This window comes from Cygnus olor, chromosome 2 (genome assembly GCF_009769625.2).
Source record: "Cygnus olor isolate bCygOlo1 chromosome 2, bCygOlo1.pri.v2, whole genome shotgun sequence".
NCBI classification, from domain to species: Eukaryota; Metazoa; Chordata; class Aves; order Anseriformes; family Anatidae; genus Cygnus; species Cygnus olor.
The window spans coordinates 141,994,092-142,121,745 of NC_049170.1; the positions used below are offsets into that span (position 1 = coordinate 141,994,092).

General features: G+C 37.9%; 1 protein-coding gene across 5 annotated transcripts; it reads right to left on the bottom strand.

The window, feature by feature from the left end:
• Positions 1-10,250: 10,250 nt before the first annotated feature.
• RSPO2 (R-spondin 2) lies at positions 10,251-120,567 on the bottom strand. Of its 5 annotated transcripts, none has more exons than XM_040546741.1 (6): positions 120,417-120,567; positions 119,590-119,886; positions 66,925-67,113; positions 56,158-56,301; positions 54,729-54,914; positions 10,251-10,735 (listed from the first exon to the last, which is right to left on the bottom strand). In XM_040546741.1, the coding sequence occupies exons 2-6, from the start codon at positions 119,681-119,683 to the stop codon at positions 10,626-10,628; spliced, it is 723 nt and encodes a 240-aa protein (XP_040402675.1). In that variant the 5' UTR covers positions 119,684-119,886; positions 120,417-120,567; the 3' UTR covers positions 10,251-10,625. The 5 variants fall into 5 exon arrangements, with proteins under 5 accessions (XP_040402675.1, XP_040402674.1, XP_040402678.1 ...); XM_040546740.1 differs by having other exon boundaries at positions 54,729-54,917; XM_040546743.1 differs by lacking the exon at positions 10,251-10,735 and adding an exon at positions 51,234-54,053 and having other exon boundaries at positions 54,729-54,917.
• Between the last annotated feature and the right edge of the window lie 7,087 nt (positions 120,568-127,654).

Below are 127,654 nucleotides of genomic sequence, written 5' to 3' on the forward strand. Positions count from 1 at the left end.
ACCAGACATCCATAGCTGCAGTCCCTCAGTGGTGTCCCTACCCTGGTAAGGGCTGCAGTCCCTTAGGTGTTGTCTCTTCCCTGGTGAAGCGTGCTCACAGGTCCCTCAGGGCAACCATATCCTCCTTCAGCACGGAGCATCTCTTGCTATAAAAGTACCTCTCCAGACCCCTGCAGCCACCAGTGTCTTTCTAAAATATTTCTGAGTAACAGCACTGGGGGCTATGTTTGGCTAAAGTTTTGGTCAGTGATGGGTTTTCCCACAGTTGATGACTCCAGTTGCAGAGCCAGCTGGAAGCAGCAGTGACCATCACAGCACTGTTCATGGCCTCCCTGCACAGATCACCACTGCTTACCCTTGTGGCTTAAACCTTGCAACTTATGCCCACTTATGCTTATATGCCCAATATAAAATTGGAAAAGAAAATAAGGTGTGCTGAAAACTAAAATGATCATGTAGGACAAGCTACTGTGAAGATAGCGCTGGCTTTCTAAGACCTCAAATATTTATGTCATACTCCAATTCTTCACACTCCAAAGGTTTCCCATCAAAAGAATCCTTTGAACTTGTAAATGGTATATAAAGTGGTTATTTAGGGTGGGTTTTTTACTCCAAAAAGTAGTTTTGCAAATTGACAGGTACTAATTGTACCCCAATTCTTCCCTCTTTATATCATTTACTGAAATAAACAACTCATGAAAGAACTAATCATCTCTCTCTCTCTCTCCCTCCAAACAAAGACTAAAAACTAAAGGCTTGGAGCTTTCTCTAAGAAGCTAAATAACGATTATGAAGCTCACAGTCTTCTAGGTAGCAATTTGCATAACTGGCATTGAACTGGTGCTGAATATGCAAAGCATTGGGTACAAGCCAGTGGCTTCCTGTTCTGTTGAGAAGTTCCTATTTGCACACATGCTTTCTATCTCTCTTATGATCCAGAGATACCAGGACTGGCTAAAACAATACCATTGGAAAAAATGAGGATATTTTGAGGACTTACTAAGCTTATATGAGTTTTTCAGTTTATGCTGTCCCCCACTGATGAAAAACTGCATCAATAATTCTACTTTTTCATGAAGACCTTTTGTCTTCATTAAGAATTTATTTCTTCAGAAGTCAACAAGTTTACATACATAGACTGAATGGGGAGCAACAAAGAAGATCTCATCTACAACTTCAGTTTTTAAAAATGAAATAAATTTTTGTGTTCCCATTTACAAAGAAAATGGTGACTCGATTCATCTTTGTATCAGAACTTCAGCTGCTTGCCTGATTGTGCCACATGCTATTCCATATGGCACATAGTCACTGGTCATACATACAACCGATCATAGTCAGATACAGCTGGTCATAGTCTGTGAGATAATGGATGGCCTCCTTTCCTTTTAAGATCCCAGTGTCCTGTGCAAATAGCATTTTTTTTTAGTTCCATATATACACAATATCATGTGTTTCTTTATTACTGTTACTAGGAAACAATTATTAAACATGCAAACATAACATACATTTTAGAAGTGCTTTGCTTTGAAGGGCTGAATCTGCATGGAATCTAACCATGGAGAGACTTCACTAGCAAACAACATTTGTGAGACTGCACTTCTGATTACATCTGATGTTAACTTCCAAAATGTTTAAGGGTAGGACACTTGCCAGTTTAAGATCACACTGTTCTTCAATCTAGGCAGAACATTTTTGGAATGTGTTTGTTTTTGTCTTTATCTGCATCTGAATGAGTGCCAATGTGAATTTTAAAAAAAAAAAAAAAAAAAAAAAAAAAAAAAAAAGCGGGTGGGAGTGGGGGTAGGGAATGACATTTTAGACACCAGCCAAGTCTGTATTTTCACAGATTTCTGCCTTCTCATATTCAATGTTGATTCCCTGAAGTCTCAATGCGCCTTCTGGGAGCTCACGAATCAGATGAATACAGTGGCATCTGATAGCTTCACCTTAGAAAGATCTACAGATTCAGCTGCAATATTTGATGAGACTCCTGCACCTTCATACGTCTCAGATTAATGCAATATAGCAGTATGTTACATACTATGTAACATCCCATTGTTTCTGGGATGCTGTGATTTACAGACTGCTATACTCAGATTTATCTCCATCTATTTCAATTTAGATTAATATATGTCTCTCACCAACCCTAGCAAGGCTAGAGACTATGATCTCTGGCAGTCTGTGGAGCAGACAGCTGTGAACGCCAAAGTATCTGGCTGCCACAGGCAACTTAAAGAAAGCTGGTGAGTCAGTCCTCAGCAGTACAACCACAACTGTACAGACACAGTTATACAAGAATTAAAAGCTAGATACTGGCTGTGTGTTGCCCTTCTCTCTGGCCATATGCACATCTAGTCCTTCAGAATATTACATGCAGAGCTCTCATATTCCATATAGGCAACTAATCTCCCTTGCAAATTGCTTAGATCACACTTAGATGGGTTTCCATTTCATACTATTTTCAGTACAATGGATGACAAAAGAATTGTTAAAAGGCTAGGCCAGGCTAAGCAAAGCTCTAAAATTTTATATATAAAATGTTAATGTGATTTTATATATATTTAGGTAGATTTGCTATTAAGTCTCATCTGGACATGTATATTTCGTTTCCTACAAAAACAATTGTATACTTCTGAGAGTTTTTAAATTGTGATTCACTGACCCAGGTGCACTTTACATAGCTAATGCCATGTGGAAAACGTGTGTGTGTTTCATGTTTGAAGCAGGTCCTGTGTGAGATCTTTCATCAAAAAAACTTTCTGTGAAACTCTTTTCCTCGCTGAATGCTCTGTGGAACCAAATTTTACAAACAATGGATAGCAAGAATTAGCATAAAAGGACTTCTGCATTACAGTGAGAGAACTAGAATAGCATGTAACTAACAAAGCAGAGGATATGTGTGCTTAGTGTTATGCATAACTCATCAGTGACAAAGAAATTCATTACAATTAACACCACTACAGTCAAATTCTGAATCTCACTCATTTCAGCGTACCTAATCAACCCACCCTTGCCCAGTTCCCAGGAAGGCAGAAAATACACAATACAGTGTATACAGAAGACGTTGTTGCTGTCAATCAATGTCAAAACTGCTGCAGTATTGTGGAGCATGATCTGCTCTCAAAACCTTTAAACTATTTCTAGAGGGCTGGGGAGGTACTAAAGTTTCTACAGAAAAGGAAAGCGACTTGTGTTTGACAAATGTAGCATTCAAAATGGGCTACAGCCTGTGCACAGTTTTGCTGCTGGAAAAGTTAGGAAGGTGAAAGCAGGATGAAGAAAGGCACTCCCACTTGATGTGGAAAGGAAGAATAGCTTGCTGTTTTTGAGACAAAGTCAGATGGAGGAAAACACATGTCAGGAATTGCGTTGTATATCCTGCAGGATTACGTTGTATATTCCACAGGGGAAAAAAAATAATCTGCTTAGCAATCAAAATCAGCCTTAGTTTCAAGTCCTACTCTAAATTTTAAGAAATATATGTTGAGTTTTAAAACTGATCTTGAATAAAGCCTTGGTGATGCTATAGCCCAGGCTGAAATACATCATACATCTTCACTGTATTTGCCAAGAATCCTCAGTCTGAATCTATACTTATGCCTGTTAATTTGACATTTTAATAGGGAAATAGTAATTTGGTTTTATGACAAGGTTATTTGTGACAGAATGCTCGGTTGTACAGCTGAGTTCTCCAGCTCCTCTGTATATTCAGGACAATAATGTTAGGGTTCTGTTTAAAAACACACTGATATTCTTGACAGCCATTATGGTTAAAGATCTCACTTTTCTAAGAAAAAAATTTAGAGGCTTCTCAGATCATACGTCTGCCCTTTCTTTTTATATCACACTCCAAAATTGAAGCTCACCAGATAAATTATAAGAATTAATATATTTCTTCAAAATACATGCATTACCTAATTTCTCTCTCTGAAATAACTTCTGGATTTTCTTCATAGTGGCTGGCTGTGTAACTAGGAAATATGCTCCAAAACATCTGCAAGTCTGCCACATATTACAAAGCATCTGCAGGTTAGAGGTCATGGGATTTCCTTGAAGCAGAGTAAAGGGAGCACTGGGGACAGGAGAGAAGGGGAAGAAAGAGTAGGCAAAAATAACAATAAAAATAAAAATTCTTGTACTGTACTGTTTGCAGAGATGAAAAGCAATAACAAAATGAGAATAAGAATGAAGAATGATTGCCCCATTCAACTGGTCAGTATTGCAGAAATGCAGCTCATTTATGATCAGAGAAAATAAAATTTTGGTCATCCCAGTAAAGACTTTCTAGATGCTATCATTTGGCATTCATGCATCATCATCATAACTGCATAAAAATTCGGATGAAAAATTTTTCTTTCACATTCATTCTTACTGTTGCCTAGGGTTCTGTGAACTAGCACTTTGTCATAAGCTGGAAAAATCTTCAAGATCTTAGTCCAAAGTCAAATGTACCTTTAAGTGGTAGAACCTTGTACCATTTTCTAGCAAAGTCACCAACTGTCTTTATCAACTGTTCCAAAATAATAGAAAAAAAAATACATTGATTTTGGACAATCCCATTGAACTGGGATTGAACTGATTTTAATTTATGAATTCATAATGCATGCATGATGACGGGAAAAAAAAAATCTTATTTAAACTTAGTAGAGCAACAAACACTATATATTTCTACATATATGTAAAAATTAAAAAAATAAAAATAAAAATAAAAATAAAAATAAAAATAAAAATAAAAATAAAAATAAAAATGAAAACAGGCTCTAATGGGTCAAAAGAATAGTTCAATATTCTGTCTCCAATAGGAGAACTGGTAGATACTGTGTAATGAGAGCACATGAGCCTTTGCCATTATCCGCAGTCCACTCCTCTTGAACTCCCTCAGCATCTGCAATCATTAGATGAAGGATGGTCATTAGATTGGGGGTGTATATACTCACCTATTCCTGTTTTAGATAAAGGATGTTAGAGGATACATACTTACCTTGACCTCTCATCTGTTTAAGGACCTGTAGTCCATGAATTTCTCTAGCTCTCTAGAAAGAAAACATCTGATTATAAAATATCCTAATAAAATTATTAGGATCAGCCTCACGGTTTGAATCCTCATGCCCTACCTGACAGAATGAGCAAGCTATAAAGCATTTCTGGTAGAAACACAGTTCATTCCTCCTGCTAAAGACAGGCCAGAGTGTAACAAAGAATACAAGGCTAAAAGGAGAGCAACAAACTGGAAGACAGAAATCCTGTGGCTATACTCCATGTCCCTGAGATTTTTTGTGTATATACAGCAATTCAATAAAAGACTGAAATGATTCTGGAGCAAAGATCAGAAGCCCCCCTGCAGTTACGGAACTTAGCTTCTGTAAATGACAACCAATACCTCCGAGTCTGCTCCGAAAGAGAAAGAACACATGGTCTGTCACCAAAATTTCTGATAAAAAGAGGACTTCAGAGGAAAAACAAAAAATCTTATCTTTCCCAACCTCCCCACCCCCCAACCCCCACCCCCAAAGTCTGATAGGAAAGAGCTAAGACATATTTGCAAGCCAAGACATATTCTCCAACTGACACTGTCTGGGCAATCACTTTTTTCTCTTGAACTGAATTTCCGTTTTGAGAAGTGACTGGGGAGAAACAAATCAGCCTCATTTTCAGTGTTTATTCATTTGTGGTTTATAAACTTTTAGTTAGTTTCATTGGTATTTTTCAATTAGATCAACAAGATTGCATGTGTGTCACTGAAGACATAACTTTAAAACAAGGAGTCTGGGCAGCAGTTTCTCCAGAGGCATAACCACAGAGATACTACCAGCCAGTTTAGGTAAGGTTCCAACTTCCCTGGAGTTCAGAAATTCACTGGACTTCATTAGACATAAACAGTGCTAGCTTGCCTAAAAATAAAATAATAATAATAAAATCTGTTGAAGCCTTGAAAAGTTACACAATGGACTAAAGGTATCCTGTAGGTCAGGTTGCCCTAATACTTCCTAAATTTAATATTGTTTCTTCACTCCTGGCTAGAGGCTTCTCTTGAAAGAAACAATGCCAGGCTCGGTGTAGAGCTTTCAGTGAAGAACTAAACAGAAAGCTTATAGTGGTTTGTGGGTTACATTGTGAGAAGGGTACATTTTGTTCTTGTTGGTGTCAGTCCAAAATAACATCAGTCTAAACTTTACTGGAATTCATGCTGGCTTACACCATCAGAAGTGGAAGTGAACTAGTAGTGTCAAGAGACAAGTACATTTTGTTGGTGAAGGGAAAGAGATGTGCATTTTGAATTCAAAAGGCTCTTATACCATCTGCTGAGTGGTAGCATCAGTAATCAGTAGCATCACCCACGCTTTTAAAAAGTCATGGCACTTTTGCAGGTAGTATCCAGTTATTTTTATTCTATATGCTATTTCATAAACATAAGAAAGTTGAAACATTAATTTTGGTCTTAGTCTGCTTGCAAAAGTCTTCTCAATTTAGAACCTGTCAATTAAGATTTAATATATTTTTTTTTATTTTAATCAAAAAAGAAACAAAGTTAACATGATGTTTCATGTATTTTTGTTTTGTTTTTAGCTGACAAATGAAAATCTAACATATTTATTTTTGTTCTGCACTATAAACTCATATTGCTAAGGGAAGACATATCTCATATGTTCTATAGATATTCAATTTTCTTTCATGGGCATCTTTATATATATATAGTACATATATATATAGTATAGTATATATAGTATATAGTGTCAGAGAACAATTTCCTAATACTGACATTTGTAATATGGAAGGTTTGCATTGCCATAATGTGGAGCACAATGTGTTTTTTTTTTATTTTTTTTATTTTTTTACCCAGCAATAAGGAAAGAAAAATGTAGTAATAATTTATCACTAGCAAGAACAGCTGAGATGCATTAAAGACCAGCCAGCCACAAAATAATTGCTTTAAATGTTCACCTGTGTTTTTACTAGAAGGTTAGGAGAATGCAGGGCATATTGAGGATACAGAAGTCCTAAAAGGAGGGTGAGGCTATGAAATTCTCTCTTCTGAGAAAACTGAATAAAAGAATGTATGTTTTGGAAAAGGAATTCTTTGGACATCATCTCAATGAAACATTTTTTTGTTAACAGATGAATATAGCACGGGAAGTTCTTTATCCTGCTAATTTGAATCTTTCCTAGTTTTAAACAAATTTCCAATAGTTAATGTTTAAAGTAGAGGCATACAAACAATGTGAAGACAGAAGCTCCACAGCTCCAAATCCTTCTGGTGTTTAAAGAAACAACTGGATTCAAAAGGTAGTGACAGTTCTGAAAAGGAAAAAATGTAATCTGTGGTTATTTAGCCTGAAGAACATGCTAGAGGGAAATCCAGCTGCAGTCTTCAGCTGCCTGAACAGGGTTTAGAGAGGAGACTGAGTTCAGGATGAATAATAACAGACAGAAATCACAATGACAAAATTCTTATTGGACAACAGGAGAAAACTTCCCTGTGAAGGTGGTCAAACACTGCAACAGGGACTAAAAAGGTTGTGAAATCCTCCACCTCAGACATATCTGATTTAACTTTGGGGTTAGCCCTCTTTCAACTGGGGCCTGGGACCAGATGATCTATCTAGGTCCTTGCCAACTTCAAGAGAAGTATGATTTTATGACATCCCAAATACTATGAGTGCTTTTATAAAATCTACTGTGCAAAAGCAAGATAAAAATAGATGTCTAGGTCAAAGAAGAAACTACACATGAGGGCACTTGTTACTTAGAGATGAGTTTCCTGTGTCTATACTCTCAAGGAAAAACCAAATATGAAGATGACTAGGAAAAAAGAAATCAATGTGTTTCTAATGTATAGTGCCTGTATCCTTTTCAAACATGTAAATATCAACAAAACCATATCTGTTTGGAAAATCTCAATATTTTCCACTCCAGTGTGAGAAAATCTGCATCCACACACCTTCTCCAATTCTTCTGTTTGCATGCTATTCCGAAGGAATACACTCCTTGAATTAAAAAGGACCAAAACTATTTTAGTCAGAAGCTTGTGACAACATTTTATTGTATTTTGTAGCATTCTTTCCATGACATGCCTAATACAGTATTTGTAACCACTATTAGAAGGATGGTACGAAGGTATTCACTGCACTTACAGCCAAATTTGATAACCAGTAAGCAAAAAGGCGGCTACAATTCTTATTGTCCTTTTCTATTATTGTTATTATTATTATTTTTATTTTAAAGTGAGCATTTAAAGTCCAAAATAGCAGCCCAGGATCAGAACAATCTTACTGTCCTTAACATTATTATGTTCTAGGTAAATATGAGCATATTCTAAATGAAAGGTGAAAACCTCATGGTTAAGTGGAAGTCCACAAGCAGTTTCATGGAATGTTTGTATGTGTCTAAATTCTGCACATTTTTAGCAATATGTGTCCTAGCTAAGTATGAATATATTTGTGCTTATAGGTGCTTTATTTCCCTAGTTTATTCATAAAACACACAACCCATAAAACTAAAAATAAGATTTGTGGGATTTTTCTAAAGTATATCTCAAAGAAAGATTTGTAGGGCTCTGTGGTCTCTTTTACCTTTTTCTTTGTTGGAGAACACTGGGACTCCATGTGTGCAGTAACGCAAGTACAATTTAAGCTAGGTCAGACAGAAGCTTTATGGACTTGATCACAGTGAGAGAGCATTCAGATAGCACCTTCCCCTCTGCTCCCCCTTTTCTGGCAAGCAGTTGCAGAGGACCCACTTACTTACTGTTTCAAACCAACAAAAGATGTGAGGAGAATCATTAGAATCATTAGAATCATTAACTGTTAGAATGTATGTTAGAATCATTAACTGAGCCAGATGTCAATCCTTGGGAGGGATGGGCTCCAGACAACCATTTCTTTTTATGTTAATAAGGCCAAATACCCATGCCTGGGAGAGATGGACTCCCTCAATAGCTTGCTAAGTGCCACAGCCGACACTATGGAGCAATGGCTCTCGGTGGAGCCTATACGAGCAGCGCATCCAGTACATTCAGTATTATCCTAGCTCAGAAGTGAGTACAGGAGAGGGGGATGGAAACAACAGATTCCTATATTTTAGTTGAAAGGAATGATCCTTTTGTTAGGATAAACATGTTAGACAGACCTGTCACAACTTAAATATAAATAATTTTAACACCACACCTTGGTTTGTGTAGGTAGCGGTGCAAGGTTTAGTCCTAGAAGTAGAATAAATTCTCTAACTGACAGCATAAGTGACAGCAACTTTAGTGTGGGCTTTTTTTCCAAGCAGATATTCAAAGATCTCCTCAAATACAAGCCAATAATGCAGGATTACCAAATTAGACATCCTGAGCCATTTCAACTTCCTACAAAGACATCCCCCTGCCCCCCCATCCCCAACCCACATGCAAATTAAATTTGCTAAACCTACAAGTAACTGGCAATTCTGGGATATTGACTGGTTCTAGACATACTTTTGAATGACTGATCTTACAGTGTTTTTCTTTTGATTCTCTGTACTCAGGTGTTCAATTGCTGTATCTGACTGGATCAAGACTAACAGAAATAAATCATTGTGCATCATATTTGAAAAACTACACGTACAATCTTAGATACCAAGAACTTCTGAAAAAATTTCTTTCCTGGTACTCAAAACATCTATCATCATTATGCCTCATCTTTAAAAAGTTACCCTTCTTTTTCTTAGACAAAATACACTGGGGATGAGACAGGAGTATAGATTAGCAGAAAAGACATTTGTTTTACTAGTCTGGTAAATATACTTCAGAGCTGACACTCCACTGTCCACTGTGAGGGTCAGTACAAGGTAGTTTAGCCATATGAATGTGCTTTACAAATGAGAAAAAAATCCAGTTTGGAACTATTGAGAAATACGAAAAGATACTTAAAACATAGTAAAAAGTAAACATTTACTGGGTTATTTTAAAGTATATTACTAGAACCAACAGGACATAACTTTAAACCTGTATAAAGTATTATACATAAAAATGCATAGATGTACAGTAAATATGTTCATTTATATGTAGACAGCATAATATGTACACGTAGGGTCTGTTGCGTATCCATAACTCTAAGCAGTAATTCCTGTGGTATATTGTTTTAAAGCAGTTTTATTATACAACTGTTTCAATGTAGCAGGTGCTGAGAACAATGCACATTAACACTAAGTAGGTAAGTCATACCCATTTAATCTTGAAATGTACAAATATAGGGAAAAAAGGCCATAAATGCAATAGTACCTACACCTCCAAGACTTCCTTTTTTTTATTTAAATATGCACAAGTCCGCCTAATGGTGATACATAGGTTTCTTTCCTGCTTCCATTCAGTGTCAACATGTTGACCAAGCACTCAGTACAAAATCTTTGACACACTTCAGCACCACTTCCACTGATTCAACTCAGTGCGCTCCTGACCTTGAAGTCTTCAGGTCAAAAATAAGACGAAAAAATAAAATAAAAAAATATATAAATAAAACAAACAAGCTTGTGGGCTTCTTTTCACAAGTTATTTGCCACCAATACTGTTAAAGCAGCTGAATCGTAGTGCATCCATGGGCAGGAGCGTATAGCAGCTTTTCTGCACTTCGCAAAAAAAAAAATTAAAAAAAAAAATCAAGTCTTTACTGGCTTGTTTTATCTGTAGCTAAAAAGATGCTGTGCTGCTTCTGAGCCCTCTCCATCAAATTCTTTTTCTTCTTTTTTTTCTCCTTTGTTTTTGTTGCCCTTCTTCCTAAAAAATATAAATAAATAAATAAATAAATAAATAAATAAAATATCTATGAGTCAATTAAGTAAAGAATACAAGGCAATATTAGAATGTAGTCAAAGAACTCAGTGGCACAGAAATTACTGATGGAGACTGCAGATGTAATGCTCGGTTAATAAGCTTTGATCATCAGTGAAAACAGAACTTTTCAATACAGTACAAGAGGAAGCAGGATCCCCAACTGTCAGCACTTGTCCACATGCACAGTTTTGCTGGTATGAGTAATAATGTTTATGTGGGTCTCGATTTAATGGGATAATTCATGCAAGCAATGTTATGCAAGTGCTTAGGGCCCAGAGCCAAACAAGTACGTAGACTCTAACTCAACTAAAAGCTGGATACGTGCCTTAAACCCTTGCGTAAATTTGCTTGAGTGAGTAATCCTATTTAAGTCAAGTCCAATATATCCCTGATTTACATGAGAAATTAGGCATTGCAGCCCAAGTATTTGGCTCGATGTAGTCCTACATGCTTTGGCAGAAAGAATGCCGCCTCTGTAAAGAACTGCTATTATTGGTGATTAGCACACAGTGCCTAATTCTCACAGCACATTATTGCGCTGAAACACAAAATTCATTACGCACTTTCTGTTACTGGAAGTTCACTGAAAAATAACCAAAATCTTGAAATCAGGATCAATACAGGAAGAATTCTCAGAGATTCTCAGGGATTCTCAGGGTTCCTGAAATTAGAAAGATTTTTTTGCTCTTCACCTCTAATAATAAATCAATGCCCTTTGACTAATTTAGCAAAGATCCCATGCACTGAAAAAAAAAATTTAGACAGAAAGATCTTAATTCAGCATTGTGTTAACTTTTATATGTATGTTTAAATTCTATAAACTTTAGTAGGATTTAAGGAGATGACTGAATTTAGTCTTGAGTGAGAGTGGTCTGTGTTTTCTTGGCAGTATGATAGACTGAAATATGTGATCAATGGAGAAAAAATGACATTAATCTCTAGAGGTGTCAACCCTAAACTTTCAAGAAAAGTAAATTAATGTAAGAAAACAAAAAAAAGAAATTTCAAATAGCTGATAACACAAAAATGTGAAGATTTTTTTCTTTTTAACTACAATGACAGCACATTATTAACTGGGAGAAATGTTTGCTAGTATGACTTTGACTTACTTCCACATTGTTTTTTAACTAAAAGAATAAAGGCCCAAACCAGTATGAAACATTTTTTCTCTATTTGATAACAAGGCTGAATGAATCTGATTCTAAAATCATAAAAAATTATGATTCATTAAACACATAGGGATATATATTTAAGATTACATATTTGTAATCTGCTAATCTGCTGCCTATGCTACTATTCTAAGAATTATTACAGTACTGGCTTTTAAAACAGGACAGGACATTAAGGTAATGAGAACATGAGTTTAGCCCATATTAAAATCGCAAGGGTCCTTGGAGTTTACTTCTGCTTCTCGTTAAAGTCTGGCATTAATACTACTATGGCATTTTGCCATTTTTAAATCTAGTTAATCCTACAAAGTAAAACTTCAGTCCAACCAATCATTAATCAAAGCTGCTTTTAAGTTAAAACTCTTTAGTAACACTGTATCTAATGACTAGGCACACCTAATGAGGTCAGAGAGAAGTAATAGTTGACACAAAGGGCCATTACAACAAGATGGTTTTGATTACACAAATTTCCATATCACAATTTTGTCATTCTATTAGTTGGTATATTGCAAGGCATCAGAACTGGGTTGAATATATAGTTGAACATTGCATTCTGTATTGCATTTTAAATATATTTTTTTATTATTTTTTTTTTCACCTGAGTCTTGAAATATTATTAAGGAAGTAGCAGATGAGGGAAAAAACAAACTGAAACAAGTGACAATCCTGTTAGTCAGAAGACCACCAGAACAGTTTTGCTGTACAGTTTGCACAGTGATCTCACATTGTGAAGTTTTGCACTGTACAGAACACTCAGTAAAAAGAAATATAATTTCCAGTCAGTGCCACACCTAATTTTCTCTACAATGTCCTCCTGAAAACTAAAGTAAGAGCTTACTGCAAATTTCAGGTAGTAACAGGTTCTATTATTTCTCCTCTGAAAAGTCTGACATGCACAGGTAAAATGACACACAGCCTGCTTGGTGTGTATGTTTAAGCCTTACAAAATAGCTCCTGTAAGTGTCAAATCATATTGCTAGCTGATGCTCTGCAGCAGCCATCTGGCTGCCTGCATGGAGAAGGCAACACACCTTCTTTTACACGTCTTGCAGTAGAAACCTGTGGAAAGGCAGTACCACGGAGCCCTGCATGCCTCATAACTTGCTCTCATGTTATTGAGACCCTTGTTTGCTCATTAAATTTCAAGTGCTGTGTTGCACATAATAAGTTTTATTATTTTCAGGACAATGCTAAACTACACAGACAATATCCAGATGACTGGCAATGCTAACACAGTCCCAAATGGCAACTGTCACTTTAACCAGAAAACTGAACATGAACAGTTTTCCTTGGCTAAACATCAGCTCCCGTATCGCTACCAGGATACAACAGAGATTAGAGATTAGCAGAAAAGCAGTGACTATAAAGACTAGAGAGTTCAAACAACGTATGTTGCTGAGGTCCCAGTGCATGAGAACTTTTATTAAATTCAGACTTCAATTACAGTCCTGATTCTGTCAGCAAAAGCACAGTCAACAGAAGTAACTTCCGAATGTCTTGCTACAGGCTTCTTTTGAAGAACACAATACAGAAAGCAGATCCCCAGAGAAGATCTGAGAGCCAGACTCTCCAGGTTCCCCAACAGCAGGGCCACAGGGTGAGGATGGCCATCAGAGGAGACCTTCCCTGGGTACCAACAGCAAGCATGGCAGCAGCTCCCTCCACTCCAGGAGATGTTTCAGGGTGGTGGTGGACCTTGTCTACAGTGACACTTGGGTGGCCTCCTCCATGTCTGGCCATGCTCCCTGATCCTGAGAGCAAAAGCCCTGCCTCCAAGGCCCTCTCTCTGTTGGGGCTCTGTTGTTCTTAGGTTTGCTTAGGCTGTTATCATAGAAACACAGAATCATCTAGGTTGGAAAAGACCTCCAAGATCATCTAGTCCAACATTACGTAGCAAGTCCCATCACTAATCCATGTCCCTTAGTGTCACATCCACATATTTTCTCCAGGGATGGAGACCACCACTTCCCTGGGCAGCCCATTCCATGTTGAAAAGGAGTGGATATTAGCAGTGGTTTATTTTAGTCCAGAATTTACCACTGCACACACAAGGAAAATCCTGGATTGGGGCAAGTTGTCTGAAGAGAAAGAGGGGGGGAACATAAGGACAGGTTTTACCTCCACTGTGTGGATTGCCAGCCCTCAGAGGGAGCAGGTGGATAAAAAAGCCAGACTAGCCTTGCTCTGCAAAAGCCTCCACTATGGGCCAGAAAAGCAAGCCACCCCTTTGAGTAAGAGTGACGAAGCTATTTGTAATAACTGCTGAAACCTATACAGCCCAGATTGTGTAAAAATAGGGTTACTAGAAAGGGAAAAACCCTACAGTCCCCCTCCACACGTCCTGGGAAGCACTGGGGCCTCACATCAGGCTCTGCCACAGCCTGTTACTCAGCCCAGCGTTTCCTCCCAGCCTGGCTCCAGCTCTCTCCCATCAATAGCAGGTTACAGCATTACTGTACAGGACACGGAGTGACAATATCTGAGATAATAATCCCAGTCCACATAGCCTATAAAACCCTTCTTATCAGAAACAGAGCCCCAGGGAGCAGATCGTTGAGCGCAGCACCTGGCATCTGCAGCCAGCAATGCTCTTTAAGCGACATCACATCGTCTCCAGCGATAACTTGCCCGCCTGTCAGCTGGCAGATAGCCACAGGCTTTGTTTCCCCTTTCCAAGTTATAGGCCTCCACATCAGATCTGATTTTCAATCTTTATTTTATTACTGCAGACAACATATCCTTGAAAGACCTTGGTGTGAACAGCAGTGGGAGCAAATACAAATAATTCAGTCAAAGAGCAGGATATCTGAACGCGGGCTGTTCAGGTTACTGTATTCCTGTTTCTATTTCAACTGGCTTTTCCCTTGCACGCTAACAAGCTAACTAACTTTTCCTTGAAAAGCATTTTTTATCTCAAACTCCCTTAAAAAAAAAAAAAAGAGTGCCTCGATTTTTATTATCTGAGTCAGCTCAGAACAAAATTTAGAAAAATATGTTTAATACTTTGTATAGTCATGTGTAGACACTGAAAGATGTGTATGGCCTAAGAAAGAGCAGAAATATAGTTAGATTTGGTGTTCAGTTATTTAGCAAATAAAATCCTTAAAAAGCTTATCTATCACTCTGTATCTCACAGTTCTGCACAGAAGCAAGACTGGCAAAGACAGTCAATAAAATCCTTTATTTCAATGTTATACAATTCGGCTTTGCTGTTTGCTTTGTAAATGACTAATGGATAATTCTTTTTTTTTTTTTTTTTTTGTTTCTACAAAGTATATTATCACAATCATCTGTATTTTTATAGTGTTATTCATTAAACTTTTTTTTGGACTCCTTGTTTATGGTAGGTGTATGGCCAACTAATATGCTGTGCAATGAAACATTATTGTTAGATAATAATGTAACACGGTTTCTAATGGTATAATAATATACAGGCAAAGGTATAACAACATCTAGGCAATATTATAATTCCAACATCAATTCCTGGGGAAAAAAAAAAAATGTATTTATGCTAATATACACAGCAATTGTCTATACACCATAGAGTAATAGCTGTGAGTAACTTTGTCCATATGTGAAGGCCATTTTTTCTTTTATGTTGTTGCTACTGTACCACTTTATTATCATTGCTCCTAAAGCAGATGCATGTTGCTATATTAGAGATTCGTGCTCAGTTCCCTGGCTTGTCTCCTACCCTGAGTTCAAAGGGATTTGGAAATACTGCATGTTCCTTCTGGATTGACCCTTCTGGTCAATTCAGGATACACATTAGTTGGTTCAGAAGGAGTCTTCATTAACTTCTGTCAGCTGCAAAAGTGGCTTTCTCGAGGCAGAATTTGTGGGGCAGATTCTTAACACTCAGGGCCAACCTGACTCTCTAGAATTAAAATAAAGCAGATATATTTACAGACTCCCAGCCATACTGCTTGAGGCCCTTGGCTCAGACATCAGCATCAGTTCAGTGGCCAAATTGTCCTTCATTTGCGGTGTAAATACTGTTGTACATACAGCTCTTCTAATGAAACATGTCCACTTTTAGTTTCAGCAGACAGAAAAAATGAAATGTGTTTTCATCCACATGAGGGCAGTAAGGATTTCAATCTAAAACATTTAACAAAAGAAAAGAAAAAAAATCTGCATCTTTACTTCACAGTGTAATTCCCTCACAAATTTTCAGTGTTCTCACATAAAAATTATTTTATTTCAGAGAGATCAAAATGCCTAATACTCCCTTCTTTATTTAAAACATTTTCCTCTTCCATTGATGACTACAGAATGATGGGACTTAAAAATGTCCCTTCTAGTATTTTCATACGCAGAATTTGCATTGCACTGTAAAGGCACAGTGGTGTCCTGGGATAATAGCATACCTCATTAAATGCACATTTTGATCTTTTCTTCCATTTCATTTGGCCTTTTAGGAGCCAAATGTTGCATACTTGTAAAACATTCTCCTACAGATGTAGTTCTAATTAAGATCCTGAGTGTGGCAGCATCTCCTCTGCAGGGTGAGCTAGAAACGTTATAGTACTCAAGTCAACAAAAAAACAACAAACATACAAACAAACAAAACAAACAAGCAAACAAAGGATTCAGTCCAGAAATTATTCTCCAATAGAAAATCATTCCCTGGTACTTTCAGTTGGATGAAAAATATCTGATACTGAAAGTGCCAGAGAAATACACAAATTGTTAAGAAATCTTATACATTCAGTAAAAGAAAAAAGAAAATCCCCACTGCTACTAACTCAAGCCTAAAGTGTGGCTAAAGCATGATTTACAAACTTACTCTGACAAGTGGTCCACAGGAAGACAACACAATGAACTTTAGCATAGCAAACCTTACATCATGGGCATCACTACCCTTATCACCTGTTACGGAGTTAATGACAGCTTTCCTAATAAAAATTTATTCTGCAGTTATTTTTTAACATTATCAAATTTAAGCTTAAATTGTCTATGCTCAGTGTGTTCTACGGAAAGAATATGACTAGGGGGAGGTCAGCCAAAATAGCCATTTTGGGCAGGGAGTGAAAGAGATTGGGACTTGGATGGTGGCACTGGAAAAAAAAAAGGCAAATGGGTTGAGGAGATGGGACAGAAGGGGACAAGTGTCAGAAACTAGTGCCTCATTCTCCTGGTTGAATTTCTGTTGTTGTTTGAAGTCTTACATAAACACATTTGCCTCAGAAGACAACAGAAAGGATGTTATGATCATATAAAGTACATAATCAGCCCATGCCACCATTTCTAATCCCAAAATATCAGATTTTATAAACATGGGTTAATATTTGCAAAGCACTGAAATATGAGAACAATGAACACCTTAGAAAAGTCATGAATTATTTAATGTTCTAAGGGTCGAATAATGTTGAGCAAATTAGGCCTCAGAACAATTACTGAGTAAAAATAGAAAAAAAAAAATCTAATTATACTATAACGTAACTGATATGAAGAAGGAGGAAATGAAGGCATTTCTTCAGCTTTGAAGTGCTTGATTTTGCAAACTTAATGGTCTTATTTTTTACTTTTTCATATAATACTAATAATTATATAAATTATACATATTTGTGGTCTATTGAAATTAATAAAGCTATTACAATAATAGACTATGAAAATGAGTTCCCTTATGTAAAAGGCACAGTTAGATGATTTTTGCGCATTCTTCTCTGTTTGACCTGAGCTTTCCTGATGAAAACCAGGGAAATTTCTGCCTTGAATAGACTTTGTACTTTCTACATAAATTGGTATGAAAACATTGGTAATGCAGAGCTAACTTCTGTGATATCTTATTCAGCTCCTGGCAGTCAGAATTCTGACATCTTATTTTCAACTTAATCATTTCACAATTTAGGGTAAATGATTATACCCCATCCTACACACAACACTGCATATAACTGGTGTTTGTATGTTGCCAGACAGAGATGAAGGATAATTTAAAAGAAGCACATAATAATTTATTGACTTTAAAACAAAAAAAAAAATCTGTATCCCAAATTTCTGTATCTCAATCTCACTAGTTCTTTTTATTTCAACATATCCACTAAGAAGTGAAAGCTTTTATTATTTAGGGGAAGAATAAGCAAAGTGAGGTACTCTTTTCCTCCAAAAAGTACGTATCTACTTTTCATCTGGCCTGAATGAAAACTACTTAAGCAAAACTAAAATCTGATGTTCTTTTCTTCTAGACAATATCGAGTATCACCAGACATTGTCATCGAATTAAGAGAGAGATTCCTGCACAAAGAATGGAATTTATATGTCACAGTCTCCTAAGAGTTCAGAGGAGTTTTCCTCAACTTCAGAGCAAATTGACTGAGTAGTCTTACATTGCTGAAACACAGCTTTCTCCACAGTGCAGTTTTACAACATGCACAGTAGATGGCAGTGAGATATTAACTGAAAAATGGTTTCCACTTCCATCAAAGAATATTCATTTTTCTTTGTAGAAGTATACCCATTTACTCTGCCTAAAAAAATAAAACTGATAGAACATAAAAATTAGGACTTCACACATACACACTCAGAAAAGAAAGCAAAAATAAGCACACTGTGGGAAGAGGAAAACTAGCAAACTCTAGGTTACATGGAAACTCACAGAAAACTCTGATGGAAGACCTGAGCTTAACTGAGTACTATAGATGTTCAAACGTTGGGTATCGTACTCCTTTTAGCCACAGTTATGTGAAAATATGTCAGTCTCCAATGCAGCCAAAATGTTAATCTAAAGTGGATTTAGCTCAGAATTCAAAAGTTCTGGACATTGGTGGCAAAGAGGTTACTCACCATCCTTATCTCAGTCAGCACCATGCCAGATCAGACGCTTTGCAAGCACAGCCAAGCAAAATATTTCCAATGGAAGGCTGGTTTGTTTTTTTTTGTTTCTTCCTTTCACAATTCAATATAAAGTAAATTTTGAAAGTAATAAAAAAAAATTATACCCAGTCAAGAATTTGCATACATATGTAAATATACTTTATATATATAGTCAACAGTTAGAACTGAAAACTCTAACTGGCTTTGAACTTCTATATGTTTGATTGAACTCTGATCTGACTTAAAACTCTTTTGTTGGTATTTTAAAATATTCTTTTTTTTTTCCCCCTTTTCTGCCCACTTTAATTCATTTTTTTAATCTCTTCTTATAGTGAATATAAAATAATTTTTCTTGTTATAACATTTATTTGTGGCACCTGCAAGATTTAATTTCATATTAGAAATTGCATCAAGGAATGTTCCATCCATTGTACTAAAAGTTCCATCAAAGGTCTCTTACAGAGAAAGACTACACTGGAAAGCTGATTTTATTATTTAGTTATTTATCTAGAGATTTTTGTTCTATAAAATACTATTTAGTTCTGAAGGGTTTATCTTTTTATTTCCCTTTAAGGATTCTGACCTAGAACCGAATACAGGAACAATTTTGTTCCACAGCTACAGCTCAGATAATAGTTTCAACAGTCTATTCTGCTTCTCTTTAAGTAATGCACAGATAATCTTTCCAAGACTCAGTAAGAAGAGAGGCTACACTGCACACCTGACTACTGAATAAACTACTGTCAAACAGGATGACCCCTGATGAATAGCAACTGAAAACCTATTGGTTTTTAATATATTATTTCTAATCATATGATGTAAAATGATTACCTAGGTCTGCTCATCAAGAGCAGTGTACTAGATCAGCTGCTAAACCTGAGTTGCTCACATATGCTCATTTGGTTTATACTTGAGAAGGGGCTGAAACAGAAGATATTAATGCTGCCTTCCTGACTTTGGTCAGGTTGGTCTCTGTTTATCCTTAGCTATAGCAGTGTGCAATGTGTAAACTTTCCCCTTCTCCTCAGACATTTTTCTGGTGCGGGAAGAGGAAATACTTTCACCTGTTTTCTTCACTAAATCTGCAACCAGAACTTCACTCTATCCTTTATAGTTTTCACTATCGGTACTATGGTCATGATGGGGTCACTGTCTCAGTTTTCTAGTTACAGAAGACCAGAAGACTTCTGTATAAGCTTATCTTTTCCATTACTCCCCCTGTGCTGGTGCAGTGCAACACACTTTCTATACCTAATGATCTGAATTTAGCTTTCAGGACCTCCCTTTACCTGCACACTGTGGCCACAGACTTCTCCACAGCATTCACTTTAAGTCTCTCAAGGGGTCCCGTGGGATTTACTGCCTTTCTACCTGGGAGAGTAAGTTGCTGAAAGTTTCCCAAGGTTATTGCATATCCAGTTACTGACCTTTCAAGGATTCAAACCCCCCCAGAAGCAAGAGGGGAAAGACTTCTCTGCAGCTATTTATAAAGGCAGACACAGATAATTCTTCTGAAGCTGTAACTCTGTAATCATTTAATCTACCATAAATTCAGGCAGCCACTGAAAAGGGGGAGTTACCCTTCTTCCTGCTTTTACCTCCCTCACAGCAGCTTGTTCCCCATCCTTCCCACATGTAGGGGCCAGGTCATCATCAAACAGTATCACAGAATACCCCCAAACACTGTACCTCACCTGTCTGCTGTGTTTTGGCTGGGCAGCCAGCACCCTCCCCTGCCCCTTCAGGAGATGTCTCAGGAAACAGTACAGGCCAGGGCCATGCTCCTGTAGGCATGTCCCTGGTTGGGGAGCTCTAAGCAGAGTAATGCAGATGTGGATCCTTGTCTGTTGATGCTGGTGACAAAGCAGCCCCCAGCACATTTAATTAACTGCTATTGACATAGTCACTATCTTTGAGCCATGGGCAATCTGGATTTAAGAGATGTTCTGATGTATATGGCTTTATCCCTAAATGTACTTCAGTAGCTCTCTTGCCAGCTTAGAATCACAGAATGGTTTGGGTTGGAAGGGACCTTAAAGACCTAATTCCATGCGCAGGGAGCCTCCTGCTTGAACATTAGCACTTTTCCATGACAGCCTATGAGGGCTCTTGGACTTACTGCACACATGGAGCCTGCTAACACTCGTAAGCATGCTAGGTGTATTTATGTTGCAACCAGTTGCTTCTACATCATATAGCTACAGAAGGGTTATTCACTATCTGAAGCTTGTAAAAGGGCACTTTTCTGCCTAAATCCTATTTATTTCCCAATAGTCACACATCAGTTTTTCACAGATGTTAAAATTAATACTGCACAGCCATTGACAGAAAATAAATAGGTATAGTATCCAATATGGCACTGTATCTTGCTAAAACTTTTGTTTGTGCACAAGTATCATCAAGCCATTGTCACAATTTTAGAAACAAACCACAAGCCAATAACCAAATTAACTCTAGGCTTATTACTAGACTTAGCAACTTCAAGTATCTTGTTTGCCTTGAGGTTAACAGAAGCAGTTCTTACCTGAAGTTCACTACATCAAGACTGTTTCAAACCTGTATATCTTTACAAAGTCTGTAGAGGAAATAATAAATACCTAGATAAGAAAATTAGACATTGCATGTCTCTTTAAGAATGCTCATTCTTAAATTAAAATTAAAAACATGGTTTATTCCTTAAAACTAAAGAAGATGTGCTGATTGCAGGTGAGAAGCGGGTTCAAGAGAAAGTCTAGTGAGATTTCTTACATAAACATGAGCTATCATATGTTGCTCTCTTATGCTGTTGACGTTAATAACTTGTTGGAGAAAGGCATCCGGTATAGATCTGAAGGAAACAAAGGATCCACCACTTCCTCTGGTAATTTTTCCAGCAGTTAATCATTCCACTGTTAGAAATATGCACGCAATTCCTAACTTAAATTTTAATATCCAGCTATTACTTCTCATTATACCTTTCAAAATCAGACTTTTTCTCTTTATGCGCTGTAGATCATCACCTTTTTTGAGAAGTTAAACACATATGTTTTTGTGTTTATAACATTAAGGTTATTTTGTAGCCCTCAAAAAAAAAAAAAGTTTGTGACTCATCTCTGGTTCAGTTTTTCAGTAACTTTTATAAATAATGTTTCTCTCATCAGATGTTTCAGTTCTGCTCATATATAGGCTAAAACTAATCAGTTTTACTGTGCTTTTTCATATTACATCATTACAGAGCCAAGAAATGCATGCTTGTTCTTTTTTTGTTTGTTTGTTTTCTCACAACATTGTAGTAGACTCAATATTTCTTCTAAGAAACATTTTTTTTTTATATATATGCAATTCCTCATCCTGCAGGTATGCATTCATAGGTCAATACTTCTTTGATCTTCCAGTATAACATTACATTTAACTACATGAAAATAAATTGTATTTGAATGGGACCACTTTACAAAGCAAAGAAATTATTATACTAGAGTATTGTTTACTATTATAAACAGAATTTTTATTTTAATTTTTAAATAGGATTGACTGAAACAAACAGCAATGCTGTATAGTACCATATTAAGGCCATCATAACTTTCTCCTTGACATCCAGCCAGCATGTGGTTTAATTTTACTGTGGTAAAGATAAGAAAACTTTATAGATCTATAAAAGTCCCAAGTTTAAACATATCCATTTCAAGTACAGTAGCTATTCCTGCCTGTGACTTCTGTGATGCTTTTATTTGCTTCATTTCTACAGATTCAAATATTAATCTAAAAGGAGATCAACTGATTTTGCAAAAGCTTTCCACATATGAATGTACAGTATCATTCGTTACATGAAGAAATTTTATCTTGAAATGAATTCTGCATGGATAAACTTATCTGCCAGTTGTACAATAAAAATAAAACAAACCACATTGGGCTGGACTTGACTGTAAGCCTCTTAGAGCCTCCACCAACTTTTACACCAGAAGCTGCAAAAAATAGACAATAAAATGTGATTTGACAGGGAAGTGCCGTAGAACCTAGAACTGTTATTCACCTTCACCATAAAAACCTATGTCTAGAAAGAGCCATGAAACCTGAACAGATTGCATTTCCAGAATGAAATGAGTATTGCCGAAGTTATGAGGAATGCCCCTTTCTGGATACAACTGGAGCAGCTGAGGACATTTGCCCCAGCAATGCCTCAGTGCCCAGCACCTGGCAATCATTGCTCTCACAGCTTTGTGTGCAGAAGAGACTGTATTAGCAACTGCTAATCCACATAAGCAGAAAACAGGGCCTGCAGGACCACTCAAGCTATCTACCTGGGTCCTTAAGGCCACCCGGATGACCCTGCGCAGGACTGAATGGGAGTGATCCTGTTCCCTCCCTGGCACAGCTGTGTAGCCGTGAACACGCGGAGCAGGGCAGCACTGCCTTCAGATACGTAGAAAACATGCAAATCTGAACGAAGTTTACATTGAAAATGACTTTCCTAAACTGAAGTTACACCTCGACAATAAACTTATCCACAAGAGCTGTTTCACGTACTTAGACTGAATAATGAGCATGAATTTCAACCCTAAGTGCATCACTATTTAAACATGTTGTATTTAAAACATTTATATATATATATCAGTACTATATATATATAGTGTATATATATATAGTGTATATATATATATAGTGTGTATATATTTATATATATAGTACTGATTTTAAGAAAAACACTGAAATACTTTTTTTTCCTACCCAGAGGTTACAGACATGGATATGTTAGGGGAATGAATGGTCTGCAGCACCTCTGTTGACAGCCTGTTGCTGCAGATGCTCTCAGCACCACAGGGGGCTGTCTTCCCCTCTCATATACACAGCAGCTGGATTCAGCCTTGGCATCACATGATAAGAAGCAGTATAACGTGGTGTCTAATAATACATATGGAGTGGACAAATTAGGTTATCTTCATATTCTGATTTACATCTGCAAGAAAGACAGAACTATATTTCCACCATCAGTTTAAAGTCATTCTAAACTAAAATGAATACTGAAGGTTTTTTTTTCCTGCATAAAATATTTAAAATATATATTCACTGATAAAGCTGAAAAAAAAAGAAAAAAAAAAAAGTGTGGATGCTTTGTTAAGACAAAACGGAAAACGAATATATGAAATAAACACAGCATGTAGCTTAAGGGCCACTTGCCATAAAAGGCTTTTCCTGACTGGAAGTTACAGATGTACTTAAAAAACAGATGTACATCAAAGGCTGTTGATTAGAAGCACAGAGAGAAGTAATTATCAGTTATTTTTCTTCCAAAAAGAAATTCTTTATTCTAATACCAATAAAACCTTAGTATGTACAGAATGAGTCTATGGGTTTAATTAACCATATGAAAATATCAATGTATATGCTATTCCTGTTCCACGTCATCACTCTCTCATGGATACTTTGGGTGCGCTTCTGACAGATGCTTCATTGGTTTTGTTATTGTGTTACAGTGTTAGGTTAAAGATATTGCATAACTGAAATTGTTCGAGATCAATTCATTTTAAGCTTAGAAAACAAATCCCTGATGCTAACAGTTCTTTGTGGGCCAGAGGTATTTCCACCAGTAATAGAGAGACCATCCTGAACACTACAGCTGGTACAGCAGGACAAACCACACTCCTTGCTAAACTGGTGGCCAGACACAAGTAGTACAGGTTTGAATGCTGTCCTGAAATACCAGCAGCTTCCCTGGCACATTTCTGACTCATGTCAAATAGTAATTCTCCCAGGAATGGTACATTCCTTTCTGTACATTTTTTGCAGAATATCAAGAGATGATGAAAGAAACCTTAACTCTTTAAAACTATTGACTAACTTCAAATTAGTAGCTGTTTTTCAGGCAACAACTTTTACATTTCTGATTTGGGACACAGTTGTGATAAGCCCCCAGACTGCAATGTATGGATCTAAAAGCAGACATCTGAGTGCATACTTTGACTGCATACTCAGCCTGGGCTGACACTGTTTCAAATGCTGGAAGGAAGTATTTATTTGAATCAAGCTCAGTTAAGTGATTATCAGCTTCACACATTGAAGTATAGTTGAGCTCTACTGAATGCTAATTATTTCATCATGTTAGCAAATACTCATTTCTTGGCCAGTGTCTTCATCACAATTTGTTCCATGTGTTGATGTAAACTGTCCTATAAGATTAATAGTGGGTGACAACTGGATCATTTTAGGGTGTGACATACTTATTAAATTAGTTACAAACATCCACTCAACTGTTTATTTTATTTACTGAGACAATTAATCCACCATTTATGCCACTTTCCTTCTCTTTAAATAAGACTGGAAGACAACATTTTAAAATTCTCCTTTGCTGACTTCAGGAAATTCTTTTCAAAATTCTGCTGGAATTTATTCTCCTTCTAATTGTGCTTAACATCTTGCCGATTTCCTTCTGTGTAGCCAAGTGATAACTGACTCCTTAACACTATCCTTTATTCTCCTTAAAGTGCTGTACACACATTTGGCTTTGATGTGATTTCTGCTGTTGTTATTTTTTGTGTAAATAAACTTTAGATAATAGCAATATCCCCGGACCAGAATTGAATGGTAAAGATAAAGTACTAATATCCAGTCAAAAAGAAATGTTTGTAACAAAAGCATTTCTCCCTGGTTTGCCTGTCTACACAGAGAATTAAATTTTCCACAATTATATGAATTATTAGTTAGAAATTGTCAGTATTGTAGTTTTCCTCTAACAGAACTATAGAAACATCCTAGGTAGAATAATACTCTCTGTTAATTTTATTTGTCATATGTACACGTTTTTGTTTGTTAGTGGATGATTAGTAGTAACTTATTTCCTATGATGTGTAAATTTTCTCTTCAAAAAAGTTTTTGGTGTATTAGAAAGTTAAGAATCACAAAACAGATTAACTCTCACATCTCTATGATGAACCTTCAGAATGCACTTAATAGTTATATATATGTAGTTAACTAAACACAGCAATCCTGCCACCTATACAATAAGCATGCCACACAGAAAATTAAGTTTTAAAATGAACATTAAGATTTAGCATCAACATCACAAGTTCTTTGAGTATATTAGTTATTTGCAAAGTTAAATTTTCATTCATACACAGTTGACTTTTAAAAGAAAATACCTTAGTCATTTGAATATTTTGTAATACTGAAAATAATTCAACCACTTTAAACTACTGATCAGTTTCTGCATGGGTCTATCCAAGAGAAGAACCACACAGAAACATTTAAGAGTCATCTGTGATATAAGAGCAACAAAGCAATTATTCATTGTCAGGAAATGTGTTTATTTAGATTAAATGACCATTACATTGTTCTTTTCCAAGAAATACAATTCAATGCTCTTTACACAATATGCTATTTAAAAATATTTTGACTTAATAAATGAGATTGGTTTTTTTTTTAATCTGTATAAATATACAAGTGACATACTTGTGAAACAAGGCTTTCCATGCCAAGCATCAAATATGGGGAATTTTTATGATTTAGTATGAATTCCTGGAAAACACCATTTATCAGAGAAAAAACTGGCCAAACTTTCACAGTATCTGCTCTAACAGGCGCCACTGCAACGGACTTCAGACCTACAAATAGGCCAAGAACAGAAGCTAAAACTAACAATGAACAATGCAATATGTTACAAAGAGGGAAAACAGCTTTTTTTTTTTTTTTTCCTAGATGGTAATAGATGGGATTGATTTTGATCCATAATTTACATAGTGAAGAACTTAACTGGTCTGATTTCATCAAATATTGTTTTGATAAGTGATTCCATTCTGAATTTTCATTTCAATTGTTTGGCAATGAAAATATAGTCATTTTTGAAGAGTTGACTTATTCTCTTCTTACGTGCAAGAATTTCTGCTTGGGAACACAACTGAGTTTTCAAACAACAGATCAGATATAAGAAGTTTGTTCACTCCATGCTGACCAGAAATCTTGAGCAATGCACTGACCCTTGAATTTCATAAATCCTCAAAAACATAGGTTGATAATGTTACAGGCTGAGACAAACAGCTGGTAGCATCAGAACACAAGAACATTGAAGTGGCTGCTCTGGGTCAACCAAAGATCCACCAAAACTACTATTGGAGCAGTGGCCCCAAACTAATATGTCAGTATCTGTATAAGCAGACGAAAATAAGTGCTCCCTTTCACAAGAAACTTCACCATCATGCATGAGGCCTGGTGTGTAAGTAGCCACGCTGAGCCACTTTCTGCAGAAGGGCTTGTAAACAGTTTTTTGCTGGGGAATGCATTTTCTGGTAGAATACTTGGAAGTGAATGCCGAAATATATGCCTTTCTGATGCTCAGTATCTTCTTTGCCACTTCATGATTGTCACATTGCAAAGCTGGTTAAGATCATGTATCTGTGACAATTTTTCAGCTGATTACAGATCATGCCAAACTTCCTTTGCACAGAAGGGTCAGTAGAATTTGCATGACACTGAAAATGCATGAAACCTAGTTTTAACAAGGGAAAAGCATAAGACATGTATTGAACCTGCAAGTCTCACAAGTACTGCATGTGACATGAGAGATCAGAAATGATAAGGGAACATCTGAACCACTGTATCCAATAAGACTAGAAGATAAAGGGATAAAGAGTGGAGTTAAGCTAACCCTAACAGTGTTCTCAGGTTAAAATCAGGAGACCTTATTTCATGGCCCCATGATTCGCACCAGGTCCGTTCTAAACATTACAGGGACATGAACCAACTTCTTTACCAATGCCAACCTACAGTATCACTCATCTGTACAGAGGCTGTCAATGAAAAACTCATACCTTCATATCATGTGAATCACTGCAACTCTAATTTAAATGCTTTATGAATCAGGCTTACAACATCTGGAGGAAAGGCTCAGAGAGCTGGGACTGCTCAGCCTGGAGAAGAGGAGGCTCAGGGGGAACTCATCAATTTCTATAAATACCTGAAAGGAAGGTGCAAAGAGGACGGAAACAGACTCTTGTAAGTGGTGCCCAGTGCCAGGACAAAAGGCACTGTGCACTAACTGGAACACAAGACGCTCTATCTGAACATCAGGAAGCATTTCTTTACTGTAGGTGTGACAGAGCACTGGCACAGGCTGCCCAGAGGTTGTGGGTTCTCCTCCTTGGAGACCTTCAGACACCTCCTGGACACAGTCCTGGGCACCCTGCTCTGGGTGTCCCAGCTTGGGCAGGGGTGGCACCAGGTGGCCTCCAGAGGTCCCTCCCAACCTCAACCATTCTGTGATTCTGTGATCTCTATTTCAATTATCCTAGGTTTACAGCCATAGAAAGTATTGCATACTTTTGCTTATGACTTCCAATTACTTACAGTTTTGAAAACTTATCCTGAATGTTGGTTACAAAAGATGAAAGCATGTGGAGACACAAATTTCAGACAAAATGACTGAATAGTTGGCAAAACTTTATTCTCTCTTGCAGACCTCTACTTTTAAGATTACCTCTTTTATAAATTGATATCAGACAACATTCTGAAATAAGAGCTTTATCATTATCGGGAAAGGAAAGAAAAAATGATTTTCCTTATGCTTAAATGGGGTCAGAAAAGAGAAAGGCATCTGTTAATATTCTGTGCTGATGCTCACTTATTCATCCAGCTATTGTACTAATGCAAATCATAAGAGTTTGTTGCAGATGTGCAGCTATATATAATTCAGCCAAATCATCTGGTCTTTTTGCATTGAGAATCTTCATCAAGAAGATGATAGTGGGTTTAATGAATATATTAAAATAGAATCTTAAGCACAGCACCTTCCTGCCAACCCTGCCACAACCATCGAAACTGCAAACTTTCAGTTGTAAATGTTATTTTGAGAAGATTAAAATATAGACTGTCTTAGAAACCAAGATACAAGTTGCTAATAGATTTCAGACTTTAATGTTGACATTTCAAGACAGAATCTTTTCAGGTTCTACAGTCACTAATGATATTTCTTATTATTACTATAGTAGAGAGTCAGAGATTGACAGAGTCATTGTACAACAGAGCAGGTGATTTACGATCGTAGAAAAGAGACAAAAATGCTTTTAGTACCTCAGTTGTAAGGACAGAGCATCCACAGATGTAACAAAAAATGACCTTCAGATAAACCAAATGAACTGCGGATGTTTTGCTTGAATTACTGCATGTTAGATAAGCTCTAATTACATTTTTTATTGCATATTTTTTAGACAGCTCTCTACATGTTTAAAAATTGCCCATGATTGCTTGCAGTTTTCCAGTGAGACTTAAGTCTTCCATAAGGGCAACATCTACAGCTGAACTAAAATATCATGTGCTCTAAACAATATATCTTTAAGGCACACTTGTTGCATCACTTGTTTTTCTTGTATTAATAGAGAACTATATAATTAATAATAAAGCCACGAACTTTCTGACAACGTTCTTACTTTCAAGACAGAAAACAATACAATTGTTACTTACAGTCTTCTTCAAATAGTATTTTTAATTCAAACTACTCCTACATACACACTGATCAGCCTTACTTAAAGGCTGTACAAATATCCCCACATTACTCAGAGTATCTATTAAATACAGAACAGTATCACCACAAAACATCAACATTGTCTTGTAGGTAGAAAAAAACAACTGCCTAGACAAGTTACATAAATGAATTTATTTCATGCAAAATGAATGATAGCTCACAAAAATGTAGGAGTGCTTTTAGCATGCGTAAATAAATGAGGCATACAGAGTGGATAACACTGGTTATTTAAAATAAATTAATTAATTAAAAAAAAAAAGAGGAGCAGAAGGAAACTGGGAAAGGCAGGAGGGATGTCATTAAACAGATAGAACCATGTCAAAGACAGAAGGAAGAAGAATGCATGCAGAGGAACTGAAGATCTCACAAAATAATTCTGAAATGTGCTAAAAGCCTGATAGTCATTAGGCCCAACTAAAGGCAGAGGGAATGGCATGGAGGAATTAGGGTGAATTTATGTTAAGTGTTGTTTTTTAATCACCCTCTGATGAAATAATTACCTGTTTAATATGTTATTTTCTTTTTAAAAAACATTGTAATTATTTCATAGGAGGGCAGTAATCTGATATCATTACGTTCATCTACTAAGCTCAGCAACTTCAAAAATTTAGCTTTTGTTGCAGCTTCTACACTTTGATACATATACCTGGAGCTGTCATTTGCAGCATGCACCATGCACAGAACCTCTACAAGCACTTGCCAGCTAATCTGTCTTTGTATGAGCATCCTGAGTGCAGTGTAGCTCCATCAGACAAAAATACCAAGGCTTGTCTCAATAGAGAACTGACTAATTATGCAGAAGATTTGCATGGAGCCATTATGAAGTATTACCAGACATTTTTTTCTCAACTGACTTTAAAGATATATATATATTGAATTTTGTTGTGGCTATGTTTAGAGAACTAAGAAAAATGGATGGGGGGGCAGAGTAGAAATTTCCCAAGAAAAATGCACAATGTGCACAACAGCTCTGTCTCCTCTCCAAAACTGTATTATTCCATTGAAACTCATTTATTGTTCTTACCATGAGATAGAGTTTTAATGTTATTTACTAGCCACATCTTGACATTTAGAAAAATATCTGTATATCAAGTAACACAATTATACACAGTACAATAACAATATAATCATACAAAACAAAACACAATCCTTTAACCACCATCTGAATATTTTCATATGCTTCTGCAATTCCTACTTTTAGCCAGTACTGGAAGCTCAAAAAAACTGAAAGAATGATTGTTTTTATGGCATGACTTCAAGGAAAGATTTTACATGTTATTCACCTAGTGAAATGTTTATCCTTTCTTTTTAAGGGTAAGATAAATTAACTCATGTTGAAGCCTTTTTGTAATAATATAGAAAGGTAAGTATTCTTGAGGTCAAAATGGTAGGTTAGGATTCAAGTGATGTGGGTTAATATCAGGACTGTATTTAAAGACATAGTGTGCTATCATTATTCCAAACTAATACACAGTTCACTACTACCTACAATAAAGAAATCTGTCCCTCACTATCCATTTCATTATTCTACTCCTTGATTTAGCCTTGTAAAAATATGTTTTAAAATACTTGAAAACAAATTGAGGAAATTTTCACTGATGTCAATCAATTCCAAGAATAGTGTAAAGAAAGTTTTCTTGCCAGATTTGAATCCAATTCTTAAGACAAAGTCATGGAGGGCTCCTTGAAGAGTGTTCAGCACATGTGACAACCAGATTATTTTGCCCTATTTGAACTAAGTACAACTGCAACATATTCAGAAATATTTCATAAATTACCTCACTGTTTCGGAAAAAAAAAAAAAAATTGAACATCATCTACAATACTACTTGTAATCTAGCAGTTTGCAATTCTGAATATTTGTATGGAGAAATGTAAGACTGCAAAAATCCCATAGCAACTGTTATATCATTACTTTAGATAGAAAAAGGCTAACTTTAAGATGTACATTTTCACACACACCTGAGGGATTCAGAATAGCAAGTCCAACTAGAATTCAGAAGAGCATTTTGAAAGAAGCCAAAGAATATGCTAAAACACATTCCTCTGAAAAGATACTTTTTAGTAGCAAGTGTTCAGAAGTGCTCAGCACTCAGTAGGGCCTGTTAATAACAAAATTATTATTGAACAAATATATTTGGTGAACTTTCAAAGGCCTGAACAGCAACTGTATATTAAAGGAAACACAATAGCTAAAGATTTAAGTTATTCTAGCTGCAAGCATCTCCTGATTTAAGAAATACCAGCCAACACACACACACACACACATTAGTATTATAAAAAATAAATACTTATTCCCCCGATCTCTCTAAAGTGGAGGGTTATTTTGGGGGGGGACAAAATAAGTTTTAGGTATAAATGAAAAATATGAGAGATGTCAAACCTATTTAGAAAAAAATTAAGCACACACAAAATCTAAGTATTCATATATTAGCCAAATGTGTTGAGAGTTATAAAAATTAAAGCAGAATAATAAATGTTGGCCCTTAAGCTACAATAACTCAAACAAAAATGTTTCCAAATCTTAATGTTATATACATGACTAAATACTCAATATCCTGCTATTTTTCCTTCAAAATAAAGCTAGACTTTAATAAGCATGGTATGAGCTTCAAACAAGGGAGATCCAGATCTGATTACTATTATTTTAAAATTGGCAGAAAATTCCATCCTAGTCAAAGTACCTCTTGCACTTATCTTCAGAAGTGTAAGATCACTATGTTTTAGCTCCTTTTTTAAAGAGAAAATGTTTGCTAGCAAAAATGAGATATTATGGAGCTTGTTTAGTATTAACTTCTGCCAAATGTAAACCATTTTTCTGCAAGTCACTATTGGATCATACAGAGAACAGCAGTAACTATTATCACTTCATTTTCTGTAAAACTTTTTAGGCTTGAAACCGCCCATGTTTTCTCCTTGTGACTACTCCAGACTATTAAAGGATTGGAAGGCACTTGCTTTCAACATCTAATATACTTGGTAGTATGGTAACATCATTACTGTTCATTGGCCTTTTAAAATTTGCATTTTTTATTTTAAATTTCTCAGCTAAACACCATGTTCATATGTACACTAATGTGATAGGATAACTTAAATCAAACTTGAAGACAAGACATAAAACATTTTAAAAATAGCTGCTTTGTACCAGCAGAATGTAAATATAACCAAAGACTGAAGTATTTTTATGTGTAGCAGGAAATTGTTGTGCTTAATAAAGCATTTGGAAAACCTGACTATTTCATAACCAGTTTTAGTGCAATCTCTTTGAGGACACACAATTATACCTATTCAACACAAATGAAACTACTGACAGGAAGCAAGGAAGTAAATTACCAGCTATTTAGCTCAGACACAATGCATTGTGTTATCTTATTTTACGAGCCTAAACTAGAATATGAATTTCTAATCTTCTCAAATTAGCATGCTAGACTATTGCATTGAAATTTTCGTTCAGCAATAACACTCAATTTTGTCGTTGTTGCTGACTAGGTTTTACTTGCATACAATGAAAGCAAGCTCTTTGAAAATATGCCAAGTCTACAGTCTTACACAGCAACATCATCTTCTTCACAAAATATATGACAAATGATTTCATACAGAAATACATCAGAGTTTTCATATGAATATATAAATGAGAAACAGCATTTTGGCAAACATTGAAAACTCTTAACCGGCACCTTTTTAGGTTGGATGTCAGGTACAAGCTTGACAACCCCACTGAGTCAAAAATCATGAGTCAGCCTCAATATCATGAGTAAGATTTAAAACCACTAGATTTTAAATAATTAAGATCCAGTGTTTTTTTTTGTTTTGTTTTGTTTTGTTTTGTTTTTGGTGTTGAAATACTGGTGTGTCTATGTTTCCAGACTTTCCCCTGCAGCTACAAAGACTGGAAAACTAACTAAAATATGAAAACTGTTATTATGTAGTGGTTTCATCAGCTCACTTTTAAGAAATCAGGAAACTGGTGACAAAACTCATGCAAGAAAGCCATAAAGGGAACTCCCATTAGTGTACTCATCACTGTTTTATTCTCTTCACTGAATCATCTTAGAAAGTAGTAAGTAAGTAATCGCCTCTTTATAACAATTACTGCAAAAGTGATGCACGGCAGCTTCCATGATTCCAAGAATTCTGTCCAAGCAAGAAGCTGAGCTTTCTGCAAGTGTTCATGGGGGACCCATAGGCAAGTTCTGGAAGCATGGGATAGATGAGTGGACAGTGAGGAGGATTGAGAACTGGATGGATAGAAGAGCTCAGAGGGTTGTCATCAGTGGTACAGTCTAGATGGAGACCTGTAGCTAGAGGTGTTCCCCAGGGGTCAGTACTGGGTCCAGTCTTGTTCAATTTATTCATCAATGACCTAGATTATGGAATAGAGTGCACCCTCAGCAAGTTTGCCGATGTCACAAAACTGGGAGGAGTGGCTGATCCACCAGAAAGCCGTACTACCATTCAGAGGGACCTAGACAGGCTGGAGAGTTGGTCGGTGAGGAACGTCATGAAGGTCGGTAAAGGCAAATGCAGGGTCCTGCACCTAGGGAGGAATAACCATAAGCACCAGTAGAGGCTGGGGGCTGACCTGCGGGAAACAGCTCTGTGGAAAAGGACCTGGGAGTCCTGGTGGACATAAAGTTAACCATGAGCCAGAAATATGCCCTTGTGGCCAAGAAGGCCAATGGGATCCTGGGGTACATTAGGGAGTGTTGCCAGCAGGCCGAGGGAGGTGATCCTCCCCCTCTACTCAGCCCTGGTGAGGCCACACCTGGAGCATTGTGTCCACCTCTGGACTCCCCAGTACACGAGGGACATGGAGCTACTGGAATGAGTCTAGCGGAGGGCTCTGAAGATGATCAGGGGACTGGAGTATCTGTCATACAAGTACAGGCTGAGAGAGCGGGGCCTGTTTAACGTGGAGAAGACTGAGAGAGGATCTTTTCAATGTGTATAAACATCTGAAGGGAGAGTGTCAAGAGGATGGGACCAGATTCTTTTCAGTTGTGCCCACCAGTAGGACATGAGGCAACTGGTACAAACTGAAGCACAGGAGGTTCCAGCTGCATATGAGGAAAATCTTCTTTACTGTGAGGGTGACAGAGCACTGAGACAGGCTGCCCAGAGAAGCTGTGGAGTCTCCTTCTCTGGAGATATACAAAACCCACCTGGATGCCATCCTGTGCAATGAGCTCTAGGTGATCCTGCTCAGCAGGGGGGTTGAACTAGATCATCTTCAGAGGGCCCTTCCAATCTTGGCCATTTTGTGATTCTGTGACCGAATACCCTATAGATTATAATGGATCCACTGCTGAGACAATGTTCTTTCTCATTGGCAGCTAAAGCGTTGTAGCACTGACAGTACCAGAGTTGTTTCCAGAAAAAGCATCTTTCCTAAATCAGATATTTTCTGAAGAGGAAGAAGGCCAAACTGTCCATATAGCACTGTTTACAGCAAGTAAGCTTTCCCTAGTGCCTAAATATCGTCATAGAACTAAAACATTGGAAAAATTAGTTTAAGTGGTATAAAAGGTAGTCAGAATAGTTGAATTGCCAGTGAACTGACATGATGCCTTTACCACATACTGAACAGTCCTCCAGCTCCCATAGTTAATTGTATAATTAGATGAAATTTTGGTTCACATGAAAATAAATAAAACACACCCCTATCAATAGATCCACACCCTGTTTTAATAGCCCTGAAAGATGATACAGAGATGCTGACTTGGACGACTGTGTAAAATATTTTAAGTGGTTCCTTTGCAACATATTGTTCCCAGCTTTGAAGTGCACACAGTGACACAACTCTGCTACAACTCTGACTCCAGCCACTCTATTTAAATTCTTATATTCTATACTCATCCAGTTGAGGCAGGTGTATTTTGTTTTCTTTTTCTTTTTAATCATTGTTTTTCTAGGACAACCATCCCAGTCTTAGATAGAGGATCCAGACTTTCTCAATTAAGTGAGAAGGACTGAAGTTATTTTCTGGCTCCTATTTGAATTTCACTATTAAGTTCTGAGATCCTATTACTTTGTGGAATAACTAATGATTATAATGCAGCCAGATTTCCTTTCCATTTAAACCAATCTTACAACAATGAATTTTTGCTGGTCTTCATGGAGCTTTTCTTGACTTCTGTCTATAAGAATGAAGAAGCTCACGCTCATCAGTATTGTTAGAGATCAATAGGTGCTCATCTATAGAACAATACTGACTTATTCTAGATGAATGTCTCATCCAAAGATCTAAGCTGTGACTGCTTTACAAACTCAAACCACAGTTTGAGACACAGTAAGCCTAAGATACTTAGGTAGGGTTTTTTTTGCTTGTTTGTTTTCCCTCCAAAGAAATGGAGTTTCTTTTCTCCCTCTGAATAATAATAATAATAATAATAATAATAATAATAATAATAATAATAATAATTCAGATGATTGGAAGAAAAGGGAAAAAGGGAAAATTAATATACTACTCTTTCACAACATACTCCACACACACATAAAAAAAAAAATCTAGAAAAGATGCATTAATCAACATTTTTTAGAGTTTGAAATTTTAACAATTACTTACTTAATAAAAAACTCCAGTTGAAAGAAATATTTAGCATGTTATAAAACTCCTTATGAAACACACTGACCTTCTTTGGGCCATCTCTATTACTGTGATCTGCAGAAAATATAAATCCCTGTTCTCCTTTTCATTGCCTTAGCTGCAAGAAAAATTAACCTTATTTCACAGGAATTTTCCATTTATATGTCTAGGACTCATGATCCACTGGTTTTCCCTGCTCTCAAAAGAGGTATTACTACAGCCTACTCTCAAGCTGGCATCGGATTGCAGAGCCGATTAGGAAAGCCTGGTGGCAAAAAAATCAAGTACTGAGTGCTGAGTATTTTGTATTATAAAAATGACACCATCTGTAATGATTTTGAAACCAACTTCCTTTTGATTCTAGACTTGTATTCTGCCATGGTGCTTTCTTTTAGCCAGAAACCTTCCATCATCTGTTCTAGCTGTTTAACCAGAGCAATGGTTTGAAGCCTGACACAGGACTTGCTCAGAAGATCTTTTTTAACTGTGGAGTTTTTACGGCCCATAAATTTCTTCAGCAATCCATTATCAAACACAATCTCCTTTCTTCTGTTGTAAATACACTCAGAAGAGTTCTTATATATCACCCTTAGTGCTACACAGTAGAGCTGTGAACTGAGTTTTACTGTGTCTCTCCTGCACAATCTTTTGCAATACTTAAAATTTATTCTCTGTATTTTGCCAAATTGTGGGTTTTCTTTGCTGGGCCTCATAAAAGTTGTTTCTTCTAGTTTAGCTGTTATAAGGAACAGATGGTAAATCAGTAGGTAACAAAATAATCTAGTCCACAAATTCAGAGGAAAAATACAAAGCTGGAATTTAAACACCTTTGTGGTAGTTTAACTAGCTGTGTTTTAGAAACCCTTTGGGCATTTGTCATCTTAAGTAGCAGATAAATGTAGAAGTTTTCTCCGTATTGGAGATACTGTAGTATTAAAGCTAAATAAAATCTACCTTCAATACAGTTCTGCTAGAACTGATCAAAGCTGCCTGGCACTTGCATCTAGTCAACAGCTAAGGTATAATGCAACTTTAAAAGCAATGAAATAAGCAAAAAAAAATTGTACAGTTTTTACAGTCCAACTTCTACCATCCTGAAATGCTTGTGTAAGTACAATTGGCAGCCCATTCAAGATGCTCACATTTGTATCCAACAGATAAGCAAAATAATTTAAGAGCTACCTGTCATTTTCATCAGGAATTCATTGTAATACATGCCACAGTGTTATCACGGGATATTAATGTCATTGGAAATACTTGTGATCTTTATGCTACATGATAGTGCAACTCAAACATAGGTTCCTGAAAGTCATGTCCCTTGTTTGAACTTCTTTTAAAAAGTTCTCAATAAATCTGGCATGACACAAAGCTACTGTTCTTATCGGTATCCTACTGCTACTACTCTTTACAGCTAGATACCTGCATGCTTCTCTGCTCTCCAGCAGAGTCAGACTTTTTACCAGGCTCTCAGAAGTCATCAGAGTTGCAGTTCTGAAGAGCTAACTGCCAAGGAATGCTCACAGGAAACCAATAAATTATAATTTGAGTAAAAAGGCTTGAAATGGACAAATGTGAACAGCCAATCTAACCAGATTCTACAAGAAAAAAGACCACACACGAACAGTCTTAATAGATGTACTAGCAGTTGGCTACTCTTACTGCAGACATATATTGCAGACAATAGACGTGTACAACCTAAGACTGAAGTGCTAAACTTGGAGGTTATATGTAAGGCAGTATAAACTCAGTGTTAATTTGAACTTAAATTTCCTTATACTTGATTAACTCTCTACAAAGTAATACCAACCAACATACTTTCGTATTAAATGGCATAGAGTATGTAAGATTTTAATAGAGTGGAGGATATTTTATATTAGACTTTTGCAGCCCCTTCAGAATCTAAGATATGCCAGTTTAGACACTGCAAATAAATATGTTTAAGAGAGAAGACTGACTGCCAAGGCATAAAGGAGCACCGTTGGGAACCAAGTATACTGAGTCCAGTATTGCTTCCATCATAATTACTACCACTTCTGTGCTAGATCATTTGAAGCACAATGCTATACTGACCCAGATACAGTACTGAGCTCCCTCTGTGGTATTGCATTGATATTTTACTTGTTACTACTCATTTAAGGCTCATGCATTTTTAAGACTGTGCCCAGATTATTTAAATATACCCATTATGAATGACAGAGGATAATACCATGTAATATCAATGCAGAACAGCAAAGCCCTGTTCATCATTAGTACTGATTGCTTCCTATTGCTTTTCTTCACTGCTAGTTGTTGCTGTTCCTTTTCCAAACATTATCTGCAGTCACATTCATAGTGCTTCAGAACAAAACTGGAATTCAAATCCTTTAAGAGGAGGTTCTTTTCATTCACCTATGACACATTAAGCAAAAAGTATTACAGGAATCAGTGGTGGTGAAGTTTTCCAATATGAGGTAAAAATTACCCCAGAAAGCTCTAAAAAAAATAATTAAAAAAAAAATCACAGCAGATCATTTCCTCTGTTCCACTCCTCCTTGAAGCTTACCAGAGGTAAAGAATGTAAACATATCTAGAAGCAATCAATAAAGGATTTCCACAGTAAATCTTTACGAATCAGTGATGCTGACTCCAGCCTAGTTCTAACACTGGTGGTAACTTAATCACGTGAAAGCAGCTGGAGAGATTGCTCCTCCACCTATTCCCTGTTGGCATTCCCCTTTGACTCCTGTAGCCAGCTGGTGCAAGCTGATTTAATTAAATCTGGCCTACAGCAGAGTACTGGAAGCTGTTGCATTTATGAATTGAGCAACATCCCCTTCCAGAATTTTGTGAGCCCCTCTGTGATAACTATTTGAGAGGAATGAGAATGAAACCCCCAAGTTAGCACTGATGAGCTATGCATCCATACAGCAAATCACAGTTCTTTATCACAAGCACAACCTCATGTCCTGCAAGATTACATCTGCCTAGCACTGTGCAAAACCTAATAAATCCTGTCTTTCAGTAGAGGTAATCAACTCTTGCACAGTGTTGTACTGACACTTTTCAAATGTTTTTGTCTCCAGAGCTAGCTTATTCAACACACCAGCTTGGGAGCCTCTGAACTGCACATCATCGTGTATGTGCTCAATGTGTGTCAGATTTTAGAAGTCAGTGGAAACCAGTCAGTGAAGTAGCATGTATGGATAGGCTTTACCTTTTGTAGTCAGCTAACAAAGCCATTAATAAGGATTCAAATGTGCCTGCATGAACTTTTTCTGTCTAAAGAGCAAAAAACATGAAGAAGCCCAAACTGCCAATTTCTCATACTCTTTCCTCTCTCGTCCTCTTAACTGGATTTTTTACTCTCCAGATTCAGGCTCTTTGTTTGTGAGACATGAAAAAAACATTTCTGCTGAATTCAATCTGAATACATGAGGCTCCTGTCTTAGGTTGCCTCTAGCTATCAAGCAAGCAGGCTACAGAGCATTCAAAATGATCCTCCAAAAGAAGAAAGCTATTGTAAAGCATCCAGACAGGCCATCACAATCAATCATGTTACAGAGTGTAATGAGTTCCTAACTTAACAGCCAAGCAGCTGTAATTAGCTGCGTGTACACTGCTAGCCAGTCAGAGGGTGATGTATGCTTAGATTATTTACTTTCCATTGGTACTGTGCAAGGAGTATGCACCCAGTTAGCTATGGCTCAGTTGAAGAGCTTTAACTACTTCAACTAATAATTTAACTGTTGGCAACCAGATGCACATCCAAAAAATCCTATTTCTGTCACAACTAGTTAGAGATCACCAATCCAGGCCTGCAGGGTTGGCCCAACACACAGAGTTATACACATTTTCTTATAGCATTCTTAAGCCAGACAGTATCTAAATATTGCATATACAAATAAATCATATTTTCTTTAATATTATGCTGCAGTGAAATCTTTCTACTTCAATCACAGTTGCTGTTGTTTACAGAATAATATTTCTTATATCTGAACACTGCCATTGTTAGCACATGTTCTGCTAGAAAGATGAACAGTACAAAAGATGAGTATTGGAATCACCCAACCAAAGACTCTGTCTGGAGCATGTAAGGATACGGTGCTGTATCAATGCTGTGAAAATGAATAACAGCTGTATAGCCTAATAAATGTTCTAAAACTTTAGAAGAGACTTCTGTGAGAAGAAAGCCTTAGTGAAAAGTAAGAATCCTTAAAAATGAGCTAGGCCAACTGCTTTATAGACATACCACACCTGAAGCAGATGGATCTCCAGACCTGTCATACCCAGGCCTGCGGCTTGGAAGAGAATATGCATAGAACTGTGCCTCACTGATTGATCCTTAGGGAGGGAAAAAATAATCTCAGGTAGGTGAGTGTTTGCTGGCTTCTCTGCTGTGGCTGAAACAGCTAATTATACTGTATAAAAAAGGCTGTCTGGCTGAGAAATGAGAAATGAGTAAGTATATGTTTTTTCCATGTACAGGTGAATTGTAGTTTCAGAATGAGCAAAAGACAAAACCAACAGGAGTTACTTCATAAGGGCATGGACAATAAAATTTGTCAGGCACCTTTTATGGACAAATGCAATTTATGCACTTGGATCAGCTACAACTGTTTTCAGTATTTGTATTTCCATGTGGATTAGCCTCTGGCTCTCTTTCCACATTTTTAAACAATCCTGAACTGTGTAATTGCCATGGGATGGTTCTAACTCACACTCTAACTCATAGTCTGGTCATTTATGGGGATTTGCACTGGTACTTATTTGGTTATTCATTAAAAACAGGAAACTTCCATAGGAGATACTGCATCATATGATACTCATGCTACTTCTGAAATACAACACACTTCAGGAAACACACGTCAAAAGTATTTATCTGGTCTAAGATATAATAATGACAATAGATAAATTGCATGTACAACTTTTTAGTGATTGGAAAAGCTATACGAAAGCCTTCCCAGGAAAACGTTTCCTATTGCTTTACTTCAACTAAAAAGGAAGATTGGAAGATAATTTATAGAGAAAGGGAAGGGGAAAATGTGCTTGAGTTGGCACTTCTGTACTGCCAGTAATTCACTGACAATCCTTTGAAAATAACTTGAAAATTTATCATGCTGCAATATGATAAAACAATGCATAAATTCTACAGGCTGAAATGTCCTGATAAGGTAAATAAAGCTAAAACCTTGCACTCAAGTGTATGTAGTCCATCACAAGATATGTGTTGGGCAGTGGTCCTAAGAAGGAAAATTAAAACAGAAATCAGATGACAATGATCTTTTTCCATAAGTGTTTTGTCCATGCATTTAAAAGTTCTGCTCAAGTCAAAGAGAACCAAGCCTCTTAAAGCCTTCTAAAAAAATGACCCCACAGTTAAATAAAAAAACAAATCTAAGCCAGGTTTCACAACAAGACTCCAAGGAAATTTAGACTACTTATTTGTATCTAAACAAGTTACAGGTTTCAATACATAACTTGTACGTATACATAACAGTTATTTCACCACATTCACACTGAACCAAAAGCCTTTTTAATACTTATCTGGACTAAGACAGCAAAAAATGGTTTGTAGCTGCCGTGTGACTTGATATCAAACTCCTCAACTGCCACACAAGATCTGCCATTCCACTTTCAAGGAAAATACCAACATAAATACTAATCATGTAAAAAAAAAAAAAAAAAAGATAAAATTGAGAAATTCTATGAACATTGAATGGGTACAAGCAAAGACAGAGAATACTGACTACCTTATACTTGGAAAGGTTATTTACAGCCAGCATAGATATTTTTCTAAGCTTTTTCAGTTTTACAACTGACAATCATGCAACCTTTCTCACTGATCTCAGTCTCTTTTTCACTCTTATTGTTATTTGGCCTCCCCATGATTCATTAGCCCCCAGTTCTTGCCTTCTTCTTTTTTTTTTGTCTCAACTGATTTCTCTGTTTAACCCTTTTCTTCAACTGGTATGATTGTCAAATCTTTTCATGCCTCAGTTTCTCCTTCATCTGATGCTCTTTTTCCATCCACCCATATCATAAGGTTTATATGGCTGTCTTTTCTCATAGCTTTCTCATAAGCTGCAGAGCTTCTCTAGCAAGATCCCATGATCACGTGCTTTTATTAAAAGTATGATAGGCAATATAAATATAATTGTAGAACAATTTAGGTTGGAAGGAATCTATGGAGACCATCTAGCCCAACTTCCTGCTCCAAACAGAGTTAACTTCAGAGTTACAACAGGCTCCTAAGGGCCTTCTCAAGTTTTGACAGCTTGCAAGAATGGAATTCCCAGGACCTCCATGGATAACCTGTTTGAGTGCTCAAACACACCCACTGTGAATTTTCCGTCAGCCCAATTGTAAATTGCCTTGTTACAACATGTGCTTATTACTTCTTGTGCTTTTGCTATGCACCTCTGAGATCAGTTTTTTTCTGTCTTTTTAAAACCGCCTGTTGAATAGCAGAAGACTATTAGATGCCCAACTAGCTATTTCTCTTCCAAATTAAACAAATCCAATTATCCCAGTTCAGATTGGATATTAGGAAAACGTTCTTCAGTGAGAAGGTGGTCAAGCACTGGAACAAGCTCCCCAGTGAATTGGTCATAGCCCCAAGCCTGGCAGTGCTTAAGAAGTGTTTTGACAACACTCTTAAATCATACATGAATTGATTTTCAGGTTGTATGGAATCAGGAGCTGGACTCAATGATCCTCACGGGTAACTTCCAACTCAGGCCATTCTGTGATCCCAGCCTCTACTACTATGATCCAGCTCCCAAAACTTGGAGTTTCATAGAGCATTTGTTGGCCAAGTTGTGATAAAAATAAATCCCTTCAATTTGACAACAAGGATACTACAGGAGTCTACTAGAAAACTTGGCATTATTCTACCTGTATCCACAGAGGCAGTTTTTTCATCTCAAGAGGTCAATCAGGTTCAAACCCCTTAGTAAATCCATGTTGCTGGTTTTTTTGATACCGTGTTATCAGTGGTTTCTGTATGTATATTTGTAAGGAAAGCACATACATCAAACATGTCAATCGATCTCTGTTCTCTGCCACCCTGTGTTACCTCCTGGTTTTCTAAGACAAGCACCACAAATGTGGAAAGTGAAACTGTCACCAATGGTCTTAACACAGGAACTCACTAGGCCTGACCAAAGCACAAAGCATGTCATTTATGTCAAGTGCATACGTAATCTGTCCAGAGAGCTTTCTGTGATATTATGGACAGGTAGCCCATACTACTCCTTATGATAGTTACTTTTAGAATTGACACAAAGCTCTTTGCCCTTACATGTTAATTTTGAGTGAAGACTACTTCACTAAATAACTTTTTAAAAAGTGATAGATGAGAAGACAGCTGTATATTATTTTATATATATTTTTAATACATTTAATGGACCAACCTCAATGAAAATAGACACATGGTGTTTTAAGTCAATTAAACTCTATGGTAACCACTTCAATCGGTTTTAGGAGAACTTCTGTTTGGTTGATTGGATTGTTTTGTTCTAAACATAAAGGAGAATGAGCACTTAAGGATGCTCAGGAACGAATCCTGCAAGCCAGCCAGCTCCTCATACAAGTCATGTGAAGATTCCTTAAGTGGCTAGCAGGGAGGTACATTAAGAATCTGGGCAAATTCAGAGGAAGATCTTGTGGGCCCTCCCTTCTAGCTAGCCCATCACCTGCCTACTGTGCATGTTACAACAGAAGAGGAGAACTTCCATATGATGACTATAATCCCATTTTATGCTTCTTATCGTTCTTCTTGGTGAAGAAATGCTTAACCAACCAATATGAGCACAGGGGCTAAAACAATGGCTTTAAAGTAAAATATTTCAGTGATTTCCTAGACACATGAATTTGCATGCCCTTTTCTTAGGAATTCAAATGATTCAAATGATGATACAGACAACATACACTCTAGCTTTTTGTCAAAAAACCTTCATAACTCATCAGAAGGCCTTTCAGGGCACTTAATTGCTTAGCCACTTAATTTAATTGACCATATTTCAAACACATAGAAAATGGAGGAGGATGAATCAACAGCCGTATCATGTTCCCAGAGTTTTAAGAGCAATGAGCAATGTGATGTAATTTAATCACAGCAAAGAGAAGTCATTCCTCTAAAATCTGCAAAGAAAACCTGGATGCTGGTCCTTGCTGGGTAGTACTTGATTTTAGAATTAAACATAACTGCTACTTCAGCTGATATTATATAGCTTGTAAGAATAATTTTTAACTCCTTTTCAGAAATGATTCTAATCAGATGGCATTTTATTAGAAAATTTTATTAGAAAATAACTAAAGAATGGATTGTTTCCAACATCATAATGGAAAAATAACAGCAGTTTCTAGAAAGTCAAACTAAGTTCATACTTCAGTTCATTTTAATGAATACAAATCCAATGCATACCTAATACAGTTATTTTAACTCTTAGCTCACAAATGCATATGCACTCTCTTTTCTGCATACATTCTGGGATTTTTGTGTCTGGATGTAGGGGTGGTTTTTTGGTGTTGTCAGCTTTTCTTGTGTTTTGTTGTTGTTGTTGTGTGTTTTTTTTAAGTGTTGTTACACAAATTCAGCTGAAACATTTTTTGTGCAAGTGAAGTTTTAAAACAAGATTTCATCGATTCATTAAATCATATTTCCAAATTCATATGACTAAATAATATATATTACACTGTATGAAAAGTATTATTTATGTTAACCTTTCTGTATCTCTGTCCTAGAGCTAAGACAGCAACACATCATACTACGTTGTCAGGAGTTAATGGATTTGTTATTCTTCAGCACTAAGAAAATATCTGCCTACCTTTATGTATTAGTTTCTTTACTGCTTTGATATGAAAGTATGGAGGAGAACACTCTTCCAACAACATACTACTAATTTTCCTACCTCAGCTGCAGGAGGGAATAAGAAAAACACATAAGAAGTATCAGTACAGGTATTTTTTGTTTATAAGAAATGACAATACAAAATAAGTGGAATGGATTAATGTAGAAAAGAAAAAGATGAGGGTTTCCTGCTATTTTTCAGTTACTTTATACTGAGTAACTTAATGGCTGAGAGGTACACCTTTTATATGCAAATGTATGTGGCATCAGATACAAAAGCACTCTGATACAGATACTTCCATGCATTATATAGCTTTCACATCTAAGTGCCAATGAATGCAAATATCATGAAAATGTGATTTAAAATTTACTGTACTTATCTATATCTTTCACTTAGAAGCAAAGAAAAATAACACCACTTTTCTGATAATTTATCAATCATCATCCCACAAAAGAAGATATGAATAGGAGAAGAGCTATGACCAAAAAAAGGTAAAATACTAATATTTCTGTGTATTTTCAGAGCAATAGATAATTCTGGTTTTCTCACAGTTTACCTTGTTTGAGCAGGAAGCTGAAATATCTTCTGACCTCAGAAGGTTGACCTTCTGAGGGCCTTTCTACCCTGAACTATTTATGATTCAATTTTCAGTTTTTATTATTATCAAATGGAGATGAGAAACTTTGTGTTCTTTTTAGAAGTTGTCAAGAAGTTTCTATCTATTAGTAATATAGCCATATCTCTTTCCTATGTATCTTAATTTAAAGTACTTGACTAGTATTTAAAAGTCTAGTTGCAGGCACTCTTACTGAAATGATCAATATTACAGATTTCACTTTCTTTATGGTCTAGATTTCCTTTGTTATTGGCTTTCATCTCCAGCAGCTCCTTCAGAATGTGATCAGCAAAATAGTAGAAAAAAGCATTTGAATGCTTTCAGCCTAACATTCTGTGTATGAAGCAGATGTTGACAATCCAGACGAGAAGATTCTGCAGCTGACAAAAGCTTGTTTCCTGAACAAATGCACTAACAAGCATGCCAGGCTCCAAGGGTTAAGCCACACTATAAAACAGTTCTTGTTTTCTGGAAAGTCTCCAAACTATGTTCATCATGTCCCTTCTTGCTCCCACTTGCTAGCTCCTTCACAAAATGTGCAGAATGGTCACCAACTTAAATATTTATGTAAATATTTGCCCATTATTATTACTTTCCCAGTCTGCACTATGCAAATAATTGTCTTTGGAGGAATTTACTTCTTGTAACATCTCTGCTGATGCTGAAAGGATTTTTCTTTTTTTTCCTGCAGAACCTTTGAGTCATGCTTTGTAACTGCAAATTATGGGTTATGTTTTCAGACAAGCTAAGGCCAAGCCTTCTTGGTCAAAGTGTAATAGGTGCTCACAAAATGCATCAAGGAGGCAAGCCTGCTTGTTGATACCAATATTCTAGCAGAACCAGTGTTCAGCAGAGCTACGCTTACTGCAGTTTCTACCTTTCTGCTGATGTCAAAAGAAAATAATAATAATAGTAACAATAATAGTAATAATAATAATAAATGGCCCAATGCTACTGTAAAGTTAACACAGAGTTGCAGTAGGCAGTATCTCATTGCAAATATATGTGCTATATACTATAATCTCATTTTAAATGCTGATAAAACTTGTAAACACTATTTTTTAGTATTAGTGATAAATAATATTCCAATTTCTTCAAGATTCATGCAATAGTAAACAAAGCAATAAGATCTTACTGTTTGCAAATCATTTCAACTTTCCCAAAACCACAGGTCTTTATGTTTGCTGCCATTCCTCTTCAGATCATGCCTCAATAAACAAGATAATCTTTTTAAAGTAGGACCATTTTCTTTTGTCTGTAACATGCCACACACATTTATGTCCTGATTTAACTCTGGAATGAAATCCTCAAGTTACTAAAAAATATTGACAAGTTTCTTGAAAATTGATATGGCCTTCAAAAAAGGAATTTTATAGAAAGAAATTGTATAGAAAAATTTCTATATTAGTATCCCTATAACATCTCTTCTGATCTTACAGTGTTTTCTTAGACTAACATGGTGTATTAATTTAAAATAAATGTACATCAGGCTATGTATCTTTTAGATCCTAAGCAAGATTTTGAGATTATGAGTGTAAGGCATTTAGCCAAAGACAGCCAAATGAACAGGTCAAATAATAATAAAGTAAACTAATAATTGGAATTTTCAACTAAGCATTCATTCTGATTAAAGCTAGACACAGAAAAACATTAAAAAATTACCATGATATTCAAAATACTAGACATATTATGCATATTAGTTCAACATCAAAAAAAAAAAAAAAAAGAAAAAGAAAAAGAAAAAAGACCAAATTAGGAGATCTCAGTACTATAGTAAACATGGGAAAGACATGTTTTATTATTTCCCCCTTGAGCACTCACTCTAGCCTTTCTCTAATTAGGAGTAGCAGACAACAGAAAATTTCAAATCTGAACTGCAAAAATACTGTTCTTTCAGCCTTAAACCACAGCATATTCTGCCTTTCACAGCAACAGAATCATTCAGGTTGGTCCTGATGACATACAGCTCGGAGGAGTGGCTGATGACACAAAGCTGACGACATAAAGCTCTGAGGAGTGCCTGATACCCTAGAGGGCTCTGCTGCCATGCAGAGGGGCCTCATGAAGTTCAGCACAGGCGAGTGCAGGGTCCCGCACCTAGGGAGGAATAACCGTAAGCACCAGTACAGGCTGGGGGGTGAGCTGCAGGAAAACAGCTCTGCAGAGAGGGAGCTGGTGAACAGCAGGCTGACCATGAGCCAGAAATATGCCCTTGTGGCCAAGGCCAGTGGGATCCTGGGGTGCATTAGGGAGTGTTGCCAGCAGGCCAAGGGAGGTGATTCTCCCCCTCTACTCAGCCCTGGTGAGGCCACACCTGGAGCATTGTGTCCACCTCTGGACTCCCCAGTACACGAGGGACATGGAGCTACTGGAATGAGTCTAGCGGTGGGCTCTGAAGATAATCAGGGGAAGATGATCAGGGAACTGGAGCATCTGTCATACAAGTAAAGGCTGAGGAAGCTGGGCTTGTTTAAGGTGGAGAAGACTGAGAGAGGATCTTTTCAATGTGTATAAACATCTGAAGGGAGGGTGTCAAGAGGATAGAGCCAGTGTCTTTTCTGTTGTGCCCAGCAAGGGGACGAGAGGCAACGGGCACAAACTGAAGCACAGGGAGTTCTGGCTCAATATGAGGGGGCACTTCTTTACCGTGAGGTGACAGAGCATGGGAACAGGTTGCCCAGAGAAGCTGTGGAGTCTCCTCTGGAGATATTCAAACCCGCCTGGATGCCATCCTGTGCAACGTGCTCTAGGTGATTATGCTCAGCAGCGGGGTTGGACCAGATGATCTTCAGAGGTCCCTTCCAACTCCATCTGCCCATTCTGTGATTCTGTCCCCAGATCAACCTCCTACTCTCAGTAGGGTCAAGACCATTCAGGCCAGGTCAGGTTTCAGAAACTTCCAAGGATGGTGAGGGCACAGTCCACTGGACAAATCCAGCCTGGCGCTTAACTGTCCTCATGAAGAAGTTGACTAGTCCAGGAACAGCAATAACTGCCTTTGCCACTTAGGCTATTTGGTCTTGTGGCAATGTAACATGACCAAGAGGAGACATAAAATGTGGTAATGATGTTTACTGAGTCCTACCCAGAGAGAGCACTAGTATTGACTCTTAAAGGGCAGATGGTGTTTGCAGTTGTTGTGAACTCAGTACAGGTGCAATGCAGAAAGGTCTTGAAAGCAAAATTTTCAAGACTGCCACTTTAGTGTAAATGTAGTCAAAAAGCTCAAATAAACATAGTCTGTCTGATCACAGAGATCACTCTGAACTGAATGTTCTTGTGCTCCATTTAGTTTGAACTCTTCTTTGTAAATCTCACTTCTGAAAAAGAGAGTAATTGTAGCTGAAAGAAACCTCATGAAATTCAGAGACAAGTGCAGAGTTCTGCATGTGGAAAGGAAGTAGATCTTGAAAAAATACATACTGGGCATTGACTGGCTGTGGAGGAGCTCTGCTGGGAAGGGCCTGATGTGTCCTGCTGAAATTGAGCTAAATGTGAGCCAGCTGTTCACCCTTGCAACAAAGATGGCAAACAGCATACTGACTGTATTAATAGGACAGCAGGCTGAGGGAAGTGATCCCTTTATTTGACATTCATCAGACCACATCTGGGAGACCAGATGCAGCTTTTGTCCCTCAGTTCAAGAAAGATATTGATAGATGAAAGAGTTTAACACAGAGCCACCAACATGGATAGGGGCTGGAGCACTTGTCCTTTAAGGGGAGACTGAAGGAACTGACTCTGTTGAACCTAGGGAATAAAACAGCTTTCATGAGCTCTCCAGTACTGTGCCTGGTAAGATCATGGGCCTGATCCTCCTGGAAACCACCTTGAGGCATGTGGAAGACAGAGAGGTGATTAGAGACAGCCAAGATGGTTTCATGAAGGGCAAATCATGTCTGACACTAAGTTGGTGGATTTCTACAACAGAATAACAGCATTGGTGGACAAGGGAAGAGCAACAGATGTCATCTACCTTGACTTGTGCAAAGCCTTTGATATGGTCCCATACACCATCTTTGTCTCTAAATTAGAGAGACATGGATTTGATAGATGGACTGTTCAGTGGATAAGGAACTGGCTGGACAGACATATCCAAACCATCGTACTCAACAGCTCGATGTCCAAATGAAGACTGGTGATGCCTAGCGTCCCTCAGGGGTCCATACTATGTCTGATACTGTTTAATATTTTCATGGGGAACATGAACAGTGGGATTGAGTGCACCCTCAGCAAGTTTGTGGATGGCATCAAGCTGAGTGGCATAGTAGATACCCTAGAGTGAAGGGGTGCCATCCGGAGGCACCTTGACAGACTTGAGAAGTAGGCCTATGCAAACCTCAACGAGGCCAAATGCAAGGTCCTGCACCTAGATCGGTGCAATCCCAAACATCAGTACTTGATTCTATTAACACAGATTCAGGCTCTGCATGATGGTGCATGGTGGGAGGATGAGAGAGACCAGACAAACTGAAACAGAAGTTCAGTCTGAATATAAAGTTTTTCAATGTGAGGTTAGTGAAGCATTGCAACCAGCTTGGCTAGAAAGGTTGTGCAGACTGCCCACTTAGATATTTTCAAAACCAGACTGTATGTAGCACTGGACCACACTGTCTGACCTTACTCTGAGCAGGAGGTTGGAATATGTGACCTCTATGTCTCTTCCAACACGTATTATCCAATGATTCACCCAATGATTTGCTGGGTGTACAACTAAAAAATTCTTCAGTTAGCCTCTTCTAAACCATATATATATATATATATATATATATATATATTTATATATAGCTAGGACCAAGCCAGGGGGTGGGCAGGCAGAATGACAAGGACATTTTAGATCCTTTTTACTGCAGCTTATCAATTAAAGCCAGCAATTTTAAAACAGTCACTCTCAGAGGAAATATGTTGTTTTAAAGACAAGTTGTTTTCCTTATCTAACAAAGGAAACTACACCTGTAACATGGTTACTATTAGAAATTATGCCAGTTTAATATAGCTTAAGTGTATACCTCATGTCTTCAGCAAAGCGTATGGACAGTTCTAACCTAAATATTTTTTGTTCTATCTTATATATATTTGCAAACCAGGATCACTGACTCCCTGTTTGCCACATCACTAGTAACTTAAATGACTAAAAGTACTTTCACTACTTATTTAACATTTTAACATTCATCTTGTAGCTCTGTGCATTTATTTGTTCTCTGTATTTAAGTACATATTTTTATCTTTTAATATTTTCAGTCATAACTTCTGCATGTTAATAATAAAATGTAACTACAGTGTAAGGATAGAAAGCCTGACTATTTTCACTGTTGCTCCTCTAGAAGTCATATTCTATTGCAGCAATAGGAAAACACAAGATTACCGCATAAAAAGCATTCAAAATGAAATCAAATACCATAAAGTCCATCCAATTACATGTCTGTGTTGAGGAAAGAACTCCCTCCCACTGTAACCCCGTGACTTTCCCGCTTTCAACATTAGGAAATTAATGCAGACATACATGAAGAAAGAAAGATGTCCAAATAAGCATTCTTGAATGGAATAGTGTTTTTTACTAGAAATAATAGTTTTGTGTAAAATAATATTTGTGGAATATTTAAAGTACAGCTGTTTCACTTGACTTTGTAATACTTAATATGAAACATGAAAACAATCTGCGAGTACCTGGAGGGTACAAACAAAAGAGAAGTAATTTACTGTGTAGAACACAGGGAACATGCAAACATATGAGGAAAAAAAAAATAATAGTTATAATAAATATACAGGAAAACTTCAAGACAACAAGATGTATCAGCCCATAGAACAATTCTGGCTGCTAATTTTCCCATTCCTTGTATCTGAATTGCTGTTTAATTTTTTTTTTTTTTATTTTTTTTTTTTTTGAGCTATGAACTAGAAGATTCCTGGTCAGGAAGAGACCAGCATGGGTAGGAGGTGGCCTGAATGATCCAAGTCATCTTTTTCTAAGTCTAACTTCTTGTAGTATGAGTCACGTTACACCCAAGCCACAGGGTAACATACATAAAATGAACAGATATACAAATGTGACATTCCCATCTGGTAATAACAGCTAAATCAATTAGTACTGACAATAAGAAAATATTACTAAGTAACATCTACTTTGAAATCAAGTAGAGTATCCTCTTACATGTTGCTGGCTTCAGTAGGAAAGAAGTGATATCATCTTTCACTTGCATTCCAGCTTCTATCTCTACAACTCTGCATATACCAGGAAAGTGATAAAGAATTCTTCTTCATCAAGATTCATATTACAGCCACATGGTCAGATGGGTAACATCTTAATCCCTGATAAATATGAAACTGAAGTACTTAGTAGGAAAACTGAATTTAACTCCACTTCTTTTGCAAGCATAAAATCTGTTTTGGATGTTTTTCTGTAATACAGACCATAAATAGTAACTGTAAAAACGTACAGAAGTAGAAAACATATGTTACAAGCACTTTATTTGACCCTGTTCTACCAAAAATATCCTTACTTCCTGTGCTCAATTTAATCCATCACAATCTATAACCATCTTAGCTGTATAATCCAATACTCAGCCTACATGTTTGTGTGTTTACGTACTGAGAAATTTAGGACAAAAGGATTCATTAGTACAGCCTTTCAACAGATATTTACAGGGATAACTGTTCTTCAGTCATCAAATATTGCTGACCTTGCATTTTTTTTCTCTTACTTCTTCAGTTTAAAAGTTCAATTACAAAATTTCTAACATCAGGAAAATGCTGCATTTTTAAAGACAGAATCTCATCTTTAACAGCCAGAATCTGCTTGATTTGAGCTTCCCTGTAGCAAACAGGTATGCCTCCTGGTACTTCACCGTCATTAGGAAAGCAACAAAGCATTCTGAGTGACTAAAGGGGCAACCTGCTAACTAAATGAAATATGATAAAGGAATCGGATCTTAGAACAACTATGTGTAAAATTGTAATTAAAACATATAATAAAGCCAGAGATTCTAAGACAAATTCGGTGTCTCTCACCTGCAGAGGTAGCCAGGTCAGGGGAAAACCTACCCCAGGCACTTAAAATACTAGTAACATATCTCCTCCCAGGAGTTTCTTAGTAGAGAGAAAGGAGTTTATACTCTGATCAGTGATTTATATGATTGTACAGAATCAGTATTAATCATCAGGATTCAGTGTGGTGAGTTCAAACCTGCAGTTTTGTACATATTTATATTTTATCTCTGAGAATATAGACAGGGAGTTCCACACCATGGGAGGACAAGAGAAAACTATAAACCTCAGGACTTATTAGAAATAATAGTTGTGAAAGAATACTACAAGTCTTTCACACTGAAATTGTATTTGCAGCAACAACTTTTCTGAAACATGCTGAACAAAACACAGATTTGATCAAAGATCTTCGTGTAGACTACAGAATAAATTTCCTAACTCTAAGGAAGGCCTTCCTCTGTACCTTCAAAAACATAAAATTTGGAAGGTAAATCTTTAATCTGTAACCTGAATTTCCAGAAAAGAAAATCTGAAACAGCCTAAGAGAATATTATGGCGGCCCTGATTTTTACCTTTTTTCTTCCCTCCTCCAAAGAAGTTCATTTTTTATTTCTTAACACCTCACTTCTAGACTCATCACTTCTCTTTTATCCTAATAGAATTGATACCAAACCCAGTCCTTCTGTTGGATAACCAAAGTTTTCTCCTTTTTTTAATACATAAACTATTGTATATTACATATATTAGAAAATTAACCGTTAAACTTAAAATGTAAGAACAAAGTGTTAGAAAATATAAATAATGCAAAACAAGATGATATGGGCTGTATATCACATATAAAATAGATCATTTTGGTGCAGCATAAGAAGTCCATACAATCTCTTGTTTGGGCTATATTTAACTTGCTGACAAGAAACTCAGAATATTTCCATAGACTTTTGCTGCTACTCATGGAGGTCGGTCTGCATGCAACATGAATCAGACTCAAAGTGTATAGTGTGAAAATGATGCTTACTTGTCATCTCAGTTGCCTTTTGTTCACCAGTGTTGTGTGTTTGTTTTTTTTTCCCTCCTTGACTTGCAATTGACTGTTAGTATTGTATTTGCATTTAATTTCCACAATTAAAATACCCCCCCCAAAAAATAAAAAAAAAAATCAAATTGACATCATTATAGTCAACTCTTCAGTGAGACAGACTTTGGGAGATACTTAGGTTGCAGATTAACTGTGCTGTACTACTTTGACTTTACGTGAAAGTGCATATGCATGCATGCACGTCTGTGAATATAGAGAGTTGGACAGGGAGGAAGAGTGTATAACTTACATTCAGTTAACCTGGACAACAGAGAATCAACTTTATATTCTTTTCCAGAGTGATACCAGGGTCCTAGAGACAAAACTACCAGAACATAAATCATAGTTATTTATGCACCTACTCTAAATTTAGTTCAATTTTAGCTTATTCTTCGGGTTATGGCTTAATCGCAGGACTCCACCACCCTTTATTCCTTTTGTTTTGTCTGATTTCACAGTTCACCATGCTCGCGGCAGCAAGTTGGACTAGAGATCTCTTGAAGTCCCTTTGAGCCTGAATCTTCCTTTAATCCTACAATTCCAAAAGAAATGGCATCTTTATCACCTGCTGATCACTCGCCTCTCCTCCAAATTCTGGAAACTGTAAATGTTCAGTCTTCACAAGTGAAAGATTAAGCATTTCAACTAAAAAGATAACAAAAACACCTCTCACCAGTGACATGTCTCCAAGCTGGGATCTACAAAACGGAAAAATTTGAAACTTAATTTCCCTTTTCAAAATTGCTTCACTATTTAAGTCTTAGAACACTATAATAAAGGAATATGATTCTTTCTTTTATCTGCTCATGGTAATTGCCCTAAAGCATAATGTCTATCATTATTCTGTTTGTTTCAAATATAGCATAGTTTGGCCCTGATCAGAACAACATATTCAGAACAGGTAACATTTCAGCTAATAGTTCCAGCTAACAATGCCATGTGTAATTTTCTTCATTTAGTTCAAATACCCGTAACACCAGCACTGTGTGTCACCTGCAGAGAGATTTAGAATCATGATCTTTTTTCACAATGTGCAGAGCAATTAGTTATTTCACAATCACTATAGTTTTTACGCTGCAGCTCAAACTACAACATGTTCCAGTTCTTTGATGAGCCACCTCTTTGAAAAACCAGACCAGGAAGAACACAGTTTCACAGTCCATTGAGAGACTGATCATTCCCATTCCAAGCCTTTCCCTCAAGTCTTGCTGCACAAATTAGGTCTGCAGTAGTACTGCTGCCATTCAGCCTCATCTGGCAGAGCAGACAGGGTTTCTGCTTCAGCTGGAATGAAACAGCTCTTTTTTTCAAGTTAGAAATAGAATTTCAGTTAAGGAAAACTCAAAAATTTTTGTGGTGTGGTCTAGGCTTACCTCCTGGACAATGCCTCACAGCCATTTTACACCGTCTGGATTCTGCAATGGTTGGGCATGGTATTGTGTCTTTTGCTGGCTTCTTCACAATTTGTCTTGTTCTCGTTTCCAGGCCCCACTTAAATCCACATGTTTTATTGTTTCTGCTGCAAGTTCCCCACTCACTCCACTGACCCACTTCACAGCCTTCTGACAAAGCAAAAACAAAAACATATTATCAATTCTTCTGGTTCTTTCTTTCTCTTGTTTAAAATTTTGCAATCAGCAAGCACCACTAGAATGGACCACTTAAAAGCTTTTCTGCTAACCAGCAAAAAGTTGGATACAAAATATTTTACAGAATCTGAATCATTTCAGTCTACATCATTTCAAGCATAAAACAGTCAGACTATCAATCTGCCTGTACAAACAGCATGTCAGTCCCAAATACTCAGAAACACTCCTAAAATCATGAGATTGATTTACATTTTTCTCTTTTTATTTAATAAATCCTGTTCGGTTGTCAACTAGATTTCCAAAGCTCAAGAGTTCACATTTCTAGGTCCTCCCCACCATGAAATACAAGGACCATTCTTGAAAGGAGTCTGTCCTGACAGCTGCCAGGCTTCAAGGTAAAACACCAAGCTGTGAGACTCAAGCAGTTGCCAATGTTGGCTCAAAGTTATAAAGCAAATTTCTACTAAAAACAAAGAGACAGTGAAAATGCAGAAGACCAACTTCAGCTTCTATTACTCTCTCTTCCAGTTCTTCTCATCTTTCCAATTTGTCCTGCACATGGATGTGACTACCCACACATCTTCCTGCTTACAGGACTTGTACACATCATTTTTTATTTCCCCCTCCAACAGCAGATAGTGTTTGTTGTAGAATGCCCACTGTGTATAGATGATGCCATACAGCAACTTAAATGAGTTGGTATATCAAACTCCTCCTTTGCTTCCCTTTATTTGCTAAATGGAATTGTGGAGAGCTACAGAGGAATTAAAAATGACTTTGAAGCCCAGGTGCTACAGCAATTCAATCTGTCCTGCCGCTGGGTTCTGGACTTTGTGAAAGGCAAGAGGAGCAGGTAATTTTATGAGGGCAAGAATTCAATGAGTAAGTTATTGACTTCAAATGCTAATGCAAATACTGGCCTTCCTGAAATCTTGCAAATTCTGAGTTACAAATCTACACACATGGTGATTCACGGGACATAACTTTCTGATGCAGAAAAGAGATGCATTGCCAGTAATGCATTATTTCAAAATGTGGAAAAATTATTATTATTATTACTGTTATGGAGAAAGAGATCCAGACACAACCCATTAGTGAATATTTCTTGATGGGAACTGCTAAGCATCAGCCTAAAAACTTTGTCATCAGCATTTGAACCTGGCCACCTGGTAAAAGAGTAGCTTCAGCAGCACTGCTGTGCTAGAAGACTCACCCACACATTCCATAAGCTCTTCCAAGGCAGCAAATCCAGGGGGGCATCCTCTGAAGCAGCGGCCTCTGTGTGAGTAGAAGCCAGTTTTGCATTTGGTGCAAAAGTCTCTGCTAAAGCAGGAGTCGCAGTTTTCTATTCTGCATCCTGAATCAAAAGGATCATAAGGAACAACAACACTGCTAAGTTAGGGTAAGACTCAAAATGAAAGGATTTATAAAGCAATAGAATAGCAAAACCACAAGTACTATAATGAGGAACAGTTATCCTGAAATCTACCCACTGTATAAGAGAAATCAGTTAACTGTATGTACCACATTTTCCTCTACATCCTTTGATCCTATTTTCTAATCAAAACTGTAGATAAACTTCCAATTAAGTGATTTTTGAGTTGATTTAATCTTTCTGGAGGAAAAATATCAAATATAAACTAATCTTCTGTTTAAGTGATATTGAGGAAAGTAAGACAGGTTATTTTGGGAAGTATGCAAATACTCCACGTATTATGTTTGTTTTATTATTTATTCCTGCAAGCAGGATCCACATTTTATACATGACTTGACCCAATAAATAGTTGAATGTTTTCATGTGTTATGCCTGATTTCCATATCTGCACATATGGATGTGCCACCATGCAAAAAAAAAAAAAAAAAAAAAGGTCAAGTTTTCTGGATACAATTGCTCTCTATCATTAATGAAGTCAATCCATAAATATATATACATATTAAACGCATTAAATGACTAAAAGATATACAGCTATAATACACAATAAAAAAATAAGTACTGCCTTTTGAAACATTGAATTTCACTAAAAAAATAGGCCAAGGAAAGGGCATACCAATACACTTAATCTGGGTGATTGTAGGAAATTATTCATTGTAGCAATTAGGAAAACATGACACTTTTCAGATCAGATTTCTTATGTCATTGGACAAGAAATTAGGCAAAGTGCATGGAAAAGAGGAAAAAAAATATTTCAAACGCTGATATACCCTTGGTTAGAAAGAACTCAAAAATCAGTTTGAAGTTTTCCACTGTGAAAGGTAAGCATTTCAGGCTGTGTGTAGACACAATCAGACAACATGTTTGCAAGGAAATCCAGTGTCCAGCATTTCTCAAAGGGCCTCCTACCAGCATATCAACAGCAAAAGTTTGGTTTCTTACCCACGGTCTTTTTTATAGGAAATTCCCAAGATTTACCATTTCCTTTTCATAAGGTTTGCACTAAAGAATAGGAGATCAATGCCCATACAATAATTCTGCAAAATCACTTCCCTAGATTAATGTATCTGCAAGGTAAAATACGGTGAGCTGCTCTGGTATACTGGGTGTACTGCAATAGTTAATTGCAAATCTGGTTTATTATATTCAACATGTACTGCAAATATTTTATCAATTGCAATGCTTGAATCAAACATCCTGTGTGTTTAAATATTCAGAAAAAAAAAAAGCCTTTTGCCCACACACACAAGGCAGCTTGAAAAGACATCAAGGTTTTTCCAAACCATTTAGTCCAATGATGAGGTGAAGAACAGAACATTAAAAGATAAATTAGCATCATGTGACCCTCCCTCATATCTAAATGACGCAAGTAGGTTTTTTTTGGAATAGTGTTTTAACTAGTGCTTTCAAATCATGTTGAGGAGTAATATGTATAAAGTCTACTCCGTTTGAACTCTCTTGAGTCAAAGAGAGATTAAATGGAAAACATTGCCTGCTGACAATATATAAACACGCTAATCAGGTGAAATCCTGTCTCACCTTACACTGGGGGTACCCTCTATAAAACAACTGCTATTTAACAGCACATACATGAATACCCTATATTGAAGCATTAAACTAATGGATCAGTCTTCTATTAGTTCTTTGGTTGTACCTCAAACTCCCATCCTATTTATATCCTTTGCTTTGCCTTCTATGTCAATTTTATTTTGTATTGCAGTAGAGCCCATACCATGACAATTATATTTTGGACACATTAATAGGGGCTCCTGGGTTAAGGGTAGGCTGAGATTTCCAGCTAAGCAAATTAATTTTTTTCCTATAAAGATAAATTACTCCAAATATCAAATGCCTATTATTTAATCTGTAGCAGATGCAGTTTAGGGAAAAAATACTAAAAAATATATTAGAAATACTTTAAGATTTCTGACACTAAAACTTTAATTCACCAGAGTGATCCAGCATGGTACTTGGGGTTACTGGGTACTACTTGTAATGTTTCAAATCATGAAGGATGCTCGTGTAGCTTTAAGCCTTGAAGGAGTTTTTTTTGGTACAGATTCAATAAACTAAACTAAAAAGATAAAGAAAAGTGGTATTCCAAAAGTTAGAAACGTTAACTTTCTATGAGTCTATTTCTATGAGTCTATGACTCTATATGAGTCACAGGAGTGGTTATAAAACTAAGAATGTTTTTTTAAGTTGGTTATTTTTTGGTGCCTAGCTTAATCTTATTATATTGTTTAAATGGTTTGGGGGCAAATTTACTTATCTTTTAAATCAATGTGATGTTGATATATAATTTTAACTGTCTGAGCCAAGTAAATCAAAATAAGTTAATTCTTAAAATTCATTTGTTTTTAAAGCTGAATATATCAACATGGACAGAGAAAGAAAGCATACTTATTTTTAGTTGAACATTTAAAGAATACTGATTCTTCATTATCAATATTAAGATACATCGGTATGCAACTAAATACAACTGTATTAAACTTAGTATTTGTTTTTGTTTACTAGCATTATCTACATATACGTTATTAAATGTAAGTCTTAACAGAACTCTATTCCAAATTTCTTTTTTTTTTTTGTATTCTATCATTTAAATAATAAATTGGATAATAAATGTGTAATCTGGTATGAAACCTAAAGAGCTGTTTGACATCATATACAATAGTTAAAAAAATAACATTTTACAAAATGGCTTTATCCTTTGCACAAAATAACACAAAAAAACCAAGGAAATATTTTTTATGGTTAAACTGAATTGCTTTCTTCTGATTGCCATAGCTGTCAACTGTTCTAATTTTTTGATCTTAGCATCTTATGTCTAACTCTGGAAAAGGGAAGCAAAGTCTTTACTATTTTTCTAAATCACTTTAAATTAACTAGTCAGTTTACTGACAATTATCATAAACTGGAACAAAAGAGATATTCTTTTTTTCATTTGGAGAAGACATCAAAAGCATTTTTTATGAATTCACCTTGCTAGCTGTAAATCTAATTGCCTTTTTCACCAGTTTAGTGATTTCATTTTCTGTACTGTTCCAGTAGCTAAACGATGTTGCTATTGTATTGTTTTTATTTCACTTAAAATACTATCTAGATGTTTACAACACCTCAAAAAAAAAAAAAAAAAAAAAAAGGAAATAAAGGTACAAACTTAAAAAAAAAAACCACCTTGAGCATTATTAAAATTTTAGACACCAGTGGTTCTGTAAAAGAAAGAAACAGAGAAGTTGCAAGGAGAAGCCTAGAAGTGGAAGTTTTAGAGGCTTTGGAGGAAAGATAAGGCTAGTGTTGAGGAGAGAATGAGCTGATGAATTCCGGCTTGCAGAAGAAACCTTAAGAGCAATTACACACCTCTGTCAGGCCAACCATACTTGCAGGGCAACAAGAAGCTAGGACACCTAATGTTCAGAACCTGAGAGTGAAGAAGTAAGAGTTGCTTTGGTGCTGCTGTTCCCATTCACCTAGCGGCAAGAGACCTGTATGTTATAGTCCCTACCACTTCCATTGTACTCAATTTGCAGTGGGTCTGCTTCCTATCAGACCTCAAGTCCCTTTTATTCCTGCTTGGCATTGTGCCTCCTTATATCCCACTGGACCTACTACCCACTACTACTACATTGCCAGGACCTCTCAGACTCATAGCACTCTTGCTGCATCTCTTCTAGCACAACCTATTTTATTTCTAGTGTTTCTATCTTGGCACTCAGGGGAGGTTTAGGTTAGAAATTAGGAGACATTTCTTCTCAGAAAGAGCAGTCAGGCATTGGAACGGGTTGCCCAGGAAGGTGGTGGAGTCACTGTCCCTGGGGGTATTCAAGGAAAGGTTGGACGTGGTGCTTAGGGACATGGTTTAGTGGGTGACATTGGTGGTAGGGTGATGGTTGGGCCAGATGATCTTGGAGGTCTTTTCCAATCTTAACAATTCTATGATTCTTGCTTCCATTCTTTCACTTGACATGTATAAAACACTATTTATTTATTTATTTATTTATTTATTTGGTACAGTTTCAATAAACTAAACTAAAGAGATAAAGAAAAGTGGCATTCCAAAATTTAGAAATGCTAACTTTCAATCCTAGTCACAGGAGTGGACATAAAACTATGAAAGTCATCCCTATGTGGAAGTGAGATATCTTCCTCTGGTACCATCCTCACCTATCTAGAATTCAAAAAGCACTCAGGGACCCCCAGAGAAATCTGGTGGTATGTCTGATTAGCACAGCCTATTTCTAAACAGAGGCCATTTTTAAAAACGTTACACCATGCTTCCCACCAGAGCTGTATGTAAATGTTAAAAGCTCAACATTCTGACCTCACTGAAATCCATGGCAAAGGTCCTAATTGCTTCAGCAAGGGCAGTTTTCAACTAATAACTTTTTTTACACCAACGGATAGATAGCAGCCCACTATAACTACCTTAATGGGCACAAACAATATTAAACCCCCTGAAGAGAGACAATATTTCATGATAAATATGTATTTATAAAGTAAAAAATGAGAACTAAAGAAGAGCAGTACTCCAACAGTCAGAAATGCTAACTTTCTACAAAGTCTATGTTCAGTCACAAACTGTCACAGGAGTGGTTATAAAATCACAGCACCATGACTTCACCTCTCAGGGGAAAGGGTGGAAAAGAAGTCACTGCTTTGTTTGGTGAAGCTACACTGGGCTGAAATTAGACTGGAGTGCTCTGCTGAAGTATCTTCAGTGTTTTGGCAAAATAAAATTAGACAAAAATGTATCCCTTCAATAGAGCTCTGAAATTTTTTTATTTTTTTTCATACAAGATACATACCTTCTCCAATGGAAAGTCTATTGATACTGTGCAATCTCTTAATTTAACCTGAGAGAAGAGTAAGGACTTGAGTGAGTGACATTTCAGTGCAGCACAAAGGCAGATCACAGTATGTTAAAGTGCCTCCATGCTTTAGAACAGCTACAGAATATGCTGAAAAAAGAAATAATTCCATGAGCTACAGCTGACCAGGACCTCAATGACCAGGAAACCAACAGAACTGAAGGACCAAATTTTTTGGTTCTCCAGAGTAGAAAAAGAGGATCACGTCTCCCTCAAAAGAGCCATTGGCAAAAAAGAATCCAAACACAGAAATTTAAAACATTTTAGATGTTGCTTACTGAAACAGAGTAGGAAAAAATTAGTTATGAGCTTCAGAGCCAATGTCCCTTTTTACTTAATTTTCAGTGAGCTTTAGCACCCCATGGCACATCAGAAATAATTTTCTTCTAAACTGTTTCTACATACACACCAGATTTTTATTATTATTATTTCTATTTTTTAAGTAATAGCTATGAACCATGTTTCAGTCAAGATCAGGGCAACCAGTCATGTCTAAAAGAATTGCATTCAGCTGGCCAGCAATAAAATATTTGGTTTTAGACTTTATAGTCTCATTTACTTTGATCCAAATTTTCATCCTGAATATCACACAAAACAAACGCAATTGAGGTAGATGAAGCTTTCAATATTTATAGAAAACTACATAAAATGGTACATTAAAGAACTCTGGAGGTAAAAAGCCTGGATTATACATCATGCCCAAATCAGAGATACATTTTAAGCAGATGAAACACAGTGATATTAAAAGATTTTCCTGAGCAGTTTTGACTTCCTGACAGTCCTGATAAGCCACTTATATTAATTCTTCTTTTAAAATAAGCATATAAGAATTTATGAAGAATTGACAGACTCCTATTTTAGAGAAGGAATCAAAAGCCCAGGAGTTCAAAATATAAATTCAGATACTGAATTAAATTTAGACCTAGGTACATATGCTTGCTATGATTTAATAATAATAATAAAATAAAATAAAATAAAATAAAATAAAATAAAATAAATAAAATAAATAAAATAAAATTAAATTAAAAAATGGTACATGCTCCTGTCAATAGCTTCATTTTATACTGTAGTTACAGAAAGCATAACATTACCAAAATAAGTACTATCCTTCCTTTGTAAATCTACCACCTGCTTTAAGATGATGCAGAATAAGCTGAACCATAGGAAAAATATAATGCCTTTGGAGATCAAGCTGAAGAATACAATCCTGCAAGTCCCACTCTCATTTTTCTGCTTCTCAGTAAACAGCATTGGTGCTGAAGTCTTAACTTCATGCTGCCATCCTGACATTAAATCACAGAGGCATACAATGGTTTGGGTTGGAAGGGACATTAAAGCTCATCTAGTTCCAACCCCCTCCCATGGGCAGGGACACCTCCCACCAGACCAGGTTGCCCAAAGCCCCATCCAGCCTGGCCTTGAGCACTTCCAGGGATGGGCTTCCTGGGCACAGCTTCTCTGGGCAACCTGTGCCAGTGCCTCATCCACTGACCAGCACCAACTTTTACACTAATCCCCTGCAGAATTCCCTGATCTAGGAAACATTTCAAAAACCCAGACATTTCATAATTCACCTGGAAGAGAGAAGATAAAGGCACATGAGGGACAAAGACTGGTAGTACTACTAAGAAGACTGGTAGTACTACTAAGAGGAGGAAACACATGGCCAGAGCTGAAGTAAGCTATGCTGTGAGCAGCTCCTGTAGGGGATGGAGTTGAATGACCAATGGAAAAAAGAGACCAAAACATCAACTGGCTTTTAGGAAGGTCACTGAGGAGACAGTAAAGAGAGGGGGAAAGTCGTAAGAAAAAGAACTTCAAACTACATGGAAGCTATTTAAACTCCCAAACAAAAGTGGCTTTAGTAGCTGCAGGAGGGATTTTTGTTTTGTTTTATTATTATTTGTTATTATACAACTAAAGATTTTTAAGCTACAATTTCGGCCAGGGCCAAACATGAATTCTAGAGAATGTTACACAGCCACTTGACAGTAGCAGTTCCTGAAGTTTACCACAGGTCCATGATTTCAAAGAGATCGATGTTACTTATAAAATACTATAATGAGGATTTTTTTTTTAATTCACTTCATACACACTTAAAAATACATTTCTATTACGTTCTATTATTGATTTGTTATCAGTTGAAATCTTTTAAACAAATGCCAAACCATAGTGTTTTCTATTCGTATTTTACAAATGTACGATTGCCTTATTAAATCTATTCACTACAGATTTAAAAAAACTTAATTCAAAACACTATTAAGATTTTTTGTTGGCAGCTGAATGGAAGGAAGGTCTTCTGTCAAAATACAAAAATTGGCCAAAAATCAAAAAACTAAGAATATGACCAAATCCTTACCAAGAAGCATTACCAAGAAGGAGGAAAAGAGAGTAGAAGAGATGAAATAGAGGGAAAAATAAGATGTCTATAACATAATGATAGTTAAAACTTAATATCTGGCCATACGATTTGACTTTCAAAATCCCGAATGAAGATTATTTCAAATACTGTTTTTTCTTTATAAGAGAAAGTCATGAAAATTGTTACTAAAAAGTCAGAATAAAATGATTTTATTTAAAGCAAATTGTGCTGTCCTTGTTTTGAACCCTTGGCAGACTGATATGAATTGTACTGACTACAATCATCTCAGAGCTTCATATACTCTGCAGTACTACACAAGGAATAGTTAAGCTATCATATGTCAATTATGTCTTACAATTTTGTAACAAAGTTTGAAAAAAAAAATATCTTTCTTTATATTTCATATGTTTAATAAATAATTGATTTGTCTAAAAGCTTCTCTTTATTTCACTTAAGGCACATGGAAGAGGTAATAACAAATTTAGCAATGTCTGACCCTCCCATGAGAAAGAGGGTGGACATAAACAAATGGAGTAGCCAAACAAATCTGAAGGGAGGTATAATTTCTAAGTTGTAAGTGTGTCTTCCCCAAAAAAGATTACAATGGATACTGACTAGGTTGAAACGTTCAAGATAGGCTCAATACATAAATCAGACCAACATTAAACCAACACTGAGGTGACAGATTTCATTCTATTCTTTAATTCAGCTTTGTGTTTTCTTCTTCTTCCTTGGAATATTTTTTATTCTTGTTGGAAGAGTATAATTCAAAGTTATTAATTATTAAAATTTCTTGGAAAATTAACAAACTGTAGCTCTTCTCTTGGGCATTCTTTTACAGAAAAGACACAACACTTTCCAATTTGGTGTCCAAATATACTGCATTCTTATACTTCAGTGTTCAAGATGAAAATCAACTCCAGCAGGAAACACTACATCGATTTCTAGGGACAAGTAGTTTAAAAATTACATTATTCACTGTTACTAGAAAAACAGTCTAGAACCATTTAGCAAATTCAAGAGACACATACTGCATACATGTAGAAAAGAAAATTAGCCTTGAAATTCAAAATTTCCGTAATTTTTGGAGCTGTTGCACTTGGCTGTAGTATTTATTGTGTTACATTTGGCACTAACTATGCTTGGCTTTTAAAATCATGTCAACATTTTCCATAAAAAATGTTCTATAGCTTCTCTAACAAAAATGGGCAAGTGTTCCAGTAATAAAATGTTAAACATCTTTTGTGCCTGTAAAGACATTAATAGGGCAGAAATCATTTCAGCTTATGTAATTCAAGCCCTGCAACTCCCAGACGGATTTTAACATTGCCAGAATTTTTATTATTTTTAGCTGAGATAATACTATCTGAGCAATAGTCTGTAACTAGCTGTACCTAAAAGTATCTAGCATTGAGTAGGAAGAAACCTATTGTACTTTTTAAGAATGTTTATTTTAAGTCAGTTTGAATCCACAAAATGTCTGTGTTTCCACAACGCAGTGTGCGCGCCATGCGAGATCACCAAACCAAGAGCAAAAATGTAGGTATGATTTATAAATACACCAGTTGGCGACTACACCAAAACAAAAATATACAGGTCAAAAATCATTGGAGGAGAACCAAAACTGGTCTGTAAATGCAACTGCATAATCATTCTCAGAGGGGGAGACTGTCAAAGGCATGAGGGTGAGTTAAATATGCAGCACTCAACACATGCCAGTATGGATTGGACACCACCTCACGTTTGTGTTTTCAAAACCAATCCTGTAATTCAGGGAAAAAAAGGCCACTTTCTGTAAGTGGTAAAAATGTAAAAAAAGTTGTATTGAATTCACAATCCACCTTCTGCAAATATATATATATATATATATTTTAAAGAAAGCAAGGAACGACTACCAGTAAAGACCATAATTTTTCCTATCTAACAAACACAGTATAAGCTAACATAACTAAATTAATCTATTTCCCAAAACTGTAAAACATTCAAAGACATTTTTACATACGCAAGTTTTTACAGCCCAGTTTTGAAAGGATGAAGGTGGACAAGTTGCCGAATTCACAACTGTGTTATGAAAATCCTAAATTGCTTTACAGAAGGGATATATAAACTATATACTAGTCTCATTTAATTTTTCATCAAAAACTAGCCACCTGGTACAGATTAGACGGCACTCAGCAATGTTACCTAACACAAAGCGAAGAATACCATATCCACCAAACCCGCGCAGGGAACTTGGAGAAACAGGCGGGATGTCATTACGTGGGCTGGAACGTGGCCAAAGCACTGCAGTTAATGCTCTTATTCTAGCCAAAAGTGCCACAGAATGACCTCATATGGCTGTCAAGATTATGTGTGATCTGAAAGACAGCACCCACTTTCTCACAACACAGTGCATCCCAGTGACATGCCGCAGGACTGAGGGAGAGAGTGCCATACATTTAACGAACATTTGATTATTTCAGGAAGCAGAGAAAAGCTGTTTTTCACTTCAGGTTCTTAGGTTTGGTGACCTAATTCTGGTTTGACTATTACACATGAAAAAAATATGAATTAGAGGTAGTAGCAATGATTAATAATCCATATGGGTAATTGTCCACATATGAGCATATGGAAAAATCGATACGAATAGGCACAACTGCCAGATAGTGGTGAAATAATGTGTAGATATACCAGAACACTCATTGGTTTTAACAGTTGTGCTGCTAGGCACAAACATGCAAACAAGGAATCTTGTTGCACATTAGCAGGTTGTAAATTTCCAAATAAAATGCAGTACTAAAAGTGAAAGGTTGTTTGTTTGTTTTTAATAGTACATCTGTTTTATTAAAATAGCAACACTTACATATTAAAACATGTCTGGTGTGAGGTGTCTGGTCATCTGAAATTTGTGTGGGAACAAATAGAATGAAGAGAAGCCCACCCATATCTCAGTGCATAAACTAGGCTAGTTCCTACATGAGCCGTTATTAAATCAATGCTTACTCGCTTTTATTTTCCTATAACAGGAATTTTTTTTGTTAAAACCAAGAATATCTGCTTAAATCATCATTCTTTCATAAATTTCTCTTTAACTAAAATAAAAACAACAACAACAAAAACTAGGTTAATACATAAACAATTTAACTTACTGAATGTTACAGACCTTGGCATGAGCCAGGACATTCTTTAGAAAGAAGTTTTGTGATGATCTTGAGACATCTGTAAAAACATCATTACATTCCACAACATATCATTTTAAAAACGAGTGTGAATTATGGCCTTCCTATAAAAAGTGAATGTAAACTTTCAAAACAAACAACAACAACAAAAAAAACTCACTTGAACATCTGTTCATATCAGGCGTTCGGAGCCCATAGTACCCCGATGGGCAGGAATGCAAGCATTCACCGTATTGTCTCATTCCTTCTCTTCGTAGGAAGAAGAATAACTTATGTTGGCATCTGATGCACCCATTATCCTTCGAACAAGATAAACAGCCTTTGCAAATTGGATTTGCTCCATAGCTAGCTGCAAAATAAGAAAATAAATTACACTTTAAGATCATCTGGAAATTATTTTGGCTGGATTTCCTCTTTCCTGTAAAGTGTTATCTACTGCATGATTACAAGTAGTTTTAAAAGAAAGGTTTTAGAAGTACACTCATTGCCATACATCTGCACTGGCAAGTGAATAAAAAGAAACGTAATCTCTGTATTTTACACTAGTATGTAGGGCAATTTAATGAACTTACACACTTTTTAAATAAAGCTACAAGCAAGTGGAGACCCAGCTATACAAAATTCACAATTACAACATAAATAAAATCCATATGCTGAATTCTAGTTTGAAGCTGAGCATATAAGCACAATCTATCAGCAAATATAAGAATATCAGCACTCTGATCTATGCACCTGGAATGATATTTCCATTGAAATACAGCACCTACACCATTGCAATTTCTTACTCCTGAACAGAGAGCAACATTAAGTTGCAAACTTAAGCAGCAAACCCTCTGCAGAACAGGTACAACACTAGCAATGCACACCCCATATCTTTTGAGGGTATTAGTGCAGCTATCTATAAGTTTCTAGACAAAATGGGTCAAAAAAAAAAATGCACAGACATTATGGAAGAAAGGCATTTAGATACAATTATCATTTTATGTCACCTGCTACTATCTCTTCATCTAAATGGTTTGCTTGTTTGTTTTTATGACTTGAGTGATACTGCAACACAAACCCTAGCAGCATCTTTAGTACACTGCCTTTCTCCAGAGTCACAGAACACACCCCTGCCCCCATGTGCACTCAACTCCTTCTCATGCGCTGAGTCAGCACAGCAGGTTAGCAGAGGGACGATGGCTCAAGATGTTCCTGAAACCAGAATAACTTAATGGGACTTTTTAAATATTAAATTGGCCACAGGACCTCACAGAAATTCGCCAGTTTGAACCTAGTTTATGGTGAAAGGAGAGAGAAAGAAAGAGAGAGAGAGAGAGAGAGAGAGAGAGAGAGAGAGAGAGATTATGCAACAGAAGGAAAGCATCTTTGAGGCATCACCATCTTTTTAATAGAGGCCACTCTGACAGCAGCTGGCCAAAAGCAGAAGGACTATGTTTAATTGCTATATTTTAAAGTATTTAAAAGTATCCACACCCTAACATAGTACTCCAGTAATTTTATTTTATATAGATGTATAAAAATTGTTGTTCAATGGCTGACTTCACCAGCAGAGCTGGGAAAAGAAGAAAAGGAAAAGCCCACCACCCTCTGGAACCAGTAGCTGATAAGCTTTACTCTCACCTTCGCACATCTGCACACCACATTCTCACTCCCTCGCTGCTCTGTGCCCCCCACATGCCTCTCCAAGTTCAGTATGACAGCAGTCAGCTTCTATCTTGTACAAAACACTCCTGGTGGGTGGCAGGCAGGACAAGGAACCAAGCAATCTGGCATGAAACGTCTCAGCCAGTGGGACACTTTCTGAGTGTTGGAGTCCTCTGGCACCAGGTTCATGTGCTAAGATTCTCCTGATGGGAATAGCACCCTTATCCTCTATGGTATACATACTGCTACTCCTCAGCTATCTTAAGCCCTTTGCAATGACACATCCTACAAGACCAACTGCCTTAAATCCCTGAACCATTGCACACATCCTGTTGTCCACAAGCCCTCTGATTTAACTTTTCCTATGGTTCATCTCGCAAATACTCTCATTCTTCAAAGACGTACAAGAAGGGAAACAAACAGATGAGCTAGGCCTGAAAGCATCCCTCATCTCACTGTCAGCAGGGATTGCCTTTCTGTAACCACATCAAATAATATGTGACCATGTACTCCAAAGCAATTGTTGCTTAACACGTGGTGCGCAATCCCGTAGACCTCTGGGTCCCTTTTTAGTCTCCTTGCATCTGACTCTCAGCAAATCTGTACCTCAACTTGCTCAAGGTTCCTCACAGAAGCCTGTACTTTAACAAAGGAATTGAAAACAACAAAGCAAAAGTAAAGCTGCAAGATGCTTCAATTTATTCACCACTCAGAGAAGTTTTTGGAGTTGGAAACACTAGAAGTCAGGATCTCATATCCAGCATGTTGTTTCTACCGCAAATCAAGGATATGTTTTTCCTCTGTGTCCCTCTTGAGCAGCTGCACAATATTGTCATCAAATAAGCCAGCTCCCCCACTTCACTCCAGGTTTCAGCCTTGCCCATCCGCCTTGTGCAACTGTCACTCTAGCCCTGCGCTCTCTTTTGGAGTAAGCTAACTCCTTTCACAACATAAGCCATGCATACCTCTGGTGAGTCTGCTTCAGGGAATCCACCAAGTAGGCAGCATGATGACTGCAGAGCTCTGCCACACAGTCCTCATACCCTTTTCTACCAGTCTTGGGCAGGAGTCTCCCCCATACACCAGGGGTACAACTGTCATTAGGGATGCCGCTTAGACTCACTCCACCCAATATGTAACAGATGTCAAAAATAAACAAACAAACAAACAAAAACTATCCAAGCACAAAGTATAATCCTTGCATTATTTCAGAAGCTGAACAGAGAAGCATATATATGACTAAGACTTAGCACAAACATCCAGGGCCAAGAAGAAACACAAGGCCAAGTGTTAAACAGCATGGACATAGCTACAGGCTACTATTCTCAAGAGTGTGGCTTGGGGAGCAGGGATTGCAGTCTGGAGCAGATACATCTGTAGTGTCCATGTTGGTCTTATCCCCTTCCCTCACTGACCCCAACAAAATTCAGACTTATTGGCTACAGAATGTGTGTCTCTATTTGACTCTATCGTCCACCTTTCCTTTATCTATGACTGTCCACATGTTCTTCTCCTTTTTTTATATTTTTTTATTTTTTTTTTATTTCTGGTAAGATGCTTTTAGTGTTCACCCTTTGTTCTGCAGACAAATTTAATTATGCTGACTTACTTGGGCTTCAGAGGTAGCTCTGTTCAGGCATATTCTCACAAGAAATGGAGCTAATAGCATAAAAATGATCCCCCATTACTTTGTGTTACCATTTGTTTAGGAGATGAAGGGTAAATCTTTCACAACTTCAGGTCAACAACACAGGATATATGATAGGGTTAAGTAACAGTTATTTTGTAAGTTGTGTATAACTATCCCCAAATTTTAACTCGTGTAGGTTCCCCAAACTGTCACATCTAGACCTTTACCTTAACAAATTTGTAATTTCTCTGCCTGTAGTTTTTCTTCTGATACAAATGTTATGAGGTTCAGTATTAAAACTTGTAAACTGCTCTGCAGTCCTCATGTGGGAGTTGTTATAGATGAGGCACATGTATTACTACTTAAATGTCTGATTATTAGACACATTGATTTTGGATAACAGGGAGATCAAGATGGTCACATAGTGATGACTTTTCCTCTTGCTCTCCTTGTTTCCAAGTTATAATAAAAAAACTAAAAATGCATCAGATAATTTTCTCTTTTCTTTACCACACTAGGCAAAAAAAATAAAAATAAAAAAAAATCAAGGAAGAGTTATAAAATGATAAGGGGAGAAAATATCGGGAGAGAACATGATATGTATGCTATAATAAAGAGAGTAGACTTTATGACAGAATCTGAAAACTTCTGACTGTGCTGTTTAGGCAACAAACTGAACAATTTCAAAGTATTTTACATACAGTAAGTTATTGTAAAGTATATGTCACAGAAACAGCTTTCTTCCACTTTGTTGTTGCTTATATTCTTGCAGAGCTTCATGGCAAGCATACTGACTTCTTCCGCAACCTTTTTGTCAGTTCAACTTGTCCCATAGCAGGAAAAATCACGACATGCTCTACTGCTAAATTACTTGGATACTGAACACATGCTTTAACAAATCAAATGCTCCAGCAATGTTTTCAGCATCACATAAGCATGCCATCTTGAAAATATCAACCTAACTATACTCACAGGCTATAATGAAATTCTACAAACCCCTCAACCCCTCAGAAAGTTTTCCCTTTACATCTTGCTTTAACACAACGAATACAACATATTCTTCTTGTACATAGCTTTTTCAGTTCTCATATAATTGCTCCTTGAATGAGGAAGTGAATGCCTCTGTGTTCAGCAGGAATATCTATACACTTCCTTTTGAATTTCTTCATAACTTTTTTTTTCCCCCTTCTGTATTAGACTGCAAGAAAAAAATAACAAGCTTACAAAACATGGTCAATCACATTCCAAGTTACCAGTTGCATCATATGCAATGTAAAACATCATACTACTCTCTCAGTTCTCACATCTCGATTTCAACTCTGCCTGGAACACCCTCCTTGACTCTGTGTGCCAGGCAGGCAGATTTTCTCCATCCAAATCCCTCATGAAAACTCACTCCTTCCACAAGGCCCACAAATGTTAACCAGTGTCAGAACGCTGCTGTCGTCACATCATAAAACCAAAAATGCACACATGCTCTAACTTAGCACCATCCTCTGGGTCTCAAAGCACATGATTGCTCTGGCTGTCTGTTAACTTTGTGAGCTCCTTGCAGCAGGAGCAATGTTTTGTACAGCCACACAGGTATGTATCTGGGTGTGAACACTGCACATAAACACAAACACACACCTTTATATAGATAGTGTGTTTTCTATTCCTTCTGCTTGCTGCTTCTACAGCTACATTCTAGGGCATCTCTGTATTTAAACAAAAAGGATTTACAGACTTGATTCCCTGTGTTGCTTTTTTATTTTAAATCTGGGATTAAATATGCCATTAGAAAAGGTTACTTGAGAACACAGACTAATACCCAAACACTGAATGAAACACTTCTGAACTCTAAGGGTGTTCAAAGTTTCATGGTTTGGATCCATATCAAGTAAAATCAAATGTCAGCTAATTACTTTAACTCTTGTCTGGATCAAATGTATTAAAACCACTTCAGCAATATGGCTTAAAGTGAATTGTTATGACTATTTGAAATCACAAGAGAACCAACAGTACAAAATGAATCTAGTCTGTTCCCCACAATAATGCAAGTTGCTCTGTGAGCAAGAGAACTAACAGCATTTAATTTCCTATGAATTTTAATGTCTTGCAGCCCACACCACAATAACTGCTACTAATTTGTGCCTTTCTTGTATACCCACTTGCTAGTTGTCACAAATCACTTCAAAACCTAGTGTTCCACTTCACCCCAAGGACATTGTATTTCACACACCTGTTAAAACCAAGTTGAAACAGGCAAATGGATCCAAAACCAATCAAAGAAAGAGGAAGAACCTGGCAGAGTAAACAAGCGCTAGAAAACACCATTACCTTAACATCATTTCTTTACAGGGTCAGAATAACATGCTCGCTGTGATCCTAAAATCACTCACTGCCTGTTCATTGTGTCACTACTTACCTGTTTGGTTTTGGTCTTTTGAATTCTCCGAAGCCAGAAACTGGGGTTATTGGTACAACAACCAGATTAACGACACTCTTGCCCTGACTGGGATTGCAGCTACATGAACATTGATAATTGGAGTTTAGCTCAAATCTAGCAGAAATGCCTCTGAGACACTTACTTATCACTGCGAACATGAGCTGTGCACATGGAACTTGAAGGAGCGAAGCAACTAAAACACCATTACAAGCTGCATTTAGAGTAGAAAGAGTAGATTTCAGAATTCAGAATTCAATTAATGCTATAAAGATAGAATATATGATACCATACATATATCTCCAGTGCAAGAGAATAAACTAGAATACACTCATGCTTGGCATATGACTTCAGAATGGAACGATGATTACAGCCATATAGATGCACCGATATTATATACTATATCAACATACTGACCCTATAAGACTGCAAAGTCATTGTAGCTAAAAACTATCTAATAGGTTATTAACTTACTGTTTAATAATTTTCTTGGCTGGCCAAGAAAACTGCATATTTTTCACTAGAGCTGTGCAAAAAAAAAAAAAAAAAAAAAAAAAAAAAAAAAAAAAAAGTAAATTTTGGATAGAAAACTTCAGTAACAAAAAAAAAGAAAAGAAAAAAATGACTAGTCTGACTCTAGTCATTGTCTTAATTTAAGAGAATTATGATATTCAAGGTCAAAGGGGATTTTTGTGATCAATTAGTCCACTGCCCTGTACAAAGAAGCCACAGAACTTGTGCTTTACTAAAATATATCATTTAAGAAACCACTCAGACTTGATTTTTAAATTTTCAGTGGCAAGGAAACCACCACAACCATTGTTAAGATATCATAGGGGCTAATCACTCTCACTGTTGAAAACCTGCAATGGAATTTTGAACTTCAAATAGCAACCACTGGACCTTTTTATATCTTTGTCTGCCAGATTGTTAACAGTTTTTCAATGTTTTTTCCCCAATGCAGACACTCTGATCAGGTCAACTCTTAGCCTTCTCATGGGTAAGATAAACAGAGAAAGATTCCAGAATGTCTCACCGCAAGGCAAAGTATCCAGTTCTTTGATCAATCCCTTACCATTTTATCAACAGACTTATGGACACCAAAAAAGAACTGAGCAATGGAAAAGTGATTGTACCAGTGCCAAATACAGAAGCGATACAGCTTCTCTACTGTTCCTAGATATTACTTGCTTGAAACATTCACGTATTATGTAACTTCTTTTGACCACAAAAATACTGCCTCCCAAGTACCACACTGCTCTGCATAGGAAGCAGCCATTTTGTTCCCCAGCGCATTTTGCAGTTACACAGCAGATCACTCAGTGTTAATCATTTTCAGGTCACCAATCCTTAAACACACGGAATCACTCTCTTCCAAGTTGTCCACAGCCCAGAGTGTTTCCCAGGATGCCGCTCTTCCTCTGAAGACAAACTGTAGGGTGGCATTTCACTTCAATAAATATGGTGCAAATCTCATTAAATTTGTGCTCACAGTATCATAGAATGGTTTGGTTGGAAGGGAGCTTAAAGATACCATGGGCAGGGACACCTCCCACTAGACCAGGTTGTTCAACTCCCCATCCAACCTGCCCTTAAACGCTTCCAAGGAAGGAGTATCCGCAGCTTCTCTGGGCAACCTGTGCCAGTGCCTCATAATAAAGAATTTCTTCCTTACATCTAATCTAAATCTTTAATTTAGACCATTCCCCCATGTTCTATCACTACACCCCCTGACAAAGAGTCCCTCCCCAGCTTTCCTGCACTCCCCTTTGGATACTGGCAGGCCACTATAAGGTCTCCTTGCAGCCTTCTCTTCTCCAGGCTGAACAACCCCAATTTTCTCAGACTGTCTTAGCAGGAGAGGTGTTCCAGCCCTCTGATATGTCTTCATGGCCCTCCTCTGGACCTGCTCCTGTGCTGGGGCTGCAGAGCTGAATGCAGTACTCCAAATTAGGTCTCTCAAGGGTGAAATAAAAAAGGGGGGGAATCATTTCCCTCGACCTGTTGCCCATCCTTATTTTGATGTGGCTCAGGATACAGTTGGCTTTCTGGGCTGCAAGCACATATTGCAATTGTTCATAAGTGGGCAATTTTATCTGTATGGCATGATGAAACCATTTCTTCACTTCCTTTAGAGGTTTTAATTATACTTCAATATCATAATTTTACATTTAAGCCACTAACATTTGTAATCTCCTTTCATTCCTTTGTTAGTGATACAATGTTCTCTGATTATTCTTGCCTCAGAAGCTTTGTCTTTATCCTAACTATATTTCAAAGATAGTGCATTTTTATTCCACTTCCAGATCAAAATATTTCACTTTTGTTACATGGCTATCCAGACAAATACTTCCAGAGATTTCTGTACTGTTTTCCCCACCACTGTGGTAGGGATAATCACTGTAAAGACCCATAAGATACCATTCCTGTCAAGCACCCAGGCAGGTCTTAAGAAATAACCTACGCATTTAGATATTCTGCAATACTTAGAAACCATAGACACTATCACCACCGGATACTTGCTACCAAATTCAGAAGCCTACTTAATAATAAAATGACGACATACTATGTTTGTTTCAGGATGCCTTGGTTGCTCAGATAGTTTGAGAACATTCCTGATGCTCTTTCTTAGCTTAACCAATCACAGAAATGTGTTAGCCATCTTACATCATTCAACCATCCAGATCTTTTACAGACATCTCTTACAATTTACTTTCTGGATATCTGCCATCATGTTGGAAACATTTAACTCCCCTATTCCTCTTCTGCTATTTATGGATTATTATCAATCCTCACCTTCATCTGTAGTGCCTTCAACTCTATTGAATGGTGCTTCATGGTTCTATTTCTGATATGAATCCTCCTCCACAATTTCCTTCTGTTTAGTTCCTAGGGGGACAATTCCTTTCTCCCTGAAAATGGAATAGCATTGTTTCCTAAGCCTGGTTGCTCAGAGTTATTCCATCTCCCCAGCATTCCCCAGTGACTATACTTGTCCTTCCAGTCTAGAAATCCAGAGCTGTCAAAATTTACATTTTATGTACAGGAAGTCATTACTGGCTACAGGATGGAAAAAATAAAATAAAAAAAACAACCCACAGAACTATGGAACATCTGTTGCAGGTCACAAACATCACTATCACCTGTCATCCTAAATATTTAGTATCAAAATAGATACAGAGAGGAAAGTTTCCCATTCCCTGTTCAAATGCCCTTGGAAACATTAGCTTTTATTGCTGTTTGCTATTCACAGGTTCACCAGTTTTATCCTAGGTCATCCTGTTGTCACTGACAGAGTAATGCAACACTAATACTTGAAACACTGGGGACAAAAAAAGGCTCAAGCATCACAGCCAGAGTGCATACAGACACAAAACAAAGTAAAATAAAATGAAATATACTAAAAAGAAAAACAAACAAACAAAAATCCTCCCTGTATGTTCATGTACAAGGGCAGTGACACAGCCAGCCTAGGAGAGGGGAAAAAAAGCCTCACCAACCAACTGGTTCACAAGTTCACAAATGCCACTTTTACAGGTCATTTATCTTGAAGCCTTGCCACCCAAAATACCTGTGTTTGTGTTCAAAAGTCATACATGATTCATTTTCATGTACGTGTTGCCAATCCCATTTCTGAGTTTTAATTTATAGGCCAGTACACTTCAGTTATAGTAAGATGCATTATATCAACTAACAGACCAGCCATTTAATTTAATTCATTCGAGTTGTTGATTTGTAAAGTGGCAGCTTCAGTATTATCACACTGAGTGGCTGCTTCAGTTACTATCACACAAGAACCCCTCTAAAATGACTTCTGTTTCATTTGTTTATGAGCTGTTAAAATTATGTTGGGTTTTCTCCTTTTTTCTTTCTTTCTTTTGTTTTTGTTTTTTTTTTTAACGGAACCCTGAACAGCAATAACAAAATATGGCCAATAGATGCCCATCTCTGTACTGTTTGCACAGCTGTGAGCAGTTTTCCTTTACTCCAACCTCAAAATTTCCTATCTTATCTGGCATCTTCAGTCTCTGTAAAAGTACCCATAACATAAGCTTTAAATAAACTTCCATCAAGTAGTTTTATGATTTGGGATACTTTATAAACCCCGGATAATTTGATTAAATGCTGGAAGCTTCATGTATATTAGCCTCAGAAATCCTAAACATAAAGCCCAACAGGATTTTAACACTCAGCATTTTTGGAGGATAACTTGCCTTCCAATTTATCTTATTTAGATTTTGCATTAATTACATTTTTAGCTTTCTACAGGTCTACAGAGTAGAACACAGAAATCCTCCAAAGCCAGTACGTAAAAAGACGAAAAATATCACATCTGAGATTCACAGTTGCTCCCCAAACCCCAGCAATTCAGACATGCAGACGACTGCACAGATTAATTAGAATCATAGAATCATAAAGGTTGGAAAAGACCTTCAAGATCATCTGGTCCAACCATCACCCTACCACCAATGTCACCCACTAAACCATGTCCCTAAGCACCACATCTAACCTTTCCTTGAACACCCTCAGGGACGGCGACACCACCACCTTCCTGGGCAACCCGTTCCAATGCCTGACTGCTCTTTCTGAGAAGAAATGTCTCCTCATTTTCTATCTAAACCTCCCCTGGTGCAACTTGAGGCCATTCCCTCTAGTCCTATCACTAGTTATCTGTGAGAAGAGGCTGACCGCCAGCTCCCCACAGCTTCCTTTCAGGTAGTTGTAGAAAGCAATAAAGTCTCCCCTGAGAGCAGGTCTCCCTTGAAAGTTGCTCCTCCCAAACAGACTTATAAAATTCACATTCCTCAGCTAAAGCACCCACTTTCACCTTTATCTTTTTAACTTATATCTGTTCTATCTCACCTATGGATGAGAACCAGGAGTTCCTTCTAGGACCGTATGCAGGAAGAGGGTGGTGGGAATGACTGCTCATGATAACCCCCATGTTCCCCAGTTCATTTTAAGTGGGAAGTTTACCTGCCTTCCATTGGAAATCTCATTTGGAAGCATGAACAGATGCTCAAATGCTGGTAGTTCTAATGCATAGTTATACCGATAGTATAACTATGAACAAATAGTTGTACTGATTTCAGAGACTTACTATACCTTGGACACACTCTTTATTTACTGTGTTAATGCAGACACTGCAAAGATAAACAAATAAACACTCTTTTACTTTCCTTACAACACCACGCTCACTGGTAGGGTGGTCTCAGCAGTGAGACCACAAAGCACTGTATTTCCACCTCTCAGGTGATTAAAAATCATTTGGTCACCAGTTCCAGACCTTTCCGTTTCAAGTTCCCATGCTATAATCATCTAAAAATGCACAGGCTGTCACAGACTATTTCTTAATTACAAAATTGTAGAGGAATGCATTTTCCCCATCTACATATGAGTGCCACTATCTGAGAGCACACTCATCAGCAAACTTCATCCAGCATGTTGCTGCTGCAGATCAACATCTGGGACACAAATCCTATTGGAATATAGTCCCAGGCATTTAAACAAATTCATTTTGTCAAACCTTTTAATATCTAGGATATTTCAGTTAGATGCTGTGCAAAAGATTCATCTCTACCATGCAGGTGAATAAATAGAGATTTAAAGTTTTTCCCCTTTGGTGGTGTGTTCACTTTGTGTTTTATCGTACGTTATAACTTTTCTAAGCACTGAAAGCTGCAGGGATCCAACATAGAGGCATTCCAACAAAAACAGTTCCAAACCAAGATCCACCCAAACCGCTGAAGACAAAACAGTATTGGAAGCATTAAAGCTAAAGAGGTGAAGATCCAGAACACTCTGCTTAAGACACTAAGTACAATGACATATAAGACTTTATGTATGATGCATGACATTTCACTTTACCACTTCATACTTTTACTGACCAGTTCTTAAAAAGGTAGAGAAGATTGAGGGACCAAAAAAAAAAAAAAAAAATGCTCAAGCCTGGAACATCATTTCCTGGGAGATTAAATTTAACATATTTTTACATGTGATAGATATGAAATCTAGACTCTTAGGTTGGACAATGTATATAGCAATTTCAACAGAAATAAGCAAAGGGAAAAATTGTATTTTTTTTTTTTCATTGTTAGATTAGGCACCACTAATGACCACATGCTTAACTATTGTTTACTATCACATTTTATGTGCAACAGGAACTGGCACGTAAAGGAAATGCCAAACAAATAAATATTTGACTGTGGATTGTAAATCTGTAATAGTGAAGAACATGCCTTATTTCTTCGGTTTATATAGCAGTGAACACACTGGTTAGTGTTTCATAAATACTAAACCTCTGAAATGTTAAGCAGGATGGAAATGCACCTTTTAAAAAAGGGTAAAAAATATTAAACTGAAAGGTACAGAAAATCATACCATCTAAGAATGAAGAAATCTAAGGTTTAGATAGCTAGGAGTAGTCTGTAAGATTTAACAGCATCAGTCATAAAAAGCTGGGTAGGAATCTTTAAAATGCATGAGAGATTATATTCACAGTGTCTTAAGTTTTACAACAGAAATGCAGTACTGGTCCTTATATTGAACACAAGACAGCTCCTAGCAAAGCTTCTGTAGGAGTTTGTACAAGCAATGTTGCCGGCTGTCCAAGCCTGATGGAGGCAGCCTGAGTTTCAGGTTAAGCACTAGGTTGAGAATGAAGCTAGGACCACACGAAGTATAATCACACACATAGCAGGAGGCTAGACAGGGGACCTCCCAAGGTCTCTTTCAGCCCTCCCAAGGTCTCTTTCATCCTTTGGTCCTATGACCTGCACCTGAAGTCTCAGATTTCACTTCTTGCTTGAAGGAGGAGACAGCCTGAGCTACATGATGTGCAACACAGCTCTGATGGAGGGATTGGTAACAAAGCACATGGGGATATGGGAGGTTTTCTCTATGTCCAGATGTATCCCATTTCACAGGAGATCCCATAGAGGAAGGCAGAAAGTTTCACAAGGAATGAAATAGAAACAAATCAGTTTGGAAATGTGCTTTAACTACAAATAAGGGAACCTAAAAGCTATCTTCACAGCTGGAAGTAACTCTCCCCATACAAAATGAGCCATTTTAAGAGAAAAATTTGCAAAAGCTTACCAAAGGAAAAAGGCCTACAGGTAACAATGCAGCTCAGCTCAAACCATGTGAAATTCAGAAAAACACAAGACAACTTCTACCACTTTCCAAAACACCCTGAAAGTTCCCCCTACAGATACCTTCATTTTGAAAAGAGCAGAGAGGATGTTCCAGAATGACAGGTGGCAACTTTCTGCCTCCTGTGAACAGAAGACCTTCCACAAAGATAAAGCCACCCTTGCCCTGTATTGTCTTGTTCACCAGAACAGAGGTTTCATTAAAGTCACACCTAAAATTAGAATGCGGATATGGATACTCACTTTGCACTACCAGTAGAAAGGGCTTTATGTTCAAATGCTAAAAATTCCACTCAAGCCCAATTGTTCCAGAGGATGAGACTGTGATAAGTAGTGATGGGGACAGTGTTCTGCATCAGGCAAATCGTTACCCTTTAATGTCACAGGCAGAAGTACAGCAACTACAAGACATATAAAGCTCTCACTCACAAAACTAGAGACTTGTGGAGTTCAGAGGACTTCCAGTCCTCTGAAGAGACCAGGATAATTTTTTCCTTAGTCATCAGCTATCAGAAAAGAAAAATGATATCCCAGGAAACTTTGGCATTGGAGAAATCTGATATGAAATATGTCTGATTAAGCATTAAAAACAGTAATAATGAAAGAAGCTCTAAATTCTTCTTCTAATACGATTTGGGGCTGGTTTTTTGTTTGTTTGTTTGCTTTGGTTTCATTTTGTTGATTTAAAGAGTGCTAATTTAGTGTGCTTGCTATGCGGTAATTCAAAATTAGATTACCTTTTAAGACAAGAAACAGGTAACTGTTGATCACAAATTAGCAGTTGAAAATGCCTCTATGAGTTTTGGTCTGGCTGCATTTCCACTGTCCAAGCAATACATAGCATAAGCCAGAAATGTGACTATTGGAAAGTTTGCAAGGGCCAGATTTGCCAAGCTTAAATTACTTGTTGGCATAATTGACTGGAAACAAAAATTAGATGTTGGGAAGAGTTAAAATAGGGAATTTTTTAAGGAAATTCTACTGGATGAATAACAAGCTATAGTTCCACAAGTACTAAAAAAACAAACCAAACAAACAAAACAACAACAACAAAGTATGGCAAAAGACCATTCTGACTAAAAAAATAAAGAATAAACATGTGGAAATGGCATTAAAGTACAGCTTCAAAGGATGGAAAAACAAGACAAATAACAAATAATGTAAGTTAAAAAACTGAGATAACTGACAAAAAAAAAAAAAAGGGTTAAAAAATAATGAAAATAACTCAAACTCCACCTCTCTAAATCCTCAAAATCCCCAAACTCAGTACTGAATAGAGACCAGAACAACAAACCATATTTCTAACACTTAAAATAACACAGAGAAAGCAAAAGACCCTAACAGTTACACCTCATGTTTGGAATAAAGCAGGATGTATCCACCCAATGTGGTAACATAGCTGTATTCCAAAGGCTGCCACCTCTATGAAGCAAAGCTATGCAAGACCATTTGCCAAAGAGAAAGATAAATAAATAAATAATCACTGCCATTGAATTGGTAAAAGCACTTAGTGTTTCCCTTTACAGTTTTGGTTTTTTTTTGTTGTTTTTTTTTTTAAGTGTTGGAAAACAGAGGAAAGCCCGACAGCTTGTGGACAACTTATGTACCAAGCACAGAAATACAGACCAAATCACCAAATCACCGACCATCAATTTCAGGTGGGAAAAATTTGATTTTTTAAGAAAGTGTTGCATCATCAAGAAAGAGATACTAAATATACATACATACGCGTGCAATGTATATGTAAATATAAGAAGCATGGTTTGGAATCAAAGTAAACTGTTACTCCCTGTGAACATGGAAGGAAATAAAACTGTTGACAAAGCTATAATTTCATTTCTTCAAGTCATTTGACTTAGTATGACATGGCATTTTGATTTTAAAATCTAGCTCACCAACAAATCTCTAAATATATACTGATATTAGGAATTACTCAGTGTTTACCAAAAAGAGGCTCAATAAATAAACATAAATCTTTCCTAGTACCATCTTCAGGTGACAAAAATTGATGGGTTAACATGTCATCAGAAGCAACCATTCCTGGTACAGAGTAACCTCAAGACTAAACAAAATCCAACAAATGCAGTTGAACAAAGGTAAATGTGAGCTATCCAGGTGAAGGGATGGAGACAGTCCATTCTGTTGATGATGACAACTGGAAGATGAAGTAAGGCTTGAAATAAAACTGGATGCATCCACCCTGCAATTAAACACTGGAATATGTTGCCTGTAAGATGGAATCAAGGGGAGAAGAGAGTGGGAAGAGGTTTGGACTGGCTTGGAGCCCTTTTTTATGAGACTTCCCCTCTCTTCAGAGGATATATGCTTACATGCCACTTCTGTGATAAAGTATTTGGTTCTTGCCCCTAGAAATGTCAAGCAAGCACTTCAGAATATGTGAATTGTGAGTGTCTATCATAGTTTGGCTCATCAGTGTGAATAAATAAATCAGGAATACTAATCAGCCCCTATAAACTGAGCTTTGTTCAACAACAAGGAACAGTCTTGGAGCTGTATTTTCTTCAAATTAACCTGAACTGGAAAACACGTTCCAAGTATGCATCTAACATGCTTCGACAAGTAGCATACACTCAGTTCACAGGACCACATTAAAGATAGCCCCAAGTAAAACCCTGAAATGCCTAAACACTGCTTAAAGTGTAGGCACCAGGTCCCCAGAATTAATTGTTCAGATTTATAAATGCACCCCACTGGGCCTCATTTCTTGATATCGTAGATACATCCAGCCTGTCTCCCTCATCCCAGGCAGGACACAAATGTCTGGACTGCCCTTGGTAGTCTCATGGCACAACTACAGGCTGGGTGGAGAATGGATGGAGTGCAGCCCTGAGAAGGACCTGGTGGTATTGGTTGATGAGAAGCTCAACATGAGCCAGCAATGTGCACTTGCAGCCCAGAAAGCCAACCGTATCTTGGGCTGCATCAGTAGAAGCAGGGTGAGGGAGGCAATTCTCCCCCTCTGCTCTGCTCTTGTGATACCCTACCTGGAGCCCTGCATTCAGCTCTGGGGCCCCCAGCACAAGAAGGACATGGAAGTATTAGAACAAGACCAGAGGGGGGCCATGAAGATGATCAGAGGGCTGGAGCACCTCTCCTACAAAGACAGGCTGAGGGAATAGGGGCTGTTCTGCCTGGAGAAGAGGAGGCTCCAAGGAGACCTTATAGCAGCCTTCCAGAACTTAAAGGGGGCTACGGGAAAGCTAGAGAAGGACTCTTTGTCAAGGAGTGTAGTGATAGGACATGGGGAAATGGTCTAAACTAAAAGAGGGTAGGTTTAGATTAGATATAAGGAAGAAGTTCTTCACTCAGAGGGTGGTGAGGCACTGGCCCAGGTTGCCCAGAGAAGTTGTGGATGCCCCATTCCTGAAGGTGTTGAAGACCAGACTGGATGGGGCTTTGAGCAACCTGGTCTGGTGGGAGGTGTCCCTGCCCATGGCAGGGGTGGCAGAACTAGATAATCTTTAAGGTCCCTTTCAACCCAAACCATTCTATGTTTCTATAGCTGTTAAGACAGTAGTTATAAATCACATACAGTCTCATGCTTCAGGACTCAACAGTAAACTGAAATTATTACTTACTAACACACAATTGGTAACTGTAGTTTCCCAAGAAGAAGGGAAAATTATTTTTCTCTCTCTGAATTATCAGACTGGCCATAACTAGAGGCAAATAACATGCTAGATCACTCATGTCTGGTTTGTGTATGTCCCCCATATACTCAGAGTCAAGCTAGTTATCAGATTACATTCAAAATGGAATTTTCTTCCATCAAATCACCATAGGCTTGCTGCATGTGGCATGGTTTACCTGTTGGGACTGTCTGGGCAATTCTCATTTAGTTAGTATCACCTTTGCACGGACGCTAAGTGCTCTGTGGCTCCTCAGTTGCTACTGTGGTCTGTGGCACATAGTTGGGTCCCCAGAGAATTTAAGTGTTTTCTGCCAGATCAAGTCTTTAGACTGCACACAGATCTGCGTAAAAAGTATGGTCTGCAATATATTATAACAGTCTTCCTGGTCTTAATTTTTAATTTACTTTTATTATAAAGGCTGTACGTCTGAGGGGAGGAATGAACTACTCAAGGGAGCTCTCAGCTTAGGATAAAACATACCTAGGTTCAAGTCATAATTCAGCCACAGTTGTTTTCATGGCTTGGCTCTATCCCAAGCGAGACCAGGACAGCAAGTAATTTTGCTTTTTTAACTCTGAATTCCTCATTGCTAAAACTGAGATAATAGCAATTTACTAATCTCAGAGTGAAAGGAGTTTCAAAGACTTAAAGTAAGAAATTGCATGATTTTATTTTTCTAAAATAAATATATAAATTAAATTTAAAAAAAATCCATTTAAAAATTAAAAAAAAAATCTGGAATATTTCACAGAGAAGAAATTATTTCTTTATAGTTCTCCCCTTAGTCATTTCTCAAAATATTTTATCTGAGAGACCAGCAGTAAAAAACTGTATAAGTCATTAAAAAAAAAAAAAAACACTGAAAAATGCAGACCAGTATTTTCAAATGAGGTGCCTGAAACTTGGCAGCTAAATCCATACTTTAATATTCAAACAGGTTTTATTTGACATTGCTGTACTTTAACAGACTCCAATCATGTCAAACAAGTCAGTAGGAGCCGGGACCACTCCAGTTGAGTCTCCTGGTACAGTTTCTAAATGATAAATATTTGTTAATTGTGAGGAAAACTGTGTAGTACAGCTTTGGCACAACTATGGTCTCTAATTCAGCCAGCTAATTCATATCATGATTACAACTCTCATTATTACATTTTTGACTTGAAGTAATTAACTGGAAGAAAGAGAACATTTTCCCACTGGAAACAGATGACATGAGTTTTCTGTAAAGACAGGCAAAAGCTCTTTAAGAATTTAGCTATTATGAAAGCCCCTAGAGAACCAGAAAAGCAGCATTTGAGTAAAGACAATGCTAACCATACCATTATTTAACTAGAACATCCTAAAAATTAGCAGTATTAAACTGTTAGACATGCTCTCATATATACTTGTCCAAAGTCTAGCACATCCATAGTCACTTACTAGAATCTCAATAAAATAAAATAAAAAAAAAAAACAAACCCACTAAGTCTTAGCTTCAAGACATTCACATAACTATCTGTAAAAGGAAAGAAGTAATGGTGTGGACCAGACTGGACTTTAATATGAGAAGCGAAAATGACCTCAGAAGATCCCAAAATACACTCTGTGATCTGTTCTCTTCAAACAGTTATTTCACAGGAAGAAATAAAAATTTTAAAATGCATCTCTCATTATCTCAGATGTACTTGAGTTTTTAATTAGTTAAGAATTTTATTATTCTTTTTTCACACAAAGTTGAAGCTGAGAATCATAAGCACATTTTCATCTCTACCAAAAGAGGCCAATTTTTAGGAAGTTGATGACAGTTACTTCTGCTTACAGAAAACACATTAGTATTTAAATCGATATGTAAATACTCTACTTAAGCTGAAACCTTCAGTTACTTGAGCAGTCTCTATGGTTTGGTTGTTTTTTGTTTGGGGTTTTTGATGTGTGAGGGCGGGTTGCTTTTCTTTTTCTTTTTTTTCTCTGACATTGCCAAATACAGAGAGAACAGGCTATCCCAATCTGATGTACTAAGCTTTGAAAAAAATATAATAAAAAAAAAATGATGCAATTAGAATATTCTTCAAAGTACAGCTCTTCTTCAAAACATGACTGCAAAAACAACATTGTGGTGTTCCGCACTTGTGCCTCAAGGGCAAGAAAGTTTGCTCAAGTTCTGAGCTGCACACATGTAAATGTGTACATGCACACATATACACACGCATACATACTCCCTGCCAAAACCAGCCTTACAAAACAACTAATTAAATCATGACATGGAAGGTTCTTGCATCTCCCTCAAAGATTTTGTACTAGTTATGCCTTCTGTTAAAGCAATTAAAAAACATGGCTAGTTAAAAAAAGAAATGTAAGTAAAGATAGAATTTAGATCAACAATGCAAATATGTTTAATTATTCTTTAAACATACAAGCAGGCATCTGAAGCATTTTTTAATTCAAATTCTGGCTTTACAAGGCCAACAAGACAAGCAAGCAACTTTTAAGTCTATGAAGCAAGGATGATAGGGAATACATGCAAGGTAGTCCCAGAGTAAAGGCTTTATTTTATATAAGATATTTTTTAAGATACTATTTCATCTTTTTATTCAAAAATACAAAACTACATCTCAGTGTAGTACTGTATAGTGTTCTCTTATGGCTAGGTTTTGATGCTCATTATAAAGTCACATCAGGGTCTGTTTACAGTCGGGGTCATGGGACAAGACGTGGTGGTCCAGCTGACTAAGATCAAGGACCTGGTATCACCTCCTGAAGGAAGAGGAATGGGAACACCAAGGACTGTATGTAGAGCAACTGCCAGTGTCTCCATGTAGAGCTCTAAACTCCTGGCTTACTGCTGCTTCCTCCACACTGGTCATCACAGGGAGCCATTTGTTGTAAGTGTATGACTACCATCAACCCTTTATAGGAGATTTGCCTCCAGCTACTCCCCTGTGTTACTTGAACACCAGGAACACCAACCCTGAACTTGGGACACACAAGGCAACATTCATTTTGTGGCTGTTTTCCTTTTAAAACACTTGTAATACAGCTGCCCAAACATAAATAAATAAATAAATAAATAAATAAATCCAGATGAGTATCTGATCAAGGTAAAAGATAAAGTAGATGATTTAGAACCACCATGGAAAATGCAAGATAGATAATCACACAGGATTACCAGGCTTACATATTTCATTGCGGCCAGAGAAGAAGACTGGATCTTGGAAACAGCTTCCCATTTGATGACGTGCAGTCTGGTCAGACTAGGATTCTGGTAAAAAGATATAAAATATTCTGCAAAGATGGAATAAAAGCGGAGGGGAAAGAGGGATATATATATATGTATATACATACATACATATAATGGCACCTTCTTATGCCTATTCGCTCCTCCTACGCTCCTCATATATCACCATTCCCCGTGGACCTATTAAACTCAGTGTATAGCTCCTTACAATTACTATAACCATCTGATTTTTATAACCTCCCACTCCAGGCTTTCATTAACCCCAGACTCACTTGATGCCAAGTCTTCCTTCCTGGAGCACCATGGCTATGTGTGGAGTCCAGCTGGCGAGTCAGGGAGACATCGTAAATTGGAAGAGTGTGCTGGAGCTACTTAAAGTTGTGGTGAACCAGAGGAAAAGGACCAATTGCACAAAAGATTTAGGAAATGGATATAAGGTGTTAAAATATCCATCGAGAACATAATTTATGGAATGACATCCAGAGCACAACAAAATCTAACAACAAAGACATCTATCCAAACCAAAATCATACATCCAGACCTGGTTCTGCATAGAGTGACCTATAAAAACAGACCCCAAACCGCCACCATACACCTATCACTGTACATTTCCTGACTTCAGGGAGTGCAGCACAGGGAGAAAGCAGCAGATTTCCCCATCTTGTTGATGTTCCTCTAATTTCATATCCGCTAGATTTTAATTGCTTTTCAGCAACGACCTCACATAGCCTGCTTTGGCTGGGAACATATTTTTATAGACAGTTATGGCTCCTTCACTCCAAATGGAAGCACTGTCAGGCTTCTAACATTAGAAATATTAACAGGAACTGTAACACAAGAAGTCTGGTTTAAAACATAGCCTGTGACCTGGAAAGACATTTTTAAACTTTGTGATTTAATTTTTTTTTTTTTTTGCCTTCTTAGGGTTGATTACATGTGAAAATTAAAAACTGAAAAAGAATGCCAGGTGCCAAAACTTCACAGATTTCCCACACTGTCCACTATGGTCCTTTTTGAACAGCTGTCTCCTCCATCTCCAAAGATGGAAAGAAAAACAGAATTGTGCCATAGACCTGCAGGAAAACATTGTGCAATGCTTAGCCCTGCTTTGTTGCAAGCACCATAAAACATATCCATTTTAATTTAGCTTTTAAAAACTATGTAATCTATATCTGGAGAAACAAATAGAAGGATGCATGAACACATTGCACTTCCTCTTCACAGCATTATAGCAACCAATTTATCTGCACTCAGTTCTGATGGGGGCCACTCATTTTCCAATGAAGCTGACTCAAAGATGAACTCACTCACATGCAAAACAATCTGGTTACACAAAATCGCTCACTCACAAAATCAACTAGTCATATGACATATCCACAAACTCTGCTCATCAAAAAGAAAATAAAATAAACACAAAAGCTTTACTCTTCAAACTACAACTAATCTGCCAATTCAGTAACAATTGTGAAAAAAAAAAAGGAATTGATTAAAAATTATATAAAGTAGGAATAAATGTTATACTTTTACACTTAGTTGTATGATGACTTTCTATGTATGAGTTTTTGTTTGTTTTAAGTATTCTGTTCCCTAACTGTATAACTCTCATCCAAGTATACCTAATAATTGAAAACCCCATGGTACAAAATGGCCTCTGTCATTTTCAGGAATGTACAGGAAACTGTAATCCCATTTTGCAGATACCCTTGCTGTTTCCAAATTCAGTCTTCATCCCAGTGCAGAATAAGGTAGGAATAAATACCTCAAAGATAAAACAAGTTTAGGAGCTGCCCACCTGTCAGGAGAATTTAATAGCCACAGGAACACAACCTGGCATCCCTAGCACTTCCCAGGTACTCACTCCCTTTCATGACATTTAGTGGGCAGAAGAGAAGCCCCTGATGGCCAGCACCATGCCACCTCAGAAGCTACCTGTGCAGCCAAAGTCCTGCCAGCGCTGGAGCGCTGTGGGAGCCCCAGAGTGGGTTCAGCCTCCACAGCATCTTTCCTTGTTAAGAAATACTGTACTAAGCCACCAGACTAAGAAGGATTTATAAACATGCCACTGATTTCTGCAGTGGTTCTGAGATGGTCCAGACTTGGATATAGGTAATGACCTTCTGACTGCCAATACTTATATGCACCCACGTTTATTTCATAGCTGACAGTCTTTCTGTGATTGTATTCAGTGGTAGCAGAGCTCCCCTGACTCACTGGAAACAGACAGGCTGCAAGAGCGAGCATGCAAATCCCTACCTTGACACTTAAATAATTATTAATTTTAAGCAATACATACATAGTGCAGTATTTTAGAGCTGGTTTACACTTTAACCATAGCCATTAAACTTCACTTTGATCTAGATCACTTTGGTCACCAGCAAATAGCATAAGATATAAAACAGAAAATTCCTGATTCAGAGTCAGAAAAAAACCACTATAATTATTTCTAGATAAATCCTCTGAACCTAAAATAGCTCATTTGGAAACACAAATTAAGAAGTTATTTAAACAATTAGTGCTTAACTTACTGCTTAAAGTCTGGAGAGCACATATTTATCAATACGTAGAAGTTCAGTGGGAAAAATAATTAGCATCTTACTTTAAAAGCTGTCTGAACTCTCCGTTTCCTTAGGGAAACAGTCTTGCCAGCCTTAATTATAGTTTCCTCCTACTGTAACATTCATAGGTCTTAAATCCTTTACCTAGTTTTATTGCCAGTAATTAGAGAGTGTATGGTTTCTTTCCAAAAGATGGAAATGTTTTAAAATATTAAGAACTTTGTCAAGAAAGCAAAGTACTTTGATATTGCTAAATGTCCACTTCTCTTTTTTTTTTTTTTTTTTTTTTTTTGCTTCCCCCACCTCATTTTGCTGAATTAATTCTGGAACATAACATGTATTGTGCTTGGATTTCTCCCAGACTTTAAATCATTATTTATCATTTACGATGCCTTTTCTGAACATATTTGGCAACCAAATCCCAGCCAGGTCCCTTTTTACCAGTGTTTGAGTACGCAGGACTTTAGACACCAGTACTTATACAAAGAGTCAGTGCTAAACCTGAAACCCAAGTTTTCTTTTAGTCTTAAATATATTTTACTTTATTTTGCACAATAAAGTGGACTTTCAGTAGTAAGCAATAAATTATATGACCAAAATGTGCAGTCAGTATTGTGAGCATTACAGGCTAGTAAAGAACACATAGGATAAAAAGCCTTGTTAAGTAGTGGAGTGGGCACCTATACCACAAAGTACATAAAGCAGAGATGTTCTATTAGTCAACTAATGACACATACTTTGCATCCAATTATCATTAAAGGAATACAAACAAACAGCACAGCAAAACAATGCTGTAAAACTGGATGTAGATTCTGCAATATTATATCACTTACAAAACAGTCTTTGAGCTAGAAACTGCTACAGCCATCACTACCTTAGGAAGCTGCGGTTAGCTGTTTGGAATATTTCATTCTTTTGCTATTTTTAGGAATGCAGACATCTAAATAAAATTTTGTAGGCACACAAGGTTATCTAAGGGTAAAACTTAGTTTATCATGTTCAAAAACACAAGAGACAAGGAATACAGAACAATACTTCTTTATTGGGGGGGTGGTCATTTTGGAGCATGTGGTGATTAGGAGAGAAAGAATGGTTTTCAGTCCAAGTTATGCTCTGCTTAGTTTCTCTTAGAAGTCTGCAAAACCAGGAGGCTCAGAAGGGATCTCACATAAATAGATGTCAGTTTCAGTGTTGTTTCTTTTCAAGAATGGATTTCTTCACCATAACTAGCTGGCTGGGCTGCAAGAAGTGCCTTGCTTCATGAGTAGGCTGTAGTGTATTTCTGATTGCGATCAGGTTGGTATCACCCTTTCCCTTTAAGCATGAACATCCTCCTCCTCATGGCTTTGTTTCTAATGGTGGTACAGGTACAAGTAAATTGCAGGGACAAAGACCACTAAGGCACTAAAGTAGTCCATGAGAAAACATTGTCATACCACCATCAGCTTATCCTTTTCCTTCCCTTGTAAGTGAAAGTTCCAGCCAGACTGCTGTCTTACAGGATCCTCCTGCAGCCCCTGTAAAACAACCTAGCATGGCCTGGGCCTGGACCTACGTTCTCCAATAAGATGCAGAGAGAAGAGTTAGGAGCACCTCAGTCAGGAACTGAGATGGTCAAATATGTACATACCGTGTATCTAATTAAATGTGTTCAGCAGCACAGAAGCAGGTCATTTAAATTACAGGAATAGCGTATACTTTGGGGATTGCCTTTTTGCTGTTTGCATTTTAACTGTGTCGTTCCCACTCCCAACAATGCTACTGTGCACAGAAAGTCACACTTTTTCTAACTATCAGATGTTACACTTGCATGTCCCTGTGTGCATATATCTGTATACAGTGCTAAACCACTTCTTCAGTCTTCAAGAAGAGGTTCTTGGAGAAGGTGCTGTGCCGAGAAGTAGATGTAAAACAAAGCTCTCATGGGAAAGGGAAGAGAAAATAAACACTAAGATAAAGCTAGCAAAGGAGCTTGTTAATACTATTTCACAATGCTGGCTGATTTTAAGTCCTAGCTATCTCAGTTACAGATGCAGAATTGATACCTGATTATCAGATAAATTCTACTTACTACAAAACTCCAGGCAATGCCTCAAGAGATGCTTCAAATTTCTCCTATTCTCTAACAGTTGCAGTTCCATGCTCACTTCTTAGATGACAAGTACCTGTTTTGCACACTGCTGGGACAGACTAGCTGGTAAGATCCAACTGGAAGTTAACAAGGAACATAAAAAGTTGGCCTCCAACATAGCTCAAGGTTGCCCTGAGCTTCTGCAGCTACTGTCTCTCAATAAGAAACCCCAAACTGACATCAAGATCACATACACAGTGGTTAAGACCAGAGCACCTTAGGCTACCTAAGAACCAAACCACCAAACCTCATGTGGTTTGTTACCCATAAAGTCTACAAAAAAAGAAGACAAAACAAAAATATTTGAGGAACCATACCAGAAAGGCTGAAACTATAAATTACAAACGTGCTAATCCCAAACTTTTCCTCCCACTTAGTAGAAATTGTCAGGCTGGCATATTGAAAAAATAGGTCACTCTTAGCAGGGTTTGGAGGAGTCTTAGAGGTTCTTCATCCTGTGGATGAGATTCCTGTGGTCTTGCACTTGGCTGGAAAGGCAGGGATCTTCCAGGGACAGAAAGTGTTACTGGATTCCTGCTGGGCAATGGGAACATACATGCCCATTCATCAGCTTTTCCTCAAAGGCTCCTGTGGCCTTTGAAGCAGGAGTAATTATCCAGTCAATTTGCCTTTTTTTTTTTTTTTTTTTTAAATCATTCTCCACCCACTTGCAGGAAAGTTTCAACACTGCAATACAGGAGAGTTTGGGGAAAGTACCTATTCTTAGAAACAGAAATTAATATGAATATCAGAAACAATGCCAAGACATGAAAGGAAAGCTTGTCAGCTCTTCTGGGATAAGGATAGGACTCTCCCACTCCCACTCTTAGGGCCCCAATCTTCTTTTATAATAGAAGCAGAATTCCAAATAACATTGTATGTACACACACACACGCACTCTGTAGCTGAATAATTCCACCATTTGCTATCATAGAATGGTTTGGGTTGGAAGGAACCTTAAAGATCATCTAACTCCAACTCCCCTGCCATAGGTAGGGATGAGAGAAGTGCTATTCTAGAACAAGAAGAGTGTGACTCAGTAAGACTACAGAAAAGAGAAAAAGGTAGAAGTCAGCTCAGACTGACATCAACTCCTAGTATAATCCCCCAAATCACTTAACTTCTTTCTCTAGTTTCCCCTCTGTCAAATAGAGATAATGGTTAAATAAAAATGCACTTGTTGGAATAGGGAAAATGTTAGATATATGATTTTAGTAACAAAGTAGTTTGTAGATTCTACAAATTACTGTATCACTTTAGACTTTGAACTGTTGGCACTAAAGTTTCGTCTCATTTCCTTCTGGTTACTGCTCTTACAGACACATGTGATCTCAAATATGTGTCAAAACAAATAAAAATGCATCCAGAAGCTCAATTAAATGTATGTAAGTTTCTTTGGCAACATTAGGCACCTATATATGAGAGAACAGACTGTTTTTTACTAAACAGGTCCATCAGCTTCAAACCATATTCCAGAAAGTACACAAATGTAAAATTCTGCCATACAGCTGGGAAAATTAAATATATATATATATATATGTAAAAAAAAAAAAAAGTTAATCTTTATAAACCACAAAAGAACATCTGTGTACAAATGTGGAGCAACTTCAAGTATGATCAAGTAAAGATCTCCCATCTTTACATACTTACTGCTCATGGTGTTTTCACAGACTAAGAACAGAACCTTTCTAAAGAACAAGCCAGAACAGAGGGATGAAGTTGAACACTATTCATCTCCATGTGTAGTTATAGGAATCAACTACCAGCTTAATTCACCTCCCACAGCAATTCCAGGAAAACACTTACAGAGTCAACAGTTAAAGCATATCAGTATTCCTTACTTCCAAGGGTCTTTACACCACCCTTGCCTGATTAGGTATTTAAAATGAGTTATATCTGCGCAAATCTGAATTCACTTGGAAAAGTGACTCTATAAACTAACTTTCCAAGTGAAATATACGAAATAAAATGATAGCAGAGTCCAGACAATATAAAGAACCAAGCAGGCAAGCTTGAGATAATCAAGTAAGCTGTGTACCAGAGATGAAGTACTGTTCTTTCACTTGACATCAAATAGCAAGTTCATGTTGTCTCCTTGCCAACTCGAGCAGCACAGCAGAATACCCCAGTCCTTTCCTAGCTATCCTGAGCCTGGTCTAACATTAACAACATGTGTTTGTGGAACTGGAACAATTACTTATAGATACAATAAAGGACAAGGACAGATGTAATAATGAATCTAAAGAGGAAGAAGTAGTTCCATGACCATGCATTCCGCTCTAAAAATCCAATCGTAACACACAGGTGTATTCAAGTCAAGTATTTACACCTGTATGTGGCCAGTAACTTTACCATGAGAAACTTACACACTCAGGTAAAAGAAATCAAACCATAAAATGGGAATTCTCTGTCTTCTATTCAATTAAGATTTAAATACCGTAACATTTTATTTATGGAAAAAATAAGAGGGGACACTCAAGACACTGATATAATACATCACAGAAAAAAAAAAAAAAAAAAGGAATTTGTTGAACATATTTTCAATAAATCATTCCAACGTATGAAACATGAGTCAGACCAACTCTTACAGCACTTTTAAAATGCACTTTACAAACTCCCTTGATCGACACCGGAGACATAAAACCCACCTACAAGGTCAGCTGTAGAGAATATCAAGAAAAGCAGGGGCCACACAGAGGCATTTGCCTACGCAGACAAAACAAATACAATACATATAAGATTTCAACACATTTTCAAGTCCTTTTAGTGTTGGCAGAAAATGCATGGTCCCTTGAGTCCCATTGAAACTATAAACTTTACCCAGGTCTCAGCTTTGAGAGTCTGTTGAAACAACAGTTTTCCACAGTGTATTTTGTGTTGACTACTAATGTTGGAAAAAACATATACACACTTTTTCCTTTTTTGTATTTTTTGCCTTTCCTCTCCAACTCAGCAAATGAACATTTGTGACAATACAAAGAACAAATTATAGCACAGTGTGGAAACTGTAAAACAAACACATCACCACAAATAAGTGTCAGAGACAGAAATCAGTAACTACAATGCAAAGAAAAAATATTTAGGAATTAAACAGAAGCCAGAAACCAGTCAAGCACTAATGCCAAAAATCCACACACATACACACCCCAAAACCCAGGATGGTAACTATGCAAAACCAAATAGGAAACACAGGAGAAAAGAGTAATATATTTGAGTATATAGGTTACTACGGATAAGTTAATATTGCTGTGCAAGTGAACATACAAAGATTCAGGAGCTTAACAGAACATCCTAACGTGCTTTCAAGGCAATCTTGAAATTCAGCCTACCTCAGTAAGTCTTCACTAGCACTGTTGCTGAAAAGGCTTCAACTTTTAAGCTGCACTAACAGAACTGGAGATAAGCAGATTTCTTAATTTGCAAGTATTTTGATCAAAAAAGTGCTACTCATTTACAATTGTGAGAACAGGAATAGGAACTGTGTTAGCTTTATGCACACAAAGATTTGCATGATATATTGGCTCCAATCTACTTTTGTGAAGTTAGTTTTGAAAATATAGGAATAAAGAATGAGAAAGGACCTATGCAGGTTGTACAATGTAAGATACCTATAAGCCCTTTAAATTTCATCTTTAAAACATTTTTCAACCATAACTCCTCCTGTCATCATTCCATAATGGAATGCTATTTCAAAAAAAATCCACTTAAACTTTGATCTCCACCCTCTACCTGAACTTCCCAGACTTGAGTCCACCTGGTGAGATTCTGAGTCTTGATGAAGATATTTCATTTTACGAATTTTCAGCTTAAAATATTTTCATCAACTACTTAAAAAAAATGTCCTGATTTACTAAATTACCTTTGTTATGAATTTTAATTTCTACTGCAGATATCCTGGATTCTTTTTAAGTTAGAACTGAGTATACACCTGTAATGAGTTACAATGTCCAGCAAGTTAGGGATGGAATTAACCTCATCTAACTTTGTCAGCTAGAAAACTTATGGACTCACTCAGGTCAGCCCCTTAGGATACGATAAATTCCCCTCTGAAGATGCTCATCTTTTTCCACTGACTGCAGAAGGGCCTGAAGCTAAGTGGGCTGAACTTCCCAGCTGAGATTTCACTGACATTCACATTTCATTTCACTGATTAATGGCTAGGTCAGACTGAATCTAACCTTCAGATGGCTAGAACTGTGTAAGGTGAGTCCTACCCTAAACTTTTACTCTATGACATTTTTGTACTCTAGCTGCTGTAACAACTTACGTGATGCAAGGGGAGTATGCTTTGTAGGGTAGGCAGACAGATGCTTTCGAGCAGTACTTGTTTTGTAGACAGCAGCTCCAAAAAATAATTCACATAAATATCTAAGAGAATTAATTAAGAATCTGCAGAAAAATGAGGGCTATCTTGCCTATTATTTACAAGAGGTTTGAACTTTTTAAATTTTTTTTGGTACATTCAAGCTGCGAACTGTGATCATTCAATGCATATGAATTCTTACCATCACTTTTAAGTTGCCTCTAAAGATTCCTTTTATCACAGTTTATTACATTTAAAACTCCTTAACCACATAAGAAAATTACTTTTGGCTTAAATTTCAATACAATTACCTTTCAGTGGCTGAATTTCCAGCTTTGAGATTTAAGGGGATTTTCTGGGGTTTAATGCTTTTTTGTACATATGTGCATTTAGCATTACTGTATGGTTATGCTATAGGAAATGAGGCACTGAGAACACCAGCTTCTTGTTAAATTCAATCAGCAGACAAACAACTGTGTCTTTGTCACAGAAGCCCAAGTTCAAATGCATAAGGATCAGATAATGAAAAAGAGGGGGAAAAAAAAAGTATCTTGTATGACACAATATGCTTTCACTTTATTTAAGAAGCAAATGCACAAGTGTCTAAATCAGATACTCTGGAACTAAAGCAGCTTAAATGACTGCATTTTAAAGCCTAAAACATGTTTAAGCAGTGGGATTTTAGAGCAACTTACACATTAAAATTAAGTTAAAATCAGCCTTTTTCTAGTAGTATTTAAAAAATGGAAGAAAATAAATACATAAAATGGCCCTAAACTCCAGAATTTAAAAAAAATAAAAAAATAAAAAATGGCAAAAGAAGGGTTAAAAGAGAAAGAATCAGAATTCATTTTCAGAAACAAATTACCGTCTCAACATCCTTGTCTTTTATGTTCTGAATATGTAACAGGAAGTGGTGAATTGTCAGAGGTATGTATAACTATGCCTAAATTATAGCTATAAAGCCAGCTAGCCTAATTCTTAGAGAACTTCTAGTTAGAACCTACTCAGATTACATGCAGATAATAAAAAGAATTAAGCTAGGAAGCTGAAGGGCTTTTTTTGCCCACACATTACTTAAACATGAATCTAATTACTGAAGTTTCATGGAGTGGCTGTCTCACTCCATCCAGTTTATCTTAAAACAAAGATGATATAGCTGTACTACAGTGTTGAACAATCCTGAATTAATGAGGGCAAATGAAATCTCTTCTACGATATCATTCTGCTGTGGGAGGAGTTGTAGGGGAATCACTTTTAGTATAATAAAAATGATGGTGATATAATGAATAATTATTATGGGATTTTATAGCTGGAAGGCATGGTAGTTATTTCAAAGCTATTTGTAACCAACAGCCTTATAAAAAGCTAGAATGTATTACATATGTGCAGAAGGTAACTGGCAGCATGTATTAAATCCCAACATCTGAAATAACGAACGGATGTTTGTTTCTACAGTAACTACCTCTTTTTCAAATGTGAGCTGACTAAGTTAATTAATTATCAGCCTTTTAAGAAAACAGAAATGAGAACTTAAAAAATAAACTGCCATGAGATGAGAGCCCTCCCTTCTCTGACTGACAGCTATATCATTCTCTTCCTTCCAGCAGCACTGTTTTTCTGTTGAAATGCGTGGATGGACTAGCCCTGGTAGATTAATTAGTTCCAGTTGCCATTCAAAAAGTGCTAATGCCCAAGAGCAGAGACCCCAAAAACAAGCACTGCCAACGCTTTGGATGTGGGAGAATGGGATTCTAAATACCCAGTCCTTGGACTCCTGCGATAAAAGAGCAGACAATGGTCGCTCTTTCTGTATTTCTTATGAAAAAATAACAAAACAGTTCTGAAAAGGATAAATTGATTAAGCAGTGGCTGAGTGGGCATCTGGCAGCCAGCCAAGGCCAAGCCACCGCACTTCACCACAGGCAACAGTCACAAGATGAAGTGTGAACATCCTCGTGGAGTACAAAAGTGGGAGATGCACCCGAACATGGGTCTGTTCCTATGTACAGGACTAACTGCTCTAGATACAGCTTGAAGAGGGTGACCTGCGAGTAGCAAAACAGCTCCTTTCAAAGTCAGTCTACTTTTTTAAGCAAATCTAAGCAGTTCATCTTAAGTTAATTCAATATGAAAAAAAATACCAAATGAAATTTAAATTCCTTAGTTTTACTAAAAAGTCTTGGAAAGGTCCATTTCTACATACATTTTTTTGTAAAGTTTGGACTTCTTAACTTAGCAAGATAGATAGAATTTAGCAAGAACTTCAGCAGTATGTTCTCACATTTACATGCACACACATTCGTTTCAGAATAGTGCTTGTAAAAGTCATTTTAAGACACACAATGAAAAGCTGAAAGATTAGATTCCTGTCTATACCCTTTTAATAAAGTCATGGCCCTTCTCTTCTACCAAGACATGCTTGTCTTGTTAGCAGTACACTGATGCAAGGGCCCAGAAGTCCAGGCTCAGGGTCTGGTGATGGTTCCTGCAGCCAGTGCCGTAGGTGCCGCAGCGCCACACTGCCGGCACAGCTCGCTCTGCCAAGGGAAGCCCAGCACCACTTCCCCAGTGTGGGCACCAATGTTCCTCACCAGCCCATGCCTAACGGGGGAAAGCAAAGGAGGGGTTGCTGTAGGTCTTTTAACGTGCTCCCCACAAGAAGAGCGATACAGAAGCCAGTGAGATGAAGTATCACCCAACAGAAGTGGCTAGGCTGGGTAGCGATGTAAGTGTGGCCCTGCCTTTGTAGCCCAAGTCCGGTGGGTTCTGAAATACTCCCAGGTGTAAACATTATTTGGATCTGGGGAACAGGCAATCAGGCGCTTACATAATGTGACCCTATGTTAGCTACCCATTAGTAGCCAAGCATTAGTTTCTTAAAAGTGGTTGATAGAGCTGCTGTGTTTTTAAATGCTCAGCCACAAAACAACTTTTAAGAACTAGAAAACTAGTTCTTAACTTTTCCATATAAAATAAATGAATAAGTCACTGATGCAGGAAGACTACATCCAATATCCATAGCTTCCTATATATTCTTCCTAAAGACCCTTCCTAGTCTTTATTCTGAAAAAGGATAAACTAAGACATGCATTGAAACAACTGTTTTAAAATGCAAGTGATGTACTGAAAAACTACTTGTTTAAAATGAGTTTTTCCTTAAGAGCAGGGTTATTACATTTCAGTTTTTAGGAATTTAAAGGGACAATGCAACCAACACTGATGCCTGCTTAATGTAACAGTATAATACTGTTGGCTTGAATCCATTAATGAATTAATCTTTGTCAGAAGAGTGTCTATAAAGAAGGTTCTTAAGAGACCCCAAAGACATTATAGCACTGATGGTTTACCATTATGTGGTATAGCAAAGTTTTACTCAACCAGTTCTAAAAGCAGACATATGGAGTCCATTAAAACCCTCTCTTTTTTGTGGTGTAATTCTGAATGGCTGTATTATGCTACTTATTTAAAATATGGATCGTAACTTCCACCACCAATTAATAAGAGTTCTACACATCGCATGCAATTTGTAAGATGCAGAGACTTTGTCATCAGCACCTAACACTTGAACAACGTCAAGAACTGTATTTCAGCTAACTGTAACAAACAAAAGATTAACATGATGAGAACCAAATAACTTTGACACTAAGTCAGGGACACACAAGTTAGCTGCTGTTACAAGTCATTGAAGAGGTGCCTCTCCTATAAATCTTCTGACATTTTGAACAGTCTTTCATTTTTGTTTTGTTTTGTTTTTGTTGTTGTTTTTTGTTTTTTCTACGTATACATTGCTATCTTCTGTCACACATGCATAACCATACTCAACCACAGTATTCCCAACTAAGGAATTTACATTTAATTTTATAAACAAATATTTTTAAAAAGAATCTTAGTGACATATGAAATTAATCAACTCAACTGATCCCTCTTTCATAGTAAAAACTGCTTTTGCTGCTACTTCCTCTCAGTGCCATGTTTTGCACACTTATTCTCTCATCGTCTTTTCCCACATTCCTTTCTTTACTATATTATTTTGGACTTCCTGATTAAAGCAGTTAGGCCTTGGCCTTATATGTGGTTACTGAATTCAGTATGAACCTACAAAATTCCTTGCAGGTGCCCTACTTCAAGATCAGGGCTATGATAGAAGAACCCAAGAGGCAAGGGCCAGGGTGCGTGCTCAAGGTTCAAGTGGCTATCTTCTTGCAAAGCATCCTATCCAAGTAACAAACAGAAAGGAAGTAAAGCTTAAGAGTGATCCAAAAAAGTATATCTGCATTGCACCTGCACATGTACTTATGAATGGATGGATTCTGAGTCAAAAATTTCACAGCAGAAACTAACTAGAAGAAAGCAAGACAGGAAGGTTTGTTTATTTTTACTCAGAACTCTATTGCTTGCAAATTCAGCTAAAATGAAAGAACCATTGGGTTTAGTAAGTTTCTCAAGTAGCTAAGGAGAAAGATTTTCAAAGACATAAATGGAAGTAAAGGAACTAGCTGCCTTGTCTTAATGAAAACTTCAAATTTTCAGTTCCTTTAGACCACCACATTCAATTTAACATAATAATATCACGCACTAAGAACTATGAGGTTTTGCCATGAGTCCTATGGGAATCTGATAGTTAGCAAATGTGGTATCTCACAGATATGCTGGCCACTAGAAATGGATACACTGACAATGGGAGGGAAGACAGGAGAGGACATTTAAAACAGTTCTCCTCATACACCCACCTTCAGCCTGTGAAGTTTTACAAGGCCCTGAAGATGCAAATACACAACAATCTGAGCAGACCTGTGTCTCACTGAGCCCGTCACTGCCTTGGGCTCAGCTGAGGAGGAGACCTAGAGCAGATGACCATACGCTGGAAGATGTGGGCAGTCAATACTTATCAGCACATGTTAAATATTGCAAACAAAGCTGAAGCCAGACTTAGGTGAACGTAAGGTTCCCAGTTTAACCCATCAGATACCATCACCAGCACTACTGTAGCTTTTTCCTTTCCTATGTTTGGCCTTGCTGGCTTTATTCTGAATGGGAAAGAGGACGATCATCTTGCCATGTAACCAAGAAAAGACCTTCCTTTAAAAAACAGCTCTTACATTTTATCTCCTTTCTGTAGTTATAGAACCTTGAATATGTCATGCAGTAATCATATAACCAAGAATTAACAATTGAACTATACCACACAGCAAATGTTCTTAGATGAGTCACTGTATTCTTTGTATTCTTGATTTGTTGGATTCTTTGCTGAGCAATCACCAGCTAATTACTGGGCTAACTATAGAACACCAAAATTGTTACATCTGCTCAGACGCGTCTGTTGAGGAAAAAAAGAAGGATTTCTCATTACAGATGCAAGTTTCATATTAGAATTAGAATGAAGGTTTATACAGTGATAGTTTTCAAGAGATCTCGTTACAACTTTGCTTCAACTATTCACAATTTTTCACATAAATGCGTCCTTTATGTTTTTAAAAGAAATGAACAACTATGTTATCTGCCCACCATAATACTACCTTCAGACTACTCTCCCAGGCCTTGTAATACATTTCAGCAGACTTGGGTTCCACAATTCAATATCTGGAAAATTCCAGTATATCAAATAACACTACAAAAACAGAAACAATCTTTCTACAGAACATGGGGTGCAATTTTTTTCATTGCTTTTGCAACCCACGCACACATTTAGACCTACACGTAGTGAGCACAGAGTAATATCAAATGTTATTGCAGAGGAATTTACTGGTCTTTTAACCCATATGAAAAACAGCACAGTGGACAAGACATAGAGTTGCCCAGTGTACAACACCTTGGGATTCAAAATGAAAGGTTCATTGCAACTGTATATCCAGGAGTGCTGCTGGAGCATCCTTTGCTACATTAGTGACCTGTCAAAATTATCTTTGTCTCCACATATCTCTCTCTACTGACAGTAGTTTGAATGGCAAAGTACTTTCCAAAAAAGGCCTGGCTTTTGTTCAAAGAAAACAATGTAATATGGATAAGAGGCTGCCTAGCTGTAAGGAGTTTTTAACAGTAGCAGCAAGAAGAAATGTAAAGAAACCTAAACATTTTTTTCTGAGGGATTTCTCTTTTTTTTTTTTTTTTTTTTTTTTTTTTTTTTTTTTTTTTTTTAAGAAGCAGTAAGAGGAATGTCTACTACTGTTACAGATACAGGTACCACTGCTGGTAGATATTAAGTTTCCAATTATTTGTTATAACACAGCTGAGAGTGATTAGACAGTTTACATATGACTGCTAAGAGCCCGGTGCACATTATGTAGGCCATCAGGTCCTACAGCCTAAACACAATTCTTGATTTAATGGATAAATGAATTTTGCTAAACCACTTCAAATACGGGAATGTTTTCTGAATCTGTGCACAGACTGTTAGTGTATTTCCATGGAGTCTCATTCCAAAGAGATCATAACACACTAATAAAAGCTGCACCCCAAAATCGCTTATCAATTAATTAGATGTTGTTTTTTGTGACTGCTTGTAAGCTTCTACACTGATGTCTCATTTGGCAATTATTTTTCCTTTCACCTAATATTGCTTTCAATGAAAGTTGATCGCTTCCTATGAAAAAGTTTCGTTTTAGTGTGTCGTTACCCCCCGCACCACTATTTCTCTGCCTAGCCTCCCCACACACACACTGGGAAACATCCCTATTTTCCTCCACCAAATCCACTGGATCATTTATCATCTTACCAAAATACCATCTCTATCCTGGAAGCCAACATACTGAAAGATCTTAAGGACAAACTCCGTATGACAGAAAGGGAAGCTTTATTAAAAAAGAGAGCTTTCAGTATAAACAGAATGAAACTCTGCAGTACAACTTTTGAAATGTCACCTATAATAAAGGCCCTTGATCAATATTTTGCCCTTCACCAATTTAAAGCAGAAGTCTAGCACCTTGACAGTGTTAGTGCCAATCCAAGAGGAAAACATTGCATGGAAAAATGAAAACTGTGTTCAAAGGCCTTCAAGCTTCCTTTCCACATGCATGCTTCTCACAGATGAGCTACAGATTAAAGTATACAGGCCATTAGCTAGAGTATACTTTCCAGTTTGGAACCCAACCAATGTTTGGAGGAAGCATGAATTGAAAACACTTTACGTGGGACTTCATGTCAATCGATATTAATTGATCTCAAACACACAATTAAAATGGTATATGTAAGGTACCAACATCTCAGGTTGTTAACCCATTTTTTTTCAAATCTAAATTAAAAAGCCAAGTGATATTTTAAAGACCACGTTTCTTGTAGCACATTTGTATAACCAGTTCATTGTAGAGGTTGCTGCAGTCCATTTTCCAACTGAATAACACTTACTAATTGACTTAATGTAAGGCTGTTGAGACAATTATGATCATGACTCTAAGACTCATGTATCGGATGCTATTGGATCAATAGGAATTTATTCTCTCCTACTTCTTAAATGAAGTGAGAAACTCTCACGTTAAACTTGAGAAGAATAACTAGTCCAAAATTAGAAGATCACAGTAAAATAGAGGAGCTTGGATTTACTGTTTCTTTGAGTGGAATTTATATGTATATTAATTATTGCCTCTGTCAAACGTAGCTATTCTCATTACTGAGGAATCTTTTTCTTTTGTAAGACTTACTGGAGAACTCTTCACATTCTTTACGTTACCTCAATTCTGGATTCAATGAATATTTAGCTGAAGGCAATAAAGCCACTGGCCCTATCTATTTAAGCTATGTCCAGCAAGATGTGATAGGCATCAAGACATAATGTGAAACGGTTGAGATTTCTTAATGCTTTTTGCTCCTAACCCCAAAATAAACCAATAGCAGATGAGCCTTGTCAACAATTTGCTAGTTGCTTAGTACACTCTGACTACCATGTTCTAGAATGCGCTCTATATATCTGGTTGGTATTAAAATGCATAATGAAGAACATATTTACATCCTGTATTTTTCCAATCCTATTCACTATATGACAGGATTAATGGGCCTAAAGTTCACGTCAGGAGCCAAATTGTTCTAATAAAATAAGAAGCAGCTATCTACTGAGAGGCTGGACACGGCACAACTTGTTTATTGCCAAATCTGAAACAATGCTAACAAAAGAGAGTTTTACTAAATCTCATTCATGCCCATAATATTTTACATGCTAAAACTATGCTGAGTAAATAAAATTCAAAAACCTGAAGGAAATCCTATTCTCTTATTTTCATTGAGCATTAGGAACGAGTTTGGCTCAGTACTGAAAACAACTTGTCTTCTAGTTCACCTCAGCTACTTCTGAGATACCTAAAGACTCATCATAATCTACACAAGATATGGAAAGTACTGTGCAAACAAGCAAAGGAACAGTCATAGTAGAAACCATGCAAATCACTGCCTAAGTAAAGTTTGTTCACAGACATATCTTAACCAACAGTCACATCACAAGTGAACCAGTGGTGATATTCTCATTCCACCAAGGTCAACGGAGGATGTGCCACAGCTTTAGCAGGGTCAGAATTCTTCCTATATCTTTGCCTTGAAGAACCTACAGACCAGTTTAAACAAATGAAACTACCCTGCTTTAAAGTCCAAGGGCCATGTTTTAACCATCATGCAGACTCTGCACATCTCCTAAAAGAAGTAAATTCAACTATATTATCTAGTTCTGTTCCTACCTATATTCTGCTATTTTGTTCTGATGTTTATAACTTGGAAGGTCTGATCCTTAGTATTCTATATTCTTTATTTTCTGCTTTTAGTGTTTTTTATACAATATGTTCTTTGGAAGCTTTTCCATGAACAACTGCGCGATGGTTCATGAAAGAAGAATAAATGATAAAAATTATGCCAAAGATGCTGAGAGGAGGAGTAGAAAAGCCATATATTTAAAAAGGAAGAAGGTAAGAGAGCAGAATAGGTGTCATTAATCACAGTGGAGAAACCCCAGATTTGAAAGTTATAATTCTGGAAATATATATACATTACCATATATGAACGTATCCAAGTTTTAGAAAGATGTGTGGAAGAAGACATCTCAAACTCTCACTATTTCCACACTACAAAAATACACAGTTTACTGCAGGATGTCACTTTAATTCGATCCCAACAGCACTGTGCTTTACATCCTGCTTGTACTTAGCACATTCAAAACATCCTCCAAATCTTCTGTCATTCTCCCTGTTGTCAAACCAAGGTATCAGAGTTTGAGATATCAAACAAAGATGATGGACCAGACTTTGAAATCTTGAACCGGAACAGATGTAGCTCATTTGCTGTTTAGATACATATAGCTTTATCTCTTCATCTTGCAGAAGTAGCATTAAAAAAAAAAAAAAAGTAGCTTCTGTATTTCATATCCACTCAAATCGCAGCAAGATGGGTCTCATCCAGGAAGATTGTCACTTTATGGGCACAGAAGCTTTTTTTTTTTTTTAATTAATCCAAATCTGAATTTCCTCATTAAAAAAGAGGAAAAATAAAAATGTATTAAGTTTACCCGTGTACTCTGCATGCTTAACATTTAGGACATTTAAAGCAGAAACTGAAATTACTATTTGGCAAGGGGCTACTCATTTTTTTTTTTGGTAATTCTGTGCGAATGCAAATACAGTCTTAAAAACAGGCAAGTAAGATGTTTATAAAAAGCTGAAAGCTACTTGGTTCACATTACATAGATGAAGTTTCTAATGTGACTAATAAGGGACTCAATAATTAAAGGAAAGACACTGGCAGCTCTGAGGAGGTAAAGACAAATACACTATATACATTTTCTATTCTTAATCTAAGAAATACACATTTCTTAATTTTGAGAATGCCTTAAGTTTTTAAAACTGTTTCCATTTTCAGATAAGTTACAGTAAAAATCAGTAAGGTGTTCAGCTAAGTACCTCTAAATGCAGGCCTCTGATAATATCTTCATAGCTGAAGTCTGAGATGTCTCAAGTCTTTTGTCATTTCAAAATCTTAATAATATAATTATCTTATTTAGATATGAAATAAGACATAATTCCAGTTTTATGCATATATAAATTGTTCACACTGCAATTAAGTCAGTCTACTGCAAATAACTACTTGCATATGAAGAGTTCCATCCTTTGCGTCTGAAAAATTAGTAAAATGTGGATAAAAACACATTTAAACACTTCTGGACACATCTTTTCATGAGAACGCAGAAGACTTCACATCAGCCAGAACAAACCCTTTCTAAATCTCTTAGATCATTGGCATGGATGCAATGTTCTACACGCAGATGTTTGCTCAGTCAGTGAACCTGAGGAGGCAGGAAACTCATTTATGTGCTTATTATCCTTCATAATAACTGTATACATGCCTAGAGATTAACACTCTAGGACCTCTTAGCAATGAAAATCACTGATACAATTTAAAATGTGGTGTGATAAAACATTACCCTATGCAACAGAGCAACTGAGGCACAGAAACGAAACAAAGACTTGCAGTTCCTGTTTAAGCTGTGAATGCTCCACATTTATTTACATAGGGGAAAAAGGGGAGAGAGAGGAGAAAAAAACTCTTTGCAGACATGCATGAAAAAAATTCCATTATGGGGGTGGTGGGATAGAAGAATCTGACGTTTAAGACATACTGACCAGCTCTGTTGGTAAGAGAACCAGGCACCTTGGATTCAAATTTCATGCTCTCACCACTAAACCACAATCCCTGCAGAGCATTTAAGTAAAGCTATAAAATGGAACATCAAACACAAAATGCAAAGCTCAAGGATGTATTTGAATACTATCAAACATTCAGCTAATCAGATTTCTCCTTGGCTAAACATACATAAACAAAACAGTGAAATTATTCCATAAAGCAGAATATCATGGAGATCTTTACATGGTTACTACACGGAAAGAGCAGATACTGTTTCTGTTACAAACTAAGCATGAATGACAAAAATCAAGAAATTAATTAACACAGTAACAAGCAATGATGAAAAACAAGTCAACGATGTTTGTGGCTGAACAAAACGGGTAATGCTTAGCCAAAGTTTCAGAAGTTAGCAGTGAGAGACATAAATGAGAAAGAAGGATAATACTAAATGGTTCTGACATTAAATCATTCCAATACAAGCCTCTTGAGAGACACGTTATTCCTCCACAGCACTGCATTTCACCGTGTGCCTTTTCTCATTACATTTCTGCTAGGCTTAACTGTGACTTAAGGTATTTTTTAAGAAAAATCAAGTCCTGAAAGGCACATACTATGCTGAACCTCACAAAAATCTAGAATCAAATACCATTTGATGTATCTTGCTTTTCTATGAAAAGAGGAATTTTGTAATTAAAATTTTACATGGAAATTGATGGTTCAGTGAGAGGTGTAAGAAACTTCTTGTTGGTAAAGGCAAATGCATATCCTTACTAGTACTCCTGACCTGTCATACTACTCCACTCTAAACCTAAAAGCATAAGATAAAATAGTTCCTGTGAAGATCTATAATTTTTATAAGTGTAAATTGTTTTGATTTCCATATAAAAGGATTTCCCATGTTACCCTGCAATGGCCAGATCTCTAAGACTTGGCAGGAATGTCTATAATGGCCTGTGGTGGTGAACATCCATCTCATCACATGATGTGGGAGCTATCATTTTGTTTTCTTCTAGCCCTCTTCCTGTTCATTGTGATTTGCTTTTTCAGAGGCACTAAGCATCCCCAGTCGTCCTTTTACCTGTCTTTTACCTTACAGAGGAACTCAGGCCTTTGTAACCACAGAACTTGGTATTACACCTCTAAGAGATACCCCTCACTTCAGAGAGGTGCATGGGAAAGTGTTGTAAGCACCTCCAAATCACAAAACAGAATAAAAAGTGGTTTTCAAGGAGATCATCATAGCAGGCATGTTATTAAGAGTATGAGGCTACTGAGTTGGCTGACCCCTCATTACCAAAAAAACAGATCATAATAGATAAAAATACCCCTGCGACAAACCACTCCACTGAGTCTTCTGTTGGATTTTGAGGTGCGATGCACTTTTTTTTTTTTTTTTGCAGCTCTCTCCATCTACGGATATGAATGACATGTAGCTGTTTATCAGCTAGAGTGCTTACAGTGAGCTCCCAATGAGGATAAAAGCAACAGAATGCAGATGAAAAATGTTAAGACTTTAGTAATTAGAAAAAGCCAGCTGCCACTAATAAGGAGAAGGAATGTTAAACTGGGATTCTTTTTTTTTTTTTTTTTAAGTTTTCTGCCACTAAGACACAGAAGCCAAGTAAATCACTGGGCTTTTTCACTATATGATTGCTGGTAGAAACCCATGCATGGAAAAACTACTGCAGCTCATCTGGTAGGAACAGAAGCCCTAAATGGAGGTCTTCGTTCAGGTCAAGCTTTGGCAAATTCTAATCCTTCTCAGGTGACATTACTTGTATTCAACCACATCCCAGTTGATCTCTTCAAATATTTTCCTTCCTCTCCTCCTTAAGCCTTCTACAGTGTGTTTAAGTAGCACAGACTAATGTTATTTTACCCAATGAGCCTCATATTACACCAGGCTCAATATGCAGTAGTTTCACTTAGCGGCTGCTTGGAAAGCTATTAAGAGAAAACAATACGAAACGAAGTCTGTCTTCAGATTCGGGTTTAATAGAGTCACATTTCAACCCTTTTCCAAAAGCTGAAAAACTCTACATGTATTTATGCCACTGCTAATGTTACAAAAACTAAAAGTTGGAAACAGCAAGACTTTTCCAGGAGTCTGATGGAAAGAACAAAAAGGAATGAAAAAGAGTTTGAGTTCTCAGATAGAGCATTAGAAAAGTGAACTACAGCTCTAAAATAAGAGAAATGCCTGACTTTCAGTCTTTCTGTAGGATCTGACAGTACTATTGTACAAGAGTGCAATATTCACCAGAGCAAGCACCACTTCAGTAGTGTTCACTACACCAGAGTCAGTTTGGCATTATCCACAGACTTACAAGAAAATGTGTGAGAGCAGTTAGTTCTAGTATCCTAATTGTTTCACTCACAAGCCACTCTCTGGTATTTGGAAAAATATTCATCTGGAAAGAAAAAAATTGGGGAACAAGGAACTCCTATGATGTAAAATTAACGTGATGGAAAACCTGATTTTTATGTTACTTGGTAGCTTTAAATGATCCAAATCACCTAGATAAAGCAAGGTTTTCATCTTCTTTTTGGTTTTGCCTCCTACATTTCACTTCCCCTGTGCACCAATAGCAGGTTTTTTTTGTTGTTGTTGTTTGTTTTTTTTTCTTCTTTTAACATAAGTAAGAGAAGGGAAGTAAGGGGTAGAACAGGTGCTATTTAAAGACTTCTGCTGGCCAAGGAGTCTTGCTGAGGGAAGAAATGACAGAACTAGGAACTCCTGTGTCACCACTGAATATGAGGAAGCTCCTCTAGGTTGCTCGGTACTCTTAACAAATTTAGGGTTATTACTGCACAGGATTTAGTGCATGTATCGCAGGGATTCCTGAAGGGCACAGGCTCTCCATGTTTCTTCTCCACAAGTTTCTTCTCTCCTTCTTGTCCCCAAACAGGGACAAGCTAGGTACCTAAGACATTACCAAACCAAACTACCTTTCCCAGAATCCCAGGACGGCTGAGGCTGGCCAGGCCCTCTGGAGGCCACCCGGTGCCACCCGTGCCCAAGCAGGGACACCCAGGGCAGGGAGCCCAGCACCACATCCAGGCAGCTTCTGAAGGTCTCCAAGGAGAAGACCCCACAGCCCACAATGGTGACAGCAGCGAGCCCACTGAAGTTCAAGAAGTGTTTGGACAATGCTCTCGGACACGTGGGCTGATTTTGGGGTGTTTCTGTGTGGAGCCAGGAGTTGGACTTGGTGATCCTTGTGGGTTCCTTCCAACTCAGGATATTCTGTGGTTCTGTGATCATCTTTGTGGCTCTGTGTTGAACTCTCTCCACTATGTCCATGTCTCTCCTGTAGTGAAAGACCCTTTGGAATTGTATATATTTTAGTACTACAAATCTTTACAGCAGTAGACATGCACACCATGTAACACTAGGTTATGTTTATGTAAAGATTTTATGTAGCCTACAGGTTATGTTTATGTAAAGCTTTTGCAAGATTCTTCTCAGTTTCACAACACAAAAATTGCATTGAAGCAGTTAATAGTTTTTTTTTTTTTTTTCAGAATAACAATTATTGTAGAAAACAAACTGAACACAGTAAACTTGAATAAGTATAGAAAACACTATAGGTAACCATTTAGAAAAAAAATGGCTACTTTCAACACTACAAAAGTGTTTGTAATTTTTCTCATTTTACTTTGCAACTTTCCAGTTGCAAATATTTCCTAAAATGTAATTCCTCAAAAAAAATGTGAAGGCCAACAGTGAAGTCTAGCAATATCTGAGACTGAATAAAAGAGTTATGATGAGTAGTTATCTGTGGTTTTATTAGCTTAAAAAAGAAACCGTGACCACTGTCATGTCAGCATCAGTGAAGTTACTGCAGTCCTGCAGACAGCACTGCTGCTGTGAGAAACACAGCTGGAACCCAAACACCTCTTCAGAAGCACCTTTAAATTAAAAGTACATTTAAATTACTAACTCCCATACTGCCATAACATTAATTTTTTCATACCAAAACACTGCTTTGCATTTGCATAAAACAGAAATTTATTTTGTTACCACTGTCTTTGATGCATATATGTGTTAACCAAAATTTTTACACGTGGACAGACTGACAATGAAAGCAATGCCTCTGGGATCCGGCACGTACCCACATACCAGCATGGCAGGCTTCCCCGTGCTGTACCACGCCAGGCATACAGCCCAGGCATGCTCCACATGACCTGTCCATTTGCAATCAGTACTTGCTGAACATCTTAAAGCCACCAAGAGAGACAAGCATCTAGGCCATGTACACTTGGATGGCCCAGGAGCCTATCTAACATGAAGGTCTCTCCCACCATCAGCTGTTGCCCCAGGAGCAGATGACCAGAGCGCAGACACACAACCACCTTACTACAAAAGGTGCCATCCCTCCTCACGTTAACTTTCCTCACAAGTGGCAGTTCAGCAAAGTAGGGGAGAAAAGACTGTTTTGGAGAAGACGGAAGGCCAAATTTAGAGGTGAAAACACCTCCCGAGAATGCTCCTGATGAAGGTATTAGAACATGTAATTCCATGAGGCTAGATAAATAATCCAACACCCCGTGAAACATTATTTGCTTTTACATTCCTTGCAAGAGTGAAGCATCCCAACACAGAGGCCATTTTTAATTATTTTGCAATAACAGGCAATAACTTTAAACAAACTGAAACAAGAAGCTGCTGTCTCATGTTGTAAGCACAACCTAAGGCATCTTGGAGGCATTATAGTGCTCCTGCTGAGTTACAGTTACTTTTGCAGAGTCAAAACTGCGTCCATGCCCATCATTTATTAGCATGTACTGCGTAAAATGAGACATAGACCAGATCTGAACTAGCTGTCATGAAAGGCCGAAGAACATTTCTGCTAGTGGGGGGAAATCCAGCCCAGATTCTGCTCTGGTGACTTCAGTTCAGGGTTTCTTTCTTGGCTGTTGTCTAAGTAATGCTAGCACTACACAGCCCCACCGTAGCTGGGATCCTTAAATGCTATCTCATTATAGATAATGTGAAAGATGATTAAACTTTAATTCCTATTCTAAAGAGTGTTAGCTACATGATTGCCAGTAGATTCAACAGGAAAGTCAGAAGGTTTATAATAAAAACATATCTATCAAAAATTTTGCAGCAATTGAAAAAAGAAATGAGCAGGTCGGTAATGCCTATCTTTGCTAAGCATAGTTGCTGTTTCAGTGGTTTCCAGCCTGCCCAGCAAATTTCAGAACGGACACGCTGGCTGTTGTCAGCACTACTATACATGTGCAGATTAATCTGTGCATGCACAACAGCCATTTGTCTGATGTGGCTGGTTTGGGTTTGGGTTTGTTTTTTTTTTGGTATTTCAAAGGTGGCAACCATACGGCTGAAGAGACCATGCATTAGTGCAGAGTATATATTTGTCTGTAACGTATTTGAGCCAGCATTTCAACTCAGGAAAAAAAAATAAAAAAATTATCTGGATCAAGTTTATACTTTGTTGCACCACTGCAATTCTCTATCACAAAAGCTGTTGTCTCTCTGCAGTGTATATCTGTACAAGTTTTTCCCAGTATACACACAGGCACAGGTATTCATTGCTGCAGCCTACTTGGGAGTTAGTAGCAACCTCTCACTGATTTAAACAAAATAAATACATTTTAGACAACACCTAGAAGCTTACATTCCCCAAACTATTTATCTTTTAGGTCTCTTACTCTGTCTCACTACATCTATGTTTGTGTCTGTTTTTCCTCAAGGTGAAGAAAATCTTGATGTTTCACCAAAAAAATAAAAGTTTCTGCAAGGTAAATTTGAGACTAGTAATGGTGAGACTCTGGATTATTTTTAAGTTTACATTTTAAAAACCCTAGAGAGAAAAAATTATTATTTAAACACAGTAAAATTTTACTAGACAGACTTTTACAGCACTGTGAATCTATATTAACCATATATGATATTTGCTGGTGCCCTCTTCAAATAGTGTTTATATTAATAGTGTTTATTCTTAAATGTAATTACGTAATTGCATGCCTGTTCTAAATATTGGCTGTAATTAATCACACTTTCCTTACCAGACAAACACCATCCCAGAAAAACAAAACAACAACAACAACAGGATTGGATAGCTTAAATTCCATTTGCTTATAAAAGGACAAAGTTTCACAGATACATCAAGTACTTGGCTCTACTGAAATCAGTATTTCAAAAAGTAATACATAACTGATTAATTAATAGATGCCATGCTTAATTACTGGATACCAAACTGCATGCTATCAAAAGATGTTTCACAAGCTTCTCCTGTTATAGTGAAGCAGAAATCCTGAACATTTTTGTACTGTTCACCACATCTTGACAAGTGGAATCTTAAAAACCTCCCTTTTCTTAGAGATTACATAATCAGGGTACTTAAGATATCTTAAGAAAAATCACTTTTTTGCCCATGCTACTATTTTATTCCTTTATTTACATTCTTTCACTCCTTACAGTTTGTACACTCAAGTTCAAGACGAAATGCCAGGAAATTTAATCCCCAATATCTTTCCCATGCTACGGCACAAAATGAAATGTGAAGTGACAACTCGTCATTTGAACAACAAGGAATTCCACCAAAATAAAGTAGCACAAAGCCACATAGATTCATTCTAGCATTGTCTTCAAGAGTATTTAAGTACTAACATAAGGATGATGTATACATGTACATAAAATGCTAACATCTGCTTCATGGACCACAGTTTCATAGGTGAAGCTCAGAGGTGTGCATATCTTTGAAATCAAGGTGCTGAGATGGGGCAATCCAAAATTAAAGACGACCGGGTTCCCAAATCCTTCTAGTTGCACAAGATGTCAGAAAATCTACAGTAAGAAGTACTGTGATACTCCCTCACATGATGAGTTACAGTGGTTGCCTCCACCCCATGCTCAGAATATCAACCTTCATTTCAACTAAGTACTTTTGACATACAAGATATACAAACACCAATTTCTTGTAATTCCTCCTTCCCCATTTCCATGAAAAAGCTATATTGGAAAGGTGGCATTAAATTCTCTGTCTATCAGACTCTCACTCTTGCCTCTCCTGTGTTTGACACCCAGCTGCACCGTTATCTGCCTTTTGGGGAGCACACACAGGAGAGGCCACCACCCTGATCTGTTTCAACTTCACTTCTCCTCAGAGTTTTGGAGAAGTGTTAGTGAAAATGGACAGGATTGTTCACCTCATGGTAAACCATGCGACAGCTGAATCAGAGAAACATAGCTGCATTACTTTTTTCCTCAATTCAGGCCCACAAGTTATCTTACTGCCCACAGATATATGAAGTTTAATAGGTAAAAAAAAAAATAAACCCTGGTCAAAAAATGGCCTTAATGCATGGAGCTGCCTGGACAAAGCTATTGTGTAGACAGGAGCAGTAGCTGTACAACCCAAACTCCACATCTGTCCGATGGTGCTCAAAAGCAGGATCCACTTGACACTTCACTTAGTAAGGTGCATTGGTCAGGATCCAAATTTATTATAGTTGGATTCCCTTCACAACCCCTTTTCCACACACTATACCTACAATTCTTTGGGAGGACATTTAACAGGCTTTAAAAGCAACACCACTGCCCAGAAAGCAATAGATTCACTGCGCATGCATAAAGCGACTTTGCAGCACCCAAGTAATGCTTTCCAAAGCATTGCATCTGCTAAACAAACACTACACAGACAATGAGTATACACAGCATGGCAGCACCTAATTTTGGTGTCTAAAGCAGCCCGTGATGAAAGGATCAAGCTGTTACACTTATGCATTATCAATAGCCAACATATATGAAGTCATGCTTTTCACTAAGAAAAGGATTAGCAAATACTTGGAGTCTAGACAAATACCAGAAGGTTCTCCAACTGTGCTTGAACAAATCTTTGAGGTTAAAAGAGAGGGCATATGTGAGGAAGAGTGATTTAATTTAGTATTATATATCTAAAAATCAAATAGATATCTAATACAAAATAAATTCTTCAGGAACTATATCTGTTAATTTTAACAGAGCTGCACCAACATGTAATTTTAATAACAAAGGTCAGAAGGTTGGATGTGGTGCATCTCTTCTCATTTGGTGTTGATTTCAGCTTCCCTCAGAGGCCAACAATACATATCTGAATTACACTTCAATTATAGATAGAGGAAAATGGTCATCTTATTTAAATTTTATTGAATTTGAGGTATGCTTTATCTGATCAAAGGCAGACATCTACCACAGGGTGAACTAAATTGTACTAAAAGCTCCATAGGCCCCACTGACTAACACTCCATCAGTTCTAAAAGAAAACACAGACATTCCTGTTGCAGATAATAATGTGTAGTCACGTGAATTCCACCCCCACAGTTTATAATCAAGGATGCATTTTTGGAAAGGGATGTTATGACTCAGCTATAAGTTTCTGACTTTGATGTACAGTCCACTGGGAAAAATACGCAACCTGTGATGATCTGCAGGTTTGACTAGACAGTGCCCTCTAATCTATGAAAACAAATCAACTTACATAGCTAAGGGTTTTTTTTTGTTTTTTTTTGTTGTTGTTGTTGTTGTTGTTGGTTTTTTTTTTGGTTTTGGAAAAAGAAAAATACCTAGATGAGCAGAAATGAAATGCAGACCTCCATGGAATATTCAGACTTTTAGCAGAAGTAGGAAGAGAAAGAAAATAAAACAAAAAAAAATATTTAAAGACCATTCTTTCTTTATGCCATCAGTTTTGATACTGAACACCTCTTCCACATTCTGTTTTTAAAATAACATCATATCATTCAATAAAAGCAACTTAAATAAAACAGCTCCATGCTAGTATGCTTTATCATATTAATTACACAGCCCTGTATACTGTAGCTGATACATTTAAGTGGGAAACAGTATTATTGTTTTTATCACCTTAGCTTCCCTAATTATTAAGCACCCTCACTTTTGGTGTTTGTCATGCATTTTGACCTGCTCTAGCAACAGGTTTCAGTTAAGCCCTAGGAAACATACTCCCAAAAATTGGAAGCCACACAGTTAAACCAAGTCTATCAAGCAGATAAATATGTCCTTCATCACACTGAAGAGCACTTTGAAAATCTTCCTACAGGTTTTAATACAAAAGAATAAAAGCATAGACTTACTATGTCTGACCAGACACCCATCTAGCCCAGTATCCTCACTCCAAGTGACCTGTAATGGAAGCCAAAGGGATGCATACAGGAAAGGAAAAGCATACATACATCAGTATTATGCTATGTGCTCCCCATTTTCAGCACCCACCATAAAAATCCTCAAGACACCTCAGGGTGTTAGATGCATGTGACCTGCTCCAAGGCTATCCTGCCTGGTCTCCAGTTGTTGCTCCAGAAGGTCACGTACATCACCTGTCAAAATTGCCAGGCCCAAAAGGGCATCTTAAATATCACAGACAGCACTAGAATTCTACTTCAAGCAATTGAATCAAGCACCTGAACTTAGGTGCCCACTTTCAAGCTGAATGCCACTCTTGGCATTTTGAGCATCCCTTTTGCAAATCTGCACAATCCACTTCAGCACGGTGCACCGTTAGCTAGTTCGTTATTCCTTCATTCACACAGAAGTTCTGGCTTTTGCTGAAGTTCAAGAAGCTTCCTCAGACTTACCAGACAAGAGAGCATACATAGCCAAAAATTTTACAGCTTGACTTTTCAACAGTTTCAGTGTAAGCATATTCTTACTGGCGTAGTAGTAGGATGTGTACATAAATGTTTCATAACTAACTATCCTAAGTAGTAAGGGGTTGAAGAACAGAAACCACCCTCTAGAGCTTTACTAATGCTCACAGGTACCTGGGGAATCTCTCCAGAAAGTGTTAACATGTCTTTTACCAATTGTTACGAGTATTTAATGTACAACCTGAGGAAAACAGTTCAAAGTACAGCTTCATAGTAGGATTTTAAGCCTTGACCTACAGACAAAAAATTCAATGTCCTCCAAATGTAGCACATTTCAACTTCAAAGAGAAGAGGTTAGATCAGATAAGATGTTTGGATACTGTTGGACAATTAAAAGATGTTCTTTATTGTATGATTTTTTGTTGTTTAAGGTAGTACATTGCTCTTTGGAGTTAGTAAAATTCTTGTAAAAGTAGATGTAGTATTTACCTTAATCAAGTATTTCCAGCACAGGTTCTTTTTTCCTGATAATCAAATCCTCAGTCTTTCCCACATAGCTGAGAAGGGCTCCAAGATTACCTGCTTCTCAGGTAATAAAATAATATTATTAGGAAAGCTACATCCTCTATATCTAAATAAGCTTTCCTCTAGTTGAAAATCCATGTAACAGATTAATTACTGCTGTGTGGTCAAGATATCCATCTTACATTGTGGTGATACAGATTTAATCCACATAATTTTGATTCCAGCAACTATGTTCCTCCACATATGCACGTAATCCTATGAGCACTCTAGAAAGAGCTATATTGAGGCACTGACACTTGAGGAAGCTTCCCTTCCCAGGCTTTCCTATTTCTGCCTGCGGATATTTTGTCATCACAATTGTTACTTACCATTCACACATTGCCACAGATGTATTCCCTTTCTTCATGTATATCCAACACAGTGTGAGAACATCCAGAGGATGAGTATTTATGGTAACCTTTATCACACTCCTTGAATATGAACTCTTATGAACTAAATAGAGAGACAAAATTCCTACACTTACAGCTTTACTTATATCCAAGATCTGCAAGAAAATTCCAATATCCCCATGTGAATGTGTCCCCTTCATATCTCCTTGCTATTCCAGCAGTGGTCTCATCAACTCCAGAAAGTCTCTCTGTACTACAAAGTCTTCGCGTCAATGCTGGCACTGCTATTACATTGACTTTTTGTTTGTTTATTTGTCAGAGAATTCTTTTAGCAACTAATTTTTGGTGGTTGTTTACAATGAAATCTATATTCTTTTCAGTTGATGCTTTTGCAGAAACCCACTGCTCCTCCTGGTAAACAAGGCTGATAGTCTTCATTTCTACATACTACCATTTGGATCTCAAGCTTGGGAAAGTTGTTCTCCTCACTTCTCAAAGAGGAGGAAAATCATGCTTGGTCTCTCATACATGATATTCAGTGAAGTGCTCAGATATGAAGTTGTTCATCTTATACTGATTGCTAAAGAGAAAGAGAAATCCAAAGAAGAGATTAAATTTTTCATTGAAGTGAGCAAGTGAATAGGTATCTAAAAGAAGTGAGAAATCAAGTTATACAATTAAACAAGAAAGGGAAAGGAGGTGCTCTGATATTAAATAAGCTAGCTGTGAAATCGGACTACTGACCTTTATGCTATAAAACCCTTAAGTATATTTTAGAATAGCTTCTAAAACAAAGGCAAGCAACCATAATCACCTTCTCAGGATGGAGACTTCCAAAGGGAGAACTTGCTAGAGTGATTTGAGGGAAGTACGGGCTCTGGTCTGAGTGCACGAGGCAAAGCAGTATTTTAAATGAGCTGCAAAAGTAACTAAGTCAAGCAGTGGAGCTAGCAGAATCTGTTGATCGTGATGCATTTAAAGAGTAACTTTTAAGATCGTGGCATTGACTAACAAAGCAAAAGTCAATGCCAGGTAGGATCCACATTCTAAGCACAGATTTTTTTGTTCCCCTTTACTGCAATGTTGCATGCCTTGGTTTGGGAAAGGGTTGAAAGCAGAAGGGTATACAGAGGTCTGGAAACGTCCACTCAGATTTACTAAATTCTTATTTACTAGAGTATTCCACACACACACCAACACAGGCATATATATACTTAAAGTTTATGGTACGCAATTTAGCTACTTTTCAAAAAATAAAAAAAAAGCCAGCTACACATGGTATTTGCCATGATTCCAGACTGAATGCAATCGATTTCTACCGCACAGGAGACTCAATCTATGCCAAAAATTTTATTTCATTAAGAAAATGATATTATGGAGCATCTGAGATCATGTAACAGACAAAACAGAATGCCAGAGAAATTTTAACTGCCAGTACCCCACAGTGAATGCCTGATTATTTGCAGATGGGATATGGAAAAATTGTGAAATTATTGGAATTTTGAGTCCTGTACGAAAGCATTACTTCAGACTGCATGTGTCATGGCAAATGTCTATTACAGTTTTGAATACATTCTTAGATTTTGCTTTCAGTACTTAAAACTGGCTGTGCTTACTACTTTAGGCTTATTAACTGGAAAAGACTGCATTCTTCAAAGCACGAACCAAAACCCTAAGGTGACAGCACAAAGCAGTGCCAGTAAGTCAACTGTCAATACCGATGTTATTTATCCAATAACTAAACTAAAACCAAATCAATCTCCTTTGGAAAAGCCAGTTGTTCAACAAGCACAACAATTGGTCTAAGATCAATCAGTGAACATGAGATCAATTAAAACCAGCTTAAGTTTTTGCAGGAGGACAATTCACACAACTCAAGTTAGATGTCTATTCATTTCAGTACTCCCACAATGCAATCCTTAAGCTCTGTTGTAAAGCAGAAATACCACTATCACCCTCCGCTGTCTAGCCAGCACTCTAAGTAGTTCCACATTTAATTAAAGACACAGTATCCCCTTTGTTAGCACAGATAGCCTGGTCACTTTAAAGGACTGCTATCGTTTTAGCCACACACACAAAAATTAAATTCTGGAAACCATCTGTTGAAAACCCATCAAAACCAAATTGCTTTGCAATTGCATTTGTACCCACTCTGAAGCTTACACATGAAAGTGCAAACTATTTTCCTTTTGCAAGTTTTGTACCAGCTTAACATTGAAGATGTCAGCTCCCTCCCCTTCCAAGGAAGGCTTTAGCACAATTTGACAAGAAATCCCAGTTTCTTGGCAGTGGAGCCACCTGATTTCCAGTTAACTTTAGAAACGGAGGGGAGACACGGCCCAGAAAAGCACAGGAAAAGGGACAACAAAATAATTCGGAACATGCAGATGATAAAGACATTTTACACTGAAAGTCAACCACCACTACCCTCCCCAAAAAAAAAAAAAAAAAATCAAACGGGAGCCCCCGATAGCCCTGACAGCTGGGGCAGAGCTGCAGTAACCTTTTTGTCCACATGGGTGCTGTACTGGCACATCTCACCGCTGCGCCCGCTCAACTCCGGCAAGCCCGGCTCCAGCACCTCGCCCGAGCCGCCGGGACCCGCACCCCGGGGGCTCAGGACCCCTCCCGGGGCTCCCCCTCAGCCCAAGCCCCCTGCGCGACCACGACCCCCCCTTAAGCCCTGCGCCCCCCGGGGTTCCCTCAGGGTGCGCAAAGAGGGACCGGGGGGGGCCGTCCTGACCGGTGTCCGCGGAGCGCACCGGGGACACTGCAGCCCCCTCGGGAGACCCTCTACGGCTTCTTGGGGGCGCTGCTCGGGGTGAGGGCTCGCTGCCCCCCCGGGAAGGGCACCTAGCCCGACGGCGCTGGCAGCGGCGGTCCCCGCCGGGGCTCGGGGTCCCCAGCACGGTGTCCCCCGCCCCAGTTTCACCGCCCCCCGGGGGCCGGGCTCACCTGCCCGGGGTGCCTCCGGCGGGAGACCCCGCTCACCTCTCTTGCTGCGTCTCCAGCGGCTGGCTTGGCAGTGGCCGTAATCCATGCAGTTGAGGATGAGCAGGGCAAAGGAGAAGAGACGAAACTGCATCCTGGGCCGCTGGGCTGGGCAGCCTCCCTCCCTCCCTTGCTCCGGCGGCGAGGGGCGGCGGGGGCCGGTGCGGGGCTGAGGGCGGCCGGGGAGGGGGCGCCGGAGCTCGGCGGCTGCCGCGGGGCCCGGCGGGGGCTCACTCGCCTCTCGCCCCCCTTCCCACACGCTGCGACCTCCCGGCGGCTTCCAGCATCGCCCCTGCGCTGCGGGGAGAGAGCGGGGAAAAGCTGGGCTCGGGGCTTCCCTCGTCCTCCCCCTCCTCTGTTTCTCCCCGTGGGGGAAAAAATAAAAAAATAATAATAATAAATAGCAAATAAAAAGCCAGGTCCGGGCGGGAGCGGAGTCCCAGAGAGCCCCCCAACTTTTTTTCCTTTTTTTTTTTTTTTTTTTTTTTCCCCTCGCTCCCTCCCGGCTCCCTGGTGCGCCCCGGGGCCGGGCTGTCAGGCGAGGCAAGGCGCTATTTATCCCGGCGCGGGGGCGCACCCCGCCCACACTCGCCCAGGTCTCGGGCACGGCGGGGAGAAGCCGCCTCCCCTATCCCCTACTCCCCTACCTCCCCTACTCCCCTACCTTCCCCCGGCGGCCCCGCCGCCAGCTCGCCCCGTCGCGCCGGAGGAGCCCCGACGGGGCGACAGCTCCGGACCACATGCAAGCGCTGTGTCCCCCCTCCAAAAATTAAAAAAAAAAATGAAAAACTAAAAAAATTAAAAATCTACAACACAAAACACCGCACCTTCTTCTCTTTATCCTCTCCTCTCGGCGGCAAACCGGGCCGCCGGTGCGCGTCCCCCCCCCGGCCGCCCCTTTTATGCCGGGGGGCGGCCGCGGCGGCGCGGGCAGCGGGGCCGTGCGGGCTCGGCGGGGATGCGCGGGACGTAGGTGGTGCTGTGCTCCCAGCCATGCCGCCCCGCCGCTCCGCCGCCCGGCCCTAGCGCCGCCCGACGCCGCGCCCCCGCCCTCCGCAGCCCCGGGGGCCCCCAGCGCCCGCCCAGCCCTGCCCGAGCCCCCCCGCGGACTGCTCCCGGCCCCGCCGCTCGCTCCCGCTCCCCGCAACGCCGCCCCGTCCTTCCCCTGAGCTGCTTTGGGAAACCTCGTCCCGCTCGCTTCTCTCCCCCTTTTTCCCTCCTTTTTCCTTCCCGCAGTGTGTGGTAATTAAATCTGTTTCCTTCTTTCATCCCTGCTTTTAAGACCTTGAGACGTTTATTTTCCCTTCTTTTTTTTTTTTTTTCTTTTCTGCCGGGTTCCTACAACTATCTTACAATCTCACAACCTCCCAAGCCTCTTCTTTGAAGCACCACTTTCATTATCCCGGGAAAATCGCCCTTAAAGTCCTGAAGTATAAGTTTTGTGAGCGATTTCTAGCGGTTTCTAGCCATATCTCTACTTGGCAAAGCACTCTGTTTCCCTGGTAAGCGGGAACCCAACAGACAAGTGAGGATGAAGCGCGAAGCACTCAGGAAGTTCCAGATGCGTTTAGCTCCTATCCACGAGGGTCTCTTAACTCCTCATAGCATCGGCTGAACTGACCCCACATTTGGGACACGTTGATTTCTCTGCTCCCCCACAGCACCATGAGTACCGACAGACCGCGGCTCCTCGGCTGCGGAGCTGGGCCTGTTGGGGTTGCCCCATGAACCCCACGGGATGTGGGGTGACAGGGAGCAGGTGCACAAGGTGGGGAGGCAGCGAGGCCCTGGCACGGCCAGCACCGAGCCAGCTCCTGCACACCCTGGGCTGGCTCTGTGCTGGGGGTCTCTTTTCCCCTCCACCCGACACTTCTGGTTCTGGGAACGTGGTGCTGAAATCCCTGAGCTGCCTCAGGACGCAGCCAGCCAGGGGCTCACAAAAGCAGATGTACTCTTTCCAGAGCAGCAGCGCAACTGCATTCACATGGCACTGTGCCTGAGCTAATAAATCCCGTTAGATCCACGCTGGCTTTTCAGCTGTGGCCTGGACAACCTGACCACAAAGAGATGACGTTTGGCTGTATGGTGTTTGCCATACTGTCCTGAGACTGCATTTAGCAGCATAATATTCCTCTAACGCAGAGAAACATTGGTACTCAGCAGCAGAAGAGTGAGTTACAAAGAGGCTGAATTACTTGCCTGAAACCCAAAGGCAGGTGTGTGGCAGAGTCAAAATGTGATCCTGGGCTTCCCAAATTCTTGGGCAGTGCTGTAAGCCACTGGCTGTCCTGCTTTACACCTACCTGTGGCACAGGAGCAGTGCTATACTTGTGCAACTGCTAGCATGAAATGTGAAGGCTTTTAAAAGTCATATCACAGTACAGAATAATAGCTTCTGATGATAAATCCATATTTATCATAACAGTCGCTGGGGGGTTCAGTGTACAAGGTCCCCCTCTGCACCCACACAGGGCACCTCATGCCCATCAGTGCTGTTACAACCTAAGCATGGCAGGGACGGGACCTTTCCGCTAATTAACACAAACCTCAGAACTGGGTCAGTCAAGGTCACATTCTGGCTCAGTGGCAGTGGTCTCCAAGTGGACTTGGAGTGGATGCTGAGGGAAAGAGTGCAAAAAATAAAGCTTGTATACATGTGGTTTGTGGTCTTTGTTTTCTCCAGCCTACTTACACAGTGAAACTTTCTGACAGATATATATATACATGCACATATATACATATACAACTTGTTGCAACAGAGGCCATAATTTATTTTAGAGGAGGATATTTACTGGCAACCAGGTTGTGTAGTCCACATACCCAGCCTAGCTTCATGTGATGTTTTGTATGCCACAGGCTGAGACTGAGACTTTTTGCACTAACAGTATCCTTAGGGCGCGTTGTTAGCATTTTGTGATGCAGAAATAGAATGCATAGCACCACCCCACAGATCCTCCTGAGATGCAACACAAGGCAGAGGTATGCCAGACTGCAAGAGGAGGCGGAAATCAAACAGAGGTGCTAATTACACCTCAGAGAGACCTCCAGGAACTGATCTCCAAACAGCTCCATACCTGGATATGTCAGAAATATATTAAAGTATATAGACAGGTTCCCTGCTGACAATGAAGACTGAGATCTCTCCAAGTGTAGTACAGGCTTTCAGGGGAAGCAGGTCTCAGCCATCTCCACAGTTCTTAAGGTAGAACAGCCTGTCACCCTTCTCTAGCCTGGCCTTTGGAGGTCTCCCAGACCTGGAGAAGAAATACCTCTGAGCAAAGTATCTTCAGATGAAGTACTGAAGTACCTTCAAGCCTAGGAGTGCCTCAGCACTGAGTTTTTCCTGCATGCTGTAGCCCAGGTGGGAGCCAACTCTGTGGAGAAAGCCTGAAATCAGTGGTTCAGGAGCTGGTGGGGCTTTCAACACCAACATCTTGAGCCAGGCAAGCTAGAGAACCCCCAGAAACCCTTGTAAAACCTGGCAGCACTTGCCATGGGCTAGCATCCTATCATGCCATGTAAACAGAGGGCATGATTCCTTCCTTGAGACTTCTTAACATGATTTATGGCAAAACAGCTGATGGGGAGCATCTGCAGACAGCAAGACACTGTTGGTCTGTAATGGGCAGGCAGCTCAGCACTAGTGGCATTTTCGAGACTTTAGTGGGAATCACAACGATGATGAATTTAAAAGTATATAATTATCATGTATATATAATTTTAATACTTCTCAAGAACTCTGTCCAAGCTTGATGGGCTGTTAAGGAGACAGTATGAAAATACTTGTTCGAAAGATCCAGAATTTGGGTGATGGAGGCCTGCATCCTGGATCAAATGGAGATGGAGATCAAATGGTAAACTCTCACTGTTGCTCGAGATATGATAGGCAGGAAGTGCTTTTGAAGAGAAGTCAAGCAGCTAATGCTTCCTCTTACAAGGAAGAATCAGTGGAAGTATGCAAGGAAAAGAGCATTACAATCAAAGTTAATGTCCAAAAAAAATTCTAGAGAGCAGGCTAAAATTAGATTTAAATTCACAGAATACAATGTTGAAAAAAATATTTAACAATAAATATTTTGGTGATAATTTTGACATAATGATGGATGGAAAATCCATGTTTTAAAATAGGCTGCATAGAAAGAATCTTCTTTCTGGGTATAGACTGGCTATAGCTTAGTTGTCAAACCTACAGGTAAGTCTGAGATAATGACCATAAAACTCCACACCTCTCAAATGAGACAGCAATGTTGTTCACAGATGCCGTGTTTCAAGGTACCAGAAAAGTCTCTTAGAGCTTTATTTTTGATATCTGCATGATCATTTGAGACAGGCCTAAATAATGGCTTCAGCAGGAAGAGACAGAAAAAATGCATCTCAGTTAGTCACCACTATGGAGGTGATATCTGAATTTGTGTTTTCAGTAGAAGACTACCCAGAGATAGAGGGTTGAAGGAGGAAAAAAGAAATATCTTGAAGAGACTATTCAATCCTGCTGGGCATCTGGAAGGTGGACGAGGATCACCAGATGACCATCTTTGGGTGAGCTTCTGAAGGAATGATAACATGAAAACAAGGCTGAGAAGAACAAGAGGAACCACAGAGCTAGTGCAGGACAAAAATTCAAACATAGCTAGCTAGCTATGATGGTCGATAAATCAGGAAGAAAAATGGTAGCTGAGATTAGATTAAGAAAAAAGTCATTAAAGGTTTTGGAAATAATGACGTCAGTAGCTCAGAAGTCAAATTAGAGTCTGCAGAGCCTAGAGCATGTTGATTGTAAGAGGGAAAAGAGGTGACCTGAGAGGTTAAAGAGCAGGGGAAGAAAAGGTACTAGGATGGGTTCTGTAGGATATGGTAGACCTTTGTGTCTGTCTGTAGTCCCATTGAAATCAGCAGAGAAGAACTCACTATAGGCATTGAATTGTGTGTGTCATCTCACAACATTAGGTTATTTATGCGTACTGCACGCCGCCTTCTAGGGGGAGTCTTTGTCAAAGTGAAGAACTAGGAAAATGATCTGAGCAGTAGTGTGTTTGATGGACATCATCATAGAAAGAATACGTTATTCAAGGCCCGAGAAGATGATGTGGCGATAATTGAAATACCAGATGAGAGTCTGGGCAACAGTTTCAGCTGTGTGGATAGCTAGAGAGGGGTGTATTTTAGATAGGTTATTCAGAAGTCTCAGCAACCAGATTAATGCACTTGAACAGTGCTGAGATGATTCATTATACACTGTCCTGAACTCATTATTTTATAGAACTGGAGCCCTGTTCACTGAAAATTCAGTTTCATGTGTTGTGTTCCATAGGGGTTCAACTGACTGTAAAAGATTTTACCTTCTACATTTTGGCTGTATTAAAGCCAAAGTGTTGCTGCTTTTGCAATATGGAGTAATTGAACCTATCCATTCTTTACAGGGCTCCATAGGATGTGATCTGTAAGTATCCTAACTTAATCACGTAGCAGAGGGAGATCTTAAAATGAACAATACCAAAGTTTATTTAACAAATATTCCTATATTTCTCCATATTGCTATACCTGGGAGACTCAGCTCTTCCACACTTAAGTCACAATCTGTCCCAAGACCAGAGTATGAGCAATAATATGAAAGTCTATGTAGCTTTATGCTGCAGTAGAGAAGTATCTTTTCAGTGAAAGAAATGAGTGATCCTGAAGAGCTTTATATCTAAAGTTCAAAACGAAATAATTACATATAACCCAGCTTCCAACTCTGTATTTTCAAGTCAATCTTTTCCTCCTTTAAATTCTTAAAACACACTTAATTCACAAATTCTTCAAAATGTGATCTGAAGTAATAAATAATTATACCAGAATATTGTGACCAGTTTAAAGCCTCCTGAAAACAGAGTACAGCCCTGGGAGAACCACCAACATGTCTGGGGCTGGAGCACTGCCCTGTGAGGAAACACTGAGGGAGCCAGGCTTGTTTGGACTGGAGAAGAGACAGGATTGGGGAGACCTAGTGGCTCCTTCCCATACCTACAAGGAGGTTACAGGGCAGATGAACCCCTTATGGAGGTGCCAGGCAGAAGAATGGGAGACAGTGGTAATGCAATGAAACAGGAGGGGTTTGCACTGGGAACATGACGGGAAAGAAATTTCCCTGTGAGGACAAATAAGCACTGGAAGAGGTTTGCCCAGAGAAGATGTGGAATCGCTCTCGTTGGACAAGGCTTTGAGCAACCTGCTCTGAACTCTGCTGACCCAGCCTGGCAGGAGGTTGCACTAGGGACCTCCCAAGGTCTCTGCCAATGTTAGAAAAAACATGAGTTCCAAAAATAGGGTGAGAATTCTGTCCCATGCACCCTCCAGACACCCACAAAGCTTCCCTTCAAGCTGTATCTGGCCACCTGTTTTCCCTACATCCACAGTACGCAAAGAAACAAACACTCATAAAGCTGTCTCTTGGGTCTGAAGCAAGGGGAAGGATTCCAAGCAATCTATTTTTAATTTTAAGCTGCAATGATCTTTTATATATTTATTTATTTTGTGTAAAGCCAGTGAAGCAAAACCATCCCAAATTCTTCTGTCAGGCCATGGAGATTGCGACAGTCTATGTGGAAAACTATTTTCATTTTTAAAAAATGTTGGGTCTCAGCAAAAATACCCAATGCCTTATGAAGGAAGACCATAGATATTAAGAGACTGTTACTAGAAGGAAATCTACCTAAATTCTCCTCCATATTGAGTAAGAGATCAAAGATTGTCACCCTGCTGAGTCTCTAACCCCTCCGAACCACCACCAAACTTCACAGTTTTTGACCTGATTGTGCAGGCTTTCCTCATGCAAAACTTCCAGCAGTATCCATGAGCACTTTGCCTGACCAAGAACAAAATCATTAAAGCTGTATGTTTTCATTAAGGGTTCAGTGAAGCAAATGGAAAGAAGAGGTAACATCTCTAAAATAACTTTAATAGCTCTCTTGAATTTAATTTCCAGTTACATCTGTTAAAAAATAAAATAAAATAAAAATAAATAAAAAAGAAACACAAAAAGTAATAAGAAAAATATGCTCTAAATGATGTGTATCCTCCTGTCCCAATTTGGACTGGCACAAGACAACCAGTTCCTGTCTGCCAGCTGTGGACACCATATTTCTCTTGGAGAGTGCATGCTCCAGTTTGCTCATGTGTGGATATCACATTCTTAAGGTAAGAGTTCAAATTCCAGCTCTGCAGCTGCCGATAATCCACCATTTGGAGAATGATGCTTTCAGTTTGCCAGCATATAGATCAGAAACTGACTTAAAAAGTAACGTATATACCAAGCCTGTCAGACTTTCTGTTTTGGGATACAATTCATCAAACCCTAACTTGTAGAGTTGAGGTTTGCAACATGCATATATGAGTTTAAATTTGCTCTAATGTGGCCTCAAAAATGGCTTCACAAAGACCTGTGGAATAAAAAGATGAAAAATGAACTGTTTTTTACATATTCTTTTGCATACTTTTACGTAGATGTTACATCTTCTGCCCCCATGCTTCACATGATCACTGTTTTCTGTCTCGTACATATACAAACACACCCACACAGGATTACCGAGTAACCCCATGTGGAAGGGATCTTGGAAGACCATCAAGTCTTGCTCAAAGCAGAGCTGACGTCAGAGTTAGGTCAGGTTGCTGAAGACCTTGTCCAGCTGAGTTTTAAAGATCTTCAAGAATGAAGATTCCACAGCTTTTCTGGGTGACCTCTTCCAGGACTTGTCCACCCTCATGGTGAAAAACCATTTCCACGTATCCAGCACAAGCTGTAAACACTGCCTTTTGGCCCTTCTCTGTGCACCCCATCTTCATCTGTATATTTATATAATTGTTTATGTCTTCATTTATATATTTATTTATATTTATATATTACAGGGATATTTTTTTAAAATGTTTTCCTTTTATTTCTACTTTTCACTTCCTCCGTTTGTCTCCCTCCATGTCATTTTTAAATGACATCCTCGAGACTAGCCCTATATATGAGACACCTACCTTGTGTTTTCTGTTTCGCTTGTTAAGAGAAGAAAAAAGGAGCAAGGATGATTGAATACCAATA

What these genes read in the sequence shown, in the direction of transcription:
- RSPO2 (XM_040546740.1), bottom strand. Translation starts at nt 119,683, where the DNA reads ATGCAGTTTCGTCTCTTCTCCTTTGCCCTGCTCATCCTCAACTGCATG. An exon ending in TGATATGAACAGATGTTCAA is followed by an intron (nt 56,302 to 66,924) that starts GTGAGTTTTTTT and finishes CTTTTGATTCAG; the next exon opens with GATGCAGAATAGAAAACTGC. An exon ending in TGTGAGGCATTGTCCAGGAG is followed by an intron (nt 10,736 to 54,728) that starts GTAAGCCTAGAC and finishes TATATTTTTTAG; the next exon opens with GAAGAAGGGCAACAAAAACA.